Here is a 144,179-nt window from a genome sequence, read left to right on the forward strand (position 1 = left end):
ATACCGTATAACGAATAACGTATAACGTATATCGCATGACGTATAACATATAACGTATAACGTATAACGTATAACGTATAACGTACAACGTATAACGTATAACGTATATCCGATAACGCATAACGTATAACGTATAACGTATAACGTATAACGTATAACGTATAACGTATAACGTATAACGTATAACGTATAACGTATAACGTATAACGTATAACGTATAACGTATAACGTATAACGTATAACGTATAACGTATAACGTATAACGTATAACGTATAACGTATAACGTATAACGTATAACGTATTACGTATACAGTATAACGTATAACGTATAACGTATAACGTACAACGTTTAACGTATAACGTATAACGTAGAACGTATAACGTATAACGTATAACGTATAACGTATGACGTATAACGTATAACGTATAACGTACAACGTTTAACGTATAACGTATAACGTAGAACGTATAACGTACAACATATAACGTATAACGTACAACGTATAACGTATAACGTATATCCTATAACGCATAACGTATAACGTATAACGTATAACGTGTAACGTATAACGTATAACGTATAACGTAATACGTATAACGAATAACGTATAACGTATAACGTATAACGTACAACGTTTAACGTATAACGTATAACGTAGAACGTAGAACGTAGAACGTATAACGTATAACGTATAACGTATAACGTATGACGTATAACGTATAACGTACAACGTTTAACGTATAACGTATAACGTATAACGTATAACGTATAACGTATAACGTATAACGTATAATGTATAACGTATAACGTATAACGTATATCGTATAACGTATAACGTATAACGTATAGCGTATAACGTATAACGTATAACGTATAACGTATAACGTACAACGTTTAACGTATAACGTATAACGTAGAACGTATAACGTATAACGTATAACGTATAACGTATGACGTGTAACGTATAACGTATAACGTATAACGTATAACGTATAACGTATAACGTACAACGTATAACGTATAACGTATAACGTATAACGTATAACGTATAACGTATAACGTATAACGTATAACGTATAACGTATAACGTATAACGTATAACGCATAACGTATAACGTATAACGTATAACGTATAACGTATAACGTATAACGTATTACGTATAACGTATAACGTACAACGTTTAACGTATAACGTATAACGTAGAACGTATAACGTACAACGTATAACGTATAACGTATAACGTATAACGTATAACGTACAACGTATAACGTATAACGTATATCCTATAACGCATAACGTATAACGTATAACGTATAACGTATAACGTATAACGTATAACGTATAACGTATAGCGTCTAACGTATAACGTATAACGTACAACGTATAACGTATAACGTATAACGTATAACGTATAACGTATAACGTATAACGTATAACGTATAACGAATAACGTATAACGTATAACGTATAACGTATAACGTATAACGTATAACGTATAACGTATAACGTATAACGTATAACGTATAACGTATAACGTATAACGTATAACGTATAACGTATAACGTATAACGTATAACGTATAACGTATAACGTATAACGTATAACGTATAACGTATATCGTACAACGTTCAACGTATAACGTATAATGTATAACGTATAACGTATAACGTATAACGTATAAGGTATAACGTATAACGTATAACGTATAACGTATAACGTATAACGTATAACGTATAACGTATAACGTATAACGTATAACGTATAACGTACAACGTTTATCGTATAACGTATAACGTATAACGTATAACGCATAACGTATAACGTACAACGTATAACGTATAACGTATAACGTATAAAGTATAACGTATAACGTATAACGTACAACGTTTAACGTATAACGTATAACGTATAACGTATAACGTATAACGTATAACGTACAACGTATAACGTATAACGTATAACGTATAACGTATAACGTATAACGTATAACGTACAACGTTTAACGTATAACGTATAACGTAGAACGTATAACGTATAACGTATAACGTATAACGTATAACGTATAAGGTATAACGTATAACGTATAACGTATAACGTATAACGTATAACGTATAAAGTATAATGTATAACGTATAATGTACAACGTTTAACGTATAACGTATAACGTATAACGTATAACGTATAACGTATAACGTCTAACGTACAACGTATAACATATAACGTATAACGTATAACGTATAACGTATAACGTATAACGTATAACGTATAACGTACAACGTTTAACGTATAACGTATAACGTAGAACGTATAACGTATAACGTATAACGTATAACGTATAACGTATAACGTATGACGTATGACGTATAACGTATAACGTACAACGTTTAACGTATAACGTATAACGTATAACGTATAACGCATAACGTATAACGTACAACGTATAACGTATAACGTATATCCTATAACGCATAACGTATAACGTATAACGTATAACGTATAACGTTTAACGTATAACGTATAACGTATAACGTATAACGTATAACGTATAACGTATAACGTATAACGTATAACGTATAACGTATAACGTATAACGTATAACGTATAACGTATAACGTATAACGTATAACGTATAACGTATAACGTATAACGTATAACGTATATCGTACAACGTTCAACGTATAACGTATAATGTATAACGTATAACGTATAACGTATAACGTATAAGGTATAACGTATAACGTATAACGTATAACGTATAACGTATAACGTATAACGTATAACGTATAACGTATAACGTATAACGTATAACGTACAACGTTTATCGTATAACGTATAACGTATAACGTATAACGCATAACGTATAACGTACAACGTATAACGTATAACGTATAACGTATAAAGTATAACGTATAACGTATAACGTACAACGTTTAACGTATAACGTATAACGTATAACGTATAACGTATAACGTATAACGTACAACGTATAACGTATAACGTATAACGTATAACGTATAACGTATAACGTATAACGTACAACGTTTAACGTATAACGTATAACGTAGAACGTATAACGTATAACGTATAACGTATAACGTATAACGTATAAGGTATAACGTATAACGTATAACGTATAACGTATAACGTATAACGTATAAAGTATAATGTATAACGTATAATGTACAACGTTTAACGTATAACGTATAACGTATAACGTATAACGTATAACGTATAACGTCTAACGTACAACGTATAACGTATAACGTATAACGTATAACGTATAACGTATAACGTATAACGTATAACGTATAACGTACAACGTTTAACGTATAACGTATAACGTAGAACGTATAACGTATAACGTATAACGTATAACGTATAGCGTATAACGTATGACGTATGACGTATAACGTATAACGTACAACGTTTAACGTATAACGTATAACGTATAACGTATAACGCATAACGTATAACGTATAACGTATAACGTATAACGTATAACGTATAACGTTCAACGTTTAACGTATAACGTATAACGTAGAACGTATAACGTATAACGTATAACGTATAACGTATAACGTATAACGTATGACGTATAACGTATAACGTACAACGTTTAACGTATAACGTATAACGTAGAACGTATAACGTACAACGTATAACGTATAACGTATAACGTATAACGTATAACGTACAACGTATAACGTATAACGTATATCCTATAACGCATAACGTATAACGTATAACGTATAACGTATAACGTATAACGTATAACGTATAACGTATAACGTATAGCGTCTAACGTATAACGTATAACGTATAACGTATAACGTATAACGTATAACGTATAGCGTCTAACGTATAACGTATAACGTATAACGTATAACCTATAACGTATAACGTATAACGTATAACGTATAACGTATAACGTATAACGTATAACGTATATCCTATAACGCATAACGTATAACGTATAACGTATAACGTATAACGTATAACGTATATCCTATAACGCATAACGTATAACGTATAACGTATAACGTATAACGTATAACGTATAACGTACAACGTTTAACGTATAACGTATAACGTATAACGCATAACGTATAACGTATAACGTATAACGTATAACGTATAACGTACAACGTATAACGTATAACGAATATCCTATAACGCACAACGTATAACGTATAACGTATAACGTATAACGTATAACGTATAACGTATAACGTATAACGTATAACGTATAACGTATAACGTATAACGTATAACGTATAACGTATAACGTATACAGTATAACGTATAACGTATAACGTATAACGTACAACGTTTAACGTATAACGTATAACGTATAACGTATAACGTATAACGTATAACGTATATCGTACAACGTTCAACGTATAACGTATAATGTATAACGTATAACGTATAACGTATAACGTATAAGGTATAACGTATAACGTATAACGTATAACGTATAACGTATAACGTATGACGTATAACGTATAACGTATAACGTATAACGTATGACGTGTAACGTATAACGTATAACGTATAACGTATGTCGTATAACGTATAACGTATAACGTATAACGTATAACGTATAACGTATATCGTACAACGTTCAACGTATAACGTATAATGTATAACGTATAACGTATAACGTATAACGTATAAGGTATAACGTATAACGTATAACGTATAACGTATAACGTATAACGTATAACGTATAACGTATAACGTATAACGTATAACGTATAACGTATAACGTATGACGTGTAACGTATAACGTATAACGTATAACGTATGTCGTATAACGTATAACGTATAACGTATAACGTATAACGTATAACGTATAACGTATAACGTATAATGTATAACGTGTAACGTATAACGTATATCGTATAACGTATAACGTATAACGTATAGCGTATAACGTATAACGTATAACGTATAACGTATAACGTACAACGTTTAACGTATAAAGTAGAACGTAGAACGTATAACGTATAACGTATAACGTATAACGTATAACGTATAACGTATGACGTGTAACGTATAACGTATAACGTATAACGTATAACGTATAACGTATAACGTATAACGTATAACGTATAACGTATAACGTATAACGTATAACGTATAACGTATAACGTATAACGCATAACGTATAACGTATAACGTATAACGTATAACGTATAACGTATAACGTACAACGTTTAACGTATAACGTATAACGTAGAACGTATAACGTATAACGTATAACGTATAACGTATAACGTATAACGTATAACGTATAACGTATAACGTATAACGTATAACGTATAACGTATAACGTATAACGTATAACGTATAACGTATAACGTATAACGTATAACGTATAACGTATAACGTATAACGTATACAGTATAATGTATAACGTACAACGTGTAACGTATAACGTATAACGTATAACGTATAACGTATAACGTATAACGTATAACGTATAACGTATAACGTATAACGTATAACGTATAACGTATAGCGTATAACGTATAACGTATAACGTATAACGTCCAACGTATAACGTATAACGTATAACGTATAACGTATAACGTACAACGTTTAACGTATACCGTATAACGAATAACGTATAACGTATATCGCATGACGTATAACATATAACGTATAACGTATAACGTATAACGTACAACGTATAACGTACAACGTATATCCTATAACGCATAACGTATAACGTATAACGTATAACGTATAACGTATAACGTATAACGTATAACGTATAACGTATAACGTATAACGTATAACGTATAACGTATAACGTATAACGTATAACGTATAACGTATAACGTATAACGTATAACGTATAACGTATAACGTATAACGTATAACGTATAACGTATAACGTATACAGTATAATGTATAACGTATAACGTATACAGTATAATGTATAACGTATAACGTGTAACGTATAACGTATAACGTATAACGTATAACGTATAACGTATAACGTATAACGTATAACGTATAACGTATAACGTATAACGTATAACGTATAACGTATAACGTATAGCGTATAACGTATAACGTATAACGCACAACGTCCAACGTATAACGTATAACGTATAACGTATAACGTATAACGTACAACGTTTAACGTATACCGTATAACGAATAACGTATAACGTATATCGCATGACGTATAACATATAACGTATACCGTATAACGTATAACGTACAACGTATAACGTATAACGTATATCCTATAACGCATAACGTATAACGTATAACGTATAACGTATAGCGTATAACGTATAACGTATAACGTATAACGTATAACGTATAACGTATAACGTATAACGTATAACGTATAACGTATAACGTATAACGTATAACGTATAACGTATAACGTACAACGTATAACGTATAACGTATAACGTATAACGTATAACGTATAACGAATAACGTATAACGTGTAACGTACAACGTTTAAGGTATAACGTATAACGTATAACGTATAACGTATAACGTATAACGTATAACGTATAACGTATAACGTATATCCTATAACGCATAACGTATAACGTATAACGTATAACGTATAACGTATAACGTATAACGTATAACGTATAACGTATAACGTATAACGTATAACGTATAACGTATAACGTATAACGTATAACGTATAACGTATAACGTATAACGTATAACGTATAACGTATAACGTATAACGTATAACGTATAACGTATAACGTATAACGTATAACGTATAACGTATAACGTATAACGTATAACGTATAACGTATAACGTATAACGTATAACGTATAACGTATAACGTATAACGTATAACGTATAACGTATAACGTATAGCGTATAACGTATAACGTATAACGGTTAACGTAAAACGTATGACGTATTACATATTACGTATAACGTATAACGTATAACGTATAACGTATAACGTATAACGTATAACGTATAACGTATAACGTATAACGTATAACGTACAACGTATAACGTATAACGTATATCCTATAACGCATAACGTATAACGTATAACGTATAACGTATGACGTATAACGTATAACGTACAACGTTTAACGTATAACGTATAACGTATAACGTATAACGTATAACGTATAACCTATATCGTACAACGTTCAACGTATAACGTATAATGTATAACGTATAACGTATAACGTATAACGTATAAGGTATAACGTATAACGTATAACGTATAACGTATAACGTATAACGTATAAAGTATAACGTATAACGTATAACGTACAACGTTTAACGTATAACGTATAACGTATAACGTATAACGTATAACGTATAACGTATAACGTATAACGTACAACGTATAACGTATAACGTATAACGTATAACGTATAACGTATAACGTATAACGTACAACGTTTAACGTATAACGTATAACGTAGAACGTATAACGTATAACGTATAACGTATAACGTATAACGTATAACGTATGACGTATAACGTATAACGTACAACGTTTAACGTATAACGTATAACGTATAACGCATAACGTATAACGTATAACGTATAACGTATAACGTATAACGTATAACGTTCAACGTTTAACGTATAACGTATAACGTAGAACGTATAACGTATAACGTATAACGTATAACGTATAACGTATAACGTATGACGTATAACGTATAACGTACAACGTTTAACGTATAACGTATAACGTAGAACGTATAACGTACAACGTATAACGTATAACGTATAACGTATAACGTATAACGTACAACGTATAACGTATAACGTATAACGTATATCCTATAACGCATAACGTATAACGTATAACGTATAACGTATAACGTATAACGTATAACGTATAACGTATAGCGTCTAACGTATAACGTATAACGTATAACGTATAACGTATAACGTATAACGTATAACGTATAACGTATAACGTATAACGTATAACGTATAACGTATAACGTATAACGTATAACGTATAACGTATACAGTATAACGTATAACGTATAACGTATAACGTACAACGTTTAACGTATAACGTATAACGTAGAACGTATAACGTATAACGTATAACGTATAACGTATGACGTATAACGTATAACGTATAACGTACAACGTTTAACGTATAACGTATAACGTAGAAGGTATAACGTACAACGTATAACGTATAACGTACAACGTATAACGTATAACGTATATCCTATAACGCATAACGTATAACGTATAACGTATAACGTGTAACGTATAACGTATAACGTATAACGTATAACGTATAACGAATAACGTATAACGTATAACGTATAACGTACAACGTTTAACGTATAACGTATAACGTAGAACGTAGAACGTATAACGTATAACGTATAACGTATAACGTATAACGTATGACGTATAACGTATAACGTACAACGTTTAACGTATAACGTATAACGTATAACGTATAACGTATAACGTATAACGTATATCGTACAACGTTCAACGTATAACGTATAACGAGTAACGTATAACGTATAACGTATAACGTATAACGTATAACGTATAACGTATAACGTATAACGTATAACGTATAACGTATAACGTACAACGTATAACGTATAACGTATAACGTATAACGTATAACGTATAACGTATAACGTATAACGTATAACGTATAACGTATAACGTATAACGTACAACGTTTAACGTATAACGTATAACGTATAACGTATAACGTATAACGTATAACGTATAACGTACAACGTATAACGTATAACGTATATCCTATAACGCATAACGTATAACGTATAACGTATAACGTATGACGTACAACGTATAACGTACAACGTTTAACGTATAACGTATAACGTATAACGTATAACGTATAACGTATAACGTGTATCGTACAACGTTCAACGTATAACGTATAATGTATAACGTATAACGTATAACGTATAACGTATAACGTATAACGTATAACGTATAACGTATAACGTATAACGTATAACGTATAACGTATAACGTATAACGTATAACGTATAACGTATAACGTATAACGTATAACGTATAACGTATAGCGTATAACGTATAACGTATAACGATTAACGTAAAACGTATGACTTATTACTTATTACGTATAACGTATAACGTATAACATATAACGTATAACGTATAACGTATAACGTATAACGTACAACGTATAACGTATAACGTATAACGTATATCCTATAACGCATAACGTATAACGTATAACGTATAACGTATGACGTACAACGTATAACGTACAACGTTTAACGTATAACGTATAACGTATAACGTATAACGTATAACGTATAACGTGTATCGTACAACGTTCAACGTATAACGTATAATGTATAACGTATAACGTATAACGTATAACGTATAAGGTATAACGTATAACGTATAACGTATAACGTATAACGTATGACGTACAACGTATAACGTACAACGTTTAACGTATAACGTATAACGTATAACGTATAACGTATAACGTATAACGTGTATCGTACAACGTTCAACGTATAACGTATAATGTATAACGTATAACGTATAACGTATAACGTATAAGGTATAACGTATAACGTATAACGTATAACGTATAACGTATAACGTATAACGTATAACGTATAACGTATAACGTATAACGTATAACGTATAACGTATAACGTATAACGTATAACGTATAACGTATAACGTATAACGTATAACGTACAACGTACAACGTACAACGTTTAACGTATAACGTATAACGTATAACGTATAACGTATAACGTATAACGTATAACGTATAACGTATAACGTATAACGTATAACGTATAGCGTATAACGTATAACGTATAACGTATAACGTATAACGTATAGCGTATAACGTATAACGTATAACGGTTAACGTAAAACGTATGACGTATTACATATTACGTATAACGTATAACGTATAACGTATAACGTATAACGTATAACGTATAACGTATAACGTATAACGTATAACGTATAACGTATAACGTATAACGTACAACGTATAACGTATAACGTATATCCTATAACGCATAACGTATAACGTATAACGTATAACGTATGACGTATAACGTATAACGTACAACGTTTAACGTATAACGTATAACGTATAACGTATAACGTATAACGTATAACGTATATCGTACAACGTTCAACGTATAACGTATAATGTATAACGTATAACGTATAACGTATAACGTATAAGGTATAACGTATAACGTATAACGTATAACGTATAACGTATAACGTATAAAGTATAACGTATAACGTATAACGTACAACGTTTAACGTATAACGTATAACGTATAACGTATAACGTATAACGTATAACGTATAACGTACAACGTATAACGTATAACGTATACCGTATAACGTATAACGTATAACGTATAACGTATATCGTACAACGTTCAACGTATAACGTATAATGTATAACGTATAACGTATAACGTATAACGTATAACGTATATCGTACAACGTTCAACGTATAACGTATAACGTATAACGTATAACGTATAACGTATAACGTACAACGTATAACGTATAACGTATAACGTATAACGTATAACGTATAACGTATAACGTACAACGTATAACGTATAACGTATAACGTATAACGTATAACGTATAACGTATAACGTATAACGTATAACGTATAACGTATAACGTATAACGTATAACGTACAACGTTTAACGTATAACGTATAACGTATAACGTATAACGTATACCGTATAACGTATAACGTACAACGTATAACGTATAACGTATATCCTATAACGCATAACGTATAACGTATAACGTATAACGTATAACGTATAACGTATAACGTATAACGTATAACGTATAACGTATAACGTATAACGTATAACGTATAACGTATAACGTATAACGTATAACGTATAACGTATAGCGTATAACGTATAACGTATAACGATTAACGTAAAACGTATGACTTATTACTTATTACGTATAACGTATAACGTATAACATATAACGTATAACGTATAACGTATAACGTATAACGTACAACGTATAACGTATAACGTATAACGTATATCCTATAACGCATAACGTATAACGTATAACGTATAACGTATGACGTACAACGTATAACGTACAACGTTTAACGTATAACGTATAACGTATAACGTATAACGTATAACGTATAACGTGTATCGTACAACGTTCAACGTATAACGTATAATGTATAACGTATAACGTATAACGTATAACGTATAAGGTATAACGTATAACGTATAACGTATACCGTATAACGTATGACGTACAACGTATAACGTACAACGTTTAACGTATAACGTATAACGTATAACGTATAACGTATAACGTATAACGTATAACGTATAACGTATAACGTATAACGTATAACGTATAACGTATAACGTATAACGTATAACGTATAACGTATAACGTATAACGTATAACGTATAACGTATAACGTATAACGTATAACGTATAACGTATAACGTATAACGTACAACGTACAACGTACAACGTTTAACGTATAACGTATAACGTATAACGTATAACGTATAACGTATAACGTATAACGTATAACGTATAACGTATAACGTATAACGTATAGCGTATAACGTATAACGTATAACGTATAACGTATAACGTATAGCGTATAACGTATAACGTATAACGGTTAACGTAAAACGTATGACGTATTACATATTACGTATAACGTATAACGTATAACGTATAACGTATAACGTATAACGTATAACGTATAACGTATAACGTATAACGTATAACGTATAACGTATAACGTACAACGTATAACGTATAACGTATATCCTATAACGCATAACGTATAACGTATAACGTATAACGTATGACGTATAACGTATAACGTACAACGTTTAACGTATAACGTATAACGTATAACGTATAACGTATAACGTATAACGTATATCGTACAACGTTCAACGTATAACGTATAATGTATAACGTATAACGTATAACGTATAACGTATAAGGTATAACGTATAACGTATAACGTATAACGTATAACGTATAACGTATAAAGTATAACGTATAACGTATAACGTACAACGTTTAACGTATAACGTATAACGTATAACGTATAACGTATAACGTATAACGTATAACGTACAACGTATAACGTATAACGTATACCGTATAAGGTATAACGTATAACGTATAACGTATACCGTATAACGTATGACGTACAACGTATAACGTACAACGTATAACGTATAACGTATATCCTATAACGCATAACGTATAACGTATAACGTATAACGTATAACGTATAACGTATAACGTATAACGTATAACGTATAACGTATAACGTATAACGTATAACGTATAACGTATAACGTATAACGTATAGCGTATAACGTATAACGTATAACGATTAACGTAAAACGTATGACTTATTACTTATTACGTATAACGTATAACGTATAACATATAACGTATAACGTATAACGTATAACGTATAACGTACAACGTATAACGTATAACGTATAACGTATATCCTATAACGCATAACGTATAACGTATAACGTATAACGTATGACGTACAACGTATAACGTACAACGTTTAACGTATAACGTATAACGTATAACGTATAACGTATAACGTATAACGTGTATCGTACAACGTTCAACGTATAACGTATAATGTATAACGTATAACGTATAACGTATAACGTATAAGGTATAACGTATAACGTATAACGTATACCGTATAACGTATGACGTACAACGTATAACGTACAACGTTTAACGTATAACGTATAACGTATAACGTATAACGTATAACGTATAACGTGTATCGTACAACGTTCAACGTATAACGTATAATGTATAACGTATAACGTATAACGTATAACGTATAAGGTATAACGTATAACGTATAACGTATAACGTATAACGTATAACGTATAACGTATAACGTATAACGTATAACGTATAACGTATAACGTATAACGTATAACGTATAACGTATAACGTATAACGTATAACGTATAACGTATAACGTATAACGTATAACGTATAACGTACAACGTACAACGTACAACGTTTAACGTATAACGTATAACGTATAACGTATAACGTATAACGTATAACGTATAACGTATAACGTATAGCGTATAACGTATAACGTATAACGTATAACGTATAACGTATAGCGTATAACGTATAACGTATAACGGTTAACGTAAAACGTATGACGTATTACATATTACGTATAACGTATAACGTATAACGTATAACGTATAACGTATAACGTATAACGTATAACGTATAACGTATAACGTATAACGTATAACGTACAACGTATAACGTATAACGTATATCCTATAACGCATAACGTATAACGTATAACGTATAACGTATGACGTATAACGTATAACGTACAACGTTTAACGTATAACGTATAACGTATAACGTATAACGTATAACGTATAACGTATATCGTACAACGTTCAACGTATAACGTATAATGTATAACGTATAACGTATAACGTATAACGTATAAGGTATAACGTATAACGTATAACGTATAACGTATAACGTATAACGTATAAAGTATAACGTATAACGTATAACGTACAACGTTTAACGTATAACGTATAACGTATAACGTATAACGTATAACGTATAACGTATAACGTACAACGTATAACGTATAACGTATAACGTACAACGTTTAACGTATAACGTATAACGTAGAACGTATAACGTATAACGTATAACGTATAACGTATGACGTATAACGTATAACGTATATCGTACAACGTTCAACGTATAACGTATAATGTATAACGTATAACGTATAACGTATAACGTATAAGGTATAACGTATAACGTATAACGTATAACGTATAACGTATAACGTATAACGTACAACGTACAACGTACAACGTTTAACGTATAACGTATAACGTATAACGTATAACGTATAACGTATAACGTATAACGTATAACGTATAGCGTATAACGTATAACGTATAACGTATAACGTATAACGTATAACGTATAACGTATAACGTATAACGTATAACGTACAACGTATAACGTATAACGTATATCCTATAACGCATAACGTATAACGTATAACGTATAACGTATGACGTATAACGTATAACGTACAACGTTTAACGTATAACGTATAACGTATAACGTATAACGTATAACGTATAACGTATATCGTACAACGTTCAACGTATAACGTATAATGTATAACGTATAACGTATAACGTATAACGTATAAGGTATAACGTATAACGTATAACGTATAACGTATAACGTATAACGTATAACGTACAACGTACAACGTACAACGTTTAACGTATAACGTATAACGTATAACGTATAACGTATAACGTATAACGTATAACGTATAACGTATAGCGTATAACGTATAACGTATAACGTATAACGTATAACGTATAACGTATATCGTACAACGTTCAACGTATAACGTATAATGTATAACGTATAACGTATAACGTATAACGTATAAGGTATAACGTATAACGTATAACGTATAACGTATAACGTATAACGTATATCGTACAACGTTCAACGTATAACGTATAATGTATAACGTATAACGTATAACGTATAACGTATAAGGTATAACGTATAACGTATAACGTATAACGTATAACGTATAACGTATAAAGTATAACGTATAACGTATAACGTACAACGTTTAACGTATACCGTATAACGAATAACGTATAACGTATATCGCATGACGTATAACATATAACGTATACCGTATAACGTATAACGTACAACGTATAACGTATAACGTATATCCTATAACGCATAACGTATAACGTATAACGTATAACGTATAGCGTATAACGTATAACGTATAACGTATAACGTATAACGTATAACGTATAACGTATAACGTATAACGTATAACGTATAACGTATAACGTATAACGTACAACGTATAACGTATAACGTATAACGTATAACGTATAACGTATATCGTACAACGTTCAACGTATAACGTATAATGTATAACGTATAACGTATAACGTATAACGTATAAGGTATAACGTATAACGTATAACGTATAACGTATAACGTATAACGTATATCGTACAACGTTCAACGTATAACGTATAATGTATAACGTATAACGTATAACGTATAACGTATAAGGTATAACGTATAACGCATAACGTATAACGTATAACGTATAACGTATAACGTATAACGTATAACGTACAACGTTTAACGCATAACGTATAACGTAGAATGTATAACGTATAACGTATAAGGTATAACGTATAACGTATAACGTATAACGTATAACGTATAACGTATAACGTATAACGTATAACGTATAACGTATAACGTATGACGTGTAACGTATAACGTATAACGTATAACGTATGTCGTATAACGTATAACGTATAACGTATAACGTATAACGTATAACGTATAACGTATAACGTATAATGTATAACGTATAACGTATAACGTATATCGTATAACGTATAACGTATAACGTATAGCGTATAACGTATAACGTATAACTTATAACGTATAACGTACAACGTTTAACGTATAACGTATAACGTAGAACGTATAACGTATAACGTATAACGTATAACGTATGACGTGTAACGTATAACGTATAACGTATAACGTATAACGTATAACGTATAACGTATAACGTATAACGTATAACGTATAACGTATAACGTATAACGTATAACGTATAACGTATAACGTATAACGTATAACGCATAACGTATAACGTATAACGTATAACGTATAACGTATAACGTATAACGTATAACGTACAACGTTTAACGTATAACGTATAACGTAGAACGTATAACGTATAACGTATAACGTATAACGTATAACGTATAACGTATAACGTATTACGTATAACGTATAACGTACAACGTTTAACGTATAACGTATAACGTAGAACGTATAACGTACAACGTATAACGTATAACGTATAACGTATAACGTATAACGTACAACGTATAACGTATAACGTATATCCTATAACGCATAACGTATAACGTATAACGTATAACGTATAACGTATAACGTATAACGTATAACGTATAGCGTCTAACGTATAACGTATAACGTACAACGTATAACGTATAACGTATAACGTATAACGTATAACGTATAACGTATAACGTATAACGTATAACGTATAACGTATAACGTATAACGTATAACGTATAACGTATAACGTATAACGTATAACGTATAACGTATAACGTATAACGTATAACGTATAACGTATAACGTATAACGTATAACGTATAACGTATAACGTATAACGTATAACGTATAACGTATAACGTATATCGTACAACGTTCAACGTATAACGTATAATGTATAACGTATAACGTATAACGTATAACGTATAAGGTATAACGTATAACGTATAACGTATAACGTATAACGTATAACGTATAACGTATAACGTATAACGTATAACGTATAACGTATAACGTACAACGTTTATCGTATAACGTATAACGTATAACGTATAACGTATAACGTATAACGTACAACGTATAACGTGAAACGTATATCCTATAACACATAACGTATAACGTATAACGTATAATACAACGTATAACGTATAACGTATATCGTATAACGTATAACGTATAACGTATAACGCATAACGTATAACGTATAACGTATAACGTATAACGTATAACGTATAACGTACAACGTTTAACGTATAACGTATAACGTAGAATGTATAACGTATAACGTATAACGTATAACGTATAACGTATAACGTATTACGTATAACGTATAACGTACAACGTTTAACGTATAACGTATAACGTACAACGTATAACGTACAACGTATAACGTATAACGTATAACGTATAACGTATAACGTATAACGTATAACGTATAACGTATAACGTATAACGTATAACGTATAACGTATAACGTATAACGTATAACGTATAACGTATAACGTATAACGTATAACGTATAACGTATAACGTATAACGTATAACGTATATCGTACAACGTTCAACGTATAACGTATAATGTATAACGTATAACGTATAACGTATAACGTATAAGGTATAACGTATAACGTATAACGTATAACGTATAACGTATAACGTATAACGTATAACGTATAACGTATAACGTATAACGTACAACGTTTATCGTATAACGTATAACGTATAACGTATAACGTATAACGTATAACGTATAACGTATAACGTACAACGTATAACGTGAAACGTATATCCTATAACACATAACGTATAACGTATAACGTATAATACAACGTATAACGTATAACGTATAACGTATAACGTATAACGTATAACGTATAACGTATAACGTATAACGTATAACGTATAACGTATAACGTATAACGTATAACGTATAACGTATAACGTATAACGTATAATGTATAACGTATAACGTATAACGTATAACGTATAACGTATAACGTATAACGTATAACGTATAACGTATAACGTATAACGTATAACGTATAACGTATAACGTATAACGTATAACGTATACAGTATAATGTATAACGTACAACGTATACAGTATAATGTATAACGTACAACGTGTAACGTATAACGTATAACGTATAACGTATAACGTATAACGTATAACGTATAACGTATAACGTATAACGTATAACGTATAACGTATAACGTATAACGTATAACGTATAGCGTATAACGTATAACGTATAACGTATAACGTCCAACGTATATCGTATAACGTATAACGTATAACGTATAACGTACAACGTTTAACGTATACCGTATAACGAATAACGTATAACGTATATCGCATGACGTATAACATATAACGTATAACGTATAACGTATAACGTACAACGTATAACGTATAACGTATACCCTATAACGCATAACGTATAACGTATAACGTATAACGTATAACGTATAACGTATAACGTATAACGTATAACGTATAACGTATAACGTATAACGTATAACGTATAACGTATAACGTATAACGTATAACGTATAACGTATAACGTATAACGTATAACGTATACAGTATAATGTATAACGTATAACGTATACAGTATAATGTATAACGTATAACGTGTAACGTATAACGTAAAACGTATAACGTATAACGTATAACGTATAACGTATAACGTATAACGTATAACGTATAACGTATAACGTATAACGTATAACGTATAGCGTATAACGTATAACGTATAACGCACAACGTCCAACGTATAACGTATAACGTACAACGTATAACGTATAACGTATAACGTATAACGTATAACGTATAACGTATAACGTATAACGTATAACGTATAACGTACAACGTATAACGTACAACGTATAACGTACAACGTATAACGTACAACGTATAACGTATAACGTATAACGTATAACGTATAACGTATAACGTATAACGTATAACGTATAACGTATAACGTATAACGTATAACGTATAACGTATAACGTATAACGTATAACGTATAACGTATAACGTATAACGTATAACGTATATCGTATAACGTATAACGTATAACGTATAACGTATAACGTATAACGTATAACGTATAACGTATAACGTATAACGTATAACGTACAACGTATAACGTATAACGTATATCCTATAACGCATAACGTATAACGTATAACGTATAACGTATAGCGTATAACGTATAACGTATAACGTATAACGTATAACGTATAACGTATAACGTATAACGTATAACGTATAACGTATAACGTATAACGTATAACGTATAACGTATAACGTATAACGTATAACGTATAACGTATAACGTATAACGTATAACGTATAACGTATAACGTATAACGTATAACGTATAACGTATAACGTATAACGTACAACGTCTAACGTATAACGTATAACGTATAACGTATAACGTACAACGTATAACGTATAAGGTATAACGTATAACGTATAACGTATAACGTATAACGTATAACGTATAACGTATAACGTATAACGTATAACGTATAACGTATAACGTATAACGTATAACGTATAACGTATAACGTATAACGTACAACGTATAACGTATAACGTATAACGTATATCCTATAACGCATAACGTATAACGTATAACGTATAACGTATGACGTACAACGTATAACGTACAACTTTTAACGTATAACGTATAACGTATAACGTATAACGTATAACGTATAACGTGTATCGTACAACGTTCAACGTATAACGTATAACGTATAACGTATAACGTATAACGTATAACGTATAACGTATAACGTATAACGTATAACGTACAACGTATAACGTATAACGTATATCCTATAACGCATAACGTATAACGTATAACGTATAACGTATAACGTATAACGTATAACGTATAACGTATAACGTATAACGTATAACGTATAACGTATAACGTATAACGTATAACGTATAACGTATAACGTATAACGTATAACGTATAACGTATAACGTATAACGTATAACGTATAACGTATAACGTATAACGTATAACGTATGACGTATAACGTATAACGTATAACGTATAACGTATAACGTATAGCGTATAACGTATAACGTATAACGATTAACGTAAAACGTATGACTTATTACTTATTACGTATAACGTATAACGTATAACATATAGCGTATAACGTATAACGTATAACGTATAACGTACAACGTATAACGTATAACGTATAACGTATATCCTATAACGCATAACGTATAACGTATAACGTATAACGTATGACGTACAACGTATAACGTACAACGTTTAACGTATAACGTATAACGTATAACGTATAACGTATAACGTATAACGTGTATCGTACAACGTTCAACGTATAACGTATAATGTATAACGTATAACGTATAACGTATAACGTATAACGTATAACGTATAACGTATAACGTATAACGTATAACGTATAACGTATAACGTATAACGTATAACGTATAACGTATAACGTATAACGTATAACGTATAACGTATAACGTACAACGTATAACGTACAACGTATAACGTACAACGTATAACGTACAACGTATAACGTATAACGTATAACGTATAACGTATAACGTATAACGTATAACGTATAACGTATAACGTATAACGTATAACGTATAACGTATAACGTATAACGTATAACGTATAACGTATAACGTATATCGTATAACGTATAACGTATAACGTATAACGTATAACGTATAACGTATAACGTATAACGTATAACGTATAACGTATAACGTATAACGTATAACGTATAACGTACAACGTATAACGTATAACGTATATCCTATAACGCATAACGTATAACGTATAACGTATAACGTATAGCGTATAACGTATAACGTATAACGTATAACGTATAACGTATAACGTATAACGTATAACGTATAACGTATAACGTATAACGTATAACGTATAACGTATAACGTATAACGTATAACGTATAACGTATAACGTATAACGTATAACGTATAACGTATAACGTATAACGTATAACGTATAACGTATAACGTATAACGTACAACGTATAACGTATAACGTATATCCTATAACGCATAACGTATAACGTATAACGTATAACGTATGACGTATAACGTATAACGTACAACGTTTAACGTATAACGTATAACGTATAACGTATAACGTATTACGTATAACGTATATCGTACAACGTTCAACGTATAACGTATAATGTATAACGTATAACGTATAACGTATAACGTATAAGGTATAACGTATAACGTATAACGTATAACGTATAACGTATAACGTATAAAGTATAACGTATAACGTATAACGTACAACGTTTAACGTATAACGTATAACGTATAACGTATAACGTATAACGTATAACGTATAACGTACAACGTATAACGTATAACGTATAACGTATAACGTATAACGTATAACGTATAACGTATAACGTATATCGTACAACGTTCAACGTATAACGTATAATGTATAACGTATAACGTATAACGTATAACGTATAACGTATATCGTACAACGTTCAACGTATAACGTATAACGTATAACGTATAACGTATAACGTATAACGTATAACGTATAACGTATAACGTATAACGTATAACGTATAACGTATAACGTATAACGTACAACGTATAACGTATAACGTATAACGTATAACGTATAACGTATAACGTATAACGTATAACGTATAACGTATAACGTATAACGTATAACGTACAACGTTTAACGTATAACGTATAACGTATAACGTATAACGTATACCGTATAACGTATAACGTACAACGTATAACGTATAACGTATATCCTATAACGCATAACGTATAACGTATAACGTATAACGTATGACGTACAACGTATAACGTACAACGTTTAACGTATAACGTATAACGTATAACGTATAACGTATAACGTATAACGTGTATCGTACAACGTTCAACGTATAACGTATAATGTATAACGTATAACGTATAACGTATAACGTATAACGTATAACGTATAACGTATAACGTGTAACGTATAACGTATAACGTATAACGTATAACGTATAACGTATAACGTATAACGTATAACGTATAACGTATAACGTATAACGTATAGCGTATAACGTATAACGTATAACGATTAACGTAAAACGTATGACTTATTACTTATTACGTATAACGTATAACGTATAACGTATAACATATAACGTATAACGTATAACGTATAACGTATAACGTACAACGTATAACGTATAACGTATAACGTATATCCTATAACGCATAACGTATAACGTATAACGTATAACGTATGACGTACAACGTATAACGTACAACGTTTAACGTATAACGTATAACGTATAACGTATAACGTATAACGTATAACGTGTATCGTACAACGTTCAACGTATAACGTATAATGTATAACGTATAACGTATAACGTATAACGTATAAGGTATAACGTATAACGTATAACGTATAACGTATAACGTATGACGTACAACGTATAACGTACAACGTTTAACGTATAACGTATAACGTATAACGTATAACGTATAACGTATAACGTGTATCGTACAACGTTCAACGTATAACGTATAATGTATAACGTATAACGTATAACGTATAACGTATAAGGTATAACGTATAACGTATAACGTATAACGTATAACGTATAACGTATAACGTATAACGTATAACGTATAACGTATAACGTATAACGTATAACGTATAACGTATAACGTATAACGTATAACGTATAACGTATAACGTATAACGTACAACGTACAACGTACAACGTTTAACGAATAACGTATAACGTATAACGTATAACGTATAACGTATAACGTATAACGTATAACGTATAACGTATAACGTATAACGTATAGCGTATAACGTATAACGTATAACGTATAACGTATAACGTATAGCGTATAACGTATAACGTATAACGGTTAACGTAAAACGTATGACGTATTACATATTACGTATAACGTATAACGTATAACGTATAACGTATAACGTATAACGTATAACGTATAACGTATAACGTATAACGTATAACGTATAACGTACAACGTATAACGTATAACGTATATCCTATAACGCATAACGTATAACGTATAACGTATAACGTATGACGTATAACGTATAACGTACAACGTTTAACGTATAACGTATAACGTATAACGTATAACGTATAACGTATAACGTATATCGTACAACGTTCAACGTATAACGTATAATGTATAACGTATAACGTATAACGTATAACGTATAAGGTATAACGTATAACGTATAACGTATAACGTATAACGTATAACGTATAAAGTATAACGTATAACGTATAACGTACAACGTTTAACGTATAACGTATAACGTATAACGTATAACGTATAACGTATAACGTATAACGTATAACGTACAACGTATAACGTATAACGTATAACGTATAACGTATAACGTATAACGTATAACGTATATCGTACAACGTTCAACGTATAACGTATAATGTATAACGTATAACGTATAACGTATAACGTATAACGTATAACGTATAAAGTATAACGTATAACGTATAACGTACAACGTTTAACGTATACCGTATAACGAATAACGTATAACGTATATCGCATGACGTATAACATATAACGTATACCGTATAACGTATAACGTACAACGTATAACGTATAACGTATATCCTATAACGCATAACGTATAACGTATAACGTATAACGTATAGCGTATAACGTATAACGTATAACGTATAACGTATAACGTATAACGTATAACGTATAACGTATAACGTATAACGTATAACGTATAACGTACAACGTATAACGTATAACGTATAACGTATAACGTATAACGTATATCGTACAACGTTCAACGTATAACGTATAATGTATAACGTATAACGTATAACGTATAACGTATAAGGTATAACGTATAACGTATAACGTATAACGTATAACGTATAACGTATATCGTACAACGTTCAACGTATAACGTATAATGTATAACGTATAACGTATAACGTATAACGTATAAGGTATAACGTATAACGCATAACGTATAACGTATAACGTATAACGTATAACGTATAACGTATAACGTACAACGTTTAACGCATAACGTATAACGTAGTATGTATAACGTATAACGTATAAGGTATAACGTATAACGTATAACGTATAACGTATAACGTATAACGTATAACGTATAACGTATAACGTATAACGTATAACGTATGACGTGTAACGTATAACGTATAACGTATAACGTATGTCGTATAACGTATAACGTATAACGTATAACGTATGACGTGTAACGTATAACGTATAACGTATAACGTATAACGTATAACGTATAACGTATAACGTATAACGTATAACGTATAACGTATAACGTATAACGTATAACGTATAACGTATAACGTATAACGTATAACGCATAACGTATAACGTATAACGTATAACGTATAACGTATAACGTATAACGTATAACGTACAACGTTTAACGTATAACGTATAACGTAGAACGTATAACGTATAACGTATAACGTATAACGTATAACGTATAACGTATAACGTATTACGTATAACGTATAACGTACAACGTTTAACGTATAACGTATAACGTAGAACGTATAACGTACAACGTATAACGTATAACGTATAACGTATAACGTATAACGTACAACGTATAACGTATAACGTATATCCTATAACGCATAACGTATAACGTATAACGTATAACGTATAGCGTATAACGTATAACGTATAACGTATAGCGTCTAACGTATAACGTATAACGTACAACGTATAACGTATAACGTATAACGTATAACGTATAACGTATAACGTATAACGTATAACGTATAACGTATAACGTATAACGTATAACGTATAACGTATAACGTATAACGTATAACGTATAACGTATAACGTATAACGTATAACGTATAACGTATAACGTATAACGTATAACGTATAACGTATAACGTATATCGTACAACGTTCAACGTATAACGTATAATGTATAACGTATAACGTATAACGTATAACGTATAAGGTATAACGTATAACGTATAACGTATAACGTATAACGTATAACGTATAACGTATAACGTATAACGTATAACGTATAACGTATAACGTACAACGTTTATCGTATAACGTATAACGTATAACGTATAACGTATAACGTATAACGTACAACGTATAACGTGAAACGTATATCCTATAACACATAACGTATAACGTATAACGTATAATACAACGTATAACGTATAACGTATATCGTATAACGTATAACGTATAACGTATAACGCATAACGTATAACGTATAACGTATAACGTATAACGTATAACGTATAACGTACAACGTTTAACGTATAACGTATAACGTAGAATGTATAACGTATAACGTATAACGTATAACGTATAACGTATAACGTATTACGTATAACGTATAACGTACAACGTTTAACGTATAACGTATAACGTACAACGTATAACGTACAACGTATAACGTATAACGTATAACGTATAACGTATAACGTATAACGTATAACGTATAACGTATAACGTATAACGTATAACGTATAACGTATAACGTATAACGTATAACGTATAACGTATAACGTATAACGTATAACGTATAACGTATAACGTATAACGTATAACGTATAACGTATAACGTATATCGTACAACGTTCAACGTATAACGTATAATGTATAACGTATAACGTATAACGTATAACGTATAAGGTATAACGTATAACGTATAACGTATAACGTATAACGTATAACGTATAACGTATAACGTATAACGTATAACGTATAACGTACAACGTTTATCGTATAACGTATAACGTATAACGTATAACGTATAACGTATAACGTATAACGTATAACGTACAACGTATAACGTGAAACGTATATCCTATAACACATAACGTATAACGTATAACGTATAATACAACGTATAACGTATAACGTATAACGTATAACGTATAACGTATAACGTATAACGTATAACGTATAACGTATAACGTATAACGTATAACGTATAACGTATAACGTATAACGTATAACGTATAACGTATAACGTATAATGTATAACGTATAACGTATAACGTATAACGTATAACGTATAACGTATAACGTATAACGTATAACGTATAACGTATAACGTATAACGTATAACGTATAACGTATAACGTATAACGTATACAGTATAATGTATAACGTACAACGTATACAGTATAATGTATAACGTACAACGTGTAACGTATAACGTATAACGTATAACGTATAACGTATAACGTATAACGTATAACGTATAACGTATAACGTATAACGTATAACGTATAACGTATAACGTATAGCGTATAACGTATAACGTATAACGTATAACGTCCAACGTATATCGTATAACGTATAACGTATAACGTATAACGTACAACGTTTAACGTATACCGTATAACGAATAACGTATAACGTATATCGCATGACGTATAACATATAACGTATAACGTATAACGTATAACGTACAACGTATAACGTATAACGTATACCCTATAACGCATAACGTATAACGTATAACGTATAACGTATAACGTATAACGTATAACGTATAACGTATAACGTATAACGTATAACGTATAACGTATAACGTATAACGTATAACGTATAACGTATAACGTATAACGTATAACGTATAACGTATAACGTATACAGTATAATGTATAACGTATAACGTATACAGTATAATGTATAACGTATAACGTGTAACGTATAACGTATAACGTATAACGTATAACGTATAACGTATAACGTATAACGTACAACGTATAACGTATAACGTATAACGTATAACGTATAACGTATAGCGTATAACGTATAACGTATAACGCACAACGTCCAACGTATAACGTATAACGTATAACGTATAACGTATAACGTACAACGTTTAACGTATACCGTATCACGAATAACGTATAACGTATATCGCATGACGTATAACATATAACGTATAACGTATAACGTATAACGTACAACGTATAACGTATAACGTATATCCTATAACGCATAACGTATAACGTATAACGTATAACGTATAGCGTATAACGTATAACGTATAACGTATAACGTATAACGTATAACGTATAACGTACAACGTATAACGTATAACGTATAACGTATAACGTATAACGTATAACGTATAACGTATAACGTATAACGTACAACGTATAACGTACAACGTATAACGTACAACGTATAACGTACAACGTATAACGTACAACGTATAACGTATAACGTATAACGTATAACGTATAACGTATAACGTATAACGTATAACGTATAACGTATAACGTATAACGTATAACGTATAACGTATAACGTATAACGTATAACGTATATCGTATAACGTATAACGTATAACGTATAACGTATAACGTATAACGTATAACGTATAACGTATAACGTATAACGTATAACGTATAACGTATAACGTACAACGTATAACGTATAACGTATATCCTATAACGCATAACGTATAACGTATAACGTATAACGTATAGCGTATAACGTATAACGTATTTTTTTTTTTTTTTTTTTTATTAACGTGGGGGAAATCTTCGAAAGACCCCCCCGCCGCCTGGGGTGGGGCGGGGGGAGTGTGGGATTCCCCGCGCCCGGAAGGAAACCCATCGGGCGCGGGACCTACCCACTAAAACCCACCACGGTGGCCATCCTCGCACTATGCAGGGGGAGCACCTGGGACCGAAGACATCATAACATCAGGTGCTCCCCCGTGCAGGGCTCTCGCGCCCGTGTCCTCCCGTTCCAGGGAAGGGAGGGGGTACTTCACCCTCCCTTCCCTGTTTTCTCCTCGGCGCTCTGGCGCCCGACGTCGGAGCAGGGCCACACTGCTCCGACGTCCCACTCCCGGGGGCCGCCCGAGGGCGGCCGCGAGTCCCACACTCGCGACCGCCCACGGCCCCCATAGCCGCGCCGGAGGCACGGCCCTGGGACCGTGCCGTCGGCGCGGCCGCACCCCGGCTCGTACGCTCCCGAGGGCGGCTCTGGCCTCTCCGCCCTCGAGAGCGTCGCCGTCCCTTATTCCTCCCACCCCTCAGACGACGGGCGGTGGCACGAGCCTCAAGGGCTACGCACCCCCGCCCGCCGCTCTCAGGGTGGCCTCCCCAGCCCTTCCGGAGGCCCACCCGCCCCCGGCCTCGGACGAGGCCTCGCTCGCGGTCTCCCGCTCTCGCGAATGCGGCTCGCGGCCTCCTTCCGCGAGATTACCTCCTCGCAGAAGGAGGCCACGGCCCGCCACTTCGTCTCGCTGCCGAGCATGGCCTGTACCACGCCCGGCAGCGATAGGTCCGCCCCAATCACGGCCGTGAGGACACGGCGCTCCACCCCCCAGGCCGGACACACCTCGAGGGTGTGTTGCGCCGTGTCCTCGTCCGCTGGACAGTGCCAGCAGCGCGCCGCCTCTTCCACACCGATCCGGCACAGGTACTGACCGAAGCATCCGTGCCCGGACAGCACCTGCACCAACCGGTAGGTGAGTGAGCCGAAGCGCCTACCCAGCCACTCAAACAGGTCCGGCCGGATAGCCCGGACAGTCCTCTGGCCGAACAACGGCTCGGCCAGCCGCTGCTGCCAAAGCTGCAGCATGGACTCCCGGGCCTGGCGCCTCAGGGCCTCCACCTCGCAGCCCGCCAGGACCACCCCATCCTCGCGGGCGCGCATGCGGCCCTCGTAGAAAGCCGCATGCGCGCCCGCGATCAAGTCCGCCGGGGGTAGCCCTGACAGGACGCTCGCCGCCTCATACGAAACGGTCCGGTACCCCCGGGCGATCCGCAGTGCAAGCCGCCTTTGAACCCGGCGCAGCAATACCTTGCTGCGCCGGGAGGCGGCCAGGTCGCCCGCCCAAACGGGGGCCCCGTATAGGGCCACCGAGTGGACCATTCCCGCGTAGAGGCGGCGAACCCGGTCACTCGGGCCCCGCAGGTTGGGGAGGATACGGCCCAAAGCGCCAACTATCCTCTCCAACCGCGGGGCCAGGGCCCGGAAATGGCCCTCGAAGCGCCAGTGGCTGTCGAGGTGAAGTCCCAGATATTTCATCTGAGACCTCACCTCGACGTCTGTCTCACCCACCCGGATCAGGGGGGGAGGCGGCTCTCCCCGGGGTCTATACATCCCGAGTACCTCGGTTTTGTGGAGAGCCACCTCCAAACCGATCCCCCTGATCCGGGAGACGACGCGCCGGACACCGTCCTCGGCGGCCCGAACAGCCCCCCTCCAGTCCCCCCCGACGGCCAACAACAAGGTGTCGTCCGCGTAACATGTCAGACTGACGCCGTCGGGGAGGTCTTCGGCCCGCAGGACGGTGTCGTACCCGAGGTTCCACAGCAGGGGTCCTAACACCGACCCCTGCGGAACCCCGGAGTACACCGCTCTCCTCTCCGTCCCGCACCGGCCCGGATACTCGATCCACCTGTCGCGGAGGTAGTCCTCGACGACTGCCCTAAGGTAGGCGGGGACTCGATGTTCCTCAAGCCCCCGCCTAATCGCCGCCCAGGGTAGGGTGTTAAACGCATTGGCGATGTCCAAGGACACCGCCAATGCCACCCCACCCCAGGAGACCGCCGAGGCCGAGAGGGACCGGACGCGTCGAATCGCGTCGATCGTCGACCGGCCCTCCCGGAACCCGAACTGGCACTCCGCCAGCCCGGGCCCACCCCGCGACAGGTGCCCGACGATGCGGGCCGCCACGACTCTTTCTAGGAGCTTGCCCACATCGTCGAGCAGGCAAATCGGCCGGTACGCTGACGGAGAGTCCGCGGGCCTACCCTCTTTCCGGAGGAGGACCATTCGGGCCACCTTCCATGCGGAGGGGAATCGCCCGGCCTCCAGGCAGCGGTCGAATGGCTCCCGGAGGCCGTCACCCAGGACGTCCGCGGCCAAGACCAAGACTCGGCCGGGCACTCCCGAAGGACCCGGGGCAGTATCCTTCGCCCCGAGTCTTCGGATGGCCGCGGCTAGCTCCCCAGCCGAGACCCCCAGCTCCGCGGACCAGGTGGTCGGGTCCGCAGAGGGACGTGGCCCGCTCTCCCCCACGATCGGGAAGAGCGTGTCGACCACGTCCCTCAAGAGCTGGGGGTCGAGACCCTCGGTGATCGGGGGCGCCCATGGCCGGAGTTTATTCAGAACTATCCGGTATGGGCGCCCCCATGGATCCCGCTCGAGGGTCTCGAGGAGCTCCTTCCAGCTCTGGGCCTTGGCCCGTTTGATGGCGACCTGCAGAGCCCTCTTTCCCGCGCGATAGGACTCGTACAGTTCCGCCGCCCTAGCCCGCGCGCCGTCGTCGCCGTTCCGTCCGGCCCGACGACGCGCGCGGGTGTACTGGCGTCGGGCCCGGACGCATGCTGTCCGCAATTCCCCGATTTCGCCCGACCACCAGTACACCGAACGTATAACGTATAACGTATAACGTATAACGTATAACGTATAACGTATAACGTATAACGTATAACGTATAACGTATAACGTATAACGTATAACGTATAACGTATAACGTATAACGTATAACGTATAACGTATAACGTATAACGTATAACGTATAACGTATAACGTATAACGTATAACGTATAACGTATAACGTATAACGTATAACGTATAACGTATAACGTACAACGTCTAACGTATAACGTATAACGTATAACGTATAACGTACAACGTATAACGTATAAGGTATAACGTATAACGTATAACGTATAACGTATAACGTATAACGTATAACGTATAACGTATAACGTATAACGTATAACGTATAACGTATAACGTATAACGTACAACGTATAACGTATAACGTATAACGTATATCCTATAACGCATAACGTATAACGTATAACGTATAACGTATGACGTACAACGTATAACGTACAACGTTTAACGTATAACGTATAACGTATAACGTATAACGTATAACGTATAACGTGTATCGTACAACGTTCAACGTATAACGTATAATGTATAACGTATAACGTATAACGTATAACGTATAACGTATAACGTATAACGTATAACGTATAACGTATAACGTACAACGTACAACGTACAACGTTTAACGTACAACGTATAACGTACAACGTATAACGTATAACGTATAACGTATAACGTATAACGTATAACGTATAACGTATAACGTATAGCGTATAACGTATAACGTATAACGTATAACGTATAACGTATAACGTATAACGTATAACGTATAACGTATAACGTATAACGTATGACGTACAACGTATAACGTACAACGTTTAACGTATAACGTATAACGTATAACGTATAACGTACAACGTATAACGTACAACGTATAACGTACAACGTATAACGTATAACGTATAACGTATATCCTATAACGCATAACGTATAACGTATAACGTATAACGTATGACGTACAACGTATAACGTACAACGTTTAACGTATAACGTATAACGTATAACGTATAACGTACAACGTATAACGTACAACGTATAACGTACAACGTATAACGTATAACGTATAACGTATAACGTATAACGTATAACGTATAACGTATAACGTATAACGTATAACGTATAAGGTATAACGTATAACGTATAACGTATAACGTATAACGTATAACGTATAACGTATATCGTATAACGTATAACGTATAACGTATAACGTATAACGTATAACGTATAACGTATAACGTATAACGTATAACGTATAACGTATAACGTATAACGTATAACGTACAACGTATAACGTATAACGTATATCCTATAACGCATAACGTATAACGTATAACGTATAACGTATAGCGTATAACGTATAACGTATAACGTATAACGTATAACGTATAACGTATAACGTATAACGTATAACGTATAACGTATAACGTATAACGTATAACGTATAACGTATAACGTATAACGTATAACGTATAACGTATAACGTATAACGTATAACGCATAACGTATAACGTATAACGTACAACGTATAACGTATAACGTATATCCTATAACGCATAACGTATAACGTATAACGTATAACGTATAGCGTATAACGTATAACGTATAACGTATAACGTATAACGTATAACGTATAACGTATAACGTATAACGTATAACGTATAACGTATAACGTATAACGTATAACGTATAACGTATAACGTATAACGTATAACGTATAACGTATAACGTATAACGTATAACGTATAACGTATAACGTATAACGTATAACGTATAACGTATAACGTATAACGTACAACGTATAACGTATAACGTATATCCTATAACGCATAACGTATAACGTATAACGTATAACGTATAGCGTATAACGTATAACGTATAACGTATAACGTATAACGTATAACGTATAACGTATAACGTATAACGTATAACGTATAACGTATAACGTATAACGTATAACGTATAACGCATAACATGTAATGTATAACGTATAACGTATAACGTATAACGTATAACGTATAACGTATAACGTGTAACGTATAACGTATAACGTATAACGTATAACGTATAACGTATAACGTATATCGCATACCGAATAACGTATAACGTGTAACGAAGAACGCATAACGCATAACGTATAACGTTTATCGTATAACGTATAATGTATAACGTATAACGTATAACGTATAACGTATAACGTATAACTTATGACGTATAACGTATAACGTATAACGTATAACGTATAACGTATAACGTATAACGTATAACGTATAACGTATAACGCATACCGAATAACGTATAACGTGTAACGAAGAACGCATAACGCATAACGTATAACGTTTATCGTATAACGTATAATGTATAACGTATAACGTATAACGTATAACGTATAACGTATAACTTATGACGTATAACGTATAACGTATAACGTATAACGTATAACGTATAACGTATAACGTATAACGTATAACGTATTACGTAAAACGTATAACGTATAACGTATAACGTATAACGTATAACGTATAACGTACAACGTATAACGTATAACGTATAACGTATAACGTATAACGTATAACGTATAACGTATAACGTATAACGTATAACGTATAACGCATACCGAATAACGTATAACGTGTAACGAAGAACGCATAACGCATAACGTATAACGTTTATCGTATAACGTATAATGTATAACGTATAACGTATAACGTATAACGTATAACGTATAACTTATGACGTATAACGTATAACGTATAACGTATAACGTATAACGTATAACGTATAACGTATAACGTATAACGCATACCGAATAACGTATAACGTGTAACGAAGAACGCATAACGCATAACGTATAACGTTTATCGTATAACGTATAATGTATAACGTATAACGTATAACGTATAACGTATAACGTATAACTTATGACGTATAACGTATAACGTATAACGTATAACGTATAACGTATAACGTATAACGTATAACGTATAACGTATTACGTAAAACGTATAACGTATAACGTATAACGTATAACGTATAACGTATAACGTACAACGTATAACGTATAACGTATAACGTATAACGTATAACGTATAACGTATAACGTATAACGTATAACGTATAACGTATAACGTATAACGTATAACGTATAACGTATAACGTATAACGTATAACGTATAACGTATAACGTATAACGTATAACGTATAACGTGTAACGTATAACGTATAACGTATAACGTATAACGTATAACGTATAACGTATAACGCATACCGAATAACGTATAACGTGTAACGAAGAACGCATAACGCATAACGTATAACGTTTATCGTATAACGTATAATGTATAACGTATAACGTATAACGTGTAACGTATAACGTATAACTTATGACGTATAACGTATAACGTATAACGTATAACGTATAACGTATAACGTATAACGTATAACGTATAACGTATTACGTAAAACGTATAACGTATAACGTATAACGTATAACGTATAACGTATAACGTATAACGTATAACGTACAACGTATAACGTATAACGTATAACGTATAACGTATAACGTATAACGTATAACGTATAACGTATAACGTATAACGTATAACGTATAACGCATAACATGTAATGTATAACGTATAACGTATATCGTATAACGTACAACTCATAACGTATAACGTACAACGTATAACGTATAACGTGTAACGTATAACGTATAACGTATAACGTATAACGTATAACGTATAACGTATAACGTATAACGTATAACGTATAACGTATATCGTATAACGTATAACGTATAACGAATAACGTAAAACGTATAACGTATAACGTATGACGTGTAACGTGTAACGAATAACGTATAAAGAATAACGTATAACGTATATCGTATAACGTACAACTTATAACGTGTAACGAATAACGTATAAAGAATAACGTATAACGTATATCGTATAACGTACAACTTATAACGTATAACGTACAACGTATAACGTATAAAATATAACGTATAACGTATAACGTATAACGTATAACGTATAACGTATAACGTATAACGTATAACGTATAACATATAACGTATAACGTATAACGTATAACGTATAACGTATAACGTATAACGTATAACTAATAACGTATAACGTATAACGAATATCGTAGAACGTATAACGCATAACGTATAACGTATAACGTATAACGTATAACGTATAACTTATGACGTATAACGTATAACGTATAACGTATAACGTATAACGTATAACGTATAACGTATAACGTATAACGTATAACGTATAACGTATAACGTATAACGTATAACGTATAACTCTATAACGTATAACGTATAACGTATAACGTATAACGTATAACGTATAACGTATAACGTATAACGTATAACGTATAACATATAACGTATAACGTATATCGTATAACGTATAACGTATAACATATAACGTATAACGTATAACGTATAACGTATAACGTATAACGTATAACGTATAACTAATAACGTATAACGTATAACGAATATCGTAGAACGTATAACGCATAACGTATAACGTATAACGTATAACGTATAACGTATAACGTATAACGTATAACGTATAACGTATAACGTATAACGTATAACGTATTACGTAAAACGTATAACGTATAACGTATAACGTATAACGTATAACGTATAACGTACAACGTATAACGTATAACGTATAACGTATAACGTATAACGTATAACGTATAACGTATAACGTATAACGTATAACGTACAACGTATAACGTATAACGTATAACGTATAACGTATAACGTATAACGTATAACGTATAACGTATAACGTATAACGTATAACTCTATAACGTATAACGTATAACGTATAACGTATAACGTATAACGTATAACGTATAACGTATAACGTATAACGTATAACATATAACGTATAACGTATATCGTATAACGTATAACGTATAACGAATAACGTAAAACGTATAACGTATGACGTATGACGTATAACGTGTAACGAATAACGTATAAAGAATAACGTATAACGTATATCGTATAACGTACAACTTATAACGTATAACGTACAACGTATAACATATAACGTATAACGTATAACGTATAACGTATTACGTAAAACGTATAACGTATAACGTATAACGTATAACGTATAACGTATAACGTACAACGTATAACGTATAACGTATAACGTATAACGTATAACGTATAACTTATGACGTATAGCGTATAACGTATAACGTATAACGTATAACGTATAACGTATAACGTATAACGTATAACGTATAACGCATAACGTATAACGTATAACGTATAACGTATAACGTATAACGTATAACTTATGACGTATAGCGTATAACGTATAACGTATAACGTATAACGTATAACGTATAACGTATAACGTATAACGTATAACGTATAACGTATAACGTATAACGTATAACGTATAACGTATAACGTTTATCGTATAACGTATAATGTATAACGTATAACGTATAACGTATAACGTATAACGTATAACTTATGACGTATAACGTATAACGTATAACGTATAACGTATAACGTATAACGTATAACGTATAACGTATAACGTATTACGTAAAACGTATAACGTATAACGTATAACGTATAACGTATAACGTAGAACGTATAACGTATAACGTATAACGTATAATGTATAACGTATAACGTATAACGTATAACGTATAACGTATAACGTATAACGTATAACGTATAACGTATAACGTATAACGTATAACGTATAACGTAAACGTATAACCTATGACGCATAACATATAACGTATAACGTATAACTAATAACGTATAACGTATAACGAATATCGTAGAACGTATAACGCATAACGTATAACGTATAACGTATAACGTATAACGTATAACTTATGACGTATAGCGTATAACGTATAACGTATAACGTATAACGTATAACGTATAACGTATAACGTATAACGTATAACGTATAACGTATAACGTATAACGTATAACGTTTATCTTATAACGTATAATGTATAACGTATAACGTATAACGTATAACGTATAACTTATGACGTATAACGTATAACGTATAACGTATAACGTATAACGTATAACGTATAACGTATAACGTATAACGTATTACGTAAAACGTATAACGTATAACGTATAACGTACAACGTATAACGTATCACGTATAACGTATTACGAATAACGTATAACGTATGACGTATAACGTATAACGTATAACGTATAACGTATAACGTATAACGTATAACGTATAACGTATAACGTATAACGTATAACGTATAACGTATAACATGTAATGTATAACGTATAACGTATAACGAATAACGTATAACGTATAACATATAACGTATAACGTATAACGTACAACGTATAACGTACAACGTATAACGTATAACGTATAACGTATAACGTATAACGTATAACGTATAACGTATAACGTATAACGTATAACGTATAACGTATAACGTATAACGTATAACGTACAACGTATAACGTATAACGTATAACGTAAAACGTATAATGTATAACGCATAACGTATAACGCATAACCCATGACGTATAACGTATAACGTATAACGTATAACTAATAACGTATAACGTATAACGTATAACGTATAACGTATAACGTATAACGTATATCATGTAATGTATAACGTATAACGTATAACGAATAACGTATAACGTATAACGTATAACGTATAACGTATAACGTATAACGTATAACGTATAACGTATAACGTATAACGTATAACGTATAACGTATAACGTATAACGTATAACGTATAACGTATAACGTATAACTCTATAACGTATAACGTATAACGTATAACGTATAACGTATAACGTATAACGTATAACGTATAACGTATAACGTATAACGTATAACGTATAACGTATAACGTATATCGTATAACGTATAACGTATAACGAATAACGTAAAACGTATAACGTATGACGTATGACGTATAACGTGTAACGAATAACGTATAAAGAATAACGTATAACGTATATCGTATAACGTACAACTTATAACGTATAACGTACAACGTATAACATATAACGTATAACGTATAACGTATAACGTATAACGTATAACGTATAACGTATAACGTATAACGTATAACGTATAACGTATAACGTATAACGTATAACGTATAACGTATAACGTATAACGTATAACGTAAACGTATAACCTATGACGTATAACATATAACGTATAACGTATAACTAATAACGTATAACGTATAACGAATATCGTAGAACGTATAACGCATAACGTATAACGTATAACGTATAACGTATAACGTTTATCGTATAACGTATAATGTATAACGTATAACGTATAACGTATAACGTATAACGTATAACTTATGACGTATAACGTATAACGTATAACGTATAACGTATAACGTATAACGTATAACGTATAACGTATAACGTATAACGTATTACGTAAAACGTATAACGTATAACGTATAACGTTTATCGTATAACGTATAATGTATAACGTATAACGTATAACGTATAACGTATAACGTATAACTTATGACGTATAACGTATAACGTATAACGTATAACGTATAACGTATAACGTATAACGTATAACGTATAACGTATAACGTATTACGTATTACGTAAAACGTATAACGTATAACGTATAACGTATAACGTATAACGTAGAACGTATAACGTATAACGTATAACGTATAATGTATAACGTATAACGTATAACGTATAACGTTTATCGTATAACGTATAATGTATAACGTATAACGTATAACGTATAACGTATAACGTATAACTTATGACGTATAACGTATAACGTATAACGTATAACGTATAACGTATAACGTATAACGTATAACGTATAACGTATAACGTATTACGTAAAACGTATAACGTATAACGTATAACGTATAACGTATAACGTAGAACGTATAACGTATAACGTATAACGTATAATGTATAACGTATAACGTATAACGTATAACGTATAACGTATAACGTATAACGTATAACGTATAACGTATAACGTATAACGTATAACGTATAACGTATAACGTATAACGTATAACGTATAACGTATAACGTATAACGTATAACGTATAACGTAAAACGTATAACGTATAACGTATAACGTATAACGTATAACGTATAACCTATGAGGTATAACGTGTAACGTGTAACGTATAACGTATAACGTACAACGTGTAACGTATAAAATATAACGTATAAAATATAACGTATAACGTATAACGTATAACGTAGAACGTAGAACGTATAACGTATAACGTATAACGTATAACGTATAACGTATAACGTATAACGTATAACGTATAACGTATAACGTATAACGTATAACGTATAACGTATAACGTATAACGTATAACGTATAACGTATAACGTATAACGTATAACGTATAACGTATAACGTGTAACGTATAACGTATAACGTATAACGTATAACGTATAACGTATAACGTATAACGCATACCGAATAACGTATAACGTGTAACGAAGAACGCATAACGCATAACGTATAACGTTTATCGTATAACGTATAATGTATAACGTATAACGTATAACGTATAACGTATAACGTATAACTTATGACGTATAACGTATAACGTATAACGTATAACGTATAACGTATAACGTATAACGTATAACGTATAACGTATTACGTAAAACGTATAACGTATAACGTATAACGTATAACGTATAACGTATAACGTATAACGTATAACGTACAACGTATAACGTATAACGTATAACGTATAACGTATAACGTATAACGTATAACGTATAACGTATAACGTATAACGTATAACGTATAACGCATAACATGTAATGTATAACGTATAACGTATAACGTATAACGTATAACGTATAACGTATAACGTGTAACGTATAACGTATAACGTATAACGTATAACGTATAACGTATAACGTATAACGCATACCGAATAACGTATAACGTGTAACGAAGAACGCATAACGCATAACGTATAACGTTTATCGTATAACGTATAATGTATAACGTATAACGTATAACGTATAACGTATAACGTATAACTTATGACGTATAACGTATAACGTATAACGTATAACGTATAACGTATAACGTATAACGTATAACGTATAACGCATACCGAATAACGTATAACGTGTAACGAAGAACGCATAACGCATAACGTATAACGTTTATCGTATAACGTATAATGTATAACGTATAACGTATAACGTATAACGTATAACGTATAACTTATGACGTATAACGTATAACGTATAACGTATAACGTATAACGTATAACGTATAACGTATAACGTATAACGTATTACGTAAAACGTATAACGTATAACGTATAACGTATAACGTATAACGTATAACGTACAACGTATAACGTATAACGTATAACGTATAACGTATAACGTATAACGTATAACGTATAACGTATAACGTATAACGTATAACGTATAACGTATAACGTATAACGTATAACGTATAACGTATAACGTATAACGTATAACGTATAACGTGTAACGTATAACGTATAACGTATAACGTATAACGTATAACGTATAACGTATAACGCATACCGAATAACGTATAACGTGTAACGAAGAACGCATAACGCATAACGTATAACGTTTATCGTATAACGTATAATGTATAACGTATAACGTATAACGTATAACGTATAACGTATAACTTATGACGTATAACGTATAACGTATAACGTATAACGTATAACGTATAACGTATAACGTATAACGTATAACGTATTACGTAAAACGTATAACGTATAACGTATAACGTATAACGTATAACGTATAACGTATAACGTATAACGTACAACGTATAACGTATAACGTATAACGTATAACGTATAACGTATAACGTATAACGTATAACGTATAACGTATAACGTATAACGTATAACGTATAACGCATAACATGTAATGTATAACGTATAACGTATATCGTATAACGTACAACTCATAACGTATAACGTACAACGTATAACGTATAACGTGTAACGTATAACGTATAACGTATAACGTATAACGTATAACGTATAACGTATAACGTATAACGTATATCGTATAACGTATATCGTATAACGTATAACGTATAACGAATAACGTAAAACGTATAACGTATAACGTATGACGTGTAACGTGTAACGAATAACGTATAAAGAATAACGTATAACGTATATCGTATAACGTACAACTTATAACGTGTAACGAATAACGTATAAAGAATAACGTATAACGTATATCGTATAACGTACAACTTATAACGTATAACGTACAACGTATAACGTATAAAATATAACGTATAACGTATAACGTATAACGTATAACGTATAACGTATAACGTATAACGTATAACGTATAACATATAACGTATAACGTATAACGTATAACGTATAACGTATAACGTATAACGTATAACTAATAACGTATAACGTATAACGAATATCGTAGAACGTATAACGCATAACGTATAACGTATAACGTATAACGTATAACGTATAACTTATGACGTATAGCGTATAACGTATAACGTATAACGTATAACGTATAACGTATAACGTATAACGTATAACGTAAAACGTATAACGTATAACGTATAACGTATAACGTATAACCTATGAGGTATAACGTGTAACGTGTAACGTATAACGTATAACGTATAACGTGTAACGTATAACGTATAACGTATAACGCATAACATGTAATGTATAACGTATAACGTATATCGTATAACGTACAACTCATAACGTATAACGTACAACGTATAACGTATAACGTGTAACGTATAACGTATAACGTATAACGTATAACGTATAACGTATAACGTATAACGTATAACGTATAACGTATAACGTATAACGTATAACGTATAACGTATAACGTATAAAGTATAACGCATACCGAATAACGTATAACGTGTAACGAAGAACGCATAACGCATAACGTATAACGTTTATCGTATAATGTATAATGTATAACGTATAACGTATAACGTATAACGTATAACGTATAACTTATGACGTATAACGTATAACGTATAACGTATATCGTATAACGTACAACTTATAACGTATAACGTACAACGTATAACATATAACGTATAACGTATAACGTATAACGTATAACGTATAACGTATAACGTATAACGCATTACGTAAAACGTATAACGTATAACGTATAACGTATAACGTACAACTTATAACGTATAACGTACAACGTATAACATATAACGTATAACGTATAACGTATAACGTATAACGTATAACGTATTACGTAAAACGTATAACGTATAACGTATAACGTATATCGTATAACGTATAACGTATAACGAATAACGTAAAACGTATAACGTATGACGTATGACGTATAACGTGTAACGAATAACGTATAAAGAATAACGTATAACGTATATCGTATAACGTACAACTTATAACGTATAACGTACAACGTATAACATATAACGTATAACGTATAACGTATAACGTATAACGTATAACGTATAACGTATAACGTATAACGTATAACGTATAACGTATAACGTATAACGCATACCGAATAACGTATAACGTGTAACGAAGAACGCATAACGCATAACGTATAACGTTTATCGTATAACGTATAATGTATAACGTATAACGTATAACGTATAACGTATAACGTATAACGTATAACTTATGACGTATAACGTATAACGTATAACGTATAACGTATAACGTATAACGTATAACGTATAACGTATAACGTATAACGTATTACGTAAAACGTATAACGTATAACGTATAACGTATAACGTATAACGTATAACGTACAACGTATAACGTATAACGTATAACGTATAACGTATAACGTATAACGTATAACGTATAACGTATAACGTATAACGTATAACGTATAACGTATAACGTATAACGCATAACATGTAATGTATAACGTATAACGTATATCGTATAACGTACAACTCATAACGTATAACGTACAACGTATAACGTATAACGTGTAACGTATAACGTATAACGTATAACGTATAACGTATAACGTATAACTAATAACGTATAACGTATAACGAATATCGTAGAACGTATAACGCATAACGTATAACGTATAACGTATAACGTATAACGTATAACTTATGACGTATAGCGTATAACGTATAACGAATAACGTATAACGTATAACGTATAACGTATAACGTATAACGTATAACGTATAACGTATAACGTATAACGTATAACGTATAACGTATAACGTATAACGTATAACGTATAACGTATAACGTATAACGTATAACGTATAACTCTATAACGTATAACGTATAACGTATAACGTATAACGTATAACGTATAACGTATAACGTATAACGTATAACGTATAACATATAACGTATAACGTATATCGTATAACGTATAACGTATAACGAATAACGTAAAACGTATAACGTATGACGTATGACGTATAACGTGTAACGAATAACGTATAAAGAATAACGTATAACGTATATCGTATAACGTACAACTTATAACGTATAACGTACAACGTATAACATATAACGTATAACGTATAACGTATAACGTATAACGTATAACGTATAACGTATAACGTATAACGTATAACGTATAACGTATAACGTATAACGTATAACGTATAACGTATAACGTATAACGTATAACGTAAACGTATAACCTATGACGTATAACATATAACGTATAACGTATATCTAATAACGTATAACGTATAACGAATATCGTAGAACGTATAACGCATAACGTATAACGTATAACGTATAACGTATAACGTATAACTTATGACGTATAGCGTATAACGTATAACGTATAACGTATAACGTATAACGTATAACGTATAACGTATAACGTATAACGTATAACGTATAACGTATAACGTATAACGTTTATCGTATAACGTATAATGTATAACGTATAACGTATAACGTATAACGTATAACGTATAACTTATGACGTATAACGTATAACGTATAACGTATAACGTATAACGTATAACGTATAACGTATAACGTATAACGTATAACGTATTACGTAAAACGTATAACGTATAACGTATTACGTATAAGGTATAACGTATAACGTTTATCGTATAACGTATAATGTATAACGTATAACGTTTATCGTATAACGTATAATGTATAACGTATAACGTATAACGTATAACGTATAACGTATAACTTATGACGTATAACGTATAACGTATAACGTATAACGTATAACGTATAACGTATAACGTATAACGTATAACGTATAACGTATAAGGTATAACGTATAACGTATAACGTATAACGTATAACGTATAACGTATAACGTATAACGTATAACGTATAACGTATAACGTAAAACGTATAACGTATAACGTATAACGTATAACGTATAACGTATAACCTATGAGGTATAACGTGTAACGTGTAACGTATAACGTATAACGTATAACGTGTAACGTATAAAATATAACGTATAAAATATAACGTATAACGTATAACGTATAACGTAGAACGTATAACGTATAACGTATAACGTATAACGTATAACGTATAACGTATAACGTATAACGTATAACGTATAACGTATAACGTATAACGTATAACGTATAACGTATAACGTATAACGTATAACGTATAACGTATAACGTATAACGTATAACGTATAACGTATAACGTATAACGTATAACGTATAACGTGTAACGTATAACGTATAACGTATAACGTATAACGTATAACGTATAACGTATAACGCATACCGAATAACGTATAACGTGTAACGAAGAACGCATAACGCATAACGTATAACGTTTATCGTATAACGTATAATGTATAACGTATAACGTATAACGTATAACGTATAACGTATAACTTATGACGTATAACGTATAACGTATAACGTATAACGTATAACGTATAACGTATAACGTATAACGTATAACGTATTACGTAAAACGTATAACGTATAACGTATAACGTATAACGTATAACGTATAACGTATAACGTATAACGTACAACGTATAACGTATAACGTATAACGTATAACGTATAACGTATAACGTATAACGTATAACGTATAACGTATAACGTATAACGTATAACGCATAACATGTAATGTATAACGTATAACGTATATCGTATAACGTACAACTCATAACGTATAACGTACAACGTATAACGTATAACGTGTAACGTATAACGTATAACGTATAACGTATAACGTATAACGTATAACGTATAACGTATAACGTATAACGTATAACGTATAACGTATATCGTATAACGTATAACGTATAACGAATAACGTAAAACGTATAACGTATAACGTATGACGTGTAACGTGTAACGAATAACGTATAAAGAATAACGTATAACGTATATCGTATAACGTACAACTTATAACGTGTAACGAATAACGTATAAAGAATAACGTATAACGTATATCGTATAACGTACAACTTATAACGTATAACGTACAACGTATAACGTATAAAATATAACGTATAACGTATAACGTATAACGTATAACGTATAACGTATAACGTATAACGTATAACGTATAACATATAACGTATAACGTATAACGTATAACGTATAACGTATAACGTATAACGTATAACTAATAACGTATAACGTATAACGAATATCGTAGAACGTATAACGCATAACGTATAACGTATAACGTATAACGTATAACGTATAACGTATAACTTATGACGTATAGCGTATAACGTATAACGTATAACGTATAACGTATAACGTATAACGTATAACGTATAACGTAAAACGTATAACGTATAACGTATAACGTATAACGTATAACCTATGAGGTATAACGTGTAACGTGTAACGTATAACGTATAACGTATAACGTATAACGTATAACGTATAACGTATAACGTATAACGTATAACGTATAACGTATAACGTATAACGTATAACGTATAACGTATAAAGTATAACGCATACCGAATAACGTATAACGTGTAACGAAGAACGCATAACGCATAACGTATAACGTTTATCGTATAATGTATAATGTATAACGTATAACGTATAACGTATAACGTATAACGTATAACTTATGACGTATAACGTATAACGTATAACGTATATCGTATAACGTACAACTTATAACGTATAACGTACAACGTATAACATATAACGTATAACGTATAACGTATAACGTATAACGTATAACGTATAACGTATAACGTATTACGTAAAACGTATAACGTATAACGTATAACGTATAACGTACAACTTATAACGTATAACGTACAACGTATAACATATAACGTATAACGTATAACGTATAACGTATAACGTATAACGTATTACGTAAAACGTATAACGTATAACGTATAACGTATATCGTATAACGTATAACGTATAACGAATAACGTAAAACGTATAACGTATGACGTATGACGTATAACGTGTAACGAATAACGTATAAAGAATAACGTATAACGTATATCGTATAACGTACAACTTATAACGTATAACGTACAACGTATAACATATAACGTATAACGTATAACGTATAACGTATAACGTATAACGTATAACGTATAACGTATAACGTATAACGTATAACGCATACCGAATAACGTATAACGTGTAACGAAGAACGCATAACGCATAACGTATAACGTTTATCGTATAACGTATAATGTATAACGTATAACGTATAACGTATAACGTATAACGTATAACGTATAACTTATGACGTATAACGTATAACGTATAACGTATAACGTATAACGTATAACGTATAACGTATAACGTATAACGTATTACGTAAAACGTATAACGTATAACGTATAACGTATAACGTATAACGTATAACGTACAACGTATAACGTATAACGTATAACGTATAACGTATAACGTATAACGTATAACGTATAACGTATAACGTATAACGTATAACGTATAACGTATAACGTATAACGCATAACATGTAATGTATAACGTATAACGTATATCGTATAACGTACAACTCATAACGTATAACGTACAACGTATAACGTATAACGTGTAACGTATAACGTATAACGTATAACGTATAACGTATAACGTATAACGTATAACGTATAACGTATAACGTATAACGTATAACGTATATCGTATAACGTATAACGTATAACGAATAACGTAAAACGTATAACGTATAACGTATGACGTGTAACGTGTAACGAATAACGTATAAAGAATAACGTATAACGTATATCGTATAACGTACAACTTATAACGTGTAACGAATAACGTATAAAGAATAACGTATAACGTATGTCGTATAACGTACAACTTATAACGTATAACGTACAACGTATAACGTATAAAATATAACGTATAACGTATAACGTATAACGTATAACGTATAACGTATAACGTATAACGTATAACGTATAACGTATAACATATAACGTATAACGTATAACGTATAACGTATAACGCATACCGAATAACGTATAACGTGTAACGAAGCACGCATAACGCATAACGTATAACGTATATCGTATAACGTATAATGTATAACGTATACCGCATAACGTATAACGTATAACCTATGACGTATAACGTATAACGTATAACGTATAACGTATAACGTATAACGTATAACGTATAACGTATAACGTATATCGTATAACGTATAACGTATAACGAATAACGTAAAACGTATAACGTATAACGTATGACGTGTAACGTGTAACGAATAACGTATAAAGAATAACGTATAACGTATATCGTATAACGTATAACGTATAACGAATAACGTAAAACGTATAACGTATAACGTATGACGTGTAACGTGTAACGAATAACGTATAAAGAATAACGTATAACGTATATCGTATAACGTACAACTTATAACGTGTAACGAATAACGTATAAAGAATAACGTATAACGTATGTCGTATAACGTACAACTTATAACGTATAACGTACAACGTATAACGTATAAAATATAACGTATAACGTATAACGTATAACGTATAACGTATAACGTATAACGTATAACGTATAACGTATAACGTATAACGTATAACATATAACGTATAACGTATAACGTATAACGTATAACGCATACCGAATAACGTATAACGTGTAACGAAGCACGCATAACGCATAACGTATAACGTATATCGTATAACGTATAATGTATAACGTATACCGCATAACGTATAACGTATAACCTATGACGTATAACGTATAACGTATAACGTATAACGTATAACGTATAATGTATAACGTATAACGTATAACGTACAACGTATAACGCATAACGTATAACGTATAACTTATAACGTATAACGTATAACGTATAACGTATAACGTATAACGTATAACGTATAACGCATACCGAATAACGTATAACGTGTAACGAATCACGCATAACGCATAACGTATAACGTATATCGTATAACGTATAACGTATAACGTATAACGTATAACGTGTAACGAATAACGTATAACGTATAACGTATAACGTACAACGTTTAACGTATAACGTATAACGTAGAACGTATAACGTATAACGTATAACGTATAACGTATGACGTATAACGTATAACGTATAACGTATAACGTATAACGTTTACAGTATAACGTATAACGTATAACGTGTAACGTGTAACGTATAACGTATAACGTATAACGTATAACGTATAACGTATAACGTATAACGTATAACGTATAACGTATAACGTATAACGTATAACGTATAACGTATAACGTATAACGTATAACGTATAACGTATAACGTATAACGTATAACGTATAACGTATAGCGTGTAACGTATAACGTATAACGATTAACGTAAAACGTATGACGTATTACATATTACGTATAACGTATAACGTATAACGTATAACGTATAACGTATAACGTATAACGTATAACGTATAACGTATAACGCATAACGTATAACGTATAACGTATAACGTATAACGTATAACGTATAACGTACAACGTTTAACGTATAACGTATAACGTAGAACGTATAACGTATAACGTATAACGTATAACGTATGACGTATAACGTATAACGTACAACGTTTAACGTATAACGTATAACGTAGAACGTATAACGTACAACGTATAACGTATAACGTACAACGCATAACGTATAACGTATATCCTATAACGCATAACGTATAACGTATAACGTATAACGTATAACGTATAACGTATAACGTATAACGCATAACGTATAACGTATAACGTATAACGTATAACGTATAACGTATAACGTACAACGTTTAACGTATAACGAAGAACGTAGAACGTATAACGTATAACGTATAACGTATAACGTATGACGTATAACGTATAACGTACAACGTTTAACGTATAACGTATAACGTAGAACGTATAACGTACAACGTATAACGTATAACGTACAACGTATAACGTATAACGTATATCCTATAACGCATAACGTATAACGTATAACGTATAACGTATAACGTATAACGTATAACGTATAACGTATAACGTATAACGTATAACGAATAACGTATAACGTATAACGTATAACGTACAACGTTTAACGTATAACGTATAACGTAGAACGTATAACGTATAACGTATAACGTATAACGTATGACGTATAACGAATAACGTACAACGTTTAACGTATAACGTATAACGTATAACGTATAACGTATAACGTATATCGTACAACGTTCAACGTATAACGTATAACGTATAACGTATAACGTATAACGTATATCGTACAACGTTCAACGTATAACGTATAATGTATAACGTATAACGTATAACGTATAACGTATATGGTATAAGGTATAACGTATAACGTATAACGTATAACGTATAACGTATAACGTATAACGTATAACGTATAACGTATAACGTATAACGTATAACGTATAACGTATAACGTATAACATATGATGTATAACGTATAACATGTAACGTATAGCGTATAACGTATAACGTATAACGTATAACGTATAACGTATAACGTATAACGTATAACGTATAACGTATAACGCATAACATGTAATGTATAACGTATAACGTATATCGTATAACGTACAACTCATAACGTATAACGTACAACGTATAACGTATAACGTGTAACGTATAACGTATAACGTATAACGTATAACGTATAACGTATAACGTATAACGTATAACGTATAACGTATAACGTATAACGTATATCGTATAACGTATAACGTATAACGAATAACGTAAAACGTATAACGTATAACGTATGACGTGTAACGTGTAACGAATAACGTATAAAGAATAACGTATAACGTATATCGTATAACGTACAACTTATAACGTGTAACGAATAACGTATAAAGAATAACGTATAACGTATATCGTATAACGTACAACGTATAACGTATAAAATATAACGTATAACGTATAACGTATAACGTATAACGTATAACGTATAACGTATAACGTATAACGTATAACGTATAACATATAACGTATAACGTATAACGTATAACGTATAACGTATAACGTATAACGTATAACTAATAACGTATAACGTATAACGAATATCGTAGAACGTATAACGCATAACGTATAACGTATAACGTATAACGTATAACGTATAACTTATGACGTATAGCGTATAACGTATAACGTATAACGTATAACGTATAACGTATAACGTATAACGTATAACATAAAACGTATAACGTATAACGTATAACGTATAACGTATAACCTATGAGGTATAACGTGTAACGTGTAACGTATAACGTATAACGTATAACGTGGAACGTATAACGTATAACGTATAACGCATAACATGTAATGTATAACGTATAACGTATATCGTATAACGTACAACTCATAACGTATAACGTACAACGTATAACGTATAACGTGTAACGTATAACGTATAACGTATAACGTATAACGTATAACGTATAACGTATAACGTATAACGTATAACGTATAACGTATAACGTATAACGTATAACGTATAACGTATAAAGTATAACGCATACCGAATAACGTATAACGTGTAACGAAGAACGCATAACGCATAACGTATAACGTTTATCGTATAATGTATAATGTATAACGTATAACGTATAACGTATAACGTATAACGTATAACTTATGACGTATAACGTATAACGTATAACGTATATCGTATAACGTACAACTTATAACGTATAACGTACAACGTATAACATATAACGTATAACGTATAACGTATAACGTATAACGTATAACGTATAACGTATAACGTATTACGTAAAACGTATAACGTATAACGTATAACGTATAACGTACAACTTATAACGTATAACGTACAACGTATAACATATAACGTATAACGTATAACGTATAACGTATAACGTATAACGTATTACGTAAAACGTATAACGTATAACGTATAACGTATATCGTATAACGTATAACGTATAACGAATAACGTAAAACGTATAACGTATGACGTATGACGTATAACGTGTAACGAATAACGTATAAAGAATAACGTATAACGTATATCGTATAACGTACAACTTATAACGTATAACGTACAACGTATAACATATAACGTATAACGTATAACGTATAACGTATAACGTATAACGTATAACGTATAACGTATAACGTATAACGTATAACGCATACCGAATAACGTATAACGTGTAACGAAGAACGCATAACGCATAACGTATAACGTTTATCGTATAACGTATAATGTATAACGTATAACGTATAACGTATAACGTATAACGTATAACGTATAACTTATGACGTATAACGTATAACGTATAACGTATAACGTATAACGTATAACGTATAACGTATAACGTATAACGTATTACGTAAAACGTATAACGTATAACGTATAACGTATAACGTATAACGTATAACGTACAACGTATAACGTATAACGTATAACGTATAACGTATAACGTATAACGTATAACGTATAACGTATAACGTATAACGTATAACGTATAACGTATAACGTATAACGCATAACATGTAATGTATAACGTATAACGTATATCGTATAACGTACAACTCATAACGTATAACGTACAACGTATAACGTATAACGTGTAACGTATAACGTATAACGTATAACGTATAACGTATAACGTATAACGTATAACGTATAACGTATAACGTATAACGTATAACGTATAACGTATATCGTATAACGTATAACGTATAACGAATAACGTAAAACGTATAACGTATAACGTATGACGTGTAACGTGTAACGAATAACGTATAAAGAATAACGTATAACGTATATCGTATAACGTACAACTTATAACGTGTAACGAATAACGTATAAAGAATAACGTATAACGTATGTCGTATAACGTACAACTTATAACGTATAACGTACAACGTATAACGTATAAAATATAACGTATAACGTATAACGTATAACGTATAACGTATAACGTATAACGTATAACGTATAACGTATAACGTATAACGTATAACATATAACGTATAACGTATAACGTATAACGTATAACGCATACCGAATAACGTATAACGTGTAACGAAGCACGCATAACGCATAACGTATAACGTATATCGTATAACGTATAATGTATAACGTATACCGCATAACGTATAACGTATAACCTATGACGTATAACGTATAACGTATAACGTATAACGTATAACGTATAACGTATAACGTATAACGTATAACGTATAACGTATAACGCATAACATGTAATGTATAACGTATAACGTATATCGTATAACGTACAACTCATAACGTATAACGTACAACGTATAACGTATAACGTGTAACGTATAACGTATAACGTATAACGTATAACGTATAACGTATAACGTATAACGTATAACGTATAACGTATAACGTATAACGTATAACGTATATCGTATAACGTATAACGTATAACGAATAACGTAAAACGTATAACGTATAACGTATGACGTGTAACGTGTAACGAATAACGTATAAAGAATAACGTATAACGTATATCGTATAACGTATAACGTATAACGAATAACGTAAAACGTATAACGTATAACGTATGACGTGTAACGTGTAACGAATAACGTATAAAGAATAACGTATAACGTATATCGTATAACGTACAACTTATAACGTGTAACGAATAACGTATAAAGAATAACGTATAACGTATGTCGTATAACGTACAACTTATAACGTATAACGTACAACGTATAACGTATAAAATATAACGTATAACGTATAACGTATAACGTATAACGTATAACGTATAACGTATAACGTATAACGTATAACGTATAACGTATAACGTATAACGTATAACATATAACGTATAACGTATAACGTATAACGTATAACGCATACCGAATAACGTATAACGTGTAACGAAGCACGCATAACGCATAACGTATAACGTATATCGTATAACGTATAATGTATAACGTATACCGCATAACGTATAACGTATAACCTATGACGTATAACGCATAACGTATAACGTACAACGTATAACGCATAACGTATAACGTATAACTTATAACGTATAACGTATAACGTATAACGTATAACGTATAACGTATAACGTATAACGCATACCGAATAACGTATAACGTGTAACGAATCACGCATAACGCATAACGTATAACGTATATCGTATAACGTATAACGTATAACATATAACGTATAACGTATAACGAATAACGTATAACGTATAACGTATAACGTACAACGTTTAACGTATAACGTATAACGTAGAACGTATAACGTATAACGTATAACGTATAACGTATGACGTATAACGTATAACGTATAACGTATAACGTATAACGTTTACAGTATAACGTATAACGTATAACGTGTAACGTGTAACGTATAACGTATAACGTATAACGTATAACGTATAACGTATAACGTATAACGTATAACGTATAACGTATAACGTATAACGTATAACGTATAACGTATAACGTATAACGTATAACGTATAACGTATAACGTATAACGTGTAACGTATAACGTATAACGTATAGCGTGTAACGTATAACGTATAACGATTAACGTAAAACGTATGACGTATTACATATTACGTATAACGTATAACGTATAACGTATAACGTATAACGTATAACGTATAACGTATAACGTATAACGTATAACGTATAACGCATAACGTATAACGTATAACGTATAACGTATAACGTATAACGTATAACGTACAACGTTTAACGTATAACGTATAACGTAGAACGTATAACGTATAACGTATAACGTATAACGTATGACGTATAACGTATAACGTACAACGTTTAACGTATAACGTATAACGTAGAACGTATAACGTACAACGTATAACGTATAACGTACAACGCATAACGTATAACGTATATCCTATAACGCATAACGTATAACGTATAACGTATAACGTATAACGTATAACGTATAACGTATAACGTATAACGCATAACGTATAACGTATAACGTATAACGTATAACGTATAACGTATAACGTACAACGTTTAACGTATAACGTAGAACGTAGAACGTATAACGTATAACGTATAACGTATAACGTATGACGTATAACGTATAACGTACAACGTACAACGTTTAACGTATAACGTATAACGTAGAACGTATAACGTACAACGTATAACGTATAACGTACAACGTATAACGTATAACGTATATCCTATAACGCATAACGTATAACGTATAACGTATAACGTATAACGTATAACGTATAACGTATAACGTATAACGTATAACGTATAACGTATAACGAATAACGTATAACGTATAACGTATAACGTACAACGTTTAACGTATAACGTATAACGTAGAACGTATAACGTATAACGTATAACGTATAACGTATGACGTATAACGAATAACGTACAACGTTTAACGTATAACGTATAACGTATAACGTATAACGTATAACGTATATCGTACAACGTTCAACGTATAACGTATAACGTATAACGTATAACGTATAACGTATATCGTACAACGTTCAACGTATAACGTATAATGTATAACGTATAACGTATAACGTATAACGTATATGGTATAAGGTATAACGTATAACGTATAACGTATAACGTATAACGTATAACGTATAACGTATAACGTATAACGTATAACGTATAACGTATAACGTATAACGTATAACGTATAACATATGATGTATAACGTATAACATGTAACGTATAGCGTATAACGTATAACGTATAACGTATAACGTATAACGTATAACGTATAACGTATATCGTATAACGTATAACGTATAACGTATAACATGTAACGTACAACGTATAACGTATACCGTATAACGTATAACGTATAACGTATAACGTATAACATGTAACGTACAACGTATAACGTATACCGTATAACGTATAACGTAAAACGTATGACGCATTACATACTACGTATAACGTATAACATGTAACGTATAGCGTATAACGTATAACGTATAACGTATAACGTATAACGTATAACGTATAATGTATAACGTATAACGTATAACGTATAACGTATAACGTTTAACGTATAACGTATAACGTATAACGTATAACGTATAACGTTCAACGTATAACGTATAACGTACAACGTATAACGTATAACGTATATCGTACATCCTATAACGCATAACGTATAACGTATAACGTATAGCGTATAACGTATAACGTATAACGTATAACGTATAACGTATAGCGTCTAACGTATAACGTATAACGTACAACGTATAACGTATAACGTATAACTTATAACGTATAATGTATAACGTATAACGTATAACGTATAACGTATAACGTATGACGTAAAACGTATAACGTATAACGTATAACGTATAACGTATAACGTATAACGTACAACGTTTAACGTATACCGTATAACGAATAACGTATAACGTATATCGCATGACGTATAACATATAACGTATAACGTATAACGTACAACGTATAACGTATAATGTATATCCTATAACGCATAACGTATAACGTATAACGTATAACGTATAACGTATAACGTATAACGTATAACGTATAACGTATAACGTATAACGTGTAACGTATAACGTATAACGTATAACGTATACAGTATAACGTAAAACGTGTAACGTATAACGTATAACGTATAACGTATAACGTATAACGTATAACGTATAACGTATAACGTATAACGTATAACGTATAACGTATAAAGTATAACGTATAGCGTATAACGTATAACGTATAACGTATAACGTACAACGTCTAACGTATAACGTATAACGTATAACGAATAACGTATAACGTATATCGCATGACGTATAACATATAACGTATAACGTATAACGTATAACGTATAACGTACAACGTCTAACGTATAACGTATAACGTATAACGAATAACGTATAACGTATATCGCATGACGTATAACATATAACGTATAACGTATAACGTACAACGTATAACGTATAATGTATATCCTATAACGCATAACGTATAACGTATAACGTATAACGTATAACGTATAACGTATAACGTATAACGTATAACGTATAACGTATAACGCATACCGAATAACGTATAACGTGTAACGAAGCACGCATAACGCATAACGTATAACGTATATCGTATAACGTATAATGTATAACGTATACCGCATAACGTATAACGTATAACCTATGACGTATAACGTATAACGTATAACGTATAACGTATAACGTATAATGTATAACGTATAACGTATAACGTACAACGTATAACGCATAACGTATAACGTATAACTTATAACGTATAACGTATAACGTATAACGTATAACGTATAACGTATAACGTATATCGTACAACGTTCAACGTATAACGTATAACGTATAACGTATAACGCATAACGTATATCGTACAACGTTCAACGTATAACGTATAATGTATAACGTATAACGTATAACGTATAACGTATATGGTATAAGGTATAACGTATAACGTATAACGTATAACGTATAACGTATAACGTATAACGTATAACGTATAACGTATAACGTATAACGTATAACGTATAACGTATAACGTATAACATATGATGTATAACGTATAACATGTAACGTATAGCGTATAACGTATAACGTATAACGTATAACGTATAACGTATAACGTATAACGTATATCGTATAACGTATAACGTATAACGTATAACATGTAACGTACAACGTATAACGTATACCGTATAACGTATAACGTATAACGTATAACGTATAACATGTAACGTACAACGTATAACGTATACCGTATAACGTATAACGTAAAACGTATGACGCATTACATACTACGTATAACGTATAACATGTAACGTATAGCGTATAACGTATAACGTATAACGTATAACGTATAACGTATAACGTATAATGTATAACGTATAACGTATAACGTATAACGTATAACGTTTAACGTATAACGTATAACGTATAACGTATAACGTATAACGTTCAACGTATAACGTATAACGTACAACGTATAACGTATAACGTATATCGTACATCCTATAACGCATAACGTATAACGTATAACGTATAGCGTATAACGTATAACGTATAACGTATAACGTATAACGTATAGCGTCTAACGTATAACGTATAACGTACAACGTATAACGTATAACGTATAACTTATAACGTATAATGTATAACGTATAACGTATAACGTATAACGTATAACGTATGACGTAAAACGTATAACGTATAACGTATAACGTATAACGTATAACGTATAACGTACAACGTTTAACGTATACCGTATAACGAATAACGTATAACGTATATCGCATGACGTATAACATATAACGTATAACGTATAACGTACAACGTATAACGTATAATGTATATCCTATAACGCATAACGTATAACGTATAACGTATAACGTATAACGTATAACGTATAACGTATAACGTATAACGTATAACGTATAACGTGTAACGTATAACGTATAACGTATAACGTATACAGTATAACGTAAAACGTGTCACGTATAACGTATAACGTATAACGTATAACGTATAACGAATAACGTATAACGTATAACGTATAACGTACAACGTTTAACGTATAATGTATAACGTATACCGCATAACGTATAACGTATAACCTATGACGTATAACGTATAACGTATAACGTATAACGTATAACGTATAATGTATAACGTATAACGTATAACGTACAACGTATAACGCATAACGTATAACGTATAACTTATAACGTATAACGTATAACGTATAACGTATAACGTATAACGTATAACGTATATCGTACAACGTTCAACGTATAACGTATAACGTATAACGTATAACGCATAACGTATATCGTACAACGTTCAACGTATAACGTATAATGTATAACGTATAACGTATAACGTATAACGTATATGGTATAAGGTATAACGTATAACGTATAACGTATAACGTATAACGTATAACGTATAACGTATAACGTATAACGTATAACGTATAACGTATAACGTATAACGTATAACGTATAACATATGATGTATAACGTATAACATGTAACGTATAGCGTATAACGTATAACGTATAACGTATAACGTATAACGTATAACGTATAACGTATATCGTATAACGTATAACGTATAACGTATAACATGTAACGTACAACGTATAACGTATACCGTATAACGTATAACGTATAACGTATAACGTATAACATGTAACGTACAACGTATAACGTATACCGTATAACGTATAACGTAAAACGTATGACGCATTACATACTACGTATAACGTATAACATGTAACGTATAGCGTATAACGTATAACGTATAACGTATAACGTATAACGTATAACGTATAATGTATAACGTATAACGTATAACGTATAACGTATAACGTATAACGTTTAACGTATAACGTATAACGTATAACGTATAACGTATAACGTTCAACGTATAACGTATAACGTACAACGTATAACGTATAACGTATATCGTACATCCTATAACGCATAACGTATAACGTATAACGTATAGCGTATAACGTATAACGTATAACGTATAACGTATAACGTATAGCGTCTAACGTATAACGTATAACGTACAACGTATAACGTATAACGTATAACTTATAACGTATAATGTATAACGTATAACGTATAACGTATAACGTATAACGTATGACGTAAAACGTATAACGTATAACGTATAACGTATAACGTATAACGTATAACGTACAACGTTTAACGTATACCGTATAACGAATAACGTATAACGTATATCGCATGACGTATAACATATAACGTATAACGTATAACGTACAACGTATAACGTATAATGTATATCCTATAACGCATAACGTATAACGTATAACGTATAACGTATAACGTATAACGTATAACGTATAACGTATAACGTATAACGTATAACGTGTAACGTATAACGTATAACGTATAACGTATACAGTATAACGTAAAACGTGTAACGTATAACGTATAACGTATAACGTATAACGTATAACGTATAACGTATAACGTATAACGTATAACGTATAACGTATAACGTATAAAGTATAACGTATAGCGTATAACGTATAACGTATAACGTATAACGTACAACGTCTAACGTATAACGTATAACGTATAACGAATAACGTATAACGTATATCGCATGACGTATAACATATAACGTATAACGTATAACGTATAACGTATAACGTACAACGTCTAACGTATAACGTATAACGTATAACGAATAACGTATAACGTATATCGCATGACGTATAACATATAACGTATAACGTATAACGTACAACGTATAACGTATAATGTATATCCTATAACGCATAACGTATAACGTATAACGTATAACGTATAACGTATAACGTATAACGTATAACGTATAACGTATAACGTATAACGTATAACGTATAACGTTTAACGTATAACGTATAACGTGTAACGTATAACGTATAACGTATAACGTATAACGTATAACGTATAACGTATAACGCATACCGAATAACGTATAACGTGTAACGAAGAACGCATAACGCATAACGTATAACGTTTATCGTATAACGTATAATGTATAACGTATAACGTATAACGTATAACGTATAACGTATAACTTATGACGTATAACGTATAACGTATAACGTATAACGTATAACGTATAACGTATAACGTATAACGTATAACGTATTACGTAAAACGTATAACGTATAACGTATAACGTATAACGTATAACGTATAACGTATAACGTATAACGTACAACGTATAACGTATAACGTATAACGTATAACGTATAACGTATAACGTATAACGTATAACGTATAACGTATAACGTATAACGTATAACGTATAACGCATAACATGTAATGTATAACGTATAACGTATATCGTATAACGTACAACTCATAACGTATAACGTACAACGTATAACGTATAACGTGTAACGTATAACGTATAACGTATAACGTATAACGTATAACGTATAACGTATAACGTATAACGTATAACGTATAACGTATAACGTATAACGTATATCGTATAACGTATAACGTATAACGAATAACGTAAAACGTATAACGTATAACGTATGACGTGTAACGTGTAACGAATAACGTATAAAGAATAACGTATAACGTATATCGTATAACGTACAACTTATAACGTGTAACGAATAACGTATAAAGAATAACGTATAACGTATATCGTATAACGTACAACTTATAACGTATAACGTACAACGTATAACGTATAAAATATAACGTATAACGTATAACGTATAACGTATAACGTATAACGTATAACGTATAACGTATAACGTATAACATATAACGTATAACGTATAACGTATAACGTATAACGTATAACGTATAACGTATAACTAATAACGTATAACGTATAACGAATATCGTAGAACGTATAACGCATAACGTATAACGTATAACGTATAACGTATAACGTATAACTTATGACGTATAGCGTATAACGTATAACGTATAACGTATAACGTATAACGTATAACGTATAACGTATAACGTAAAACGTATAACGTATAACGTATAACGTATAACGTATATCCTATGAGGTATAACGTGTAACGTGTAACGTATAACGTATAACGTATAACGTGTAACGTATAACGTATAACGTATAACGCATAACATGTAATGTATAACGTATAACGTATATCGTATAACGTACAACTCATAACGTATAACGTACAACGTATAACGTATAACGTGTAACGTATAACGTATAACGTATAACGTATAACGTATAACGTATAACGTATAACGTATAACGTATAACGTATAACGTATAACGTATAACGTATAACGTATAACGTATAAAGTATAACGCATACCGAATAACGTATAACGTGTAACGAAGAACGCATAACGCATAACGTATAACGTTTATCGTATAATGTATAATGTATAACGTATAACGTATAACGTATAACGTATAACGTACAACTTATGACGTATAACGTATAACGTATAACGTATATCGTATAACGTACAACTTATAACGTATAACGTACAACGTATAACATATAACGTATAACGTATAACGTATAACGTATAACGTATAACGTATAACGTATAACGTATTACGTAAAACGTATAACGTATAACGTATAACGTATAACGTACAACTTATAACGTATAACGTACAACGTATAACATATAACGTATAACGTATAACGTATAACGTATAACGTATAACGTATTACGTAAAACGTATAACGTATAACGTATAACGTATATCGTATAACGTATAACGTATAACGAATAACGTATAACGTACAACGTATAACATATAACGTATAACGTATAACGTATAACGTATAACGTATAACGTATAACGTATAACGTATAACGTATAACGTATAACGCATACCGAATAACGTATAACGTGTAACGAAGAACGCATAACGCATAACGTATAACGTTTATCGTATAACGTATAATGTATAACGTATAACGTATAACGTATAACGTATAACGTATAACGTATAACTTATGACGTATAACGTATAACGTATAACGTATAACGTATAACGTATAACGTATAACGTATAACGTATAACGTATTACGTAAAACGTATAACGTATAACGTATAACGTATAACGTATAACGTATAACGTACAACGTATAACGTATAACGTATAACGTATAACGTATAACGTATAACGTATAACGTATAACGTATAACGTATAACGTATAACGTATAACGTATAACGTATAACGCATAACATGTAATGTATAACGTATAACGTATATCGTATAACGTACAACTCATAACGTATAACGTACAACGTATAACGTATAACGTGTAACGTATAACGTATAACGTATAACGTATAACGTATAACGTATAACGTATAACGTATAACGTATAACGTATAACGTATAACGTATATCGTATAACGTATAACGTATAACGAATAACGTAAAACGTATAACGTATAACGTATGACGTGTAACGTGTAACGAATAACGTATAAAGAATAACGTATAACGTATATCGTATAACGTACAACTTATAACGTGTAACGAATAACGTATAAAGAATAACGTATAACGTATGTCGTATAACGTACAACTTATAACGTATAACGTACAACGTATAACGTATAAAATATAACGTATAACGTATAACGTATAACGTATAACGTATAACGTATAACGTATAACGTATAACGTATAACGTATAACATATAACGTATAACGTATAACGTATAACGTATAACGCATACCGAATAACGTATAACGTGTAACGAAGCACGCATAACGCATAACGTATAACGTATATCGTATAACGTATAATGTATAACGTATACCGCATAACGTATAACGTATAACCTATGACGTATAACGTATAACGTATAACGTATAACGTATAACGTATAACGTATAACGTATAACGTATATCGTATAACGTATAACGTATAACGAATAACGTAAAACGTATAACGTATAACGTATGACGTGTAACGTGTAACGAATAACGTATAAAGAATAACGTATAACGTATATCGTATAACGTATAACGTATAACGAATAACGTAAAACGTATAACGTATAACGTATGACGTGTAACGTGTAACGAATAACGTATAAAGAATAACGTATAACGTATATCGTATAACGTACAACTTATAACGTGTAACGAATAACGTATAAAGAATAACGTATAACGTATGTCCTATAACGTACAACTTATAACGTATAACGTACAACGTATAACGTATAAAATATAACGTATAACGTATAACGTATAACGTATAACGTATAACGTATAACGTATAACGTATAACGTATAACGTATAACGTATAACATATAACGTATAACGTATAACGTATAACGTATAACGCATACCGAATAACGTATAACGTGTAACGAAGCACGCATAACGCATAACGTATAACGTATATCGTATAACGTATAATGTATAACGTATACCGCATAACGTATAACGTATAACCTATGACGTATAACGTATAACGTATAACGTATAACGTATAACGTATAATGTATAACGTATAACGTATAACGTACAACGTATAACGCATAACGTATAACGTATAACTTATAACGTATAACGTATAACGTATAACGTATAACGTATAACGTATAACGTATAACGCATACCGAATAACGTATAACGTGTAACGAAGCACGCATAACGCATAACGTATAACGTATATCGTATAACGTATAACGTATAACGTATAACGTATAACGTATAACGTATAACGAATAACGTATAACGTATAACGTATAACGTACAACGTTTAACGTATAACGTATAACGTAGAACGTATAACGTATAACGTATAACGTATAACGTATGACGTATAACGTATAACGTATAACGTATAACGTATAACGTTTACAGTATAACGTATAACGTATAACGTGTAACGTGTAACGTATAACGTATAACGTATAACGTATAACGTATAACGTATAACGTATAACGTATAACGTATAACGTATAACGTATAACGTATAACGTATAACGTATAACGTATAACGTATAACGTATAACGTATAACGTATAACGTATAACGTATAACGTATAGCGTGTAACGTATAACGTATAACGATTAACGTAAAACGTATGACGTATTACATATTACGTATAACGTATAACGTATAACGTATAACGTATAACGTATAACGTATAACGTATAACGTATAACGTATAACGTATAACGCATAACGTATAACGTATAACGTATAACGTATAACGTATAACGTATAACGTACAACGTTTAACGTATAACGTATAACGTAGAACGTATAACGTATAACGTATAACGTATAACGTATGACGTATAACGTATAACGTACAACGTTTAACGTATAACGTATAACGTAGAACGTATAACGTACAACGTATAACGTATAACGTACAACGCATAACGTATAACGTATATCCTATAACGCATAACGTATAACGTATAACGTATAACGTATAACGTATAACGTATAACGTATAACGCATAACGTATAACGTATAACGTATAACGTATAACGTATAACGTATAACGTACAACGTTTAACGTATAACGTAGAACGTAGAACGTATAACGTATAACGTATAACGTATAACGTATGACGTATAACGTATAACGTACAACGTTTAACGTATAACGTATAACGTAGAACGTATAACGTACAACGTATAACGTATAACGTACAACGTATAACGTATAACGTATATCCTATAACGCATAACGTATAACGTATAACGTATAACGTATAACGTATAACGTATAACGTATAACGTATAACGTATAACGTATAACGAATAACGTATAACGTATAACGTATAACGTACAACGTTTAACGTATAACGTAAAACGTAGAACGTATAACGTATAACGTATAACGTATAACGTATGACGTATAACGAATAACGTACAACGTTTAACGTATAACGTATAACGTATAACGTATAACGTATAACGTATATCGTACAACGTTCAACGTATAACGTATAACGTATAACGTATAACGTATAACGTATATCGTACAACGTTCAACGTATAACGTATAATGTATAACGTATAACGTATAACGTATAACGTATATGGTATAAGGTATAACGTATAACGTATAACGTATAACGTATAACGTATAACGTATAACGTATAACGTATAACGTATAACGTACAACGTTTAACGTATAACGTATAACGTAGAACGTATAACGTATAACGTATAACGTATAACGTATGACGTATAACGTATAACGTACAACGTTTAACGTATAACGTATAACGTAGAACGTATAACGTACAACGTATAACGTATAACGTACAACGCATAACGTATAACGTATATCCTATAACGCATAACGTATAACATATAACGTATAACGTATAACGTATAACGTATAACGTATAACGCATAACGTATAACGTATAACGTATAACGTATAACGTATAACGTATAACGTACAATGTTTAACGTATAACGTATAACGTAGAACGTATAACGTATAACGTATAACGTATAACGTATGACGTATAACGTATAACGTACAACGTTTAACGTATAACGTATAACGTAGAACGTATAACGTACAACGTATAACGTATAACGTACAACGTATAACGTATAACGTATATCCTATAACGCATAACGTATAACGTATGACGTATAACGAATAACGTACAACGTTTAACGTATAACGTATAACGTATAACGTACAACGTATAACGTATATCGTACAACGTTCAACGTATAACGTATAACGTATAACGTATAACGTATAACGTATATCGTACAACGTTCAACGTATAACGTATAATGTATAACGTATAACGTATAACGTATAACGTATATGGTATAAGGTATAACGTATAACGTATAACGTATAACGTATAACGTATAACGTATAACGTATAACGTATAACGTATAACGTATAACGTATAACATATGATGTATAACGTATAACATGTAACGAATAGCGTATAACGTATAACGTATAACGTATAACGTATAACGTATAACGTATAACGTATATCGTATAACGTATAACGTATAACGTATAACATGTAACGTACAACGTATAACGTATACCGTATAACGTATAACGTATAACGTATAACGTATAACATGTAACGTACAACGTATAACGTATACCGTATAACGTATAACGTAAAACGTATGACGCATTACATACTACGTATAACGTATAACATGTAACGTATAGCGTATAACGTATAACGTATAACGTATAACGTATAACGTATAACGTATAATGTATAACGTATAACGTATAACGTATAACGTATAACGTTTAACGTATAACGTATAACGTATAACGTATAACGTTCAACGTATAACGTATAACGTACAACGTATAACGTATAACGTATATCGTACATCCTATAACGCATAACGTATAACGTATAACGTATAGCGTATAACGTATAACGTATAACGTATAACGTATAACGTATAGCGTCTAACGTATAACGTATAACGTACAACGTATAACGTATAACGTATAACTTATAACGTATAATGTATAACGTATAACGTATAACGTATAACGTATAACGTATGACGTAAAACGTATAACGTATAACGTATAACGTATAACGTATAACGTATAACGTACAACGTTTAACGTATACCGTATAACGAATAACGTATAACGTATATCGCATGACGTATAACATATAACGTATAACGTATAACGTACAACGTATAACGTATAATGTATATCCTATAACGCATAACGTATAACGTATAACGTATAACGTATAACGTATAACGTATAACGTATAACGTATAACGTATAACGTATAACGTGTAACGTATAACGTATAACGTATAACGTATACAGTATAACGTAAAACGTGTAACGTATAACGTATAACGTATAACGTATAACGTAGAACGTATAACGTATAACGTATAACGTATAACGTATAACGTATAACGTATAACGTATAACGTATAGCGTATAACGTATAACGTATAACGTATAACGTACAACGTCTAACGTATAACGTATAACGTATAACGAATAACGTATAACGTATATCGCATGACGTATAACATATAACGTATAACGTATAACGTACAACGTATAACGTATAATGTATATCCTATAACGCATAACGTATAACGTATAACGTATAACGTATAACGTATAACGTATAACGTATAACGTATAACGTATAACGTATAACGTATAACGTGTAACGTATAACGTATAACGTATAACGTATACAGTATAACGTAAAACGTGTAACGTATAACGTATAACGTATAACGTATAACGTATAACGTATAACGTATAACGTATAACGTATAACGTATAACGTATAACGTATAACGTATAACGTATAACGTATAGCGTATAACGTATAACGTATAACGTATAACGTACAACGTCTAACGTATAACGTATAACGTATAACGTATAACGTACAACGTATAACGTATAACGTATAACGTATAACGTATAACGTATAACGTATAACGTATAACGTATAACGTATAACGTATATCGAATAACGTATAACGTACAACGTTTAACGTATAACGTATAACGTATAACGTATAACGTATAACGTATAACGTACAACGTTTAACGTATAACGTATAACGTATAACGTATATCCTATAACGCATAACGTACAACGTATAACGTATAACGTATAACGTATAACGTATAACGTATAACGTATAACGTATAACGTATAACGTATAACGTATAACGTATAACGTATAACGTATAACGTATAACGTATAACGTATAACGTATAACGTATAACGTATAACGTATAACGTATAACGTATAACGTATAACGTATAACGTATAACGTATAACGTATAACGTATAACGTATAACGTATAACGTACAACGTTTAACGTATAACGTATAACGTAGAACGTATAACGTATAACGTATAACGTATAACGTATGACGTATAACGTATAACGTATAACGTATAACGTATAACGTATACAGTATAACGTACAACGTATAACGTGTAACGTATAACGTATAACGTATAACGTATAACGTATAACGTATAACGTATAACGTATAACGTATAACGTATAACGTATAACGTATAACGTATAACGTATAACGTATAAACGAATAACGTATAACGTATAACGTATAACGTATAACGTATAACGTATAACGTATAACGTATAACGTATAACGTATAACGTATAACGTATAACGTATAGCGTGTAACGTATAACGTATAACGATTAACGTAAAACGTATGACGTATTACATATTACGTATAACGTATAACGTATAACGTATAACGTATAACGTATAACGTATAACGTATAACGTATAACGTATAACGTATAACGTATAACGTATGACGTATAACGTATAACGTACAACGTTTAACGTATAACGTATAACGTAGAACGTATAACGTACAACGTATAACGTATAACGTACAACGCATAACGTATAACGTATACCCTATAACGCATAACGTATAACGTATAACGTATAACGTATAACGTATAACGTATAACGTATAACGCATAACGTATAACGTATAACGTATTACGTATAACGTATAACGTATAACGTACAACGTTTAACGTATAACGTATAACGTAGAACGTATAACGTATAACGTATAACGTATGACGTATAACGTATAACGTACAACGTTTAACGTATAACGTATAACGTAGAACGTATAACGTACAACGTATAACGTATAACGTACAACGTATAACGTATAACGTATATCCTATAACGCATAACGTATAACGTATAACGTATAACGTATAACGTATAACGTATAACGTATAACGTATAACGTATAACGAATAACGTATAACGTATAACGTATAACGTACAACGTTTAACGTATAACGTATAACGTAGAACGTATAACGTATAACGTATAACGTATAACGTATGACGTATAACGAATAACGTACAACGTTTAACGTATAACGTATAACGTATAACGTATAACGTATAACGTATAACGTACAACGTATAACGTATAACGTACAACGCATAACGTATAACGTATATCCTATAACGCATAACGTATAACGTATAACGTATAACGTATAACGTATAACGTATAACGTATAACGCATAACGTATAACGTATAACGTATTACGTATAACGTATAACGTATAACGTACAACGTTTAACGTATAACGTATAACGTAGAACGTATAACGTATAACGTATAACGTATAACGTATGACGTATAACGTATAACGTACAACGTTTAACGTATAACGTATATCGTACAACGTTCAACGTATAACGTATAATGTATAACGTATAACGTATAACGTATAACGTATAAGGTATAACGTATAACGTATAACGTATAACGTATAACGTATAACGTATAACGTATAACGTATAACGTATAACGTATAATGTATAACGTATAACGTATAACGTATAACGTATAAGGTATAACGTATAACGTATAACGTATAACGTATAACGTATAACGTATAACGTATAACGTATAACGTATAACGTATAACGTATAACGTACAACGTTTAACGTATAACGTATAACGTATAACGTATAACGTATAACGTATAACGTATAACGTATAACGTACAACGTATAACGTATAACGTATATCCTATAACACATAACGTATAATGTATAACGTATAATATAACGTATAACGTATAACGTATAACGTATAACGTATAACGTATAACGTATAACGTATAACGTATAACGTATAACGTATAACGTATAACGCATAACGTATAACGTATAACGTATAACGTATAACGTATAACGTATAACGTATAACGTATAACGTATAGTATAACGTATAACGTATAACGTATAACGTATAACGTATAACGTATAACGTATAACGTATAACGTATAACCTATGACGTATAACATATAACGTATAACGTATAACTAATAACGTATAACGTATAACGAATATCGTAGAACGTATAACGCATAACGTATAACGTATAACGTATAACGTATAACGTATAACGTATAACTTATGACGTATAGCGTATAACGTATAACGTATAACGTATAACGTATAACGTATAACGTATAACGTATAACGTATAACGTATAACGTATAACGTATAACGTATAACGTATAACGTATAACGTATAACGTATAACGCATACCGAATAACGTATAACGTGTAACGAAGAACGCATAACGCATAACGTATAACGTTTATCGTATAACGTATAATGTATAACGTATACCGTATAACCTATGACGTATAACGTATAACGTATAACGTATAACGTATAACGTATAACGTATAATGTATAACGTATAACGTATAACGTATAACGTATAACGTATAACGTATAACGTATAACGTATAACGTATAACGTATAACGTATAACGTATAACGTATAACGTATAACGTATAACGTATAACGTATAACGTATAACGTATATCGTATAACGTATAACCTATGACGTATAACGTATAACGTATAACGTATAACGTATAACGTATAACGTATAATGTATAACGTATAACGTATAACGTATAACGTATAACGTATAACGTATAACGTATAACGTATAACGTATAACGTATAACGTATAACGTATAACGTATAACGTATAACGTATAACGTATAACGTATAACGTATAACGTATAACGTATAACGTATAACGTATAACGTATAACGTATATCATGTAATGTATAACGTATAACGTATAACGAATAACGTATAACGTATAACGTATAACGTATAACGTATAACGTATAACGTATAACGTATAACGTATAACGTATAACGTAAAACGTATAACGTATAACGTATAACGTATAACGTATAACGTATAACGTATAACGTATAACGTATAACGTATAACGTATAACGTATAACGTATAACGTATAACGTATAACGTATAACGTATAACGTATAACGTATAACGTATAACGTATAACGTATAACGTATTACGTATAACGTATAACGTATAACGTATAACGTATAACGTATAACGTATAACGTATAACGTATAACGCATAACGTATAACGCATAACCTATGACGTATAACGTATAACGTATAACGTATAACTAATAACGTATAACGTATAACGTATAACGTGTAACGTATAACGTATAACGTATAACATGTAACGTATAACGTATAACGTATAACGAATAACGTATAACGTATAACGTATAACGTATAACGTATAACGTATAACGTATAACGTATAACGTATAACGTATAACGTATAACGTATAACGTATAACGTATAACGTATAACGTATAACCTATGACGTATAACGTATAACGTATAACGTATAACGTATTACGTATAACGTATAACGTATAACCTATGACGTATAACGTGTAACGTATAACGTATAACGTATAACGTATAACGTATAACGTATAACGTATAACGTATAACGTATAACGTATAACGTATAACGTATAACGTATAACGTATAACGTATAACGTATAACGTATAACGTATAACGTATAACGTATAACGTATAACGTATTACGTATAACGTATAACGTATAACGTATAACGTATAACGTATAACGTATAACGTATAACGAATAACGCATAACGTATAACGCATAACCTATGACGTATAACGTATAACGTATAACGTATAACGTATAACTAATAACGTATAACGTATAACGTATAACGTGAAACGTGTAACGTATAACGTATAACGTATAACATGTAACGTATAACGTATAACGTATAACGAATAACGTATAACGTATAACGTATAACGTATAACGTATAACGTATAACGTATAACGTATAACGTATAACGTATAACGTATAACGTATAACGTATAACGTATAACGTATAACGTATAACCTATGACGTAAAACGTATAACGTATAACGTATAACGTATAACGTATAACGTATAACGTATAACCTATGACGTATAACGTGTAACGTATAACGTATAACGTATAACGTATAACGTATAACGTATAACGTATAACGTATAACGTATAACGTATAACGTATAACGTATAACGTATAACGTATAACGTATAACGTATAACGTATAACGTATAACGTATAACGTATAACGTATAACGTATAACGCATAACGTATAACGTATAACCTATGACGTATAACGTATAACGTATAACGTATAACGTATAACTAATAACGTATAACGTATAACGAATATCGTAGGACGTATAACGTATAACGTATGACGTATAACGTATAACGTATAACGTATAACGTATAACGTATAACGTATAACGTATAACGTATAACGTATAACGTATAACGTATAACGTATAACGTATAACCTATGACGTATAACGTGTAACGTATAACGTATAACGTATAGCGTATAACGTATAACGTATAAAGTATAACGTATAACGTATAACGTATAACGTATAACGTATAACGTATAACGTATAACGTATAACGTATAACGTATAACGTATAAAGTATAACGTATAACGTATAACGTATAACGTATAACGTATAACGTATAACGTGTAACGTATAACGTATAACGTATAACGTATAACGTATAACGTATAACGTATAACGTATAACGTATAACGTATAACGTATAACGTATAACGTATAACGTATAACGTATAACGTATAACGTATAACCTATGACGTATAACGTATAACGTATAACGCATAACGTATAACGTATAACGTATAACCTATGACGTATAACGTATAACGTATAACGTATAACGTATAACGTATAACGTATAACGTATAACCTATGACGTATAACGTGTAACGTATAACGTATAACGTATAACGTATAACGTATAACGTATAACGTATAACGTATAACGTATAACGTATAACGTATAACGTATAACGTATAACGTATAACGTATAACGCATAACGTATAACGTATAACCTATGACGTATAACGTATAACGTATAACGTATAACTAATAACGTATAACGTATAACGAATATCGTAGGACGTATAACGTATAACGTATGACGTATAACGTATAACGTATAACGTATAACGTATAACGTATAACGTATAACGTATAACGTATAACGTATAACGTATAACGTATAACGTATAACGTATAACGTATAACGTATAACCTATGACGTATAACGTGTAACGTATAACGTATAACGTATAACGTATAACGTATAACGAATAACGTATAACGTATAACGTATAACGTACAACGTTTAACGTATAACGTATAACGTAGAACGTATAACGTATAACGTATAACGTATAACGTATGACGTATAACGAATAACGTACAACGTTTAACGTATAACGTATAACGTATAACGTATAACGTATAACGTATATCGTACAACGTTCAACGTATAACGTATAATGTATAACGTATAACGTATAACGTATAACGTATAAGGTATAACGTATAACGTATAACGTATAACGTATAACGTATAACGTATAACGTATAACGTATAACGTATAACGTATAATGTATAACGTATAACGTATAACGTATAACGTATAAGGTATAACGTATAACGTATAACGTATAACGTATAACGTATAACGTATAACGTATAACGTATAACGTATAACGTATAACGTATAACGTACAACGTTTAACGTATAACGTATAACGTATAACGTATAACGTATAACGTATAACGTATAACGTATAACGTACAACGTATAACGTATAACGTATATCCTATAACACATAACGTATAATGTATAACGTATAATATAACGTATAACGTATAACGTATAACGTATAACGTATAACGTATAACGTATAACGTATAACGTATAACGTATAACGTATAACGTATAACGTATAACGCATAACGTATAACGTATAACGTATAACGTATAACGTATAACGTATAACGTATAACGTATAACGTATAGTATAACGTATAACGTATAACGTATAACGTATAACGTATAACGTATAACGTATAACGTATAACGTATAACCTATGACGTATAACATATAACGTATAACGTATAACTAATAACGTATAACGTATAACGAATATCGTAGAACGTATAACGCATAACGTATAACGTATAACGTATAACGTATAACGTATAACGTATAACGTATAACTTATGACGTATAGCGTATAACGTATAACGTATAACGTATAACGTATAACGTATAACGTATAACGTATGCCGTATAACGTATAACGTATAACGTATAACGTATAACGTATAACGTATAACGTATAACGCATACCGAATAACGTATAACGTGTAACGAAGAACGCATAACGCATAACGTATAACGTTTATCGTATAACGTATAATGTATAACGTATACCGTATAACCTATGACGTATAACGTATAACGTATAACGTATAACGTATAACTTATAACGTATAATGTATAACGTATAACGTATAACGTATAACGTATAACGTATAACGCATACCGAATAACGTATAACGTGTAACGAAGAACGCATAACGCATAACGTATAACGTTTATCGTATAACGTATAATGTATAACGTATACCGTATAACCTATGACGTATAACGTATAACGTATAACGTATAACGTATAACGTATAACGTATAAGGTATAACGTATAACGTATAACGTATAACGTATAACGTATAACGTATAACGTATAACGTATAACGTATAACGTATAACGTATAACGTATAACGTTCAACGTATAACGTATAATGTATAACGTATAACGTATAACGTATAACGTATAAGGTATAACGTATAACGTATAACGTATAACGTATAACGTATAACGTATAACGTATAACGTATAACGTATAACGTATAACGTATTACGTATAACGTATAACGTATAACGTATAACGTATAACGTATAACGTATAACGTATAACGTATAACGCATACCGAATAACGTATAACGTGTAACGAAGAACGCATAACGCATAACGTATAACGTTTATCGTATAACGTATAATGTATAACGTATACCGTATAACCTATGACGTATAACGTATAACGTATAACGTATAACGTATAACGTATAACGTATAAGGTATAACGTATAACGTATAACGTATAACGTATAACGTATAACGTATAACGTATAACGTATAACGTATAACGTATAACGTATAACGTATAACGTATAACGTTCAACGTATAACGTATAATGTATAACGTATAACGTATAACGTATAACGTATAAGGTATAACGTATAACGTATAACGTATAACGTATAACGTATAACGTATAACGTATAACGTATAACGTATAACGTATAACGTATTACGTATAACGTATAACGTATAACGTATAACGTATAACGTATAACGTATAACGTATAACGTATAACGCATAACGTATAACGCATAACCTATGACGTATAACGTATAACGTATAACGTATAACTAATAACGTATAACGTATAACGTATAACGTGTAACGTATAACGTATAACGTATAACATGTAACGTATAACGTATAACGTATAACGAATAACGTATAACGTATAACGTATAACGTATAACGTATAACGTATAATGTATAACGTATAACGTATAACGTATAACGTATAACGTATAACGTATAACGTATAACGTATAACCTATGACGTATAACGTATAACGTATAACGCATAACGTATAACGTATAACCTATGACGTATAACGTATAACGTATAACGTATAACTAATAACGTATAACGTATAACGAATATCGTAGGACGTATAACGTATATCGTATGACGTATAACGTATAACGTATAACGTATAACGTATAACGTATAACGTATAACGTATAACGTATAACGTATAACGTATAACGTATAACGTATAACGTATAACCTATGACGTATAACGTGTAACGTATAACGTATAACGTATAACGTATAACGTATAACGTATAAAGTATAACGTATAACGTATAACGTATAACGTATAACGTATAACGTAGAACGTATAACGTATAACGTATAACGTATAACGTATAAAGTATAACGTATAACGTATAACGTATAACGTATAACGTATAACGTATAACGTATAACGTATAACTTATAACGTATAACGTATAACGTATAACGTATAACGTATAACGTATAACGTATAACGTATAACGTATAACGTATAACGTATAACGTATAACGTATAACGTATAACGTATAACCTATGACGTATAACGTATAACGTATAACGCATAACGTATAACGTATAACGTATAACCTATGACGTATAACGTATAACGTATAACGTATAACGTATAACGTGTAACGTATAACGTATAACCTATGACGTATAACGTGTAACGTATAACGTATAACGTATAACGTATAACGTATAACGTATAACGTATAACGTATAACGTATAACGTATAACGTATAACGTATAACGTATAACGTATAACGTATAACGCATAACGTATAACGTATAACCTATGACGTATAACGTATAACGTATAACGTATAACTAATAACGTATAACGTATAACGAATATCGTAGGACGTATAACGTATAACGTATGACGTATAACGTATAACGTATAACGTATAACGTATAACGTATAACGTATAACGTATAACGTATAACGTATAACGTATAACGTATAACGTATAACGTATAACCTATGACGTATAACGTGTAACGTATAACGTATAACGTATAACGTATAACGTATAACGTATAACGTATAACGTATAACGTATAACGTATATCGTATAACGTATAACGTATAACGAATAACGTAAAACGTATAACGTATAACGTATGACGTGTAACGTGTAACGAATAACGTATAAAGAATAACGTATAACGTATATCGTATAACGTATAAAGTATAACGTATAACGTATAACGTATAACGTATAACGTATAACGTATAACGTATAACGTATAACTTATAACGTATAACGTATAACGTATAACGTATAACGTATAACGTATAACGTATAACGTATAACGTATAACGTATAACGTATAACGTATAACGTATAACGTATAACGTATAACCTATGACGTATAACGTATAACGTATAACGCATAACGTATAACGTATAACGTATAACCTATGACGTATAACGTATAACGTATAACGTATAACGTATAACGTGTAACGTATAACGTATAACCTATGACGTATAACGTGTAACGTATAACGTATAACGTATAACGTATAACGTATAACGTATAACGTATAACGTATAACGTATAACGTATAACGTATAACGTATAACGTATAACGTATAACGTATAACGCATAACGTATAACGTATAACCTATGACGTATAACGTATAACGTATAACGTATAACTAATAACGTATAACGTATAACGAATATCGTAGGACGTATAACGTATAACGTATGACGTATAACGTATAACGTATAACGTATAACGTATAACGTATAACGTATAACGTATAACGTATAACGTATAACGTATAACGTATAACGTATAACGTATAACCTATGACGTATAACGTGTAACGTATAACGTATAACGTATAACGTATAACGTATAACGTATAACGTATAACGTATAACGTATAACGTATATCGTATAACGTATAACGTATAACGAATAACGTAAAACGTATAACGTATAACGTATGACGTGTAACGTGTAACGAATAACGTATAAAGAATAACGTATAACGTATATCGTATAACGTACAACTTATAACGTGTAACGAATAACGTATAAAGAATAACGTACAACGTATGTCGTATAACGTACAACTTATAACGTATAACGTACAACGTATAACGTATAAAATATAACGTATAACGTATAACGTATAACGTATAACGTATAACGTATAACGTATAACGTATAACGTATAACGTATAACGTATAACATATAACGTATAACGTATAACGTATAACGTATAACGCATACCGAATAACGTATAACGTGTAACGAAGCACGCATAACGCATAACGTATAACGTATATCGTATAACGTATAATGTATAACGTATACCGCATAACGTATAACGTATAACCTATGACGTATAACGTATAACGTATAACGTATAACGTATAACGTATAACGTATAGCGTATAACGTATAACGTATATCGTATAACGTATAACGTATAACGAATAACGTAAAACGTATAACGTATAACGTATGACGTGTAACGTGTAACGAATAACGTATAAAGAATAACGTATAACGTATATCGTATAACGTATAACGTATAACGAATAACGTAAAACGTATAACGTATAACGTATGACGTGTAACGTGTAACGAATAACGTATAAAGAATAACGTATAACGTATATCGTATAACGTACAACTTATAACGTGTAACGAATAACGTATAAAGAATAACGTATAACGTATGTCGTATAACGTACAACTTATAACGTATAACGTACAACGTATAACGTATAAAATATAACGTATAACGTATAACGTATAACGTATAACGTATAACGTATAACGTATAACGTATAACGTATAACGTATAACGTATAACGTATAACATATAACGTATAACGTATAACGTATAACGTATAACGCATACCGAATAACGTATAACGTGTAACGAAGCACGCATAACGCATAACGTATAACGTATATCGTATAACGTATAATGTATAACGTATACCGCATAACGTATAACGTATAACCTATGACGTATAACGTATAACGTATAACGTACAACGTATAACGCATAACGTATAACGTATAACTTATAACGTATAACGTATAACGTATAACGTATAACGTATAACGTATAACGTATAACGCATACCGAATAACGTATAACGTGTAACGAATCACGCATAACGCATAACGTATAACGTATATCGTATAACGTATAACGTATAACATATAACGTATAACGTATAACGAATAACGTATAACGTATAACGTATAACGTACAACGTTTAACGTATAACGTATAACGTAGAACGTATAACGTATAACGTATAACGTATAACGTATGACGTATAACGTATAACGTATAACGTATAACGTATAACGTTTACAGTATAACGTATAACGTATAACGTGTAACGTGTAACGTATAACGTATAACGTATAACGTATAACGTATAACGTATAACGTATAACGTATAACGTATAACGTATAACGTATAACGTATAACGTATAACGTATAACGTATAACGTATAACGTATAACGTATAACGTATAACGTATAACGTATAACGTATAACGTATAGCGTGTAACGTATAACGTATAACGATTAACGTAAAACGTATGACGTATTACATATTACGTATAACGTATAACGTATAACGTATAACGTATAACGTATAACGTATAACGTATAACGTATAACGTATAACGTATAACGCATAACGTATAACGTATAACGTATAACGTATAACGTATAACGTATAACGTACAACGTTTAACGTATAACGTATAACGTAGAACGTATAACGTATAACGTATAACGTATAACGTATGACGTATAACGTATAACGTACAACGTTTAACGTATAACGTATAACGTAGAACGTATAACGTACAACGTATAACGTATAACGTACAACGCATAACGTATAACGTATATCCTATAACGCATAACGTATAACGTATAACGTATAACGTATAACGTATAACGTATAACGTATAACGCATAACGTATAACGTATAACGTATAACGTATAACGTATAACGTATAACGTACAACGTTTAACGTATAACGTAGAACGTAGAACGTATAACGTATAACGTATAACGTATAACGTATGACGTATAACGTATAACGTACAACGTACAACGTTTAACGTATAACGTATAACGTAGAACGTATAACGTACAACGTATAACGTATAACGTACAACGTATAACGTATAACGTATATCCTATAACGCATAACGTATAACGTATAACGTATAACGTATAACGTATAACGTATAACGTATAACGTATAACGTATAACGTATAACGTATAACGAATAACGTATAACGTATAACGTATAACGTACAACGTTTAACGTATAACGTATAACGTAGAACGTATAACGTATAACGTATAACGTATAACGTATGACGTATAACGAATAACGTACAACGTTTAACGTATAACGTATAACGTATAACGTATAACGTATAACGTATATCGTACAACGTTCAACGTATAACGTATAACGTATAACGTATAACGTATAACGTATATCGTACAACGTTCAACGTATAACGTATAATGTATAACGTATAACGTATAACGTATAACGTATATGGTATAAGGTATAACGTATAACGTATAACGTATAACGTATAACGTATAACGTATAACGTATAACGTATAACGTATAACGTATAACGTATAACGTATAACGTATAACGTATAACATATGATGTATAACGTATAACATGTAACGTATAGCGTATAACGTATAACGTATAACGTATAACGTATAACGTATAACGTATAACGTATATCGTATAACGTATAACGTATAACGTATAACATGTAACGTACAACGTATAACGTATACCGTATAACGTATAACGTATAACGTATAACGTATAACATGTAACGTACAACGTATAACGTATACCGTATAACGTATAACGTAAAACGTATGACGCATTACATACTACGTATAACGTATAACATGTAACGTATAGCGTATAACGTATAACGTATAACGTATAACGTATAACGTATAACGTATAATGTATAACGTATAACGTATAACGTATAACGTATAACGTTTAACGTATAACGTATAACGTATAACGTATAACGTATAACGTTCAACGTATAACGTATAACGTACAACGTATAACGTATAACGTATATCGTACATCCTATAACGCATAACGTATAACGTATAACGTATAGCGTATAACGTATAACGTATAACGTATAACGTATAACGTATAGCGTCTAACGTATAACGTATAACGTACAACGTATAACGTATAACGTATAACTTATAACGTATAATGTATAACGTATAACGTATAACGTATAACGTATAACGTATGACGTAAAACGTATAACGTATAACGTATAACGTATAACGTATAACGTATAACGTACAACGTTTAACGTATACCGTATAACGAATAACGTATAACGTATATCGCATGACGTATAACATATAACGTATAACGTATAACGTACAACGTATAACGTATAATGTATATCCTATAACGCATAACGTATAACGTATAACGTATAACGTATAACGTATAACGTATAACGTATAACGTATAACGTATAACGTATAACGTGTAACGTATAACGTATAACGTATAACGTATACAGTATAACGTAAAACGTGTAACGTATAACGTATAACGTATAACGTATAACGTATAACGTATAACGTATAACGTATAACGTATAACGTATAACGTATAACGTATAAAGTATAACGTATAGCGTATAACGTATAACGTATAACGTATAACGTACAACGTCTAACGTATAACGTATAACGTATAACGAATAACGTATAACGTATATCGCATGACGTATAACATATAACGTATAACGTATAACGTATAACGTATAACGTACAACGTCTAACGTATAACGTATAACGTATAACGAATAACGTATAACGTATATCGCATGACGTATAACATATAACGTATAACGTATAACGTACAACGTATAACGTATAATGTATATCCTATAACGCATAACGTATAACGTATAACGTATAACGTATAACGTATAACGTATAACGTATAACGTATAACGTATAACGTATAACGTATAACGTATAACGTTTAACGTATAACGTATAACGTGTAACGTATAACGTATAACGTATAACGTATAACGTATAACGTATAACGTATAACGCATACCGAATAACGTATAACGTGTAACGAAGAACGCATAACGCATAACGTATAACGTTTATCGTATAACGTATAATGTATAACGTATAACGTATAACGTATAACGTATAACGTATAACTTATGACGTATAACGTATAACGTATAACGTATAACGTATAACGTATAACGTATAACGTATAACGTATAACGTATTACGTAAAACGTATAACGTATAACGTATAACGTATAACGTATAACGTATAACGTATAACGTATAACGTACAACGTATAACGTATAACGTATAACGTATAACGTATAACGTATAACGTATAACGTATAACGTATAACGTATAACGTATAACGTATAACGCATAACATGTAATGTATAACGTATAACGTATATCGTATAACGTACAACTCATAACGTATAACGTACAACGTATAACGTATAACGTGTAACGTATAACGTATAACGTATAACGTATAACGTATAACGTATAACGTATAACGTATAACGTATAACGTATAACGTATAACGTATAACGTATATCGTATAACGTATAACGTATAACGAATAACGTAAAACGTATAACGTATAACGTATGACGTGTAACGTGTAACGAATAACGTATAAAGAATAACGTATAACGTATATCGTATAACGTACAACTTATAACGTGTAACGAATAACGTATAAAGAATAACGTATAACGTATATCGTATAACGTACAACTTATAACGTATAACGTACAACGTATAACGTATAAAATATAACGTATAACGTATAACGTATAACGTATAACGTATAACGTATAACGTATAACGTATAACGTATAACATATAACGTATAACGTATAACGTATAACGTATAACGTATAACGTATAACGTATAACTAATAACGTATAACGTATAACGAATATCGTAGAACGTATAACGCATAACGTATAACGTATAACGTATAACGTATAACGTATAACTTATGACGTATAGCGTATAACGTATAACGTATAACGTATAACGTATAACGTATAACGTATAACGTATAACGTAAAACGTATAACGTATAACGTATAACGTATAACGTATAACCTATGAGGTATAACGTGTAACGTGTAACGTATAACGTATAACGTATAACGTGTAACGTATAACGTATAACGTATAACGCATAACATGTAATGTATAACGTATAACGTATATCGTATAACGTACAACTCATAACGTATAACGTACAACGTATAACGTATAACGTGTAACGTATAACGTATAACGTATAAAGTATAACGTATAACGTATAACGTATAACGTATAACGTATAACGTATAACGTATAACGTATAACGTATAACGTATAACGTATAAAGTATAACGCATACCGAATAACGTATAACGTGTAACGAAGAACGCATAACGCATAACGTATAACGTTTATCGTATAATGTATAATGTATAACGTATAACGTATAACGTATAACGTATAACGTACAACTTATGACGTATAACGTATAACGTATAACGTATATCGTATAACGTACAACTTATAACGTATAACGTACAACGTATAACATATAACGTATAACGTATAACGTATAACGTATAACGTATAACGTATAACGTATAACGTATTACGTAAAACGTATAACGTATAACGTATAACGTATAACGTACAACTTATAACGTATAACGTACAACGTATAACATATAACGTATAACGTATAACGTATAACGTATAACGTATAACGTATTACGTAAAACGTATAACGTATAACGTATAACGTATATCGTATAACGTATAACGTATAACGAATAACGTATAACGTACAACGTATAACATATAACGTATAACGTATAACGTATAACGTATAACGTATAACGTATAACGTATAACGTATAACGTATAACGTATAACGCATACCGAATAACGTATAACGTGTAACGAAGAACGCATAACGCATAACGTATAACGTTTATCGTATAACGTATAATGTATAACGTATAACGTATAACGTATAACGTATAACGTATAACGTATAACTTATGACGTATAACGTATAACGTATAACGTATAACGTATAACGTATAACGTATAACGTATAACGTATAACGTATTACGTAAAACGTATAACGTATAACGTATAACGTATAACGTATAACGTATAACGTACAACGTATAACGTATAACGTATAACGTATAACGTATAACGTATAACGTATAACGTATAACGTATAACGTAAAACGTATAACGTATAACGTATAACGTATAACGCATAACATGTAATGTATAACGTATAACGTATATCGTATAACGTACAACTCATAACGTATAACGTACAACGTATAACGTATAACGTGTAACGTATAACGTATAACGTATAACGTATAACGTATAACGTATAACGTATAACGTATAACGTATAACGTATAACGTATAACGTATAACGTATATCGTATAACGTATAACGTATAACGAATAACGTAAAACGTATAACGTATAACGTATGACGTGTAACGTGTAACGAATAACGTATAAAGAATAACGTATAACGTATATCGTATAACGTACAACTTATAACGTGTAACGAATAACGTATAAAGAATAACGTATAACGTATGTCGTATAACGTACAACTTATAACGTGTAACGAATAACGTATAAAGAATAACGTATAACGTATGTCCTATAACGTACAACTTATAACGTATAACGTACAACGTATAACGTATAAAATATAACGTATAACGTATAACGTATAACGTACAACGTATAACGTATAACGTGTAACGTATAACGTATAACGTATAACGTATAAAATATAACGTTTATCGTATAACGTATAATGTATAACGTATAACGTATAACGTATAACGTATAACGTATAACGTATAACTTATGACGTATAACGTACAACGTATAACGTATAAAATATAACGTATAACGTATAACGTATAACGTATAACGTATAACGTATAACGTATAACGTATAACGTATAACGTATAACATATAACGTATAACGTATAACGTATAACGTATAACGCATACCGAATAACGTATAACGTGTAACGAAGCACGCATAACGCATAACGTATAACGTATATCGTATAACGTATAATGTATAACGTATACCGCATAACGTATAACGTATAACTTATGACGTATAACGTATAACGTATAACGTATAACGTATAACGAATAACGTAAAACGTATAACGTATAACGTATGACGTGTAACGTGTAACGAATAACGTATAAAGAATAACGTATAACGTATATCGTATAACGTATAACGTATAACGAATAACGTAAAACGTATAACGTATAACGTATGACGTGTAACGTGTAACGAATAACGTATAAAGAATAACGTATAACGTATAACGTATAACGCATAACATGTAATGTATAACGTATAACGTATATCGTATAACGTACAACTCATAACGTATAACGTACAACGTATAACGTATAACGTGTAACGTATAACGTATAACGTATAACGTATAACGTATAACGTATAACGTATAACGTATAACGTATAACGTATAACGTATAACGTATATCGTATAACGTATAACGTATAACGAATAACGTAAAACGTATAACGTATAACGTATGACGTGTAACGTGTAACGAATAACGTATAAAGAATAACGTATAACGTATATCGTATAACGTACAACTTATAACGTGTAACGAATAACGTATAAAGAATAACGTATAACGTATGTCGTATAACGTACAACTTATAACGTATAACGTACAACGTATAACGTATAAAATATAACGTATAACGTATAACGTATAACGTATAACGTATAACGTATAACGTATAACGTATAACGTATAACGTATAACATATAACGTATAACGTATAACGTATAACGTATAACGCATACCGAATAACGTATAACGTGTAACGAAGCACGCATAACGCATAACGTATAACGTATATCGTATAACGTATAATGTATAACGTATACCGCATAACGTATAACGTATAACCTATGACGTATAACGTATAACGTATAACGTATAACGTATAACGTATAACGTATAACGTATAACGTATATCGTATAACGTATAACGTATAACGAATAACGTAAAACGTATAACGTATAACGTATGACGTGTAACGTGTAACGAATAACGTATAAAGAATAACGTATAACGTATATCGTATAACGTATAACGTATAACGAATAACGTAAAACGTATAACGTATAACGTATGACGTGTAACGTGTAACGAATAACGTATAAAGAATAACGTATAACGTATATCGTATAACGTACAACTTATAACGTGTAACGAATAACGTATAAAGAATAACGTATAACGTATGTCCTATAACGTACAACTTATAACGTATAACGTACAACGTATAACGTATAAAATATAACGTATAACGTATAACGTATAACGTATAACGTATAACGTATAACGTATAACGTATAACGTATAACGTATAACGTATAACATATATCGTATAACGTATAACGTATAACGTATAACGCATACCGAATAACGTATAACGTGTAACGAAGCACGCATAACGCATAACGTATAACGTATATCGTATAACGTATAATGTATAACGTATACCGCATAACGTATAACGTATAACCTATGACGTATAACGTATAACGTATAACGTATAACGTATAACGTATAATGTATAACGTATAACGTATAACGTACAACGTATAACGCATAACGTATAACGTATAACTTATAACGTATAACGTATAACGTATAACGTATAACGTATAACGTATAACGTATAACGCATACCGAATAACGTATAACGTGTAACGAAGCACGCATAACGCATAACGTATAACGTATATCGTATAACGTATAACGTATAACGTATAACGTATAACGTATAACGTATAACGAATAACGTATAACGTATAACGTATAACGTACAACGTTTAACGTATAACGTATAACGTAGAACGTATAACGTATAACGTATAACGTATAACGTATGACGTATAACGTATAACGTATAACGTATAACGTATAACGTTTACAGTATAACGTATAACGTATAACGTGTAACGTGTAACGTATAACGTATAACGTATAACGTATAACGTATAACGTATAACGTATAACGTATAACGTATAACGTATAACGTATAACGTATAACGTATAACGTATAACGTATAACGTATAACGTATAACGTATAACGTATAACGTATAACGTATAACGTATAGCGTGTAACGTATAACGTATAACGATTAACGTAAAACGTATGACGTATTACATATTACGTATAACGTATAACGTATAACGTATAACGTATAACGTATAACGTATAACGTATAACGTATAACGTATAACGTATAACGCATAACGTATAACGTATAACGTATAACGTATAACGTATAACGTATAACGTACAACGTTTAACGTATAACGTATAACGTAGAACGTATAACGTATAACGTATAACGTATAACGTATGACGTATAACGTATAACGTACAACGTTTAACGTATAACGTATAACGTAGAACGTATAACGTACAACGTATAACGTATAACGTATAACGTATATCCTATAACGCATAACGTATAACGTATAACGTATAACGTATAACGCATAACGTATAACGTATAACGTATAACGTATAACGTATAACGTATAACGTACAACGTTTAACGTATAACGTAGAACGTAGAACGTATAACGTATAACGTATAACGTATAACGTATGACGTATAACGTATAACGTACAACGTTTAACGTATAACGTATAACGTAGAACGTATAACGTACAACGTATAACGTATAACGTACAACGTATAACGTATAACGTATATCCTATAACGCATAACGTATAACGTATAACGTATAACGTATAACGTATAACGTATAACGTATAACGTATAACGTATAACGTATAACGAATAACGTATAACGTATAACGTATAACGTACAACGTTTAACGTATAACGTAAAACGTAGAACGTATAACGTATAACGTATAACGTATAACGTATGACGTATAACGAATAACGTACAACGTTTAACGTATAACGTATAACGTATAACGTATAACGTATAACGTATATCGTACAACGTTCAACGTATAACGTATAACGTATAACGTATAACGTATAACGTATATCGTACAACGTTCAACGTATAACGTATAATGTATAACGTATAACGTATAACGTATAACGTATATGGTATAAGGTATAACGTATAACGTATAACGTATAACGTATAACGTATAACGTATAACGTATAACGTATAACGTATAACGTATAACGTATAACGTATAACGTATAACGTATAACGTATAACATATGATGTATAACGTATAACATGTAACGTATAGCGTATAACGTATAACGTATAACGTATAACGTATAACGTATAACGTATAACGTATATCGTATAACGTATAACGTATAACGTATAACATGTAACGTACAACGTATAACGTATACCGTATAACGTATAACGTATAACGTATAACGTATAACATGTAACGTACAACGTATAACGTATACCGTATAACATATAACGTAAAACGTATGACGCATTACATACTACGTATAACGTATAACATGTAACGTATAGCGTATAACGTATATGGTATAAGGTATAACGTATAACGTATAACGTATAACGTATAACGTATAACGTATAACGTATAACGTATAACGTATATCGTACAACGTTCAACGTATAACGTATAATGTATAACGTATAACGTATAACGTATAACGTATATGGTATAAGGTATAACGTATAACGTATAACGTATAACGTATAACGTATAACGTATAACGTATAACGTATAACGTATAACGTATAACGTATAACGTATAACGTATAACATATGATGTATAACGTATAACATGTAACGTATAGCGTATAACGTATAACGTATAACGTATAACGTATAACGTATAACGTATAACGTATAACGTATATCGTATAACGTATAACGTATAACGTATAACATGTAACGTATAACGTATAACGTATAACGTATAACGTATAACGTATATCGTATAACGTATAACGTATAACGTATAACATGTAACGTACAACGTATAACGTATACCGTATAACGTATAACGTATAACGTATAACGTATAACATGTAACGTACAACGTATAACGTATACCGTATAACATATAACGTAAAACGTATGACGCATTACATACTACGTATAACGTATAACATGTAACGTATAGCGTATAACGTATAACGTATAACGTATAACGTATAACGTATAACGTATAATGTATAACGTATAACGTATAACGTATAACGTATAACGTTTAACGTATAACGTATAACGTATAACGTATAACGTTCAACGTATAACGTATAACGTACAACGTATAACGTATAACGTATATCGTACATCCTATAACGCATAACGTATAACGTATAACGTATAACGTATAACGTATAACGTATAACGTATAGCGTATAACGTATAACGTATAACGTATAACGTACAACGTCTAACGTATAACGTATAACGTATAACGTATAACGTACAACGTATAACGTATAACGTATAACGTATAACGTATAACGTATAACGTATAACGTATAACGTATAACGAATAACGTATAACGTATAACGTATAACGTACAACGTTTAACGTATAACGTATAACGTAGAACGTATAACGTATAACGTATAACGTATAACGTATGACGTATAACGTATAACGTATAACGTATAACGTATAACGTATACAGTATAACGTACAACGTATAACGTGTAACGTATAACGTATAACGTATAACGTATAACGTATAACGTATAACGTATAACGTATAACGTATAACGTATAACGTATAACGTATAACGTATAACGTATAACGTATAACGTATAACGTATAACGTATAACCTATGACGTATAACGTATAACGTATAGCGTGTAACGTATAACGTATAACGATTAACGTAAAACGTATGACGTATTACATATTACGTATAACGTATAACATATAACGTATAACGTATAACGTATAACGTATAACGTATAACGTATAACGTATAACGCATAACGTATAACGTATAACGTATGACGTATACCGTATAACGTATAACGTACAACGTTTAACGTATAACGTATAACGTACAACGTATAACGTGTAACGTATAACGTATAACGTATGACGTATAACGTATAACGTACAACGTTTAACGTATAACGTATAACGTAGAACGTATAACGTACAACGTATAACGTATAACGTACAACGTATAACGTATAACGTATATCCTATAACGCATAACGTATAACGTATAACGTATAACGTATAACGTATAACGTATAACGTATAACGTATAACGTATAACGAATAACGTATAACGTATAACGTATAACGTACAACGTTTAACGTATAACGTATAACGTAGAACGTAGAACGTATAACGTATAACGTATAACGTATGACGTATAACGTATAACGTATAACGTATAACGTATAACGTATACAGTATAACGTACAACGTATAACGTGTAACGTATAACGTATAACGTATAACGTATAACGTATAACGTACAACGTATAACGTATAACGTATATCCTATAACGCATAACGTATAACGTATAACGTATAACGTATAACGTATAACGTATAACGTATAACGTATAACGTATAACGAATAACGTATAACGTATAACGTATAACGTATAACGTATATCCTATAACGCATAACGTATAACGTATAACGTATAACGTATAACGTATAACGTATAACGTATAACGTATAACGTATAACGTATAACGTATAACGTATAACGTATAACGTATAACGTATAACGTGTAACGTATAAAGTATAATGTATAACGTATAACGTATAACGTATAACGTATAACGTATAACGTATAACGTATAACGTATAACGTATAACGTATAACGTATAACGTATAACGTATAACGTATAACGTATAACGTATAACGTATAACGTATAACGTATAACGTATAACGTATAACGTATAACCTATGACGTATAACGTATAACGTATAACGCATAACGTATAACGTATAACGTATAACCTATGACGTATAACGTATAACGTATAACGTATAACGTATAACGAATAACGTATAACGTATAACGTATAACGTACAACGTTTAACGTATAACGTATAACGTAGAACGTATAACGTATAACGTATAACGTATAACGTATGACGTATAACGTATAACGTATAACGTATAACGTATAACGTTTACAGTATAACGTATAACGTATAACGTGTAACGTATAACGTATAACGTATAACGTATAACGTATAACGTATAACGTATAACGTATAACGTATAACGTATAACGTATAACGTATAACGTATAACGTATAACGTATAACGTATAACGTATAACGTATAACGTATAACGTATAACGTATAACGTATAACGTATAGCGTGTAACGTATAACGTATAACGATTAACGTAAAACGTATGACGTATTACATATTACGTATAACGTATAACGTATAACGTATAACGTATAACGTATAACGTATAACGTATAACGTATAACGTATAACGTATAACGTATAACGCATAACGTATAACGTATAACGTATAACGTATAACGTATAACGTATAACGTACAACGTTTAACGTATAACGTATAACGTAGAACGTATAACGTATAACGTATAACGTATAACGTATGACGTATAACGTATAACGTACAACGTTTAACGTATAACGTATAACGTAGAACGTATAACGTACAACGTATAACGTATAACGTACAACGCATAACGTATAACGTATATCCTATAACGCATAACGTATAACATATAACGTATAACGTATAACGTATAACGTATAACGTATAACGCATAACGTATAACGTATAACGTATAACGTATAACGTATAACGTATAACGTACAATGTTTAACGTATAACGTATAACGTAGAACGTATAACGTATAACGTATAACGTATAACGTATGACGTATAACGTATAACGTACAACGTTTAACGTATAACGTATAACGTAGAACGTATAACGTACAACGTATAACGTATAACGTACAACGTATAACGTATAACGTATATCCTATAACGCATAACGTATAACGTATGACGTATAACGAATAACGTACAACGTTTAACGTATAACGTATAACGTATAACGTACAACGTATAACGTATATCGTACAACGTTCAACGTATAACGTATAACGTATAACGTATAACGTATAACGTATATCGTACAACGTTCAACGTATAACGTATAATGTATAACGTATAACGTATAACGTATAACGTATATGGTATAAGGTATAACGTATAACGTATAACGTATAACGTATAACGTATAACGTATAACGTATAACGTATAACGTATAACGTATAACGTATAACATATGATGTATAACGTATAACATGTAACGAATAGCGTATAACGTATAACGTATAACGTATAACGTATAACGTATAACGTATAACGTATATCGTATAACGTATAACGTATAACGTATAACATGTAACGTACAACGTATAACGTATACCGTATAACGTATAACGTATAACGTATAACGTATAACATGTAACGTACAACGTATAACGTATACCGTATAACGTATAACGTAAAACGTATGACGCATTACATACTACGTATAACGTATAACATGTAACGTATAGCGTATAACGTATAACGTATAACGTATAACGTATAACGTATAACGTATAATGTATAACGTATAACGTATAACGTATAACGTATAACGTTTAACGTATAACGTATAACGTATAACGTATAACGTATAACGTATATGGTATAAGGTATAACGTATAACGTATAACGTATAACGTATAACGTATAACGTATAACGTATAACGTATAACGTATAACGTATAACGTATAACGTATAACGTATAACATATGATGTATAACGTATAACATGTAACGTATAGCGTATAACGTATAACGTATAACGTATAACGTATAACGTATAACGTATAACGTATAACGTATATCGTATAACGTATAACGTATAACGTATAACATGTAACGTATAACGTATAACGTATAACGTATAACGTATAACGTATATCGTATAACGTATAACGTATAACGTATAACATGTAACGTACAACGTATAACGTATACCGTATAACGTATAACGTATAACGTATAACGTATAACATGTAACGTACAACGTATAACGTATACCGTATAACATATAACGTAAAACGTATGACGCATTACATACTACGTATAACGTATAACATGTAACGTATAGCGTATAACGTATATGGTATAAGGTATAACGTATAACGTATAACGTATAACGTATAACGTATAACGTATAACGTATAACGTATAACGTATATCGTACAACGTTCAACGTATAACGTATAATGTATAACGTATAACGTATAACGTATAACGTATATGGTATAAGGTATAACGTATAACGTATAACGTATAACGTATAACGTATAACGTATAACGTATAACGTATAACGTATAACGTATAACGTATAACGTATAACGTATAACATATGATGTATAACGTATAACATGTAACGTATAGCGTATAACGTATAACGTATAACGTATAACGTATAACGTATAACGTATAACGTATAACGTATATCGTATAACGTATAACGTATAACGTATAACATGTAACGTATAACGTATAACGTATAACGTATAACGTATAACGTATATCGTATAACGTATAACGTATAACGTATAACATGTAACGTACAACGTATAACGTATACCGTATAACGTATAACGTATAACGTATAACGTATAACATGTAACGTACAACGTATAACGTATACCGTATAACATATAACGTAAAACGTATGACGCATTACATACTACGTATAACGTATAACATGTAACGTATAGCGTATAACGTATAACGTATAACGTATAACGTATAACGTATAACGTATAATGTATAACGTATAACGTATAACGTATAACGTATAACGTTTAACGTATAACGTATAACGTATAACGTATAACGTTCAACGTATAACGTATAACGTACAACGTATAACGTATAACGTATATCGTACATCCTATAACGCATAACGTATAACGTATAACGTATAACGTATAACGTATAACGTATAACGTATAGCGTATAACGTATAACGTATAACGTATAACGTACAACGTCTAACGTATAACGTATAACGTATAACGTATAACGTACAACGTATAACGTATAACGTATAACGTATAACGTATAACGTATAACGTATAACGTATAACGTATAACGAATAACGTATAACGTATAACGTATAACGTACAACGTTTAACGTATAACGTATAACGTAGAACGTATAACGTATAACGTATAACGTATAACGTATGACGTATAACGTATAACGTATAACGTATAACGTATAACGTATACAGTATAACGTACAACGTATAACGTGTAACGTATAACGTATAACGTATAACGTATAACGTATAACGTATAACGTATAACGTATAACGTATAACGTATAACGTATAACGTATAACGTATAACGTATAACGTATAACGTATAACGTATAACGTATAACGTATAACCTATGACGTATAACGTATAACGTATAGCGTGTAACGTATAACGTATAACGATTAACGTAAAACGTATGACGTATTACATATTACGTATAACGTATAACATATAACGTATAACGTATAACGTATAACGTATAACGTATAACGTATAACGTATAACGCATAACGTATAACGTATAACGTATGACGTATACCGTATAACGTATAACGTACAACGTTTAACGTATAACGTATAACGTACAACGTATAACGTGTAACGTATAACGTATAACGTATGACGTATAACGTATAACGTACAACGTTTAACGTATAACGTATAACGTAGAACGTATAACGTACAACGTATAACGTATAACGTACAACGTATAACGTATAACGTATATCCTATAACGCATAACGTATAACGTATAACGTATAACGTATAACGTATAACGTATAACGTATAACGTATAACGTATAACGAATAACGTATAACGTATAACGTATAACGTACAACGTTTAACGTATAACGTATAACGTAGAACGTAGAACGTATAACGTATAACGTATAACGTATGACGTATAACGTATAACGTATAACGTATAACGTATAACGTATACAGTATAACGTACAACGTATAACGTGTAACGTATAACGTATAACGTATAACGTATAACGTATAACGTACAACGTATAACGTATAACGTATATCCTATAACGCATAACGTATAACGTATAACGTATAACGTATAACGTATAACGTATAACGTATAACGTATAACGTATAACGAATAACGTATAACGTATAACGTATAACGTATAACGTATATCCTATAACGCATAACGTATAACGTATAACGTATAACGTATAACGTATAACGTATAACGTATAACGTATAACGTATAACGTATAACGTATAACGTATAACGTATAACGTATAACGTATAACGTGTAACGTATAAAGTATAATGTATAACGTATAACGTATAACGTATAACGTATAACGTATAACGTATAACGTATAACGTATAACGTATAACGTATAACGTATAACGTATAACGTATAACGTATAACGTATAACGTATAACGTATAACGTATAACGTATAACGTATAACGTATAACGTATAACCTATGACGTATAACGTATAACGTATAACGCATAACGTATAACGTATAACGTATAACCTATGACGTATAACGTATAACGTATAACGTATAACGTATAACGAATAACGTATAACGTATAACGTATAACGTACAACGTTTAACGTATAACGTATAACGTAGAACGTATAACGTATAACGTATAACGTATAACGTATGACGTATAACGTATAACGTATAACGTATAACGTATAACGTTTACAGTATAACGTATAACGTATAACGTGTAACGTATAACGTATAACGTATAACGTATAACGTATAACGTATAACGTATAACGTATAACGTATAACGTATAACGTATAACGTATAACGTATAACGTATAACGTATAACGTATAACGTATAACGTATAACGTATAACGTATAACGTATAACGTATAACGTATAGCGTGTAACGTATAACGTATAACGATTAACGTAAAACGTATGACGTATTACATATTACGTATAACGTATAACGTATAACGTATAACGTATAACGTATAACGTATAACGTATAACGTATAACGTATAACGTATAACGTATAACGCATAACGTATAACGTATAACGTATAACGTATAACGTATAACGTATAACGTACAACGTTTAACGTATAACGTATAACGTAGAACGTATAACGTATAACGTATAACGTATAACGTATGACGTATAACGTATAACGTACAACGTTTAACGTATAACGTATAACGTAGAACGTATAACGTACAACGTATAACGTATAACGTACAACGCATAACGTATAACGTATATCCTATAACGCATAACGTATAACATATAACGTATAACGTATAACGTATAACGTATAACGTATAACGCATAACGTATAACGTATAACGTATAACGTATAACGTATAACGTATAACGTACAATGTTTAACGTATAACGTATAACGTAGAACGTATAACGTATAACGTATAACGTATAACGTATGACGTATAACGTATAACGTACAACGTTTAACGTATAACGTATAACGTAGAACGTATAACGTACAACGTATAACGTATAACGTACAACGTATAACGTATAACGTATATCCTATAACGCATAACGTATAACGTATGACGTATAACGAATAACGTACAACGTTTAACGTATAACGTATAACGTATAACGTACAACGTATAACGTATATCGTACAACGTTCAACGTATAACGTATAACGTATAACGTATAACGTATAACGTATATCGTACAACGTTCAACGTATAACGTATAATGTATAACGTATAACGTATAACGTATAACGTATATGGTATAAGGTATAACGTATAACGTATAACGTATAACGTATAACGTATAACGTATAACGTATAACGTATAACGTATAACGTATAACGTATAACATATGATGTATAACGTATAACATGTAACGAATAGCGTATAACGTATAACGTATAACGTATAACGTATAACGTATAACGTATAACGTATATCGTATAACGTATAACGTATAACGTATAACATGTAACGTACAACGTATAACGTATACCGTATAACGTATAACGTATAACGTATAACGTATAACATGTAACGTACAACGTATAACGTATACCGTATAACGTATAACGTAAAACGTATGACGCATTACATACTACGTATAACGTATAACATGTAACGTATAGCGTATAACGTATAACGTATAACGTATAACGTATAACGTATAACGTATAATGTATAACGTATAACGTATAACGTATAACGTATAACGTTTAACGTATAACGTATAACGTATAACGTATAACGTTCAACGTATAACGTATAACGTACAACGTATAACGTATAACGTATATCGTACATCCTATAACGCATAACGTATAACGTATAACGTATAGCGTATAACGTATAACGTATAACGTATAACGTATAACGTATAGCGTCTAACGTATAACGTATAACGTACAACGTATAACGTATAACGTATAACTTATAACGTATAATGTATAACGTATAACGTATAACGTATAACGTATAACGTATGACGTAAAACGTATAACGTATAACGTATAACGTATAACGTATAACGTATAACGTACAACGTTTAACGTATACCGTATAACGAATAACGTATAACGTATATCGCATGACGTATAACATATAACGTATAACGTATAACGTACAACGTATAACGTATAATGTATATCCTATAACGCATAACGTATAACGTATAACGTATAACGTATAACGTATAACGTATAACGTATAACGTATAACGTATAACGTATAACGTGTAACGTATAACGTATAACGTATAACGTATACAGTATAACGTAAAACGTGTAACGTATAACGTATAACGTATAACGTATAACGTAGAACGTATAACGTATAACGTATAACGTATAACGTATAACGTATAACGTATAACGTATAACGTATAGCGTATAACGTATAACGTATAACGTATAACGTACAACGTCTAACGTATAACGTATAACGTATAACGAATAACGTATAACGTATATCGCATGACGTATAACATATAACGTATAACGTATAACGTACAACGTATAACGTATAATGTATATCCTATAACGCATAACGTATAACGTATAACGTATAACGTATAACGTATAACGTATAACGTATAACGTATAACGTATAACGTATAACGTATAACGTGTAACGTATAACGTATAACGTATAACGTATACAGTATAACGTAAAACGTGTAACGTATAACGTATAACGTATAACGTATAACGTATAACGTATAACGTATAACGTATAACGTATAACGTATAACGTATAACGTATAACGTATAACGTATAACGTATAACGTATAGCGTATAACGTATAACGTATAACGTATAACGTACAACGTCTAACGTATAACGTATAACGTATAACGTATAACGTACAACGTATAACGTATAACGTATAACGTATAACGTATAACGTATAACGTATAACGTATAACGTATAACGTATAACGTATATCGAATAACGTATAACGTACAACGTTTAACGTATAACGTATAACGTATAACGTATAACGTATAACGTATAACGTATAACGTATAACGTACAACGTATAACGTATAACGTATATCCTATAACGCATAACGTACAACGTATAACGTATAACGTATAACGTATAACGTATAACGTATAACGTATAACGTATAACGTATAACGTATAACGTATAACGTATAACGTATAACGTATAACGTATAACGTATAACGTATAACGTGTAACGTATAACGTATAACGTATAACGTATAACGTATAACGTATAACGTATAACGTATAACGTATAACGTATAACGTATAACGTATAACGTATAACGTATAACGTATAACGTATAACGTATAACGTATAACGTATAACGTATAACCTATAACGTATAACGTATAACGTATAGCGTGTAACGTATAACGTATAACGATTAACGTAAAACGTATGACGTATTACATATTACGTATAACGTATAACATATAACGTATAACGTATAACGTATAACGTATAGCGTATAACGTATAACGTATAACGCATAACGTATAACGTATAACGTATAACGTATGACGTATACCGTATAACGTATAACGTACAACGTTTAACGTATAACGTATAACGTACAACGTATAACGTGTAACGTATAACGTATAACGTATGACGTATAACGTATAACGTACAACGTTTAACGTATAACGTATAACGTAGAACGTATAACGTACAACGTATAACGTATAACGTACAACGTATAACGTATAACGTATATCCTATAACGCATAACGTATAACGTATAACGTATAACGTATAACGTATAACGTATAACGTATAACGTATAACGTATAACGAATAACGTATAACGTATAACGTATAACGTACAACGTTTAACGTATAACGTATAACGTAGAACGTATAACGTATAACGTATAACGTATAACGTATGACGTATAACGTATAACGTATAACGTATAACGTATAACGTATACAGTATAACGTACAACGTATAACGTGTAACGTATAACGTATAACGTATAACGTATAACGTATAACGTATAACGTATAACGTATAACGTATAACGTATAACGTATAACGTATAACGTATAACGTATAACGTATAAACGAATAACGTATAACGTATAACGTATAACGTATAACGTATAACGTATAACGTATAACGTATAACGTATAACGTATAACGTATAACGTATAACGTATAGCGTGTAACGTATAACGTATAACGATTAACGTAAAACGTATGACGTATTACATATTACGTATAACGTATAACGTATAACGTATAACGTATAACGTATAACGTATAACGTATAACGTATAACGTATAACGTATAACGTATAACGTATGACGTATAACGTATAACGTACAACGTTTAACGTATAACGTATAACGTAGAACGTATAACGTACAACGTATAACGTATAACGTACAACGCATAACGTATAACGTATACCCTATAACGCATAACGTATAACGTATAACGTATAACGTATAACGTATAACGTATAACGTATAACGCATAACGTATAACGTATAACGTATTACGTATAACGTATAACGTATAACGTACAACGTTTAACGTATAACGTATAACGTAGAACGTATAACGTATAACGTATAACGTATGACGTATAACGTATAACGTACAACGTTTAACGTATAACGTATAACGTAGAACGTATAACGTACAACGTATAACGTATAACGTACAACGTATAACGTATAACGTATATCCTATAACGCATAACGTATAACGTATAACGTATAACGTATAACGTATAACGTATAACGTATAACGTATAACGTATAACGAATAACGTATAACGTATAACGTATAACGTACAACGTTTAACGTATAACGTATAACGTAGAACGTATAACGTATAACGTATAACGTATAACGTATGACGTATAACGAATAACGTACAACGTTTAACGTATAACGTATAACGTATAACGTATAACGTATAACGTATAACGTACAACGTATAACGTATAACGTACAACGCATAACGTATAACGTATATCCTATAACGCATAACGTATAACGTATAACGTATAACGTATAACGTATAACGTATAACGTATAACGCATAACGTATAACGTATAACGTATTACGTATAACGTATAACGTATAACGTACAACGTTTAACGTATAACGTATAACGTAGAACGTATAACGTATAACGTATAACGTATAACGTATGACGTATAACGTATAACGTACAACGTTTAACGTATAACGTATATCGTACAACGTTCAACGTATAACGTATAATGTATAACGTATAACGTATAACGTATAACGTATAAGGTATAACGTATAACGTATAACGTATAACGTATAACGTATAACGTATAACGTATAACGTATAACGTATAACGTATAATGTATAACGTATAACGTATAACGTATAACGTATAAGGTATAACGTATAACGTATAACGTATAACGTATAACGTATAACGTATAACGTATAACGCATAACGTATAACGTATAACGTATAACGTACAACGTTTAACGTATAACGTATAACGTATAACGTATAACGTATAACGTATAACGTATAACGTATAACGTACAACGTATAACGTATAACGTATATCCTATAACACATAACGTATAATGTATAACGTATAATATAACGTATAACGTATAACGTATAACGTATAACGTATAACGTATAACGTATAACGTATAACGTATAACGTATAACGTATAACGTATAACGCATAACGTATAACGTATAACGTATAACGTATAACGTATAACGTATAACGTATAACGTATAACGTATAGTATAACGTATAACGTATAACGTATAACGTATAACGTATAACGTATAACGTATAACGTATAACGTATAACCTATGACGTATAACATATAACGTATAACGTATAACTAATAACGTATAACGTATAACGAATATCGTAGAACGTATAACGCATAACGTATAACGTATAACGTATAACGTATAACGTATAACGTATAACTTATGACGTATAGCGTATAACGTATAACGTATAACGTATAACGTATAACGTATAACGTATAACGTATAACGTATAACGTATAACGTATAACGTATAACGTATAACGTATAACGTATAACGTATAACGTATAACGCATACCGAATAACGTATAACGTGTAACGAAGAACGCATAACGCATAACGTATAACGTTTATCGTATAACGTATAATGTATAACGTATACCGTATAACCTATGACGTATAACGTATAACGTATAACGTATAACGTATAACGTATAACGTATAATGTATAACGTATAACGTATAACGTATAACGTATAACGTATAACGTATAACGTATAACGTATAACGTATAACGTATAACGTATAACGTATAACGTATAACGTATAACGTATAACGTATAACGTATAACGTATAACGTATAACGTATAACGTATAACGCATAACGTATAACGCATAACCTATGACGTATAACGTATAACGTATAACGTATAACTAATAACGTATAACGTATAACGTATAACGTGTAACGTATAACGTATAACGTATAACATGTAACGTATAACGTATAACGTATAACGAATAACGTATAACGTATAACGTATAACGTATAACGTATAACGTATAACGTATAACGTATAACGTATAACGTATAACGTATAACGTATAACGTATAACGTATAACGTATAACGTATAACCTATGACGTATAACGTATAACGTATAACGTATAACGTATTACGTATAACGTATAACGTATAACCTATGACGTATAACGTGTAACGTATAACGTATAACGTATAACGTATAACGTATAACGTATAACGTATAACGTATAACGTATAACGTATAACGTATAACGTATAACGTATAACGTATAACGTATAACGTATAACGTATAACGTATAACGTATAACGTATAACGTATAACGTATTACGTATAACGTATAACGTATAACGTATAACGTATAACGTATAACGTATAACGTATAACGAATAACGCATAACGTATAACGCATAACCTATGACGTATAACGTATAACGTATAACGTATAACGTATAACTAATAACGTATAACGTATAACGTATAACGTGAAACGTGTAACGTATAACGTATAACGTATAACATGTAACGTATAACGTATAACGTATAACGAATAACGTATAACGTATAACGTATAACGTATAACGTATAACGTATAACGTATAACGTATAACGTATAACGTATAACGTATAACGTATAACGTATAACGTATAACGTATAACGTATAACCTATGACGTAAAACGTATAACGTATAACGTATAACGTATAACGTATAACGTATAACGTATAACCTATGACGTATAACGTGTAACGTATAACGTATAACGTATAACGTATAACGTATAACGTATAACGTATAACGTATAACGTATAACGTATAACGTATAACGTATAACGTATAACGTATAACGTATAACGTATAACGTATAACGTATAACGTATAACGTATAACGTATAACGTATAACGCATAACGTATAACGTATAACCTATGACGTATAACGTATAACGTATAACGTATAACTAATAACGTATAACGTATAACGAATATCGTAGGACGTATAACGTATAACGTATGACGTATAACGTATAACGTATAACGTATAACGTATAACGTATAACGTATAACGTATAACGTATAACGTATAACGTATAACGTATAACGTATAACGTATAACCTATGACGTATAACGTGTAACGTATAACGTATAACGTATAGCGTATAACGTATAACGTATAAAGTATAACGTATAACGTATAACGTATAACGTATAACGTATAACGTATAACGTATAACGTATAACGTATAACGTATAACGTATAAAGTATAACGTATAACGTATAACGTATAACGTATAACGTATAACGTATAACGTGTAACGTATAACGTATAACGTATAACGTATAACGTATAACGTATAACGTATAACGTATAACGTATAACGTATAACGTATAACGTATAACGTATAACGTATAACGTATAACGTATAACGTATAACCTATGACGTATAACGTATAACGTATAACGCATAACGTATAACGTATAACGTATAACCTATGACGTATAACGTATAACGTATAACGTATAACGTATAACGTATAACGTATAACGTATAACCTATGACGTATAACGTGTAACGTATAACGTATAACGTATAACGTATAACGTATAACGTATAACGTATAACGTATAACGTATAACGTATAACGTATAACGTATAACGTATAACGTATAACGTATAACGCATAACGTATAACGTATAACCTATGACGTATAACGTATAACGTATAACGTATAACTAATAACGTATAACGTATAACGAATATCGTAGGACGTATAACGTATAACGTATGACGTATAACGTATAACGTATAACGTATAACGTATAACGTATAACGTATAACGTATAACGTATAACGTATAACGTATAACGTATAACGTATAACGTATAACGTATAACGTATAACCTATGACGTATAACGTGTAACGTATAACGTATAACGTATAACGTATAACGTATAACGAATAACGTATAACGTATAACGTATAACGTACAACGTTTAACGTATAACGTATAACGTAGAACGTATAACGTATAACGTATAACGTATAACGTATGACGTATAACGAATAACGTACAACGTTTAACGTACAACGTTTAACGTATAACGTATAACGTAGAACGTATAACGTATAACGTATAACGTATAACGTATGACGTATAACGTATAACGTATAACGTATAACGTATAACGTTTACAGTATAACGTATAACGTATAACGTGTAACGTATAACGTATAACGTATAACGTATAACGTATAACGTATAACGTATAACGTATAACGTATAACGTATAACGTATAACGTATAACGTATAACGTATAACGTATAACGTATAACGTATAACGTATAACGTATAACGTATAACGTATAACGTATAACGTATAGCGTGTAACGTATAACGTATAACGATTAACGTAAAACGTATGACGTATTACATATTACGTATAACGTATAACGTATAACGTATAACGTATAACGTATAACGTATAACGTATAACGTATAACGTATAACGTATAACGTATAACGCATAACGTATAACGTATAACGTATAACGTATAACGTATAACGTATAACGTACAACGTTTAACGTATAACGTATAACGTAGAACGTATAACGTATAACGTATAACGTATAACGTATGACGTATAACGTATAACGTACAACGTTTAACGTATAACGTATAACGTAGAACGTATAACGTACAACGTATAACGTATAACGTACAACGCATAACGTATAACGTATATCCTATAACGCATAACGTATAACATATAACGTATAACGTATAACGTATAACGTATAACGTATAACGCATAACGTATAACGTATAACGTATAACGTATAACGTATAACGTATAACGTACAATGTTTAACGTATAACGTATAACGTAGAACGTATAACGTATAACGTATAACGTATAACGTATGACGTATAACGTATAACGTACAACGTTTAACGTATAACGTATAACGTAGAACGTATAACGTACAACGTATAACGTATAACGTACAACGTATAACGTATAACGTATATCCTATAACGCATAACGTATAACGTATGACGTATAACGAATAACGTACAACGTTTAACGTATAACGTATAACGTATAACGTACAACGTATAACGTATATCGTACAACGTTCAACGTATAACGTATAACGTATAACGTATAACGTATAACGTATATCGTACAACGTTCAACGTATAACGTATAATGTATAACGTATAACGTATAACGTATAACGTATATGGTATAAGGTATAACGTATAACGTATAACGTATAACGTATAACGTATAACGTATAACGTATAACGTATAACGTATAACGTATAACGTATAACATATGATGTATAACGTATAACATGTAACGAATAGCGTATAACGTATAACGTATAACGTATAACGTATAACGTATAACGTATAACGTATATCGTATAACGTATAACGTATAACGTATAACATGTAACGTACAACGTATAACGTATACCGTATAACGTATAACGTATAACGTATAACGTATAACATGTAACGTACAACGTATAACGTATACCGTATAACGTATAACGTAAAACGTATGACGCATTACATACTACGTATAACGTATAACATGTAACGTATAGCGTATAACGTATAACGTATAACGTATAACGTATAACGTATAACGTATAATGTATAACGTATAACGTATAACGTATAACGTATAACGTTTAACGTATAACGTATAACGTATAACGTATAACGTTCAACGTATAACGTATAACGTACAACGTATAACGTATAACGTATATCGTACATCCTATAACGCATAACGTATAACGTATAACGTATAGCGTATAACGTATAACGTATAACGTATAACGTATAACGTATAGCGTCTAACGTATAACGTATAACGTACAACGTATAACGTATAACGTATAACTTATAACGTATAATGTATAACGTATAACGTATAACGTATAACGTATAACGTATGACGTAAAACGTATAACGTATAACGTATAACGTATAACGTATAACGTATAACGTACAACGTTTAACGTATACCGTATAACGAATAACGTATAACGTATATCGCATGACGTATAACATATAACGTATAACGTATAACGTACAACGTATAACGTATAATGTATATCCTATAACGCATAACGTATAACGTATAACGTATAACGTATAACGTATAACGTATAACGTATAACGTATAACGTATAACGTATAACGTGTAACGTATAACGTATAACGTATAACGTATACAGTATAACGTAAAACGTGTAACGTATAACGTATAACGTATAACGTATAACGTAGAACGTATAACGTATAACGTATAACGTATAACGTATAACGTATAACGTATAACGTATAACGTATAGCGTATAACGTATAACGTATAACGTATAACGTACAACGTCTAACGTATAACGTATAACGTATAACGAATAACGTATAACGTATATCGCATGACGTATAACATATAACGTATAACGTATAACGTACAACGTATAACGTATAATGTATATCCTATAACGCATAACGTATAACGTATAACGTATAACGTATAACGTATAACGTATAACGTATAACGTATAACGTATAACGTATAACGTATAACGTGTAACGTATAACGTATAACGTATAACGTATACAGTATAACGTAAAACGTGTAACGTATAACGTATAACGTATAACGTATAACGTATAACGTATAACGTATAACGTATAACGTATAACGTATAACGTATAACGTATAACGTATAACGTATAACGTATAACGTATAGCGTATAACGTATAACGTATAACGTATAACGTACAACGTCTAACGTATAACGTATAACGTATAACGTATAACGTACAACGTATAACGTATAACGTATAACGTATAACGTATAACGTATAACGTATAACGTATAACGTATAACGTATAACGTATATCGAATAACGTATAACGTACAACGTTTAACGTATAACGTATAACGTATAACGTATAACGTATAACGTATAACGTATAACGTATAACGTACAACGTATAACGTATAACGTATATCCTATAACGCATAACGTACAACGTATAACGTATAACGTATAACGTATAACGTATAACGTATAACGTATAACGTATAACGTATAACGTATAACGTATAACGTATAACGTATAACGTATAACGTATAACGTATAACGTATAACGTATAACGTATAACGTATAACGTATAACGTATAACGTATAACGTATAACGTATAACGTATAACGTATAACGTATAACGTATAACGTATAACGTATAACGTATAACGTATAACGTATAACGTATAACGTATAACGTATAACCTATAACGTATAACGTATAACGTATAGCGTGTAACGTATAACGTATAACGATTAACGTAAAACGTATGACGTATTACATATTACGTATAACGTATAACATATAACGTATAACGTATAACGTATAACGTATAGCGTATAACGTATAACGTATAACGCATAACGTATAACGTATAACGTATAACGTATGACGTATACCGTATAACGTATAACGTACAACGTTTAACGTATAACGTATAACGTACAACGTATAACGTGTAACGTATAACGTATAACGTATGACGTATAACGTATAACGTACAACGTTTAACGTATAACGTATAACGTAGAACGTATAACGTACAACGTATAACGTATAACGTACAACGTATAACGTATAACGTATATCCTATAACGCATAACGTATAACGTATAACGTATAACGTATAACGTATAACGTATAACGTATAACGTATAACGTATAACGAATAACGTATAACGTATAACGTATAACGTACAACGTTTAACGTATAACGTATAACGTAGAACGTATAACGTATAACGTATAACGTATAACGTATGACGTATAACGTATAACGTATAACGTATAACGTATAACGTATACAGTATAACGTACAACGTATAACGTGTAACGTATAACGTATAACGTATAACGTATAACGTATAACGTATAACGTATAACGTATAACGTATAACGTATAACGTATAACGTATAACGTATAACGTATAACGTATAAACGAATAACGTATAACGTATAACGTATAACGTATAACGTATAACGTATAACGTATAACGTATAACGTATAACGTATAACGTATAACGTATAACGTATAACGTATAGCGTGTAACGTATAACGTATAACGATTAACGTAAAACGTATGACGTATTACATATTACGTATAACGTATAACGTATAACGTATAACGTATAACGTATAACGTATAACGTATAACGTATAACGTATAACGTATAACGTATAACGTATAACGTATGACGTATAACGTATAACGTACAACGTTTAACGTATAACGTATAACGTAGAACGTATAACGTACAACGTATAACGTATAACGTACAACGCATAACGTATAACGTATACCCTATAACGCATAACGTATAACGTATAACGTATAACGTATAACGTATAACGTATAACGTATAACGCATAACGTATAACGTATAACGTATTACGTATAACGTATAACGTATAACGTACAACGTTTAACGTATAACGTATAACGTAGAACGTATAACGTATAACGTATAACGTATGACGTATAACGTATAACGTACAACGTTTAACGTATAACGTATAACGTAGAACGTATAACGTACAACGTATAACGTATAACGTACAACGTATAACGTATAACGTATATCCTATAACGCATAACGTATAACGTATAACGTATAACGTATAACGTATAACGTATAACGTATAACGTATAACGTATAACGAATAACGTATAACGTATAACGTATAACGTACAACGTTTAACGTATAACGTATAACGTAGAACGTATAACGTATAACGTATAACGTATAACGTATGACGTATAACGAATAACGTACAACGTTTAACGTATAACGTATAACGTATAACGTATAACGTATAACGTATAACGTACAACGTATAACGTATAACGTACAACGCATAACGTATAACGTATATCCTATAACGCATAACGTATAACGTATAACGTATAACGTATAACGTATAACGTATAACGTATAACGCATAACGTATAACGTATAACGTATTACGTATAACGTATAACGTATAACGTACAACGTTTAACGTATAACGTATAACGTAGAACGTATAACGTATAACGTATAACGTATAACGTATGACGTATAACGTATAACGTACAACGTTTAACGTATAACGTATATCGTACAACGTTCAACGTATAACGTATAATGTATAACGTATAACGTATAACGTATAACGTATAAGGTATAACGTATAACGTATAACGTATAACGTATAACGTATAACGTATAACGTATAACGTATAACGTATAACGTATAATGTATAACGTATAACGTATAACGTATAACGTATAAGGTATAACGTATAACGTATAACGTATAACGTATAACGTATAACGTATAACGTATAACGTATAACGTATAACGTATAATGTATAACGTATAACGTATAACGTATAACGTATAAGGTATAACGTATAACGTATAACGTATAACGTATAACGTATAACGTATAACGTATAACGCATAACGTATAACGTATAACGTATAACGTACAACGTTTAACGTATAACGTATAACGTATAACGTATAACGTATAACGTATAACGTATAACGTATAACGTACAACGTATAACGTATAACGTATATCCTATAACACATAACGTATAATGTATAACGTATAATATAACGTATAACGTATAACGTATAACGTATAACGTATAACGTATAACGTATAACGTATAACGTATAACGTATAACGTATAACGTATAACGCATAACGTATAACGTATAACGTATAACGTATAACGTATAACGTATAACGTATAACGTATAACGTATAGTATAACGTATAACGTATAACGTATAACGTATAACGTATAACGTATAACGTATAACGTATAACGTATAACCTATGACGTATAACATATAACGTATAACGTATAACTAATAACGTATAACGTATAACGAATATCGTAGAACGTATAACGCATAACGTATAACGTATAACGTATAACGTATAACGTATAACGTATAACTTATGACGTATAGCGTATAACGTATAACGTATAACGTATAACGTATAACGTATAACGTATAACGTATAACGTATAACGTATAACGTATAACGTATAACGTATAACGTATAACGTATAACGTATAACGTATAACGCATACCGAATAACGTATAACGTGTAACGAAGAACGCATAACGCATAACGTATAACGTTTATCGTATAACGTATAATGTATAACGTATACCGTATAACCTATGACGTATAACGTATAACGTATAACGTATAACGTATAACGTATAATGTATAACGTATAACGTATAACGTATAACGTATAACGTATAACGTATAACGTATAACGTATAACGTATAACGTATAACGTATAACGTATAACGTATAACGTATAACGTATAACGTATAACGTATAACGTATAACGTATATCGTATAACGTATAACCTATGACGTATAACGTATAACGTATAACGTATAACGTATAACGTATAACGTATAATGTATAACGTATAACGTATAACGTATAACGTATAACGTATAACGTATAACGTATAACGTATAACGTATAACGTATAACGTATAACGTATAACGTATAACGTATAACGTATAACGTATAACGTATAACGTATAACGTATAACGTATAACGTATAACGTATAACGTATATCATGTAATGTATAACGTATAACGTATAACGAATAACGTATAACGTATAACGTATAACGTATAACGTATAACGTATAACGTATAACGTATAACGTATAACGTATAACGTAAAACGTATAACGTATAACGTATAACGTATAACGTATAACGTATAACGTATAACGTATAACGTATAACGTATAACGTATAACGTATAACGTATAACGTATAACGTATAACGTATAACGTATAACGTATAACGTATAACGTATAACGTATAACGTATAACGTATTACGTATAACGTATAACGTATAACGTATAACGTATAACGTATAACGTATAACGTATAACGTATAACGCATAACGTATAACGCATAACCTATGACGTATAACGTATAACGTATAACGTATAACTAATAACGTATAACGTATAACGTATAACGTGTAACGTATAACGTATAACGTATAACATGTAACGTATAACGTATAACGTATAACGAATAACGTATAACGTATAACGTATAACGTATAACGTATAACGTATAACGTATAACGTATAACGTATAACGTATAACGTATAACGTATAACGTATAACGTATAACGTATAACGTATAACCTATGACGTATAACGTATAACGTATAACGTATAACGTATTACGTATAACGTATAACGTATAACCTATGACGTATAACGTGTAACGTATAACGTATAACGTATAACGTATAACGTATAACGTATAACGTATAACGTATAACGTATAACGTATAACGTATAACGTATAACGTATAACGTATAACGTATAACGTATAACGTATAACGTATAACGTATAACGTATAACGTATAACGTATTACGTATAACGTATAACGTATAACGTATAACGTATAACGTATAACGTATAACGTATAACGAATAACGCATAACGTATAACGCATAACCTATGACGTATAACGTATAACGTATAACGTATAACGTATAACTAATAACGTATAACGTATAACGTATAACGTGAAACGTGTAACGTATAACGTATAACGTATAACATGTAACGTATAACGTATAACGTATAACGAATAACGTATAACGTATAACGTATAACGTATAACGTATAACGTATAACGTATAACGTATAACGTATAACGTATAACGTATAACGTATAACGTATAACGTATAACGTATAACGTATAACCTATGACGTAAAACGTATAACGTATAACGTATAACGTATAACGTATAACGTATAACGTATAACCTATGACGTATAACGTGTAACGTATAACGTATAACGTATAACGTATAACGTATAACGTATAACGTATAACGTATAACGTATAACGTATAACGTATAACGTATAACGTATAACGTATAACCTATGACGTATAACGTGTAACGTATAACGTATAACGTATAGCGTATAACGTATAACGTATAAAGTATAACGTATAACGTATAACGTATAACGTATAACGTATAACGTATAACGTATAACGTATAACGTATAACGTATAACGTATAACGTATAACGTATAACGTATAACGTATAACGTATAACGTATAACCTATGACGTATAACGTGTAACGTATAACGTATAACGTATAGCGTATAACGTATAACGTATAAAGTATAACGTATAACGTATAACGTATAACGTATAACGTATAACGTATAACGTATAACGTATAACGTATAACGTATAACGTATAAAGTATAACGTATAACGTATAACGTATAACGTATAACGTATAACGTATAACGTGTAACGTATAACGTATAACGTATAACGTATAACGTATAACGTATAACGTATAACGTATAACGTATAACGTATAACGTATAACGTATAACGTATAACGTATAACGTATAACGTATAACGTATAACCTATGACGTATAACGTATAACGTATAACGCATAACGTATAACGTATAACGTATAACCTATGACGTATAACGTATAACGTATAACGTATAACGTATAACGTATAACGTATAACGTATAACCTATGACGTATAACGTGTAACGTATAACGTATAACGTATAACGTATAACGTATAACGTATAACGTATAACGTATAACGTATAACGTATAACGTATAACGTATAACGTATAACGTATAACGTATAACGCATAACGTATAACGTATAACCTATGACGTATAACGTATAACGTATAACGTATAACTAATAACGTATAACGTATAACGAATATCGTAGGACGTATAACGTATAACGTATGACGTATAACGTATAACGTATAACGTATAACGTATAACGTATAACGTATAACGTATAACGTATAACGTATAACGTATAACGTATAACGTATAACGTATAACGTATAACGTATAACCTATGACGTATAACGTGTAACGTATAACGTATAACGTATAACGTATAACGTATAACGAATAACGTATAACGTATAACGTATAACGTACAACGTTTAACGTATAACGTATAACGTAGAACGTATAACGTATAACGTATAACGTATAACGTATGACGTATAACGAATAACGTACAACGTTTAACGTATAACGTATAACGTATAACGTATAACGTATAACGTATATCGTACAACGTTCAACGTATAACGTATAATGTATAACGTATAACGTATAACGTATAACGTATAAGGTATAACGTATAACGTATAACGTATAACGTATAACGTATAACGTATAACGTATAACGTATAACGTATAACGTATAATGTATAACGTATAACGTATAACGTATAACGTATAAGGTATAACGTATAACGTATAACGTATAACGTATAACGTATAACGTATAACGTATAACGTATAACGTATAACGTATAACGTATAACGTACAACGTTTAACGTATAACGTATAACGTATAACGTATAACGTATAACGTATAACGTATAACGTATAACGTACAACGTATAACGTATAACGTATATCCTATAACACATAACGTATAATGTATAACGTATAATATAACGTATAACGTATAACGTATAACGTATAACGTATAACGTATAACGTATAACGTATAACGTATAACGTATAACGTATAACGTATAACGTATAACGCATAACGTATAACGTATAACGTATAACGTATAACGTATAACGTATAACGTATAACGTATAACGTATAGTATAACGTATAACGTATAACGTATAACGTATAACGTATAACGTATAACGTATAACGTATAACGTATAACCTATGACGTATAACATATAACGTATAACGTATAACTAATAACGTATAACGTATAACGAATATCGTAGAACGTATAACGCATAACGTATAACGTATAACGTATAACGTATAACGTATAACGTATAACTTATGACGTATAGCGTATAACGTATAACGTATAACGTATAACGTATAACGTATAACGTATAACGTATGCCGTATAACGTATAACGTATAACGTATAACGTATAACGTATAACGTATAACGTATAACGCATACCGAATAACGTATAACGTGTAACGAAGAACGCATAACGCATAACGTATAACGTTTATCGTATAACGTATAATGTATAACGTATACCGTATAACCTATGACGTATAACGTATAACGTATAACGTATAACGTATAACTTATAACGTATAATGTATAACGTATAACGTATAACGTATAACGTATAACGTATAACGCATACCGAATAACGTATAACGTGTAACGAAGAACGCATAACGCATAACGTATAACGTTTATCGTATAACGTATAATGTATAACGTATACCGTATAACCTATGACGTATAACGTATAACGTATAACGTATAACGTATAACGTATAACGTATAAGGTATAACGTATAACGTATAACGTATAACGTATAACGTATAACGTATAACGTATAACGTATAACGTATAACGTATAACGTATAACGTATAACGTTCAACGTATAACGTATAATGTATAACGTATAACGTATAACGTATAACGTATAAGGTATAACGTATAACGTATAACGTATAACGTATAACGTATAACGTATAACGTATAACGTATAACGTATAACGTATAACGTATTACGTATAACGTATAACGTATAACGTATAACGTATAACGTATAACGTATAACGTATAACGTATAACGCATAACGTATAACGCATAACCTATGACGTATAACGTATAACGTATAACGTATAACTAATAACGTATAACGTATAACGTATAACGTGTAACGTATAACGTATAACGTATAACATGTAACGTATAACGTATAACGTATAACGAATAACGTATAACGTATAACGTATAACGTATAACGTATAACGTATAATGTATAACGTATAACGTATAACGTATAACGTATAACGTATAACGTATAACGTATAACGTATAACCTATGACGTATAACGTATAACGTATAACGCATAACGTATAACGTATAACCTATGACGTATAACGTATAACGTATAACGTATAACTAATAACGTATAACGTATAACGAATATCGTAGGACGTATAACGTATATCGTATGACGTATAACGTATAACGTATAACGTATAACGTATAACGTATAACGTATAACGTATAACGTATAACGTATAACGTATAACGTATAACGTATAACGTATAACCTATGACGTATAACGTGTAACGTATAACGTATAACGTATAACGTATAACGTATAACGTATAAAGTATAACGTATAACGTATAACGTATAACGTATAACGTATAACGTAGAACGTATAACGTATAACGTATAACGTATAACGTATAAAGTATAACGTATAACGTATAACGTATAACGTATAACGTATAACGTATAACGTATAACGTATAACTTATAACGTATAACGTATAACGTATAACGTATAACGTATAACGTATAACGTATAACGTATAACGTATAACGTATAACGTATAACGTATAACGTATAACGTATAACGTATAACCTATGACGTATAACGTATAACGTATAACGCATAACGTATAACGTATAACGTATAACCTATGACGTATAACGTATAACGTATAACGTATAACGTATAACGTGTAACGTATAACGTATAACCTATGACGTATAACGTGTAACGTATAACGTATAACGTATAACGTATAACGTATAACGTATAACGTATAACGTATAACGTATAACGTATAACGTATAACGTATAACGTATAACGTATAACGTATAACGCATAACGTATAACGTATAACCTATGACGTATAACGTATAACGTATAACGTATAACTAATAACGTATAACGTATAACGAATATCGTAGGACGTATAACGTATAACGTATGACGTATAACGTATAACGTATAACGTATAACGTATAACGTATAACGTATAACGTATAACGTATAACGTATAACGTATAACGTATAACGTATAACGTATAACCTATGACGTATAACGTGTAACGTATAACGTATAACGTATAACGTATAACGTATAACGTATAAAGTATAACGTATAACGTATAACGTATAACGTATAACGTATAACGTATAACGTATAACGTATAACGTATAACGTATAACGTATAAAGTATAACGTACAACGTATAACGTATAACGTATAACGTATAACGTATAACGTATAACGTATAACGCATAACGTATAACGTATAACGTATAACCTATGACGTTTAACGTATAACGTATAACGTATAACGTATAACGTATAACGTATAACGTATAACCTATGACGTATAACGTGTAACGTATAACGTATAACGTATAACGTATAACGTATAACGTATAACGTATAAAGTATAACGTATAACGTATAACGTATAACGTATAACGTATAACGTATAACGTATAACGTATAACGAATAACGTATAACGTATAACGTATAACGTACAACGTATAACGTACAACGTATAACGTATAACGTATAACGTATAACGTATAACGTATAACGTATAACGTACAACGTATAACGTACAACGTATAACGTACAACGTATAACGTACAACGTATAACGTACAACGTATAACGTACAACGTATAACGTACAACGTATAACGTAGAACGTAGAACGTAGAACGTATAACGTATAACGTATAACGTATAACGTATAACGTATAACGTATAACGTATAACGTATAACGTATAACGTATAACGTATAACGTATAACGTATAACGTATAACGTATAACGTATAACGTATAACGTATAACGTATAACGTATAACGTATAACGTATAACGTATAACGTATAAGGTATAACGTATAACGTATAACGTATAACGTATAACGTATAACGTATAACGTATAACGTATAAAGTATAACGTATAACGTATAACGTGTAACGTATAACGTATAACGTATAACGTATAACGTATAACGTATAACGTATAACGTATAACGTATAACGTATAACGTATAACGTATAACGTATAACGTATAACGTATAACGTATAACGTATAACGTATAACGCATAACGTATAACGTATAACCTATGACGTATAACGTATAACGTATAACGCATAACGTATAACGTATAACGTATAACCTATGACGTATAACGTATAACGAGTAACGTATAACGTATAACGTATAAAGTATAACGTATAACCTATGACGTATAACGTGTAACGTATAACGTATAACGTATAACGTATAACGTATAACGTATAACGTATAAAGTATAACGTATAACGTATAACGTATAACGTATAACGTATAACGTATAACGTATAACGTATAACGAATAACGTATAACGTATAACGTATAACGTACAACGTATAACGTATAACGTATAACGTATAACGTATAACGTATAACGTATAACGTATAACGTATAACGTATAACGTACAACGTATAACGTACAACGTATAACGTACAACGTATAGCGTACAACGTATAACGTACAACGTATAACGTACAACGTATAACGTACAACGTATAACGTACAACGTATAACGTAGAACGTAGAACGTATAACGTATAACGTATAACGTATAACGTATAACGTATAACGTATAACGTATAACGTATAACGTATAACGTATAACGTATAACGTATAACGTATAACGTATAACGTATAACGTATAACGTATAACGTATAACGTATAACGTATAAAGTATAACGTATAACGTATAACGTAAAACGTATAACGTATAACGTATAACGTATAACGTATAACGTATAACGTATAACGTATAACGTATAACGTATAACGTATAACGTATAACGTATAACGTATAACGTATAACGTATAACGTATAACGTATAACGTATAACGTATAACGTATAACGTATAACGTATAACGTATAACCTATGACGTATAACGTATAACGTATAACGCACAACGTATAACGTATAACGTATAACCTATGACGTATAACGTATAACGTATAACGTATAACGTATAACGTATAAAGTATAACGTATAACCTATGACGTATAACGTGTAACGTATAACGTATAACGTATAACGTATAACGTATAACGTATAACGTATAATGTATAAAGTATAACGTATAACGTATAACGTATAACGTATAACGTATAACGTATAACGTATAACGTATAACGAATAACGTATAACGTATAACGTATAACGTACAACGTATAACGTATAACGTATAACGTATAACGTATAACGTATAACGTATAACGTATAACGTACAACGTATAACGTACAACGTATAACGTACAACGTATAACGTACAACGTATAACGTACAACGTATAACGTACAACGTATAACGTACAACGTATAACGTAGAACGTAGAACGTATAACGTATAACGTATAACGTATAACGTATAACGTATAACGTATAACGTATAACGTATAACGTATAACGTATAACGTATAACGTATAACGTATAACGTATAACGTATAACGTATAAAGTATAACGTATAACGTATAACGTATAACGTATAACGTATAACGTATAACGTATAACCTATGACGTATAACGTATAACGTATAACGCATAACGTATAACGTATAACGTATAACCTATGACGTATAACGTATAACGTATAACGTATAACGTATAACGTATAAAGTATAACGTATAACCTATGACGTATAACGTGTAACGTATAACGTATAACGTATAACGTATAACGTATAACGTATAACGTATAATGTATAAAGTATAACGTATAACGTATAACGTATAACGTATAACGTATAACGTATAACGTATAACGTATAACGTATAACGTATAACGTATAACGTATAACGTATAACGTACAACGTATAACGTACAACGTATAACGTACAACGTATAACGTACAACGTATAACGTACAACGTATAACGTACAACGTATAACGTACAACGTATAACGTACAACGTATAACGTAGAACGTAGAACGTATAACGTATAACGTATAACGTATAACGTATAACGTATAACGTATAACGTATAACGTATAACGTATAACGTATAACGTATAACGTATAACGTATAACGTATAACGTATAACGTATAACGTATAACGTATAACGTATAAAGTATAACGTATAACGTATAACGTAAAACGTATAACGTATAACGTATAACGTATAACGTATAACGTATAACGTATAACGTATAACGTATAACGTATAACGTATAACGTATAACGTATAACGTATAACGTATAACGTATAACGTATAACGTATAACGTATAACGTATAACGTATAACGTATAACGTATAACCTATGACGTATAACGTATAACGTATAACGCATAACGTATAACGCATAACGTATAACCTATGACGTATAACGTATAACGTATAACGTATAACGTATAACGTATAAAGTATAACGTATAACCTATGACGTATAACGTGTAACGTATAACGTATAACGTATAACGTATAACGTATAATGTATAAAGTATAACGTATAACGTATAACGTATAACGTATAACGTATAACGTATAACGTATAACGTATAACGAATAACGTATAACGTATAACGTATAACGTACAACGTATAACGTATAACGTATAACGTATAACGTATAACGTATAACGTATAACGTATAACGTATAACGTATAACGTACAACGTATAACGTACAACGTATAACGTACAACGTATAACGTACAACGTATAACGTACAACGTATAACGTACAACGTATAACGTAGAACGTAGAACGTATAACGTATAACGTATAACGTATAACGTATAACGTATAACGTATAACGTATAACGTATAACGTATAACGTATAACGTATAACGTATAACGTATAACGTATAACGTATAACGTATAAAGTATAACGTATAACGTATAACGTAAAACGTATAACGTATAACGTATAACGTATAACGTATAACGTATAACGTATAACGTATAACGTATAACGTATAACGTATAACGTATAACGTATAACGTATAACGTATAACGTATAACGTATAACGTATAACGTATAACGTATAACCTATGACGTATAACGTATAACGTATAACGCATAACGTATAACGTATAACGTATAACCTATGACGTATAACGTATAACGTATAACGTATAACGTATAACGTATAAAGTATAACGTATAACCTATGACGTATAACGTGTAACGTATAACGTATAACGTATAACGTATAACGTATAACGTATAACGTATAAAGTATAACGTATAACGTATAACGTATAACGTATAACGTATAACGTATAACGTATAACGTATAACGAATAACGTATAACGTATAACGTATAACGTACAACGTATAACGTATAACGTATAACGTATAACGTATAACGTATAACGTATAACGTATAACGTACAACGTATAACGTACAACGTATAACGTACAACGTATAACGTACAACGTATAACGTACAACGTATAACGTACAACGTATAACGTACAACGTATAACGTATAACGTATAACGTATAACGTATAACGTATAACGTATAACGTATAACGTATAACGTATAACGTATAACGTATAACGTATAACGTATAACGTATAACGTATAACGTATAACGTATAACGTATAACGTATAAAGTATAACGTATAACGTATAACGTATAACGTATAACGTATAACGTATAACGTATAACGTATAACGTATAACGTATAACGTATAACGTATAACGTATAACGTATAACGTATAACGTATAAAGTATAACGTATAACGTATAACGTATAACGTATAACGTATAACGTATAACGTATAACGTATAACGTATAACGTATAACGTATAACGTATAACGTATAACGTATAACGTATAACGTATAACGTATAACGTATAACGTATAACGTATAACGTATAACGTATAACCTATGACGTATAACGTATAACGTATAACGCATAACGTATAACGTATAACGTATAACCTATGACGTATAACGTATAACGTATAACGTATAACGTATAACGTATAACGTATAACGTATAACCTATGACGTATAACGTGTAACGTATAACGTATAACGTATAACGTATAACGTATAACGTATAACGTATAACGTATAAAGTATAACGTATAACGTATAACGTATAACGTATAACGTATAACGTATAACGTATAACGTATAACGTATAACGTATAACGAATAACGTATAACGTATAACGTATAACGTACAACGTATAACGTATAACGTATAACGTATAACGTATAACGTATAACGTATAACGTATAACGTATAACGTATAACGTATAACGTATAACGTATAACGTAAAACGTATAACGTATAAGGTATAACGTATAACGTATAACGTATAACGTATAACGTATAACGTATAACGTATAACGTATAACGTATAACGTATAACCTATGACGTATAACGTATAACGTATAACGCATAACGTATAACGTATAACGTATAACCTATGACGTATAACGTATAACGTATAACGTATAACGTATAACGTATAAAGTATAACGTATAACCTATGACGTATAACGTGTAACGTATAACGTATAACGTATAACGTATAACGTATAACGTATAACGTATAATGTATAAAGTATAACGTATAACGTATAACGTATAACGTATAACGTATAACGTATAACGTATAACGTATAACGAATAACGTATAACGTATAACGTATAACGTACAACGTATAACGTATAACGAATAACGTATAACGTATAACGTATAACGTATAACGTATAACGCATAACGTATAACGTATAACCTATGACGTATAACGTATAACGTATAACGTATAACTAATAACGTATAACGTATAACGTATAACGAATATCGTAGGACGTATAACGTATAACGTATGACGTATAACGTATAACGTATAACGTATAACGTATAACGTATAACGTATAACGTATAACGTATAACGTATAACGTATAACCTATGACGTATAACGTGTAACGTATAACGTATAACGTATAACGTATAACGTATAACGTATAAAGTATAACGTATAACGTATAACGTATAACGTATAACGTATAACGTATAACGTATAACGTATAACGTATAACGTATAACGTATAAAGTATAACGTATAACGTATAACGTATAACGTATAACGTATAACGTATAACGTATAACGTATAACGTATAACGTATAACGTATAACGTATAACGTATAACGTATAACGTATAACGTATAACGTATAACGTATAACGTATAACGTATAACGTATAACGTATAACGTATAACGTATAACCTATGACGTATAACGTATAACGTATAACGCATAACGTATAACGTATAACGTATAACCTATGACGTATAACGTATAACGTATAACGTATAACGTATAACGTATAACGTATAACGTATAACCTATGACGTATAACGTGTAACGTATAACGTATAACGTATAACGTATAACGTATAACGTATAACGTATAAAGTATAACGTATAACGTATAACGTATAACGTATAACGTATAACGTATAACGTATAACGTATAACGAATAACGTATAACGTATAACGTATAACGTATAACGTATAACGTATAACGTAAAACGTATAACGTATAACGTATAACGTATAACGTATAACGTATAACGTATAACGTATAACGTATAACGTATAACGTATAACGTATAACGTATAACGTATAACGTATAACGTATAACGTATAACGTATAACGTATAACGTATAACGTATAACGTATAACGTATAACCTATGACGTATAACGTATAACGTATAACGCATAACGTATAACGTATAACGTATAACCTATGACGTATAACGTATAACGTATAACGTATAACGTATAACGTATAACGTATAACGTATAACGTATAACGTATAACGTATAACGTATAACGTATAACGTATAACGTATAACGTATAACGTATAAGGTATAACGTATAACGTATAACGTATAACGTATAACGTATAACGTATAACGTATAACGTATAAAGTATAACGTATAACGTATAACGTATAACGTATAACGTATAACGTATAACGTATAACGTATAACGTATAACGTATAACGTATAACGTATAACGTATAACGTATAACGTATAACGTATAACGTATAACGTATAACGTATAACGTATAACGTATAACGTATAACGTATAACGCATAACGTATAACGTATAACCTATGACGTATAACGTATAACGTATAACGCATAACGTATAACGTATAACGTATAACCTATGACGTATAACGTATAACGAGTAACGTATAACGTATAACGTATAACGTATAACCTATGACGTATAACGTATAACGTATAACGTATAACGTATAACGTATAACGTATAACGTATAACGTATAACGTATAACGTATAACGTATAACGTATAACGTATAACGTATAACGTATAACGTATAACGTATAACGTATAACGTATAACGTATAACGTATAACGTATAACGTATAACGTATAACGTATAACGTATAAGGTATAACGTATAACGTATAACGTATAACGTATAACGTATAACGTATAACGTATAACGTATAAAGTATAACGTATAACGTATAACGTATAACGTATAACGTATAACGTATAACGTATAACGTATAACGTATAACGTATAACGTATAACGTATAACGTATAACGTATAACGTATAACGTATAACGTATAACCTATGACGTATAACGTATAACGTATAACGCATAACGTATAACGTATGACGTATAACCTATGACGTATAACGTATAACGTATAACGCATAACGTATAACGTATAACGTATAACGTATAACGTATAACGTATAACGTATAACGTATAACGTATAACGTATAACGTATAACGTATAACGTATAAGGTATAACGTATAACGTATAACGTATAACGTATAACGTATAACGTATAACGTATAACGTATAAAGTATAACGTATAACGTATAACGTATAACGTATAACGTATAACGTATAACGTATAACGTATAACGTATAACGTATAACGTATAACGTATAACGTATAACGTATAACGTATAACGTATAACGTATAACGTATAACGCATAACGTATAACGTATAACCTATGACGTATAACGTATAACGTATAACGCATAACGTATAACGTATAACGTATAACCTATGACGTATAACGTATAACGAGTAACGTATAACGTATAACGTATAAAGTATAACGTATAACCTATGACGTATAACGTGTAACGTATAACGTATAACGTATAACGTATAACGTATAACGTATAACGTATAAAGTATAACGTATAACGTATAACGTATAACGTATAACGTATAACGTATAACGTATAACGTATAACGTATAACGTATAACGAATAACGTATAACGTATAACGTATAACGTACAACGTATAACGTATAACGTATAACGTATAACGTATAACGTATAACGTATAACGTATAACGTATAACGTATAACGTACAACGTATAACGTACAACGTATAACGTACAACGTATAACGTACAACGTATAACGTACAACGTATAACGTACAACGTATAACGTACAACGTATAACGTACAACGTATAACGTAGAACGTAGAACGTATAACGTATAACGTATAACGTATAACGTATAACGTATAACGTATAACGTATAACGTATAACGTATAACGTATAACGTATAACGTATAACGTATAACGTATAACGTATAACGTATAACGTATAACGTATAACGTATAACGTATAAAGTATAACGTATAACGTATAACGTAAAACGTATAACGTATAACGTATAACGTATAACGTATAACGTATAACGTATAACGTATAACGTATAACGTATAACGTATAACGTATAACGTATAACGTATAACGTATAACGTATAACGTATAACGTATAACGTATAACGTATAACGTATAACGTATAACCTATGACGTATAACGTATAACGTATAACGCATAACGTATAACGTATAACGTATAACCTATGACGTATAACGTATAACGTATAACGTATAACGTATAACGTATAAAGTATAACGTATAACCTATGACGTATAACGTGTAACGTATAACGTATAACGTATAACGTATAACGTATAACGTATAACGTATAATGTATAAAGTATAACGTATAACGTATAACATATAACGTATAACGTATAACGTATAACGTATAACGTATAACGAATAACGTATAACGTATAACGTATAACGTACAACGTATAACGTATAACGTATAACGTATAACGTATAACGTATAACGTATAACGTATAACGTATAACGTATAACGTACAACGTATAACGTACAACGTATAACGTACAACGTATAACGTACAACGTATAACGTACAACGTATAACGTACAACGTATAACGTAGAACGTAGAACGTATAACGTATAACGTATAACGTATAACGTATAACGTATAACGTATAACGTATAACGTATAACGTATAACGTATAACGTATATCGTATAACGTATAACCTATGACGTAAAACGTATAACGTATAACGTATAACGTATAACGTATAACGTATAACGTATAACGTATAACGTATGATGTATAACGTATAACATGTAACGTATAACGTATAACGTATAACGTATAACGTATAACGTATAACGTATAACGTATAACGTATAACGTATAACGTATATCGTATAACGTATAACGTATAACGTATAACGTATAACATGTAACGTACAACGTATAACGTATACCGTATAACGTATAACGTATAACGTATAACATGTAACGTACAACGTATAACGTATACCGTATAACGTATAACGTAAAACGTATGACGCATTACATACTACGTATAACGTATAACATGTAACGTATAGCGTATAACGTATAACGTATAACGTACAACGTATAACGTATAACATATAACGTATAACGTATAACGCATAACGAATAACGTATAACGTGTAACGAAGAACGCATAACGCATAACGTATAACGTATATCGTATAACGTATAATGTATAACGTATAACGCATAACGTATAACGTATACCCTATGACGTATAACGTATAACGTATAACGTATAACTAATAACGTATAACGTATAACGAATATCGTAGAACGTATAACGCATAACGTACAACGTATAACGTATAACGTATAACGTATAACGTATAACGTATAACGTGTAACGTATAACGTATAACGTACATCGTATAACGTATAACGTATAACGTATAACGTATAACATGTAACGTACAACGTATAACGTATACCGTATAACGTATAACTAATAACGTATAACGTATAACGAATATCGTACAACGTATAACGCATAACGTATAACGTATAACGTATAACGTACAACGTATAACGTATAACGTATAACGTATAACTTATAACGTATAACGTATAACGTATAACGTATAACATGTAACGTACAACGTATAACGTATACCGTATAACGTATAACGTAAAACGTATGACGCATTACATACTACGTATAACGTATAACATGTAACGTATAGCGTATAACGTATAACGTATAACGTATAACGTATAACGTATAACGTATAACGTATAACGTATAACGTATAACGTATAACGTATAACGTTTAACGTATAACGTATAACGTATAACGTATAACGTATAACGTATAACGTATAACTTATGACGTATAACGTATAACGTATAACGTATAACGTATAACGTATAACGCATACCGAATAACGTATAACGTGTAACGAAGAACGCATAACGCATAACGTATAACGTATATCGTATAACGTATAATGTATAACGTATAACGCATAACGTATAACGTATAACCTATGACGTATAACGTATAACGTATAACGTATAACGTATAACGTATAACGTATAACGTATAACGTATAACGTATAACGTATAACGTATAACGTATAACGTATAACGTACAACGTATAACGTATAACGTATAACGTATAACGTATAACGTATAACGTGTAACGTATAACGTATAACGTATATCGTATAACGTATAACGTATAACGTATAACGTATAACATGTAACGTACAACGTATAACGTATACTGTATAACGTATAACTAATAACGTATAACGTATAACGAATATCGTACAACGTATAACGCATAACGTATAACGTATAACGTATAACGTACAACGTATAACGTATAACGTATAACGTATAACTTATAACGTACAACGTATAACGTATAATGTATAACGTATAACGTATAACGTATAACGTATAACGTATAACGTATAACGTATAACGTATAACGTATAACGTATAACGTATAACGTATAACGTATAACGTATAACGTATAACGTATAACGTATAACGTATAACGTATAATGTATAACGTATAACATATAACGTATAACGTATAACGTATAACATATAACGTATAACGTATAACGTATAACGTTTAACGTATAACGTATATCGTATAACGTATAACGTATAACTTATAACATGTAACGTACAACGTATAACGTATACCGTATAACGTATAACTAATAACGTATAACTAATAACGTATAACGTATAACGTATAACGTATAACGTGTAACCTATGGAGTATGACGTATAACGTATAACGTATAACGTATAACGTATAACGTATAACGTATAACGTATAACGTATAACGTATAACGTATAACGTACAACGTATAACGTATAACGTATAACGTATAACGTATAATGTATAACGTATAACGTATAACGTACAACGTATAACGTATAACGTATAACGTATAACGTATAACGCATAACGAATAACGTATAACGTGTAACGAAGAACGCATAACGCATAACGTATAACGTATATCGTATAACGTATAATGTATAACGTATAACGCATAACGTATAACGTATACCCTATGACGTATAACGTATAACGTATAACGTATAACTAATAACGTATAACGTATAACGAATATTGTAGAACGTATAACGCATAACGTATAACGTATAACGTATAACGTATAACGTATAACGTATAACTTATGACGTATAACGTATAACGTATAACGTATAACGTATAACGTATAACGTATAGCGTATAACGTATAACGTATAACGTATAACGTATAACGTATAACGCATACCGAATAACGTATAACGTGTAACGAAGAACGCATAACGCATAACGTATAACGTATATCGTATAACGTATAATGTATAACGTATAACGCATAACGTATAACGTATAACCTATGACGTATAACGTATAACGTATAACGTATAACTAATAACGTATAACGTATAACGAATATCGTAGAACGTATAACGCATAACGTATAACGTATAACGTATAACGTATAACGTATAACGTATAACGTATAACGTATAACTTATGACGTATAACGTATAACGTATAACGTATAACGTATAACGTATAACGCATACCGAATAACGTATAACGTGTAACGAAGAACGCATAACGCATAACGTATAACGTATATCGTATAACGTATAACGTATAACGTGTAACGTATAACGTATAACGTATATCGTATAACGTATAACGTATAACGTATAACGTATAACGTATAACATGTAACGTACAACGTATAACGTATACCGTATAACGTATAACTAATAACGTATAACGTATAACGAATATCGTACAACGTATAACGCATAACGTATAACGTATAACGTATAACGTACAACGTATAACGTATAACGTATAACGTATAACTTATAACGTATAACGTATAACGTATAACGTATAACGTATAACGTACAACTTATAACGTATAACGTACAACGTATAACGTATAATGTATAACGTATAACGTATAACGTATAACGTATAACGTATAACGTATAACGTATAACGTATAACGTATAACGTATAACGTATAACGTATAACGTATAACGTATAATGTATAACGTATAACATATAACGTATAACGTATAACGTATAACGTTTAACGTATAACGTATATCGTATAACGTATAACGTATAACTTATAACATGTAACGTACAACGTATAACGTATACCGTATAACGTATAACTAATAACGTATAACTAATAACGTATAACGTATAACGTATAACGTATAACGTATAACGTATAACGTATAACGTATAACGTATAACGTATAACGTATAACGTATAACGTATAACGTATAACGTATAACGTATAACGTATAACGTATAACGTATAACGTATAACGTATAACGTATAACGTATAACGTATAACGTATAACGTATAACGTATAACGTATAACGTATAACGTATAACGTATAACGTATAACGTATAACGTATAACGTATAACGTATAACGTATAACGTATAACGTATAACGTATAACGCATAACGTATAATGTATAACGTATAACATATAACGTATAACGTATAACGTATAACGTTTAACGTATAACGTATATCGTATAACGTATAACGTATAACTTATAACATGTAACGTACAACGTATAACGTATACCGTATAACGTATAACTAATAACGTATAACGTATAACGAATATCGTACAACGTATAACGCATAACGTATAACGTATAACGTATAACGCATAACGTATAACGCATAACGTATAACGTATAACCTATGACGTATAACGTATAACGTATAACGTATAACGTATAACGTATAACGTATAACGTATAGCGTATAACGTATAACGTATAACGTATAACGTATAACGTATAACGTATAACGTATAACGTATAACGTATAGCGTATAACGTATAACGTATAACGCACAACGTCCAACGTATAACGTATAACGTATAACGTATAACGTATAACGTATAACGTACAACGTTTAACGTATACCGTATAACGAATAACGTATAACGTATATCGCATGACGTATAACATATAACGTATAACGTATAACGTATAACGTACAACGTATAACGTATAACGCATATCCTATAACGCATAACGTATAACGTATAACGTATAACGTATAGCGTATAACGTATAACGTATAACGTATAACGTATAACGTATAACGTATAACGTATAACGTATAACGTATAACGTATAACGTATAACGTATAACGTATAACGTATAACGTATAACGTATAACGTATAACGTATAACGTATAACGTATAACGTATAACGTATAACGTATAACGTATAACGTATAACGTATAACGTATAACGTACAACGTTTAACGTATAACGTCCAACGTATAACGTATAACGTATAACGTATAACGTATAACGTACAACGTTTAACGTATACCGTATAACGAATAACGTATAACGTATATCGCATGACGTATAACATATAACGTATAACGTATAACGTATAACGTACAACGTATAACGTATAACGTATATCCTATAACGCATAACGTATAACGTATAACGTATAACGTAAAACGTATAACGTATAACGTATAACGTATAACGTATAACGTATAACGTATAACGTATAACGTATAACGTATAACGTATAACGTATAACGTATAACGTATAACGTATAACGTATAACGTATACAGTATAATGTATAACGTATAACGTGTAACGTATAACGTATAACGTATAACGTATAACGTATAACGTATAACGTATAACGTATAACGTATAACGTATAACGTATAACGTATAACGTATAACGTATAACGTATAACGTATAGCGTATAACGTATAACGTATAACGCACAACGTCCAACGTATAACGTATATCGTATAACGTATAATATATAACGTATAACGCATAACGTATAACGTATAACCTATGACGTATAACGTATAACGTATAACGTATAACGTATAACGTATAACGTATAACGTATAACGTATAACGTATAACGTATAACGTATAACGTATAACGTATAACGTATAACGTACAACGTATAACGTATAACGTATAACGTATAACGTATAACGTATAACGCATACCGAATAACGTATAACGTGTAACGAAGAACGCATAACGCATAACGTATAACGTATATCGTATAACGTATAATGTATAACGTATAACGCATAACGTATAACGTATAACCTATGACGTATAACGTATAACGTATAACGTATAACTAATAACGTATAACGTATAACGAATATCATAGAACGTATAACGCATAACGTATAACGTATAACGTATAACGTACAACGTTTAACGTATAACGTATAACGTATAACGTATAACGTATAACGTGTAACGTATAACGTATAACGTATATCGTATAACGTATAACGTATAACGTATAACGTATAACATGTAACGTACAACGTATAACGTATACCGTATAACGTATAACGTATAACGCATACCGAATAACGTATAACGTGTAACGAAGAACGCATAACGCATAACGTATAACGTATATCGTATAACGTATAACGTATAACGTGTAACGTATAACGTATAACGTATATCGTATAACGTATAACGTATAACGTATAACGTATAACATGTAACGTACAACGTATAACGTATACCGTATAACGTATAACTAATAACGTATAACGTATAACGAATATCGTACAACGTATAACGCATAACGTATAACGTATAACGTATAACGTACAACGTATAACGTATAACGTATAACGTATAACTTATAACGTATAACGTATAACGTATAACGTATAACGTATAACGTACAACTTATAACGTATAACGTACAACGTATAACGTATAATGTATAACGTATAACGTATAACGTATAACGTATAACGTATAACGTATAAAGTATAATGTATAACGTATAACATATAACGTATAACGTATAACGTATAACGTTTAACGTATAACGTATATCGTATAACGTATAACGTATAACTTATAACATGTAACGTACAACGTATAACGTATACCGTATAACGTATAACTAATAACGTATAACTAATAACGTATAACGTATAACGTATAACGTATAACGTATAACGTATAACGTATAACGTATAACGTATAAAGTATAACGTATAACGTATAACGTATAACGTATAACGTATAACGTATAACGTATAACGTATAACGTATAACGTATAACGTATAACGTATAACGTATAACGTATAACGTATAACGTATAACGTATAACGTATAACGTATAACGTATAACGTATAACGTATAACGTATAACGTATAACGCATAACGTATAATGTATAACGTATAACATATAACGTATAACGTATAACGTATAACGTTTAACGTATAACGTATATCGTATAACGTATAACGTATAACTTATAACATGTAACGTACAACGTATAACGTATACCGTATAACGTATAACTAATAACGTATAACGTATAACGAATATCGAACAACGTATAACGCATAACGTATAACGTATAACGTATAACGCATAACGTATAACGCATAACGTATAACGTATAACGTATAACCTATGACGTATAACGTATAACGTATAACGTATAACGTATAACGTATAACGTATAACGTATAACGTATAACGTATAACGTATAACGTATAACGTATAACGTATAACGTATAACGTATAACGTATAACGTATAGCGTATAACGTATAACGTATAATGCACAACGTCCAACGTATAACGTATAACGTATAACGTATAACGTATAACGTATAACGTATAACGTATAACGTACAACGTTTAACGTATACCGTATAACGAATAACGTATAACGTATATCGCATGACGTATAACATATAACGTATAACGTATAACGTATAACGTACAACGTATAACGTATAACGCATATCCTATAACGCATAACGTATAACGTATAACGTATAACGTATAGCGTATAACGTATAACGTATAACGTATAACGTATAACGTATAACGTATAACGTATAACGTATAACGTATAACGTATAACGTATAACGTATAACGTATAACGTATAACGTATAACGTATAACGTATAACGTATAACGTATAACGTATAACGTATAACGTATAACGTATAACGTATAACGTATAACGTATAACGTATAACGTACAACGTTTAACGTATAACGTCCAACGTATAACGTATAACGTATAACGTATAACGTATAACGTACAACGTTTAACGTATACCGTATAACGAATAACGTATAACGTATATCGCATGACGTATAACATATAACGTATAACGTATAACGTATAACGTACAACGTATAACGTATAACGTATATCCTATAACGCATAACGTATAACGTATAACGTATAACGTAAAACGTATAACGTATAACGTATAACGTATAACGTATAACGTATAACGTATAACGTATAACGTATAACGTATAACGTATAACGTATAACGTATAACGTATAACGTATAACGTATAACGTATACAGTATAATGTATAACGTATAACGTGTAACGTATAACGTATAACGTATAACGTATAACGTATAACGTATAACGTATAACGTATAACGTATAACGTATAACGTATAACGTATAACGTATAACGTATAACGTATAACGTATAGCGTATAACGTATAACGTATAACGCACAACGTCCAACGTATAACGTATATCGTATAACGTATAATATATAACGTATAACGCATAACGTATAACGTATAACCTATGACGTATAACGTATAACGTATAACGTATAACGTATAACGTATAACGTATAACGTATAACGTATAACGTATAACGTATAACGTATAACGTATAACGTATAACGTATAACGTACAACGTATAACGTATAACGTATAACGTATAACGTATAACGTATAACGTATAACGTACAACGTATAACGTATAACGTATAACGTATAACGTATAACGCATAACGAATAACGTATAACGTGTAACGAAGAACGCATAACGCATAACGTATAACGTATATCGTATAACGTATAATGTATAACGTATAACGCATAACGTATAACGTATACCCTATGACGTATAACGTATAACGTATAACGTATAACTAATAACGTATAACGAATAACGAATATCGTAGAACGTATAACGCATAACGTATAACGTATAACGTATAACGTATAACGTATAACGTATAACGTATAACTTATGACGTATAACGTATAACGTATAACGTATAACGTATAACGTATAACGTATAGCGTATAACGTATAACGTATAACGTATAACGTATAACGTATAACGCATACCGAATAACGTATAACGTGTAACGAAGAACGCATAACGCATAACGTATAACGTATATCGTATAACGTATAATGTATAACGTATAACGCATAACGTATAACGTATAACCTATGACGTATAACGTATAACGTATAACGTATAACTAATAACGTATAACGTATAACGAATATCATAGAACGTATAACGCATAACGTATAACGTATAACGTATAACGTACAACGTTTAACGTATAACGTATAACGTATAACGTATAACGTATAACGTGTAACGTATAACGTATAACGTATATCGTATAACGTATAACGTATAACGTATAACGTATAACATGTAACGTACAACGTATAACGTATACCGTATAACGTATAACTAATAACGTATAACGTATAACGAATATCGTACAACGTATAACGCATAACGTATAACGTATAACGTATAACGTACAACGTATAACGTATAACGTATAACGTATAACTTATAACGTATAACGTATAACTAATAACGTATAACGTATAACGAATATCGTACAACGTATAACGCATAACGTATACCGTATAACGTATAACGTAAAACGTATGACGCATTACATACTACGTATAACGTATAACATGTAACGTATAGCGTATAACGTATAACGTATAACGTAAAACGTATAACGTATAACGTATAACGTATAACGTATAACGTATAACGTATAACGTATAACGTTTAACGTTTAACGTATAACGTATAACGTATAACGTATAACGTATAACGTATAACGTATAACTTATGACGTATAACGTATAACGTATAACGTATAACGTTTAACGTATAACGCATACCGAATAACGTATAACGTGTAACGAAGAACGCATAACGCATAACGTATAACGTATATCGTATAACGTATAATGTATAACGTATAACGCATAACGTATAACGTATAACCTATGACGTATAACGTATAACGTATAACGTATAACGTATAACGTATAACGTATAACGTACAACGTATAACGTATAACGTATAACGTATAACGTATAACGTATAACGTGTAACGTATAACGTATAACGTATATCGTATAACGTATAACGTATAACGTATAACGAATAACATGTAACGTACAACGTATAACGCATACTGTATAACGTATAACTAATAACGTATAACGTATAACGAATATCGTACAACGTATAACGCATAACGTATAACGTATAACGTATAACGTACAACGTATAACGTATAACGTATAATGTATAACTTATAACGTATAACGTATAACGTATAACGTATAACGTATAACGTACAACTTATAACGTATAACGTACAACGTATAACGTATAATGTATAACGTATAACGTATAACGTATAACGTATAACGTATAACGTATAACGTATAACGTATAACGTATAACGTATAACGTATAACGTATAACGTATAACGTATAACGCATACCGAATAACGTATAACGTGTAACGAAGAACGCATAACGCATAACGTATAACGTATATCGTATAACGTATAACGTATAACGTGTAACGTATAACGTATAACGTATATCGTATAACGTATAACGTATAACGTATAACGTATAACATGTAACGTACAACGTATAACGTATACCGTATAACGTATAACTAATAACGTATAACGTATAACGAATATCGTACAACGTATAACGCATAACGTATAACGTATAACGTATAACGTACAACGTATAACGTATAACGTATAACGTATAACTTATAACGTATAACGTATAACGTATAACGTATAACGTATAACGTACAACTTATAACGTATAACGTACAACGTATAACGTATAATGTATAACGTATAACGTATAACGTATAACGTATAACGTATAACGTATAACGTATAACGTATAACGTATAACGTATAACGTATAACGTATAACGTATAACGTATAACGTATAACGTATATCGTATAACGTATAATGTATAACGTATAACATATAACGTATAACGTATAACGTATAACGTTTAATGTATAACGTATATCGTATAACGTATAACGTATAACTTATAACATGTAACGTACAACGTATAACGTATACCGTATAACGTATAACTAATAACGTATAACTAATAACGTATAACGTATAACGTATAACGTATAACGTATAACGTATAACGTATAACGTATAACGTATAACGTATAACGTATAACGTATAACGTATAACGTATAACGTATAACGTATAACGTATAACTAATAACGTATAACGTATAACGTATAACGTATAACGTATAACGTATAACGTATATCATGTAATGTATAACGTATAACGTATAACGAATAACGTATAACGTATAACGTATAACGTATAACGTGTAACGTATAACGTATAACGTAGAACGTATAACGTATAACGTATAACGTATAACGTATAACGTATAACGTATAACGTATAACGTATAACGTATAACGTATAACTCTATAACGTATAACGTATAACGTATAACGTATAACGTATAACGTATAACGTATAACGTATAACGTATAACGTATAACGTATAACGTATAACGTATAACGTATATCGTATAACGTATAACGTATAACGAATAACGTAAAACGTATAACGTATGACGTATGACGTATAACGTGTAACGAATAACGTATAAAGAATAACGTATAACGTATATCGTATAACGTACAACTTATAACGTATAACGTACAACGTATAACATATAACGTATAACGTATAACGTATAACGTATAACGTATAACGTATAACGTATAACGATTAACGTATAACGTATAACGTATAACGTATAACGTATAACGTATAACGTATAACGTATAACGTAAACGTATAACCTATGACGTATAACATATAACGTATAACGTATAACTAATAACGTATAACGTATAACGAATATCGTAGAACGTATAACGCATAACGTATAACGTATAACGTATAACGTATAACGTATAACGTATAACTTATGACGTATAGCGTATAACGTATAACGTATAACGTATAACGTATAACGTATAACGTATAACGTATAACGTATAACGTATAACGTATAACGTATAACGTATAACGTATAACGTATAACGTTTATCGTATAACGTATAATGTATAACGTATAACGTATAACGTATAACGTATAACGTATAACTTATGACGTATAACGTATAACGTATAACGTATAACGTATAACGTATAACGTATAACGTATAACGTATAACGTATAACGTATAACGTATAACGTATAACGTATAACGCATAACGTATAACGCATAACCCATGACGTATAACGTATAACGTATAACGTATAACTAATAACGTATAACGTATAACGTATAACGTATAACGTATAACGTATAACGTATATCATGTAATGTATAACGTATAACGTATAACGAATAACGTATAACGTATAACGTATAACGTGTAACGTATAACGTATAACGTAGAACGTATAACGTATAACGTATAACGTATAACGTATAACGTATAACGTATAACGTGTAACGTATAACGTATAACGTATAACGTATAACGTATAACGTATAACGTATAACGTATAACCTATGACGTATAACCTATGACGTATAACGTGTAACGTATAACGTATAACGTATAACGTATAACGTATAACGTATAACGTATAAAGTATAACGTATAATGTATAACGTATAACGTATAACGTATAACGTATAACGTATAACGTATAACGAATAACGTATAACGTATAACGTATAACGTACAACGTATAACGTACAACGTATAACGTAGAACGTATAACGTATAACGTATAACGTATAACGTATAACGTATAACGTATAACGTATAACGTATAACGTACAACGTATAACGTACAACGTATAACGTACAACGTATAACGTACAACGTATAACGTACAACGTATAACGTACAACGTATAACGTACAACGTATAACGTAGAACGTAGAACGTAGAACGTATAACGTATAACGTATAACGTATAACGTATAACGTATAACGTATAACGTATAACGTATAACGTATAACGTATAACGTATAACGTATAACGTATAACGTATAACGTATAACGTATAACGTATAACGTATAACGTATAACGTATAACGTATAACGTATAACGTATAACGTATAACGTATAACGTATAAGGTATAACGTATAACGTATAACGTATAACGTATAACGTGTAACGTGTAACGTATAACGTATAAAGTATAACGTATAACGCATAACGTATAACGTATAACGTATAACGTACAACGTATAACGTATAACGTATAACGTATAACTTATAACGTATAACGTATAACGTATAACGTATAACGTATAACGTACAACTTATAACGTATAACGTACAACGTATAACGTATAATGTATAACGTATAACGTATAACGTATAACGTATAACGTATAACGTATAACGTATAACGTATAACGTATAACGTATAACGTATAACGTATAACGTATAACGTATAACGTATAACGTATATCGTATAACGTATAATGTATAACGTATAACATATAACGTATAACGTATAACGTATAACGTTTAATGTATAACGTATATCGTATAACGTATAACGTATAACTTATAACATGTAACGTACAACGTATAACGTATACCGTATAACGTATAACTAATAACGTATAACTAATAACGTATAACGTATAACGTATAACGTATAACGTATAACGTATAACGTATAACGTATAACGTATAACGTATAACGTATAACGTATAACGTATAACGTATAACGTATAACGTATAACGTATAACGTATAACGTATAACGTATAACGTATAACGTATAACGTATAACGTATAACGTATAACGTATAACGTATAACGTATAACGTATAACGTATAACGTATAACGTATAACGTATAACGTATAACGTATAATGTATAACGTATAACATATAACGTATAACGTATAACGTATAACGTTTAACGTATAACGTATATCGTATAACGTATAACGTATAACTTATAACATGTAACGTACAACGTATAACGTATACCGTATAACGTATAACTAATAACGTATAACGTATAACGAATATCGTACAACGTATAACGCATAACGTATAACGTATAACGTATAACGCATAACGTATAACGCATAACCTATAACGTATAACGTATAACCTATGACGTATAACGTATAACGTATAACGTATAACGTATAACGTATAACGTATAACGTATAACGTATAACGTATAACGTATAACGTATAACGTATAACGTATAACGTATAACGTATAACGTATAGCGTATAACGTATAACGTATAACGCACAACGTCCAACGTATAACGTATAACGTATAACGTATAACGTATAACGTATAACGTATAACGTACAACGTTTAACGTATACCGTATAACGAATAACGTATAACCTATATCGCATGACGTATAACATATAACGTATAACGTATAACGTATAACGTACAACGTATAACGTATAACGTATAACGTATAACGTATAACGTATAACGTATAACGTATAACGTATAACGTATAACGTATAACGTATAACGTATAACGTACAACGTTTAACGTATAACGTCCAACGTATAACGTATAACGTATAACGTATAACGTATAACGTATAACGTACAACGTTTAACGTATACCGTATAACGAATAACGTATAACGTATATCGCATGACGTATAACATATAACGTATAACGTATAACGTATAACGTATAACGTACAACGTATAACGTATAACGTATATCCTATAACGCATAACGTATAACGTATAACGTAAAACGTATAACGTATAACGTATAACGTATAACGTATAACGTATAACGTATAACGTATAACGTATAACGTATAACGTATAACGTATAACGTATAACGTATAACGTATAACGTATAACGTATACAGTATAATGTATAACGTATAACGTGTAACGTATAACTTATAACGTATAACGTATAACGTATAACGTATAACGTATAACGTATAACGTATAACGTATAACGTATAACGTATAACGTATAACGTATAACGTATAGCGTATAACGTATAACGTATAACGCACAACGTCCAACGTATAACGTATAACGTATAACGTATAACTTATAACGTATAACGTACAACGTTTAACGTATACCATATAACGAATAACGTATAACGTATATCGCATGACGTATAACATATAACGTAGAACGTATAACGTATAACGTACAACGTATAACGTATAACGTATATCCTATAACGCATAACGTATAACGTATAACGTATAACGTATAGCGTATAACGTATAACGTATAACGTATATCGTATAACGTATAACGTATAACGTATAACGTATAACGTATAACGTATAACGTATAACGTATAACGTATAACGTATAACGTATAACGCATAACGTATAACGCATAACCCATGACGTATAACGTATAACGTATAACGTATAACTAATAACGTATAACGTATAACGTATAACGTATAACGTATAACGTATAACGTATATCATGTAATGTATAACGTATAACGTATAACGAATAACGTATAACGTATAACGTATAACGTGTAACGTATAACGTATAACGTAGAACGTATAACGTATAACGTATAACGTATAACGTATAACGTATAACGTATAACGTATAACGTATAACGTATAACGTATAACGTATAACGTACAACGTATAACGTATAACGTATAACGTATAACGTATAACGTATAACGTATAACGTATAACGTATAACGTATAACGTATAACGTATAACGTATAACGTATAACGTATAACGTATAACGTATAACGTATAACGTATAACGTATAACGTATAACGTATATCATGTAATGTATAACGTATAACGTATAACGAATAACGTATATCCTATAACGCATAACGTATAACGTATAACGTATAACGTATAACGTATAGCGTATAACGTATAACGTATAACGTATAACGTATAACGTATAACGTATAACGTATAACGTATAACGTATAACGTATAACGTATAACGTATAACGTATAACGTATAACGTATAACGTATAACGTATAACATATAACGTATAACGTATAACGTATAACGTATACAGTATAATGTATAACGTATAACGTGTAACGTATAACGTATAACGTATAACGTATAACGTATAACGTATAACGTATAACGTATAACGTATAACGTATAACGTATAACGTATAACGTATAACGTATAACGTATAACGTATAACGTATAACGTACAACGTATAACGTACAACGTATAACGTATCACGTATAACGTATTACGAATAACGTATAACGTATGACGTATAACGTATAACGTATAACGTATAACGTATAACGTATAACGTATAACGTATAACGTATAACGTATAACGTATAACATGTAATGTATAACGTATAACGTATAACGAATAACGTATAACGTATAACATATAACGTATAACGTATAACGTACAACGTATAACGTACAACGTATAACGTATAACGTATAACGTATAACGTATAACGTATAACGTATAACGTATAACGTATAACGTATAACGTATAACGTATAACGTATAACGTATATCGTATAACGTATAACGTATAACGTATAACGTATAACGTATAACGTATAACGTATAACGTATAACGTATAACGTATAACACATAACGTATAACGCATAACCCATGACGTATAACGTATAACGTATAACGTATAACTAATAACGTATAACGTATAACGTATAACGTATAACGTATAACGTATAACGTATATCATGTAATGTATAACGTATAACGTATAACGAATAACGTATAACGTATAACGTATAACGTATAACGTGTAACGTATAACGTATAACGTAGAACGTATAACGTATAACGTATAACGTATAACGTATAACGTATAACGTATAACGTATAACGTATAACGTATAACGTATAACTCTATAACGTATAACGTATAACGTATAACGTATAACGTATAACGTATAACGTATAACGTATAACGTATAACGTATAACGTATAACGTATAACGTATAACGTATATCGTATAACGTATAACGTATAACGAATAACGTAAAACGTATAACGTATGACGTATGACGTATAACGTGTAACGAATAACGTATAAAGAATAACGTATAACGTATATCGTATAACGTACAACTTATAACGTATAACGTACAACGTATAACATATAACGTATAACGTATAACGTATAACGTATAACGTATAACGTATAACGTATAACGATTAACGTATAACGTATAACGTATAACGTATAACGTATAACGTATAACGTATAACGTATAACGTAAACGTATAACCTATGACGTATAACATATAACGTATAACGTATAACTAATAACGTATAACGTATAACGAATATCGTAGAACGTATAACGCATAACGTATAACGTATAACGTATAACGTATAACGTATAACGTATAACTTATGACGTATAGCGTATAACGTATAACGTATAACGTATAACGTATAACGTATAACGTATAACGTATAACGTATAACGTATAACGTATAACGTATAACGTATAACGTATAACGTATAACGTTTATCGTATAACGTATAATGTATAACGTATAACGTATAACGTATAACGTATAACGTATAACTTATGACGTATAACGTATAACGTATAACGTATAACGTATAACGTATAACGTATAACGTATAACGTATAACGTATAACGTATAACGTATAACGTATAACGTATAACGCATAACGTATAACGCATAACCCATGACGTATAACGTATAACGTATAACGTATAACTAATAACGTATAACGTATAACGTATAACGTATAACGTATAACGTATAACGTATATCATGTAATGTATAACGTATAACGTATAACGAATAACGTATAACGTATAACGTATAACGTGTAACGTATAACGTATAACGTAGAACGTATAACGTATAACGTATAACGTATAACGTATAACGTATAACGTATAACGTATAACGTATAACGTATAACGTATAACGTATAACGTATAACGTATAACGTATAACGTATAACCTATGACGTATAACCTATGACGTATAACGTGTAACGTATAACGTATAACGTATAACGTATAACGTATAACGTATAACGTATAAAGTATAACGTATAACGTATAACGTATAACGTATAACGTATAACGTATAACGTATAACGTATAACGAATAACGTATAACGTATAACGTATAACGTACAACGTATAACGTACAACGTATAACGTAGAACGTATAACGTATAACGTATAACGTATAACGTATAACGTATAACGTATAACGTATAACGTATAACGTACAACGTATAACGTACAACGTATAACGTACAACGTATAACGTACAACGTATAACGTACAACGTATAACGTACAACGTATAACGTACAACGTATAACGTAGAACGTAGAACGTAGAACGTATAACGTATAACGTATAACGTATAACGTATAACGTATAACGTATAACGTATAACGTATAACGTATAACGTATAACGTATAACGTATAACGTATAACGTATAACGTATAACGTATAACGTATAACGTATAACGTATAACGTATAACGTATAACGTATAACGTATAACGTATAACGTATAACGTATAACGTATAAGGTATAACGTATAACGTATAACGTATAACGTATAACGTGTAACGTGTAACGTATAACGTATAAAGTATAACGTATAACGTATAACGTATAACGTATAACGTATAACGTATAACGTATAACGTATAACGTATAACGTATAACGTATAACGTATAACGTATAACGTATAACGTATAACGTATAACGTATAACGTATAACGTATAACGTATAACCTATGACGTATAACGTATAACGTATAACGTATAACGTATAACGTATAAAGTATAACGTATAACCTATGACGTATAACGTGTAACGTATAACGTATAACGTATAACGTATAACGTATAACGTATAACGTATAAAGTATAACGTATAACGTATAACGTATAACGTATAACGTATAACGTATAACGTATAACGTATAACGAATAACGTATAACGTATAACGTATAACGTACAACGTATAACGTATAACGTATAACGTATAACGTATAACGTATAACGTATAACGTATAACGTATAACGTATAACGTACAACGTATAACGTACAACGTATAACGTACAACGTATAACGTACAACGTATAACGTACAACGTATAACGTACAACGTATAACGTAGAACGTAGAACGTATAACGTATAACTTATAACGTATAACGTATAACGTATAACGTATAACCTATGACGTATAACGTATAACGTATAACGCATAACGTATAACGTATAACGTATAACCTATGACGTATAACGTATAACGTATAACGTATAACGTATAACGTATAAAGTATAACGTATAACCTATGACGTATAACGTGTAACGTATAACGTATAACGTATAACGTATAACGTATAACGTATAACGTATAACGTATAATGTATAAAGTATAACGTATAACGTATAACGTATAACGTATAACGTATAACGTATAACGAATAACGTATAACGTATAACGTATAACGTATAACGTATAACCTATGACGTATAACGTATAACGTATAACGTATAACGTATAACGTATAAAGTATAACGTATAACCTATGACGTATAACGTGTAACGTATAACGTATAACGTATAACGTATAACGTATAACTCTATAACGTATAACGTATAGCGTATAACGTATAACGTATAACCTATGACGTATAACCTATGACGTATAACCTATGACGTATAACGTATAACGTATAACGTATAACGTATAACGTATAACGTATAACGTATAACGTATAAAGTATAACGTATAACGTATAACGTATAACGTATAACGTATAACGTATAACGTATAACGTATAACGAATAACGTATAACGTATAACGTATAACGTAGAACGTATAACGTACAACGTATAACGTAGAA

The sequence above is a fragment of the Ptiloglossa arizonensis genome, chromosome 2 (assembly GCF_051014685.1).
Source record: "Ptiloglossa arizonensis isolate GNS036 chromosome 2, iyPtiAriz1_principal, whole genome shotgun sequence".
In the NCBI taxonomy this organism is placed as follows: domain Eukaryota; kingdom Metazoa; phylum Arthropoda; class Insecta; order Hymenoptera; family Colletidae; genus Ptiloglossa; species Ptiloglossa arizonensis.